At 46.4% G+C, this 144,179-nt stretch overlaps 3 protein-coding genes across 7 annotated transcripts in view; 2 read left to right on the forward strand and 1 right to left on the reverse strand.

Annotated features, from left to right (window-relative positions):
* The window catches only part of LOC126540087 (uncharacterized), a 15,516-nt gene extending 13,178 nt beyond the window's left edge, over positions 1-2,338 (reverse strand). For all 3 annotated transcript variants that reach the window (XM_055076075.2, XM_055076076.2, XM_050186883.3), the window contains exons 1-2: positions 2,172-2,338; positions 513-1,520 (exon numbers count right to left, since the gene is read on the reverse strand). In XM_055076075.2, coding sequence (XP_054932050.1) covers positions 513-1,509 — 997 coding nt within the window. In that variant the 5' untranslated portion in view covers positions 1,510-1,520; positions 2,172-2,338. The remainder of the gene's footprint in view (positions 1-512; positions 1,521-2,171) is intronic.
* A 24,111-nt stretch (positions 2,339-26,449) lies between these two features.
* On the forward strand, positions 26,450-67,866 carry LOC126540518 (potassium/sodium hyperpolarization-activated cyclic nucleotide-gated channel 1-like). The gene is made up of 9 exons (XM_050187333.2): positions 26,450-27,289; positions 31,000-31,187; positions 33,477-33,646; positions 37,365-37,639; positions 38,171-38,320; positions 42,572-42,790; positions 47,821-47,967; positions 53,330-53,573; positions 66,188-67,866. The coding sequence occupies exons 1-9, from the start codon at positions 26,816-26,818 to the stop codon at positions 66,397-66,399; spliced, it is 2,079 nt and encodes a 692-aa protein (XP_050043290.2). The 5' UTR covers positions 26,450-26,815; the 3' UTR covers positions 66,400-67,866.
* A 5,643-nt stretch (positions 67,867-73,509) lies between these two features.
* Positions 73,510-113,825, forward strand: LOC126540517 (uncharacterized). 3 transcript variants are annotated; one of them, XM_055076074.2, is made up of 5 exons: positions 73,510-73,814; positions 74,228-74,353; positions 96,331-96,559; positions 98,986-99,174; positions 101,523-101,607. In XM_055076074.2, exons 1-4 carry the CDS (start codon positions 73,663-73,665, stop codon positions 99,169-99,171), a joined length of 693 nt encoding a protein of 230 aa, XP_054932049.1. In that variant the 5' UTR covers positions 73,510-73,662; the 3' UTR covers positions 99,172-99,174; positions 101,523-101,607. The 3 variants fall into 3 exon arrangements, with proteins under 3 accessions (XP_054932049.1, XP_050043289.1, XP_050043288.1); XM_050187331.3 differs by lacking the exon at positions 98,986-99,174 and adding an exon at positions 110,300-113,825 and having other exon boundaries at positions 73,519-73,814; positions 101,523-101,606; XM_050187332.3 differs by lacking the exon at positions 101,523-101,607 and having other exon boundaries at positions 98,986-99,634.
* Positions 113,826-144,179: the final 30,354 nt, after the last annotated feature.

Below are 144,179 nucleotides of genomic sequence, written 5' to 3' on the forward strand. Positions count from 1 at the left end.
AGACGCGTAGTAGTTGCCAGGGGGCTGTTTCTGGTTCGCAGCAGTACAATTGCCACACACTCTATAGGAGGTGCTGACTTTGCTCGCGTGCTGCGTTGCGCTGACATGTCCCGGTGTATTGTTATAGAAAAACCGACGCAGGAGCTCAAGCGCGACGCTAAATGCTGCTATCACCGTGAATGCTTCGCCCTTCGAGCGAAACTGCTTATATTTCCCTTATTGAAAACAAAAGACTTACTGGTTAGTGTTGAACGACTGGTTTAATCTCGAGAGTCAACGTGTCTAACATTAACGGTGTCAGCGCATATTATTCTTGCGTTACAAAGCCTGAAAACTTGATGAAGCAGTGGATGAAAATGACATTTAACATGGCGTTAACATTTGGCTAAGAACGAGGAATTTCTAGCCTATATTACAGCCGCGGGAGCACCAGTAGTCACTGTCAATGTGCAGTACCGCACGCTACTGCTTCCTGTGGTCTGGCCTGGTTATTTGGCTTTTTGTATACGCACCGGCAGAAGCAGCTGCGCTGGGCCAGCCAGCCGAGTAGCTCGCCGCTCCGTTCAGCGGGGAAACCGAAGCACCAATCTGTGCTCCTGTGTAGCTTTTGGAACCCAGGTAGGCCAGCGACTGCTGGTAAGCCGCCTGGTTGGCCTGCGGCACGGCGTAGGCCTGCGCCGGGTAGTTCTGCCAGGCCTGGGCCTGGCGCGCATACTGCTGTGGCTGCAGCTGCACCTGTTGCTCCTGCTTCTGTTGCTGTTGTTTCTGCTGTTGCTGCGGCTGAAGCGCCGCGGCCGCCTGGTAGGCGGCAGCCATCGTGCTCGGGTAGTATCCCTGGTTCGTCATTACGTACAGCTGTTGCGGTTGGATATCAACCGCTTGCGGGGCATTCTGGACGGCCGCGTAGCTCTGCTGCGGTATCTGCCGCTGCGTGCCCAGTACTTGCTGCGGATCTTTCTGTTGGATGTCAGCCGCCTGCAGGAGGTTCTGGACGGCAATGTAGCCCTGCTGTGATACCTGCCGCTGCGTGCCCGGTACTTGCTGGTGCTGTTGCTGTTGGATGGCAGGCACCTGCGGTGCATTCTGAAAGGCCGCGTAGCCCTTCTGCGGTGCGTGGCGCCGCGTGCCCGGTACTCGCTGCTGCTGTTGCTGTTGGATGGCAGCCGCCTGCGGGGCGTTATGGACGGCCGCGTGGCCCTGCTGCGGTACCTGCCGCTGCGTGCCCGGTACTTGCTCCTGTTGTTGCTCTTGGATGTCAACCGGCTGCGGGGCGTTCTGGACAGCCGCATATGCCTGCTGCGGTATCTGCCGCTGCGTGCCCGGTACTCGCTGCTGCTGTTGATGTCGGATGGCGGCCGCCTGCGGGGCGTTATGGACGGCCGCGTAGCCCTGCTGCGGTACCTGCCACTGCATACCCGATGCTTGGTAGCCCTGGTTGCGAAAAGGATAGCTTTGCCCTTCGGCAGCTGTCTCGTATGTCTGGTTGCCTGGCGCCGTCGGGTAAGTCATCGTCTTGCACACTAAAAGGTACAGGAAAAACGCTGTTTGGTAGAAAGCGAGCCGAAATGCGTTATGTATTCGCCATCATAGCGCTTGCCAGCTACCTCCAAGAGCTAAGACAAGAATTTCTCTTCGTGCTCGTCATAGTTTTGGACTCGAGACGGAATTCCGTTATGTTATTTTGAAGTGAGCGTAAATAACGACATGCAAGCAGCCAAACTTGTTCCGGAGCTCCGCTAAAATGTCTCATACCAAGTGCGGCTTTGGGAAGCTGGAAAGCTTAAATGAATTCGTGACATTATGGCCCTTCAGTCACAGCTCCACTCTGACGGGATGAAGATGTTGGCAAGACCGCAGCTCAAAGCAAATCTGATCACGTCAAAAAAAAAAAAAAAAGGAAGGAGAATCGACATGTAAGCAAAAGTAAAATATAGAAAAATGAAGGGACTCGTTACAAAATACGACCCTAATTTCGCGGGGTGGAGCTGTACACTTAAGCAAATAACCTAAGGGAAATAAAACGAAGCTGCCCGGAAGCGAAGCCTCCAGCGAGCTTCACAGGGAGAGGTTCGAGCCATCACTAACGGGTAAGATATTCTGAATAGCTGGGTCAGGCAGTTAGCATCGCGTCTAGCGAAATAGCGAGGACACGTGGCTTTCGATATACTCACAGGGCTACCGATGTCCTTCGAGGCGTCCAGCCGATTCGAATTCACCGAGGCTACTGACTCACGAGGGTCAGAGCACGCACATTCGCGTGGAATGATGATGATGATCCTTGCTTCCAGATGATGACACATACCCACAACACCTACAATGGGGCATTGGTCAAGAAGCGGGTGGTACATTTAAAATAAAAGCTGTGTTCTAACGCAGAAGGCTAAGTAGACGGATAAGTGGATAACGGCCATCTTAAGTCTCGTTCCAGTTCTGACAAAGACGTCAAAAGCGAGGGCTTCGCGAAGAGAGTTTGGAAGACAAAAACGCTGCAGGCTCCTTTCCTGTCCAAACAAGATGATAGCTGAGCAGGACGCTTGGAAACTCGACGGAAAGGTGGTCTGCGCGCAAGAAAACGTAGTCACGTTTTCCTATGGGCTTAATGTAAGCCACATCGTGCGTGGCATAGTTTCGCAGAAGCAAAGAGTTAAAATAAAGAGATAATGTGCGCTTTTCCAATTTTTTGTTGTCGCCGTCAGGTGGTGTCACGCCGCAGAGAGTGTCTTCCATGCGTGTTCCACTTGGAACGTAATTCCATTACGTTCCAAGTGGAGAAAACGCATGCGTCTTTGGTATAACACAGCACTCATAATGCACAGTTAACGAATGAAAATGAGCAGGTAACCTAAAGAAACCAAGGTGAACATTTACTAATTCACAAGCAGGTAGCTTCACGCTCAGGTAGCTCATGAAACAGTATGCTGTGCCGAGAGTCTTAGTCGAAGAAGGGTGGTGACCATCATGTGCGGTGCCTAGAGGAAACGTGTGCAGTAGTAGGGCTATACAGGCTTTCCTATTTTTGCTTGCTCATGCCACCTCAGCCGATTTATCGTAATTAAATATTTAATCGAAAAATTGGAGAGCAAGAATTGCCCCACACAAGGAACCACTTGTAAAACAATTCACCGCCCAAGCACTCCGTACAGATGGTCAACCAGCGAAGCTTGAACGTGCGGCCCCGGTGTTTATCACTGGGTTAATTCTGACGGTGTATTAAAGTCTTTTTCAATTATTTGTTACGTCTTTGTAATCCCTAATGAGGTTACACACACGTTCGATGTCTCGAGCTTGCTCGGCGGCGTGGCTAGCAGCATGCGCCCGCCATTGATGCTCGCGATTTTTCAAAATTAGATTGCTTCAAAATTACGTCTGCCCGTCACGACAATGAGCAAAACGAGAACAAGGTGAAAGCAGGAGAGAGAACTGCACAACTGCACGTGAGCAAGAATGAAAGCCTAAATGACGCGCTACGATAATGTCTCGCGTCATTTGGCTTTCATTCTTGCTCACGTGCAATTGTGCAGCTCTCTCCAGCTTTCACCTTGTTCTCGTTTTGCTCATCGTCTTGAATTTACACCTACCGCCTTCCCCCTGTTTTCCCTGGATCTGTCCGCCATGTAAGCCAATGAATGGCTCGCACCCCCTTAAGCAATGGCTCGGACCTCCGTAAACGCGGCCTACCCATTACGACGACAGAAGGGAAATTCCACGCTGGAATGGTGAGCGGCAACGGAGCCAGCTGCGGAAGAAGACTGCGAACGCGGGAGCAGGCGCCGAGGGACGCCAACAAGCTTGCTGTGGAAGAAGACGACGTCGCTCGATCCATCGCTGATGATGATAGTCTTCGGTACACAGGCGCGGACAGGCGCATTTTCATTTCGCCCATAGCCACATAAAGCTTCGCTTTATATGGCTTTGACACTTGTGTGTGTGTCACCTCTAGCACTTGTCGAATGGGTGCCTCATTGCTACAGTTGACCTACCGAGGGTGGGCTGAGCCCCTAAAAAAATGCAAGGGGACCGGGCCCCTCCGGGACATTAGAGCACTGCTCCTTAGCAGTCTGCATAGAGCTGTCTCCGATGCTAGCCAGAATTGGAAAACAGCCCAAGTAAGAGTGAATGCATGGAATAAGCAGCCCCGCTATCGCGTCATTGTCTCCCCAGAAGTTTGAGACATGGATTTTGCTTCGCCTTTTCTGCCACTACGTGCCGTAGGAACATTTTTCTCAACTTTTTGGTAGCCATTTCATCCCTTCGATGTTGCTGTGTGGAGACGGCTACGTTATTTTCGTTATTTCTCTGGAAACTAATTTCAGATCCTCAGTTTGCGGTAGCGTTTAACATCTACTCACCACTCTTGAATTGCACTAACGCTGAAGAAATACATTCGCCGTCAACATCACCGCCAATAATCGTCAATCAACGCTAACAGCACAGAAAGATCAGCCTACACCGATTCTCACAGTGCGGGGGGTCCTCGTACTTGTTTTGCCCTTAACGTATCTCACAAACAATAGATTACACAATTACGCAGAATACATAATGCAAAAGAAAATGGGCTCGTAAATAACATGCTTCAGTGTATTTTTTTTAATGCGCACACTAAGCCAACTAAATTAAGTTTAAAAATTATTTTATTTATTTATTTATTTATTTATTTATTTATTTATTTATTTATTTATCTATACATCTACCTACATCGCCCTTCAGGGTCATTGTTGTAAGGTGGTTTACTATAAAAAATAATAATACAAGAAATCATAAAATACATTATGCATTTAACTGCATACGATAGATGGTACAAAGTACATTGGCAGGACAATTTCCCTTTGCACCGAGAATCTTGGTGAAAGAAAGCGACACTAGGTCAAGACATGCTCTTTTAAAAATGAAGGAAACACTGTGTGCGGGACGGTAACAATCCGTGCAGGAAGGCTGTTCCACTCGTGTATTGTTTTATGAAAAAATGCATTTCCAAACGCGTTTGTTCGGCACATATACTCGGGTACTTTCAGAGGAGGGTCCCTTCGTGATGAGCTGTAGCTTGGTGACTGTATGTACTTGCGTTTATTGATCCCTGTTTTGTCGTTTAATATGTTATAGAAGAGACATAATCTGAGATACTTATGCCTTGATGGAGGTAATGGCCATTCCAATGCACTGACAACTTCGCTTGAGGTTCTGTTGAAGTTGTAATTGCCTGTCACAAACCGGGCGGTACGTTTCTGGACGCGCTCCAGTTCATCGATATTCACTTTAGTTGGTGGGTCCCAGGCGTTGCAGGCGTATCTCAAAATTGGGCGTACATCTGACAAGTAGAGTTTTTTAGAACAGAAGGTGCTTTTCTGAAATTACGTCGTAGAAAGTTTAACACGCGACTGGCGTTTGCTGATACGTTATGAACACGATCATTCCAGGAAATTGTGCTATTAGTGACAAACCCTAGGTATCCCCGCAGGGCCGTCTGCGTCAGCAGGCGCTTGGTGCTTTGCGACACCACGTACCCGAGCACATGAGGATTGGACCCTCCCGCGTGTAGCCGTGCGCGGCTTATCCGTCTCCGGGGAAAGGGCGATCCTGCGGGTTGAGCCGATACCGGGTGTTCGGACCTCCAAGCACGCCCCCCCCCCCCTCCCCCCGTGGAGGCAACACGCCTCTTTGGCCTCTGCTTCACGCAGACGGCACCCCCGGACTGATCCACCCGGGGGAAATCGGCAGTCGTCTTTTCCTCTCTCCTGAAATCTTCGTCTTTCTCTCTCACTTTTTGACCTTTCCTGTCTTCTTCTCTCTTCCATTTACCTGCTGTCTCCTTGGCGGCAAGGGTTAACCCGGTGTGGCTGTCCTACCTTGGGTACACCATATTTGGTTATACTGACGGCGTACGGCTGGCGTCGTGCAGGCTTGTACACAAGCTCCGCCGCGTCCCCTGGTTTGGCTCCGTAGTGGGTGGTCGGTGCTGTTGCCGAACAACACATTTTCTTATGGCAGCGCCAACTCCTGTCGTCTACGGTCGTTGTCTGAAAAGATGCCGCACCGAAGCACCGTTCAAGTTCTCCTTTCGGAGGAACACTCCATCTTTCCCCACGTACTATGTAGTTCATAGCAAAAGCAGCGTACCAGTAAGAAAGCTCTCTCCATTCCTGGTAGCCAAGTGCCTGAAAGACAAAATCGCACCGACATACAAAGCCTCAAAAATGTCTAGCGGGGACCTCCTCATAGAACTAAATGATAAAGATCAAGCAGAGAAGCTCTCGGAACTTAGCAGTACTGGCGACGCCACAGTGACAATTTCATCCCACAGAACATTTAATACAAGCAGGGGAGTGATATCTGAGGAATATTTTCTTGGCTTGAGCGATGAGGAACTGCTGGAAGGTTTCCAGGAACAAAATGTTACCAAAGTACAAAGAATTGTCATCCGCAGAAACGACCAAGAAATCCTGACGAAACATGTTATGCTCACCTTTGGAACAAGCGTGATGCCTACTTCGCTGGATGCAGGCTATGTAAAAGTAAATGTCAGACCATATATCCCAAACCCCAGACGATGTTTCAAATACCAAAGGTTTGGACATGCCTCACATGCATGCCGAGGACAAACAACTTGTGCTAAATGCAGTTCCAACAATAACCAGTCTGAGAATTGCACCTCTTCATCACATTGCGTTAACTACAGAGGAGATCATCCAGCTTCCTCGCGGTCTTGCCCTTGCTGGAAAAAAGAAAAAGAACTAATTGCACTAACTGTTAAGGAACAAATCTCGTTCTTTGAAGCAAGAAAACGATTGTTATACCTTTGGCGAAGAAGTTATGCCGATGTGACGCAGGTGGGGGCAGTATCACAGAGATCTCAGGAGTCCTCCGAGCCCACGCATAGTGGTCCCGCAGTGACCCCTCCCGCCCCCGCGGTGGAAGCAGCCAGCGCTGCTCCATCCTCTTCAAAGGCCCTGCATACACCAGTCCCGCAAAGCCCCAAAATCAAGCGAACTCCTAGGCCCGAGACACGTGTCTCGGCGCCCAACTCTCAGTCCTCCAGCACCTGAGAGAGAGCGGTGGAGGTCGACAAAAAAAAAAAAAAAACCGATGTCATCGACACCGAAGGACAAGCGCTCGTTCGAGCGCGGAAAGAGGTACAAAGTTCTAATAACCATGTTAAATAAGAAAGCGATAACCTAAAGGTTGTTAATTCTTTGTATTAGCCTTCTTTAAATCTATGTCACCTAACATTTTATCTCTTATTTTTTCGTAGTGCCATTTCTTACCTTTTAATTTCAAAATGGCTTTTATTATCCATTGGAATCGCAGAGGTCTCACACACAATCTAAGTGACATCAAAGACATCATCAACATCTTTTCACCAGTTACAGTGTGTCTTCAGGAAACAAATCTCGGCTCAAGTCAAATTCTCAAAGGTTTCACCGTTGTCCGAAGGGACCGCGAATGTTCCAGCCGTTTGACAGGTAGAGTGGCTATAGTCGTGCAAGGTGGCACTCCTACCCGAAATGTCCAATTGAATACATCTTTCGAGGCCGTAGATGTCACCATTCTGTCTTACAAAACCATCACCATTTGTTCACTATATATTCCACCCACACCCATTTTACTTATAAACACTTAGAAAAATTACCAGATCAATTACCGGAACCATTTGTTTTAGTAGGAGATTTTATTGCTCATTGTTCTCTTTGGGGCAGTGTCAAAACTCACCAAAGAGGATAGCTGGTTGAAGATTTTATTCTATCCAATGATATCTGCCTTTTAAATTCAGGTGGCCAGACCTACTTTTCACCAACTTCCCGCACTTTAAGTTGTTTAGATTTAGCTTTTTGCTCACCATCTCTTTTTAATGATCTTAAATGGGAAGCCCTCGACACGTCAAATGGTAGTGATCACTTACCCGCAGTCATTAAACTCTTATCATCGCCACAGAACTTAAGCACTAAGCCACGCCGATGGAAATTACAGCTCGCTAACTGGCCGCTTTTTACGGAGAGCGCGAAACTAGAAGATGTCTTTTCGCCAAACCTAAGCGTTCACGAACTTAACAAAAAAATTACTGAGGTCATAATCTCAGCGGCAGAAAAGTGGATAACCCAGTCATGGGGTATTGTGCGCAGAAAACTAAATCCCCGGTGGAGGAAGGAGTGTACCGACACTAAAAAAGAACAAAATAAGACCTGGGGAATCCTACTGAGGTACCTTTTAAACTTCAAACAAGCCAAAGCCAAATCACGATTTATTCGAAGACAGGCGGGGAAATCACCATGGCAAAATACATATCTTCAAATTAATTGTACGGTCACATTAAAATGAATGTGGGACCAGGTGAGGAAATTAAGAGGAGAGTACTCATCATACACAATACCACTACTTACATGTCCACGCACACGAACAACGCTAGAGGACCAGGCCAACTTATTAGGTGAACACTTTTACAACATCTCCAGCTCAGGAAAGTACTCAAATACATTTTTAAAATATGAAGAGCCGGCAGAGAAACAGAGAGAGACCACCACTGGGGCTTCAGCTGAAATGTATAATAACCCCTCACAATACATGAATTAAACAGGGTTCTTTCTGCAGGTAAAAAAAAAAAAACGGCAACAGGTCTTGACCGTGTCCACTACACAATGCTGGCACACCTATCTCAAGTATCGGTAGAGGCACTTCTTAAATTTTTCAACAAAATATAGGAGTCGGGGGTAATGCCTACAGATTGGAAAATGCGGTAGTAGTGCGTTTTCTAAAATCTGCTAAACCCGCAACATCCCCCCTAGCAGCTATAGACCCACTGCACTAACAAGTTGTCTAGCCAAATCCTATGAGAGCATCATAAACATAAGGCTCGCATTCATCCTTGAAACAAGAAGCCTAATAGACATGCACCAGTGCGGATACAAAAGGGGCTGCTCCACCACTGACCATCTCCGTGCGACTAGAACATGAAATACGTGACGCGTTTCTACACAAACAACACTGTCTCGCGGTTTTCTTCGATTTAGAAAAGGCGTATGATACCACGTGGCGATACGGAATTTTGAGAGACCTAGCTGACCTGGGAACTCGAGGCGGAATGCTAATTTGTCTATGTGATTTCATGTCAAATAGAACATTTCAAGTACGTCTCAGCACAATACTTTCACGCACATTTACATAAGAAAATGGCGTTCCACAAGGTTTCGTTCTGAGCACGGCACTCTTCATAGTCAAAATGAACTCTGTTAATAAGATCATTCCATCATCTGTTATGCACTCAATATATGTCGATGATTTACAAGTGGCTTGCCACGCTTCAAACCTACCAACCTGTGAAAGACAACTACAAATAACGATAAATAATCTCACACAATGGGCTGGCAAAAATGGTTTCGGTTTTTCAACCCACAAAACTGTTACAGTTCTCTTTTTCCAGAAACGAGGGTTACACTGCACTCCAGTTCTCAGATAGGATGGTACAACACTTCCGGTCAAAGAAGACTACAAATTTTAGGCGTAACTTTTGACACGAAACTGAATTTTCTGGCCCACATTAACACAACTAAAATTAAAGCAAATAAAGCACCAAATATCCTCAAGGTTTTATCGCACAAGCACTGGGGATCTGACCGAACATGTCTATTATGCATACATCGGTCCCTTGTACGTAGCATCCTCGACTACGGTAGTGTAGTTTATGGTGCAGCTAGGCAGTCCTACATTAAGCGACTTGATCCAGTTCAATATCTCCGCCTACGACTGGCGAGCGGTGCCTAAAGAACATCACCTGTCCAAGCTTACACGTTGACTGCAATGAGCCTTCCTTAAAGCACCGCAGCGTACTACTTACATTTTCCTACGTGCTGAGAATTCGGTCATCACCACAACATATATGCTACTACATCGTAACATAGTGCAAATCATGAGTACACTACACAAATAAACCGAACATTCTTCGGCCACTTATCTTAGGACTCGGAGAATACTGTCAGTCTTATGATGTTCCTCCTGAGGTCCTGCAGGTTGCTGAAAGGCCACCAAGATTGCCCCCGTGGTGCAATCTTACACAGCTATGTGACTGGACACTAACACATCTAAAGAAAAAAGACATTCCGCAAGAACACATAATACAAGAGTTCCGAGCTAGTCAAGAAAAATAAATATTACACGGAAGTTTACACCGACAGCTCTAAAACACAAGAATACGTAGATGTCGGAATCATAACGAAAAATGGGGAAAATAGCATTCGGATAAATAATTTTTTTTCAGTCTTTACCGCCGAAATTTATGCGATATGGACGGCAGTACAAAAAATTACCACCGACAAGCATATGAATGCTATCATACATACCGATTCGTTAAGCGCACTCAGAGCTCTAAACCTTAACTCTGCGTCCAAACCCCTGCTTGGCGATATCCTAAACATGTTGGCCTAGAATAAATGCGGAAGAACCATACGATTCTGTTGGGTGCCAAGCCTTGTTGGGATACCAGGGAATGAAGCAGCAGATAGATGCGCGTTCATGGTAGCGCACAAAGGCATAACGCAAACAACACTTCCATACAAAGGCAGTATCCGACCGATTCATAAGGCCCTGTCATCAAAGTGGCAACTAGAATGGGATTATTGCATAAATAACAGCTTACACACAATAAAACCCCTGCTTGGCGAATGGAAGTCGTGCAGTCACCACCAACGCTTCTATGAGGTGATCATATATGTCGACTTCGAGTCGGGCATACACACTTGGCACGCAATTTTCTACTTCAAGACGAAAACCCGCCAACTTGCGAGAAGTGCCATGAACCACTTACAGTAATGCACATTATTAGGACATGTCCACATACTGAAACACAGAGACGGAAGCTTTTACAGAATATCTGTAACTTACACATACCTTTACATCCCGCATCAATACAGGGAGATGATCCGCTGATTTGTTGAGCTTTTTAGAAGAGACTGGTTTTTCGCACAGACTATAAAGTAACGCAGCTCTCGCTGCTTTAACATTTGATTTCTTAATATCTTGTGGCTGACGCAGCATGGCCTTAGTCGCTTTTGCGCCATTAAACCCTAATTAACTAACTAAACCCTAGGTACGAATATTCCGTAATAACACGTAGCGGTATCTGTTCCATGCAGTAATCTGCAAGCAGAGGCTGCATATTTTTGTGCAAACCTAACGACACTGCACATTAACACGTTGAGCTTCATTTTCCATTTGCTACACCACTCTATTATTGAGTCGAGGTCTTTTTGCAGTTGTTCGAAAACCTTCGTGCACTTAATTTCGCGATATATGCAGCAGTCATCTGCGTACAACCTGATATGACTGGCTGTACATTCAGCAAGATTATTGACATAATTAAAAAAAAAAGGCGGCTCCAGAACCGAGCCTTGTGGCACGCCCGACAAGACGAATACACGTGATGATGACGCGCCATCAAAGACAGTGCATTGTTTTCGGCATGAAAGATAGGCTTGTAACCATGCTATAGTGTGTTAGGGGATATGTTAAGACACGATAATTTGAGCAAAAGGAGCGAGTGTGCAACAGTGTCAAAAGCCTTGCTGATATAGAAGAATATGCAACCCATTTGCCTACCAGAATTTAACGTCATGTATAAGTTCTATTAGTTGAGTGTGTCAGGAAAATTCTTTTCTAAAACCATGCTATGTCGGACAGAAAAAAGTTGTATGCCTGAAGGTGGTTTATTGAATTTGTATAATTGATATGCTCAAGAGTTTTACAGGACACACATGTTAAATAAATATGTCGATGATTAGAAGTACTCGCTTTGTCATCATTCTTATAGGGGGGAGTGACGTTTGCTCGTTTCCAGTAGTCAGGTAATGCCCCTTGCCATAATAATATTCTGAACACAGCTGTAGGAAACAGGCTAATAGAAATGGGGTTTTTACGCGCCAAAACCACGATCTAATTACGAGGCACGTCATAGGGGGACTCCGGAAATTCGGACAACATGGGGCTCTTTAACGTGCACATAAGTCTAAGTACGCGGGTGCTTTCGCATTTCCCTCATCGAAATGCGACCACCATGGCCGGGATTCGATCCCGCGACCTCGTGTTAAGCAGCCCAACACAACAGCCACTAAGCAACCACGGCGGGTGTAAATTAAGCGCTGATGAGTAATTTGTCGCCGAAGATATTGACACGTGTACTTATATTTATCGGGCGACCACGTTTCGCCGCCTAACAAATGTCGCACAGCGCGGGACGCGCCTGCATCTATCCGAAGTTTCTGGAAAGTTATCGATGCTTTTACTCGCTGTCTGTTGTCGCCGAACCTTATGTTATCTGATTTCATCGCCTGACGCGAATGGTGTACAACTTTGTGGAAGGCACGTGGGTCCGAACGATTAGTCTGGAACATTCGACGACTGCTCTATAAAAGCCGACGCTCTTGACCCGCTGATCAGATTTTCGACGATCACCGACCGTGTTCGCCGCTATCGTTGTGCCTAAGTGTAGCCTGTTTTGTGGGCACAGGTTCGCCCAATAAAAGTTAGTTTTGTCGTTCACAGTATTGCTACTGTGTTCTTTGAAGCCACGACCACGTGACATCTGGTGGAGGTGCTTTTCGTCCATGTACCGGACGCCCCCGACAAGCCGTGATCCAAGCCCGGACCGCAAAGAGAGCACCAACGTAGTCCTGGACCATCGAGCAAGCCGTCGTCTACAACAGCTGCCCCCGGAGCATGGACTTCTACCTGAGAAGCCCAAGAAGATTGTGGCCAAGACAACCACAATGGCTGCCCCAGTGTCACCCATCGTACTTCAATAACCCAGGGAGCCCCCTACCTTCCGTGGAGCTACGTCAGAGGATCCTGAAACCTGGCTCGAAACCTTCGAAAGGATCTCGACCTTCAATAACTGGACCTCTGAGGATAAGCTACGACACGTGTACTTCTCCTTGGAAGATGCCGCGAGGACTTGGTTCGAGAACCGGGAGTCCACCCTAGCAACATGGGACCTGTTCCGCAGTAACTTCCTGAGGACGTTCACGAGCGTTGTCCGAAAAGAAAGGGCCGAAGTTCTACTGGAAACCCGAGGTCAACTACCCAATGAGACCATCGCCATCTTCACAGAAGAGATGACCCGTCTTTTCCGGCACGCCGACCCGGAAATGTCCGAAGAGAAAAAAGTGCGTTTCTTGATGCGCGGCGTAAAGCAGGAACTTTTCGCCGGAATGGTAAGAAGCCCACCGAAGACCGTCGACGAGTTTCTTCGTGAGGCGACGAGCATCGAGAAGACACTGGAATTGCGGAACCGGCAATTCGACCGCCGCACCAAGCCAACAAGCTACGCCGGAATTCAATCACTGGCCACGGACGATCTGTGCGAGACCATCAGGGCCATTGTGCGCGAAGAACTGCGCAAGGTCTTGCCAACGTCGCAGCCTCAAGTGGCCTCGATCGCCGACATCGTGAAAGAAGAGGTGCACCGATCGCTTGGAGTTCCTGAGGTGCAACCACAAGTACCGCAGCCTCAGCCAGAAGCGATGACTTACGCCGCCGTCGCACGCCGTCAAGGTCCCCCTCCGCGACCGCGCCAGGGCCCTGCAACGCCCCAATTCCGTCGTCCGCCGCCGCCGCCAGTACGACCACCCGTCGCCCAGCGCACCTACGCGAGGAAGACGGACATTTGGCGCGCCCCCGACCACCGCCCGCTCTGCTACCACTGCGGCGAAGCCGGCCATGTCTACCGCCGATGCCCATACCGCGAGCTGGGATTGCGAGGCTTCGCCGTCAACGCACAGCGCCCGAGGGAAGGTGAACGCCCTCGTGACATCGCCGACTACCTCGCCGCTACTCAGTGGAGCCCTCGACGACCGTCCCGTTCGCCGTCACCAGGCCGCTACCTGTCGCCACAGCGCCGACCATACACTGGCCCAGCCCGGGGCCGGTCCGTCAGCCCATATCCGGAAAACTAAAAGCAGCAACCGATGGAGGTGCGGTTGCTGTTCGTCGAACTGACGAAGATCCTCCGCCGCCGACGAAGACGCCGAAAAACCTATCTCGACGACATAACAACGACGACACACCGCCGTCCCGAAGAAGTCTGGCAGGAAAGAACACGCTGACGAAAGACCACCTGACGACGCCACGTACCAACCACAGGTCAACACGACGCAGCCGTGATCCGACGCCGAGGCCTAGCTGCAACGCACGACAAAGAACCACCGACCTCGACGTGCTTCTCGACGGCCACGCAGTCACCGCCTTAGTAGACACAGGAGCCGATTACTCTGTCATGAGTGGACCCATCGCAGCCCAATTGAAGAAAGTTAAGACTGCATGGGAAGGCCCGTTAATTCGGACCGCTGGAGGACACCTCATCACGCCGAGTGGTATCTGCACGGCAAGAATTACCATTCACGACCGGACTTACCCTGCCACCTTCGTTATCCTGCAACAGTGTTCACGAGACGTCATTCTCGGCATGGACTTCCTGAACCAACACGGCGCAATCATCGACCTGAAGTCGAAGTCAATAACGCTGTCGGAAGATCAAGCGATACCGCCGGAGAGCCCTCGTAGTCACCACTCCTTGAGTGTGCTCGAAGATCAAGTGAGCATCCCGCCTCGCTCCAGCATTGTTATTTTGGTCGGCACCGAAACACCCACTGACGTAGAAGGCGTCATCGAAGGCGACCAACGTCTACTGCTCGACCGTGAAATTTGCGTCGCAAGAGGGATCGCTCGACTGCACGGAGCAAACACGAAAGTGTTGCTGACAAACTTCAGCCAGGAGTTCAAGCACATCAACAAGGGCACGACGACCGCATACATCGAGGAAATTCAGGAAACCAGCGATGCCTTTGTCCTCTCGGATTCTATCGCATCTACCCCGACGACCGTAGTTCCCGAGCCAGACTTCGACATAAATCCAAGTCTCCCCGTGATTAAGCAGCAACAGCTCAGAAGTCTGCTTCGACGATACAAAGACTGCTTTTCGACGTCATCGGGGATTCGACAAACACCAGTCGCAAAGCATCGCATAATAACCGAAGAGTGCGCTCGACCACTACGCCAGAGCCCTTACCGAGTTTCCACGCGAGAACGCGAAGCTATAAGACAACAAGTCGACGAAATGCTGCGCGAGGACATCATCCAGCCGTCGAAAAGCCCGTGGGCGTCTCCAGTTGTTTTAGTGAAGAAAAAGGACGGAACCCTACGTTTCTGCGTCGATTATCGTCGACTGAACAAAATCACGAAGAAAGACGTATACCCCCTCCCACGGATAGACGACGCATTGGATCGGCTTTGCAATGCTAAATACTTCTCATCGATGGACCTCAAGTCTGGCTACTGGCAAATAGAAGTCGACGAAAGGGATCGCGAAAAGACCGCCTTCATCACGCCAGACGGCCTCTATGAGTTCAAGGTTATGCCATTTGAACTGTGCTCGGCGCCTGCAACGTTCCAGCGCGTGATGGACACGGTTTTAGCAGGATTGAAGTGGCAGACCTGTCTTGTTTACTTGGATGACGTCGTCGTCTTCGCCGGAAATTTCGACGATCACCTTAAGCGGCTTGCGACAGTATTAGAGGCCATCAAGTCATCAGGGCTCACTCTGAAGCCGGAAAAGTGTCGCTTCGCTTAAGATGAGCTTCAATTCCTAGGCCACGTCATCAGCAAATCTGGAGTACACCCCGACCCGCAGAAGACAGCTGCCATCGCAAAGTGTTCCCGCAGCCAATCGACAAGAAGGCAGTGCGCAGATTCCTTGGCATGTGTGCCTACTATAGGCGCTTTGTCAAGGACTTTTCACGCATCGCGGAGCCGCTAACACATCTAACGAAATGTGACGTCGAATTCAAGTGGGAAACGCCGCAGGCCGACGCATTTCAAGAACTCAAACGACGCTGCAGTCGCCGCCGGTACTTGCACACTTCGACGAGGACGCCGATACTGAAATCCACACTGACGCCAGTAGCCTAGGCCTCGGTGACGTCCTAGTCCAGAGGAAAGACGGACTTGAACGAGTGATATCTTATGCTAGCCGGTCGCTGTCAAAAGCGGAAGGCAATTATTCTACAACCGAAAAGGAATGCCTCGCCATCGTTTGAGCTACAGCAAAATTCCGCCCATACCTCTATGGCAGGCCATTCAAAGTCGTCAGCGACCATCACGCGTTGTGTTGGCTAGCTAACTTAAAGGACCCTTCAGGACGGCTGGCGCGGTGGAGCCTCAGATTGCAAGAATATGACGTCACCGTAATATACAAGTCCGGAAGAAAACACTCTGACGCCGACTGCTTATCACGCGCCCCCATCGATCCCCCGCCGCAAGACGACGAGGACGACGACGCCTTCCTTGGAGTAATAAGCGCGGAAGCCTTCACTAAACAGCAGCGAGCAGACCCGGAGCTAAAAGGCCTAGTCGAGTACTTGGAAGGGAACACTGACGTTGTCCCTAGGGCATTTAAGCGCGGGTTGTCTTCGTTCACGCTACAAAACAACCTGCTCGTGAAGAACTTCTCACCAGTCCGCGCCAGCTACCTTCTTGTTGTACCGTCAGCGCTGCGTCCAGAAGTACTGCACGCCCTACACGACGATCCAACCGCTGGGCACCTCGGATTCTCCCGGACGCTGTCGAGGATACAGGAAAGGTATTACTGGCCGCGTCTGACCGCCGACGTCGCCCGTTACGTCAAGACATGCCGAGACTGTCAGCGGCGCAAGACACCACCGACAAGGCCAGCCGGATTACTACAGCCGATCGAACCTCCTCGTCGACCATTCCAGCAGATTGGGATGGATTTGTTGGGGCCGTTTCCGACGTCAACATCCGGGAATAAGTGGATCGTCGTGGCGACGGACTACCTCACCCGCTTCGCTGAAACTAAAGCTCTACCAAAAGGCAGCGCAGCCGAAGTGGCGAAATTTTTCGTCGAGCACATCCTGCTGCGACATGGTGCCCCAGAAGTCCTCATCACCGACAGAGGAACGGCTTTTACCGCAGAGCTCGTCCAAGCCATTCTGCACTACAGCCAGACAAGCCACAGGAGGACAACTGCCTACCACCCGCAGACGAATGGTGTCACGGAACGCCTGAACAAGACCCTCGCCGACATGCTAGCAATGTACGTCGACGTCGAACACAAGACCTGGGATGCCGTCCTGCCGTACGTAACATTCGCTTACAACACGGCGGTGCAAGAAACAACACAGATCACGCCGTTTAAGCTGGTTTACGGCAGGAACCCGACGACGACGCTCGACGCCATGCTGCCGCACGTCACTGACGAGGAAAATTTTGACGTCGCTACCTATCTCCAGCGCGCCGAAGAAGCCCGACAGCTCGCCCGCCTACGGATCAAGACCCAGCAGCGTACCGACAGTCGACACTACAACCTCCGACGACGCTTCGTCGAGTACCAGCCCGGCGACCGTGTTTGGGTATGGACCCCGATACGCCGACGAGGACTCAGTGAGAAACTACTGCGACGCTATTTCGGACCCTACAAGGTCATGCGACGTGTTGGCGCACTGGACTAAGAGGTGGTGCCAGACGGCATTTCGCATTCACAGCGGCGCCGCGCACGATCTGAAGTGGTCCACGTGGTGCACCTTAAACCCTTTTACGGACGCTGACGAACTTCCTTATTTTGTTGTTTTCTTTGCTACGAGTGCTTTTCTTTATTTCGTTTGTTTGCAGCATCGGGTCGATGCTTTTTAAGAGGGGGGTATTCACACGTGTACTTATATTTATCAGGCGACCACGTTTCGCCGCCTAACAAATGTTATCGCACAGCGCGGGACGCGCCTGCATGTATACGAAGTTTCTGGAAAGTTATCAATGCTTCTATTCGCTGTCTGTTGTCGCCGAACCTTATGTTATCTGATTTCATCGCCTGACGCGAATGGTGGAGAACTTTGTGGAAGGCACGCGGGTCCGAACGATTAGTGTGGAACATTCGACGACTGCTCTATAGAGCAGTCGTCGAATGTATAGAGCGTCGGCTTTTATAAAAGCCGACGCTGTTGACCCGCTGATCAGATTTTCGACGATCACCGACCGTGTTCGCCGCTATCGTTGTGCTTAAGTGTAGCCTGTTTTGTGGGCACAGGTTCGCCCAATAAAAGTTAGTTTTGTGTTTCAGAGTATTGCTACTGTGTTCTTTGAAGTCACGACCACGTGACAATATGCTGCCTTCCCGTTCAACTCCGTTTTGAAGATCATACTGCGTCATGCAACACAGGCTATTATTATTATTAGCTCCTACCCAGCTTTTCTGGACGCGTACCAACTAGCGCCTCAAGCAGCCGCGGGATGAAGTTAGTGCGTTTTCAATGGAACCAGCGGGTTTTTCGAGAATAATTAAAGCTGCAAGTCGATTATTGAAGGAGGCAGGGGACATATGCATCTTCTAGAAGACAATCCACACGAGACGTGATCACGCTGTGGAAAGCTAGAATTTTGTTCCCAGTGCGGTTAAAGATTCACCAATGGAAGCCTATGAAAACGTTAGGAGACAACAACGAAAATTCTATCGTGACAATCCTGCTGTTACTGGAGACAGTGAGAGAGCAAACATTTTTATTGCGACAAAGCGACAAGTCGTCTATGCTTTCGGTGCTGATGCCTGCAGATTGGACGCTCCTTTTACGCTTGCGTTCGGGTGTGTATCCTGCTTTTATATATTTTCTTCTTTTTTTCCTTAGTTATTGTTGCTTGTGTAACGAGTAGCAGTAGTAGTAGCAGAAAACTTTATTTGTTATCTTGTAATGAAGTCCCAGGAGGTGTATCCCTCATTACAGAGCCCCATTTGCTGCTGCTCTCCAGCTCGCGCGGTCAATCAGGTATCGCTGGTTGTGCAAGGCTGTGCTGGAAAGGGTGGCTTCCCATTGGGATGGGGAGACGTTGGGTGTTTTAGGGAGGCCTTGGGATGTTGAGATAGCCGGCTCTGGCGTAGCCTGCCTTCAATTGTTTATACATATAAAAACAACACAAACGTGAAGCAGGAGGAGGAAGATGACGATCTCCAAAACCTAGCTAAATATGTAACCGATGCTGTTGTTTCTCCCACTATACAACTACATGTTAACTATCACAGCGTGCAAACAAGTTGACTTCGAAGATCAATTGGTCCCTCTTAAAATCCTTGTTGTCCACAACAAATAAAATTATTGGCGCGGATTCGTGCTTTGCAGACCAAAGGCAAGGAAGAGGAAGAAGAAAGGTCGAAGTGGTCAGTCGTCGCGTACTATTGTCCTGACCGACCCGCGTTTGAAGCGTTAAACCTTGTGCACATGTGGAACCTGTCACAAAATCAAGTGAGTATTTCCTTCTGCCTTATCTTTACTTTCTTCTAGACGCAGTCAGTAACCCAGAATGTACTTTAGTTCTTAGGCGGTGAATCAAACGGCTTAGCTTACCGACCACTGACAGCCTCAATCCGTCTCTGGGTGTTATCAACAGAATAGGGGGCGAGCACTTTGAGCTTCAAGAAGTTAGGGCCCTGTGGTTTCTCGAGCTTGGTCGATTTGTGGCATATTCAAGTGGTCGTCTTACAGCGCCCCACAGATAGAGTAACATCTTTCGGGGTGATTGAGAAAGTGCGCTGCAACTACATTCGGTTGCTTGTTTCAGATCGCTGAAATCCTACTTGCAGCGCCCAGAAGCGTCCCCGCCGACGAAGTCTGAGCAATTGCTAAATCTGGCCGGTTTCCGGTCGCGCGAGCGGTATGAAGCTCTGTCAGCGCGCTTTTGCCGGTGTCAGCTCGGCCGTCAAGGCGGTTTCGTAATTGTGTGGGAGTTTGTGTGCCTCACGTCGGCGATGGTGACGAGGCAACGTATGCCTTCGTTGTTTTGAGTCCAGAGGCAAGCCGTGGCAGCATCTTATCACAGTGCTGAAAACTTGCTGCGCTGGCGTAGGACTACTGTCTTGCAAGTGACGGTCACTGGAGCGGTCGCTTTCGTAGCCAACCATTTTTTTGTCTGGCTCGCGCTCTTCATTAGCCGTGATACTATAATGTAGTGTGATACGGCGGCCGTTCATCCGGGCATGATCGAAAGTACGTACCCCTCGGAGCTCGCTTCCTTCTCTCTCACTGCTCCGGAACGTGATCCGCCGTTCGGGTGGAGGGGGCTTTCTGTGACCCGGATCTAAAGCTTCTTGCAATCCGGCTTGGAGGAACGGATGTACACCCAAATTTACCGTCAAAATAACACTAAAGATAAACGTTAGGTTATTCTAGATTTACAGATTACACTTCCGGAAGTGCCAATAGCTCAAAAGCTGGCTCTGATGATGACTTATTGGCATACCCTTCGAAACGGGGTGGTGACAGTCACTTAGCCTGCTTGAATTACCCGTGTATGCTATAGGTGCTTTTCGTTCTAGCACTTATGTATACGTCTCTTTAATCTTTTTTCTCTTCCTCAGACTCTATCTACCTTCTGCGTCTACCTATGCCCGTAACGCATCCGGTCTTATCAATTCTTTCCCTGCTTTTTTTCCACCAATAGTCCAAAGGTCTCTTGCTTATCTCAACTTCTGACCGGTTGATGCTTCCGTCCACTCTAAATCCAAGCGCTTCTGGAAGGTGTACATTCCTTACGGGTCTCACTGGTTGTATCCCTTCGCATTCCATTAGGATGTGCTCAGTGTTCCCTGGATTTTTGCTGCAGCTTACACATGCCTCATCTAGTTGCGAATATTGGCTCCGGTATGATTTTATCCTTATAGGCAACCAGCTCGAGCCTCAAATAGTAGGGCACTCCCCTTCGTGTTATCGTACAGATTTTCCCTTCTAATTTGTTTCTTCGTGTTATTGTAAATCTCCAAGGTCTTTTTTGTTTCCGTTCTTTGCATCTAATTCCCCCTCTCTGTTTCTCTCACTTTCTTTCTGAGGACTCCTGGTTGTTGTCTATTTAGACTTTCAATTACCCTGTACTTGGTTGCCAGCTTTCTTGACCTCTTGCTTCATTCTGTGTCCACGCTTTTCACGTGCAGCTCTTGTGCACTTCGGACGCCCTTTTATTTTGATCCATGTTTCTGGGTCTTCAAACCTAATTTTGCTCTCCGTTTCTCTGGCTTCAAGCGAGGCCTAACCCATGTCGCTCTGCACTGCCTCATTTGTGGTTTTTCCGTGGGTTCCCAAAACCAACCGGCCTGCCGATCTTTGGTTTACTGCCAGGCCGGACAAGGTATCTGATTTTAAGCAGAGAATGGCATTCGCGAACTCTAGCGCTAGCACCATTATTCCATTACAGATTCCACGAACCACCTTAAATTTATTGTGGCCCCAAAGTGGTCTATGTTTAATAATTGGTGCATTCCACTTCCCCTTTATTTCCAGATTATCTTGGTGGGTGCTTGAGTAAATCTTTCCTTCGTTTATGTATGCGCCAAGGTACTTATATTGCTTCACTATGGGTATTACTTGCTGTTGAATTTACAACACGTGATTGCTCGTCTCTTCATTAAAGATCATAATTCCCAAGTTCTCCGTGCTAAACTTAAGGCCCATGTTTCTGTGAGTGGCTGTGCAACACCATTTCAATCGCAAAGTTTCCTACAATAATTCATAGAAGGAACAATGGCGCTGCAATTCTTCAGTCACCATGGGAATGATGGGTAGTACATGGATTTGTCTGATGCTCATGCATGTGGATTCAGACGTTCTGGTGGCTTTCCTTATTAGGCTTTATCTGCCTGAATTGTCCTAAATTTCAGACCATTCTATACTTTTCCAAGTGTTAAAGGCTCTGCTACTAATTGCGGCGGTTCAGTCTGTCGAGGTGGCCAAATCGATACGCGCCAAGCGTCTGGATCTGCTGGCTTGCCCGCAAGAAATTCATAAGGCCCTTTTATGGCACTTGTCGATGCATGCGTCCGCGGCGAGATGATTTCAATATCGGGCTTCTGTGCTTAGAGGTCCTGTGCTCGAATCCTACCGTCGGACAATTGCTTTAATGTTTATTTGTTACATAGTACTTCGTTGAAAATGACGACTTTACAAACCCACGAAGCCGTTTGAAGCCAGAAGGATGAAGGTAAGGCAAATCCATGTAGTACCCATTATTCTCATGCTGAATAAACGGCCCCGCTTGCAGCTCCCGTAAACACTAGCGCCAGAGTTCCCTCTAGTAATTATTGTATGAAACTCTATGATTTCAAGCCGCAGTCGTCACGCCGTACGCATGACGTCTTATCCACATATGTCACAAAGGTTTGCTTCTTTGGTTGCAATATGTTCGTTGGCTTCATTTGCTACCAACCAAAGTTGAGCCAATCGGTTCCCCTGTTTCTTCTCGCTCAATGCCTTGGGAAGGTCTCGATTCTGCAGTCGAGAACCTCGCTGGGCATTTTAGAGCGCAGCTCTTACCGAGCATGGCGCAAGATGAAATCGAACGCGGAGCGCAACGGGGGATGAAAGACGCAACGACGTAAGCGGAGAGGAGGGTGCAGCGGAACCATGAGGTGGAAAGCGGAGGAGGGCGTGGCGAAAGCGTGTACTTCGTACTGCCAGCGCAGACCGCATCGCGCCGGTGGCTGCATGTACTGCTCGCGTTGTGATTAACGGCCTCCTCTACAGCTTCCAATTTTTGGAGCCCACGATCTCATTTTGGGCTGGGACATTCTTTCCGCTAATAAGGCCGTCATCGACTGTAGTCGTACTGAAGTGGACTTTAAAACGCTTTGCAACGCTCCGTTTCTTGACGCTCGTGAAGATGGACTTGTTGCAGATGACCTTGCAATACCTCCGTACTCCTCTGTCCTTGGCACCGTGTCCTGCAACATCACCGCTAACGCAACAGCACTTTTTACCCCATCTGTCATCGTTCGTCGCAAATGTTCCCCGCTGCATTTTGCTCTTTTAGAAATTTGTGACGGCGTCAGCAGACTGCTAGTATCCAACCAATTGTCATATTCCCTCACTTTGTTTCGCGGGGAATGCGTTGGCCGCGTTCAGTGTGCCGACCCAGCCGCCATCATTGACATGCCATCTGGTTTCATCATCCCTCATGAGGCCGCCAGAGTGACCTGTAAGGCCGCGCAAGAGCCTACTTCGACCGATGTTCTAAATAGCTCCATCGCGGACGCGTTGACTTTCCCAACGCGCCCAGCTGCTACACGTTCTCGGCAAGCTCTGTCATTCTTTTGACTGCCACCGTGTTTGCATGGGCCGCACGCCATCTGTTTGTCAGAGCATCGACACGGGTACCAATGCGCCACTGTGACAAACACCATGCCGTGTGTCCGCCACAGAGCACCATGTTATCGTTGGACGAGTAGCCAATATGCCCAAGCGCGGCAGTCATCCAGCCTTCGAATAGCCCCTGGTCATCCTCAGTTCTTCAAGTTAAGAAGGATGGATCGATTTGTTTTTATCTTGAAGTTAGGGACGGATGTTTGTTCGTGGTTTGTGGTGGTGGTGGTGGTGGTGGTGGTGGTCCAAAATTGACCTCCCCCTTCGATGGCCCGAGTGCATGTTGGCACTGCGAAAAAACAGCCAGGGCCTGGTGGAGGACAGCGTTTATTTCCACAGCAAAGCGCCCGGCTGGGCGCTTGGGATTCCCCAGACAAGCTCTCTCTCATCGTGAGCGCTCGTTTTTAAAGGCTCGGTCTCGCTCGGTCAAACAACCAAAGCAAAAGCGCGTACATCTTCTGACTGTGTCTGCTTTCCCCGCTCCTACAGGAGCAACACTCATCTCGCCAAACCCCGCAAGCATTTTAGTCACTCCCTGTCGGTTAATTGCCCCACGTTATACCAGCTTGACCAAACAGCTACCGGTTGATGGCCCTCTGCAGCAACATGGGTTGAAAAAGTGACATCCAGCGGAATTACCTCCCTCGATTACCCACCGGCACGGCCCAATTTCACGAAACGCACCTTCTACACATGCTTTGTCATCTGTCGTGTCACCCATGTGGCCTCCGTGTGCACTGACGAATAACCTCGGTGTCACTACAGCTGCATCCAGTATGGAGAAGACAGCTAAGAAAAGCACGGCGAACCGTAGCAAATGCCCCAACTTCTACACTCTCAAACTGACTGTCGATTACCGTCGACTTAACAAATCACTCGCAAGAATGTTTACCCTTTGCCGAGAATTGACTGCCATCAAGGCGCGGAGTTGTTCTTTTCTATCGACTTGCGCAGCGCCTATTGGCAAGTCCCCATGTGCCAAGCGACTAACCTAAAACGGCCTTAGTCACGCCAGATGGCCTATATGAATTTCGTGTCATGCCTTTCGGGCTTTGCAACGCCCCCGGAACATTTGAACCTATGGGGTGGTCTCAAGTGGAAAACGAACCTGTGCGACTTAGATGACATCATTTTTTCACCCGATTTTCCCACTCATCTATGTAGGCTAGAGGAAGTGATGCAGTGCCTAGCTGACGTCGGCCTCTAGCTCAACCTGAACGAATGCCGTTGTTGCGCAAGTCAGCTCACTATCCTCGGCCATGTGGTATCTTAAGACGGTATTCTTCTTGACGCCGCCAAACGCCGTGAAGTTGCTGATTTTCACAAATCTTCCGCCATAAAAGAACTTCGCAGCTTCCTTGGCCTCTGTTCTTACACTTGCGCCGCTTAATTCGGAATTTTGCGTCCATCAACGCTCTCTTGACTCAGCTTCCATGGAGCGACTCTAACAATTACGCCTAGTCGCCCGCCTGTGACGATGCCTTTCAAGAGTTGCGTCGTCTACTAACCTCGCTGCCGATACTGCGTCACTTCGATCCTACGGCTCCGACCGAAGTACACTCCGACGCCAGCGGTGTTAAACTCAGCGCTGTGCTCGCACAGCGCAAATCTGGCTTTCACGAGTACGTCATTGCATAGTCAAGCCGCACCCTCACCAAACCAGAAAGGAATTATTCCGTTACGGAAAAGGAATCTTTGGCCATCATCTGGGCACTTCGTAAATTTCGGCCCTAGCTACCTCTATGTCTGCCCCTTCAACGTAATTACGCACCACCATGCTCTTTGTTGGCTGTACACGTTGAAGGACCCCTCAGATCGATAAGCTCGCTGGGCTTTGCGGTTGCAAGGTTTCGACACGCGTGTTGTCTACAGATCTGGCCGCTGCCACACAGATGCCAACGCGCTTTCACGTTCGCCCGCGTCTACCGATGCCGCAGCCTGCCTGTCTACCCCTGTCGGAGTACTTTCGTTCCCAGCAGGCTGCGACACGGCTTCGCAACAACGCAAAGGCGCCTGGATTAGCGCTCTTTTGCGCTTCCTTTCAAGCCCATCGACTCTTCCTCCACCTTCTCGAGCTTTGCACCGTCCAGCTTCTCCCATCGAGATGCAGGACGGCCTTCTCTATCGCCGGAAATACCTGTATGATGACTGCAAGTGGCTGCTGCGGTCATACCTCGGCATCTTTGTGGTGAAATATCTTCTGCCTTCCACGCTGACCCACATTGTGCGCATGCGGATGTCTTCAAAAGGTACGCCCGACTTCACTTCGGGCTTTATTGGCGTGGCATGTGCGCCTTTGCGTGCAGATACACTCGATCGTGCCCTCAGTGCCAATACCGCAAGGTTCCTGGTCATGTTGTCTCTGGCCCACTCCAGCTGATTTTGTGCCCTGCCAGGCCCTTCGATCGCATTGGCATCGACATGCACGGACCCCTTCCGCGCATGGCATCCGCAAACCGCTGGATAGTCGTCGTCATCGATCATTTGACGCGATACGCAGAAACAGCCGCTCTGCCAGTTGCCACAGATCGTGATATAGCATCCTTCCTCCTGCGAAACTTCATTCTCCAGTACTGCGCAGCTCTCGAACTTATGAGCAATAGGGAGGTGTGTTCCTATCCGAAGTCGTAAACGCGCTCCTTGCTGAATGTAGCATCGTTCATTGCACCACCACCGCCTCCCATCCTCAAACTGGTGTTTTGACGGAAATATTCAACCGTATTCTTGGCGACATGCTCTCCAAACACGTTGCCTCTGACCACAGAGATTGGGACCTTATCTTGCAGTTCGTGACATACGCCTACAACACTGCTCCACAGGCGACCACAGGTTCTTCCCCATTCTTCCTCTTGTATGGCCGTGAACCTTCAACCACACATTTTTCCGTACCCAGCGGAGTCATCCGAATGCACGCCCATCTCTGAAGCTGCACGCCCCGCCGAGGAATGCTGTCTGCTCGCCCGCTACGCCACAACCATCGACCAGTGACAACAAAAAATCTCGTCGTCACGATGACCACCCTCATTGTCACTTTCTTCCAGACTACTTTGTGTGGCTATGGGTTCCAGCTGTTCCTGCTGGCATCTCCTCCAAGCTTGTCTCCAAACATCAAAGACCCTAGTGTTGTAGCGCAGACATTGCCCGTGAACTATATCGTCGAGCCTGTTACGCCATCTACGGACCAACGCTGTCGTGTTCGCGAAACCGTCCACGTACAGAGCGTTAAGTAGTATTACGACCCACTCATACTATGTTCACCATGAGGCGCCAGGATAGCTCCTTTTGCGATGGAAGATGTAATGAAGAGGAATAAAATGCCTGGCGCTGCAACCAAATTGCCAGTCGTCCGGGAGATGCGAGCTCGAGTTTGCCTGGGCTGCTCTGGTTGAGACGCTGCCAACGGAGCCTGCTCCTCTCTTGTCATATCCTTTGTGCGCATTAGGAAATAAATAAATAAATAAATAAATAAATAAATAAATAAATAAATAAATAAATAAATAAATAAATAAATGCCAACTCGAGCGTGTCAACTTTTCACGAAAAAGTCCATTTTTAACTTATCCAGGTAATATCCAGAGTGGCCTGCTGTCGGATACGACTCGATCGCTAGCTGACATCAACGAAGCGCGACTCGTGCAAAGCGGCTGCCCGTCATGGGACGAAAGAGGAAGCGTTCCAAGCGCCGGAGCAAGTCCGGTTCTCGCCGCACGAGACGCTCGATGGCGTCCTCGGAGCCGTTGCCGGATCTGCCGTCCCTAGATACGCAGGCTCTGTCGTCCTCGAACCAGACGCGAGTGCCCTCGTCGCCGGACCAGCTACAGGAGGCGTCCGCCGCTGACGAAACGCAGGTGAAGTGGGCGCCCGAACCGGTGCATGTGCCGTCGTCCCCGAAGCACATGCAAGCCCTGTCATCCGAGGAGCAGCCGAACAGAGGAAGCAAGTCTTCCAAGTCTTCCAAAGCTTCCAAGGCATCCAGGGCATCTCACGGCGTCTCCTGGGGTGAAGTGCGTGAAACCAACGTGCAGGCGGAAGGCGCAGACGTCTCACCGGATCGCGGAACATCACGTCCGTTCTGGGACAGCGCTGCGCCCGAAGAGACCGATTCGGAGCATCCCGCCAAAGAGATCGTACGTAATCGGGCGCGCACCCACCCGCACGCACGCAAGCACGTGGACATACTTCGCCGCTAATAGTGTTAGTATAAAAAGACTAATTAACAAATAATGTTCATTAACTTTTTACTAGAGCTTGGAGGCAGTTGTTTGTGTGGCAAATTCGGTGGCAGTCATATTTTAGTGCAGCCCTATTTTTTAACATATTGAATATCGTGTCGAATTTGGAAGATTAATCTCGAATTGAATGTTCAGTTCCTTTGCTTGATCCAATGAATATCAATCCAATCTGGAAGGTGACGTCGCCGCTTTCAAGTTTCCGCACCAGCTTCCCCTGACGTCATAAATCTCGACAGGGTCTTTTCGTGTCTGGTTTGGTACATTTATCAATAAAGAAGGGTGATATTGCATTAGAAAGCATGTAAGAACTTAACTTTGCAATTGCCTGGCAACATTTGTTTCGCGAAACCAGTCAAAACCTACGAAAATATTGACTCCAGAAAATCACAATGACTTCGATAGTGCCGTGACTTATGTGCGACATTAAAGAGTAAAGTAGCCGTCATTTCTTAAGCCAGTAGTAGGCAACCTGTTTTCGCCAATGACACTCGTTTATAGTGTCTTGGAAGAACTAATTTGGTGTTTCACGTTACAGGGGAGGGGGCACACTAAATAGAACGACTGAATCAGTCCAGGCGGATGAACCAGTATTCTAAAACTTTGTTCTTTTGCTTAGAATGGTAAATGTAGGTCTAAACTCAAGTTTTCGAATTTGATGCCGAAGTCTCAGCACTGGTACGTCATATTGGCGTCATGCATTTCAAAGCATCTAGTCGTACTCTTTCCACTGCCCCGGCTCAGTATATAAAGTATAAATTCTTTAAAACTAGCGAGTTCAGTATTTACTTCTTTAGAGCACAATGTGATCAGTCTTTACCGATAACAAGTCAACTGGGTTGAAGCAGATGTCGTCAAAATCTATGACGTAACAGTGATCTGGTGCAGGAACTTCCAGGCGTCGTCGCCACCCGTGTTTCGTTTTCGTTTGTTTTGTGGCCTCACACTCCTCTCATGTCGCCTTGAAAAAGACAAGTCCACTTGTCAAAACGTTGGCTCCCGCTTTTACCTTGTTCTCATTTTTCTCATCGTCTCAAGGTAAGAGTAGCTTTATTGGCGCTGTAGAAGAGTAAGTTACTGAAACAGCTAGCGTAATTTACAGTGCCTTACAAATATTTCAAGTGTGCTACATACGAGATTGACCACGTGAATTCGACATGCGAGCGCACCAACTCGAGCGACAGGCGTTGAAAGCAGGTAAAATTCTCCTCTGGCCGTATGCAGCAAAAGGAAAACCGAAAGAAAATCCAACGCTTTAAATACTGCCGAATGGACTCGTACCGAAATATCACGCCCTTGTCAGTAAAGCCACCTGCTGATCTTGTCCCGTCAGCGGCACTATATGCACCATATGCCCATTCGTTGTTGGTACAGCTTGTTATCGATGGTAGTATATAGAATCACCATAGATAGAAATATTTCGCAAAGGGTAATGAAAAAAAGTATTAGAAAAAAAGGAAAGCTCATGTACTTAGATTTAGCTGCACGTTAGAAATACACTAGTTGTCCAAATTAATCCCGAACTCTCTACTACCAACTTTGCAGTTCTAGGATGTTAAGCCCTACAATAATAATAATAAAAAATTGAACGAAAGTTTCAAAGCGCACTCGCGCGACTAGAAGGGCATAACGTATTTACTCTAACGTACGCCTATACTTTTCCTAAAAAAATATCGTACGGACCTCGAGGGTCGGCTTATATTCCAGGATACGGTTTGAGCGGAATTCTCCGGACACTGCTGACCCCAGAAAGGTCTCTGCCACGAGATAGACGAAGATGTAGGTGAACTCAACGAAAAGCGGGAGTGTCTGTATCGACGTAAGTCATACAGATGAAAACAACGAAACTCACAATCGTTCGAGGAATCACACGCAAGAAGCTCAGGAAGCGTGTCTATGTACTTCGACAAGTCTACTTCGCTTAGCCAGTATATTATACTAAACTGGGTCTCGGTGGCATGGGATGAAATTCTGGCCGATCTAAGGATGTGAGCACATCGAAAGCTCTAGCATCTCAACGATGTTGCACGTTATTCTGGCAGCCGAAGGCCCCCCTTTTTTTCAGCTTGCCTTTTCTGACCTACCGAATTTCGGGAGTCGGCCTAGAATCGAGGTCACCCGAGATTTCAATAAATGCAGTGAGATCTAAGGAACACGCTTAATGGTGCTACTGCGACAGTGTATTTCACAAAATAGAGTTTGATAATTTTAAGTTTTATGGAATTTTGGAGAATAGCATGTTGCAGTTAATTCTAGTCCTTAAGCTGGATTATCCAGAGAGGCGGACATTACCCGCCGCGGTTGCTCAGTGGCTATGGTGTTAGGCTGCTGAGCACAAGGTCGCGGGATCGAATCCCGGCCACGGCGGCCACATTTCGATGGGGGCGAAATGCGAAAACACCCGTGTACTTAGATTTAGGTGCACGTTAAAGAACCCCAGGTGGTCGAAATTTCCGGAGTCCTTCACTACGGCGTGCCTCATAATCAGAAAGTGGTTTTGGCACGTAAAACCCCATAATTAAATTAGAGACGGACATTACTTGCACGAGAAATCGGAACACATATTTAACAAATTAACAAACAATAATTGATTATCCTTTCGATTCATTACTTAGCGGCACATATTGCAATTTACGAATTGTACCTGATGAGCTTGCAAAACATATCCACTTGGGATGGATTTCCAGAATGACGCCAGTATGGAGATATGTTACAGAAAACTCGGCAGTAAAAGTGTATCGTTCTTCCACTTACTTTTTTTACCACAGCACTATTTTATGCATTGAAGCACAAGAATAATTGGAACTCCCGTGTATTTAGTTCCGCACTTTGGATAATATCTCGAAACTGGTGTCATTCTTGGAAAATAATTTCGAGTGGATATGTCTTGCAAGCTCACCGGCTACAATTCTTAAATTGCAATATATATACCGTAAAGTAACTAATTAAGAAGTTGATCAGTGAACTTTGTTAGTTAGTTGAATATGTGTTTAGATTTATCGTTCCACCTCTTCGAATAATCGAGTTTAAGGGCAAGAATTATGCTACCTGCCCCAAACGATTCTCAAGAATCACCCTGATCACCAATGGAAACAGGACACCAGCATTGCTAATGGCTCAGAACTACGTGTCACCGCGCATTGAACTCAGACACAAAGTTGGCATCCCAGCTTCAAGAACTAATCTGTATCGTTTATTCCCGTCGTCTCCCATCGACTCCATCTAAGATGTCACAATGTCTGCGCATTGTCATCACCCGTACCTAACAATTTGGTGGTATTTTTTCCTCCACTTTCTTATTTTACGTTGTCATCCACGTCTTCCTGTAATGCATGAACGACCTTGAAAGCAAATAAATTAAAAACTCGAAAGCGCATAAAAGTGGATTCGCCGTTTCCGTCCGCCCGTCGTGTCGTCTCAATTGTCATCGACGTTATCGCTTCGTCATCGTCAGGTCACTTCCTCGTCAGCTTCGTGCTCGCGATAGGAAGATAAGAAACGAAACTTTGCCTCAAACCACCGCTGGGACTCGAACTTGCGTGGCGGCCTTGCGTAACAGTTCGCCATATGCTATGCCCGAGTAGTGACGCGTTCTTCTGTCGACGCAGGACAAAGACGTGGAGCGTCGACTCGTGGCGATGTTCAAGCGGCAGCTCAAGACATTCCTGTTCCCGCCGAGGAAGCGACAGGGCTTCGTATTCCCTCTAGACTACGACGACAAAAGCATTCTCGACGGTCGGTCCATTCGAGAGGAGCGCCACTTCCCGTGGATGATACACCCCAAGACCGCTTTCAGGTCGGCACGCTGTTCTCGGTTCCTTAATTCTGTACGCCACGCGATATTTTACTGTTGCAGGGCGGGACGTGCGTTTGGTCGGCCGCATGATCCACATCAAACGAATCTCGCAGAGCTACGCGTCATCAGTTCTCATTTCTGGTCAGAAACTGACCGATTGAGGACGTAGAAATGAGTAGACACGGTGGATACCATCGCCGGCTCTCAGCTCAGGGTTTAACCTGAAACTATAGTAACTCGAGGTAGCACAAAGTGATGTCACGATTAGGTGATGAAATTAGTCGGCGCTAATTGTGTACCCAGTGTCTGCCTTTCCAAGCCTCTTTTATGCACCATTACAACCATTACACCACTGCACCATTACACTAGAAATGAACCCATACCAACTACTCAAACTTTCAGCGCTGCTGAATGAATTCTGATGCTCAGTGTTACCAGTTAAAAATAAGGTGGATGTAGCCTGTGACGCTTCTTTACACACTCCGTATACGGTGAATAGTTCCCCACGCAAACTTCTGGCATTATGATAATATTGCACAGAACAGTGAATTTAGGCCTTTCACAAATTTCTGAATCCCTCTGAATCAGGTAACCCTCGCCCTACTGATATAGCACGGGCGATATTAGATTACAGATGAAATTACGGACCTTATCGATCTCAAGCAACGGACGGCTTACGCCATAGTGGAGGAGGGGGTGCTGCGAATTAATTTCGACCACCCGCAACGCGCGCGTTTTGCAACTTCCTTCCGAAGTCTGGAGTCGGACCTTAGTCTTCGAGCTCGACACCATAACGTCATAACCACTGAGCCAATGCGGTGACTCACCGTGTAACAGAGGACGCGCCCATTGACTTCAGTATCCGGAATTACTGTGCTGTCATGCAAACAGGGCATAACGTCGCAGATCGGGCTTGCGCCGTGGGAGTGGCCGAGTTTGAAGGCATGTGGTGTTGTCGCCCTTTAAAAAAATGATAGGTGCAAATTTAATGAAGACTGGATCGCTTGCGTCAGTTTGTTTAGCCTTCGACACATCATGTTTTATTTCGTGAGAGTTACCTGCGAATTTAGGAGAGGTTTGTGAAGCCCTCATTTTGTAACGGAATCGACGGCAGATTTTTATTATTTGCACACAGGAGAGTCCATTTCTTCCCCACGGCAATTACGACGCTGGTAAACACGGCTTGTGCGCTTCAATACAGGCGTGACAAGTGCACATCCGAAACGCTCTGGCTGCGCACTGTTGCATGGCTCTACCGTTTACGCCAGTCAGACATTTCATCGAATCAGAGATCTTCGTCCTTCGCACGAATTGCAGCTTCTTCGACAGTCCTGCTTAGTATATGGTCGCATAAGAAAACCGTCCTAATGTTAATCTAAACAGAGAGCTGGGCAAGTTGGTATGGCTCCATCTTAACAAAAAACTGCGTGATAAAAAAAAATGTTCATCTTCCTTTCTATTGGCGACAGCCATTACGCAGGTCAGTTGCGAGTTTCGCTTAATATATGTTAGCCCGGTCGGTCGGTGACCACAACACCATCGAGTTGCAACGCAGCGCAGTGCGAGTCTTTTGCATACGCTCACTTTATGCGACGCAATGAGCCTTCAGTCTGTGAGCTACACAGGGTGTTTCAGCGAACACTCTCAAATTTTTTTGAGAAATCGTCTGTGGCAGATAGCACAATTCTAGTCCATAAGCTGGTCTACTCGAAGAGACGGACATTACTGGCACGAAAAATTGAAATGAATCGTCAACTAATTAACAAAAACTTGCTCATTAAGTTTTTAACCAGTCACATCAGGCACATATTGCAATTTACAAATTCTTGCGGGTAGGACTGGAAGGCACTTGGGAAGAACTGTGCTGATGACACCATTTACGAGATATGCGCCGTCAAACTTGCGGTAAAAGTGCACTGTCGTTCAACTTATTTTTTTTAACAGAAACGTCGTTTTATGCATTGAAGAACAAAAGTAACTGTAGCATCGATTCATTTCTGCGCAAACTTTGGAAATTAGTATCTCGAAACTTGTGTCATCGTACGAATTCACGATGACACCATTGATGCATTCTTCAAAATTTTAAAAGGTACATTCCCATTGGCTGTCGCCATTACATCGCGTTCTTTGTCAAAATCGCAGACTCTCGTAGTGTTTCTTGATTGAAGCGTTATACTTTAACCCTGCTGCCGCAACAAGATTCGCTCTTGCAGCGTTCGTTAAACGTATCATTCGCTGATGCTCAAATCCCGCTGCTCAAGCTCATTAACGAACTTCCCTTGGGCGCAGGAACGCGTGGGACTTGTGCATGTTGGCGATGAGCTTCGCCAGCGTTATCCTCGTGCCTCTGAACATGGCCTACTTTGAGACCGTGCAGGAGGAGCGACTCGAATGGCGCATCTTCAACATCGCCTCCGACCTGCTCTTCTTTGCTGACGTTATCTTCAACTTCAGAACAGGTAACGCTGACGTCAAATGCTGCCCGGGCGCTTACTCGTGTCGTGGCTGTCGCACGAATTCACTCGGGAACTCGCCTCTAAGGCGCTATCTGGCGGAAGGCGCAGAGCGCGTTTTATATGCAAGCACACCACCATGCAGTTAAATATTTCAACTGGAGATCCTTGCGTGCCTTGGCTTCGTTGCAAGTTGACGTCGTTCTTCGCGTATGCCTCCTACTAAGTATTGGCACACACCGTCTAGCGGCGGCTTTTTCACTGCGACAGCAGCTAAGTGACAGCCAAAACTGGGTTAGCTGTACCCATTCACCGATCTTTCGCGTGCAATGTCGGCGTGAGGCGGCCTGCGCGTCATTTCCCTACATATGGGGATCGAGCGCACAAACCCTGCAGCAATGTGCAGTTAGAAGTCGGACGCGCTAACTGTGCAGCTAGCGCACTACTTTGGCGCTAGGCAATTTATGCAGGGATTTCTGCAACACGAGCGCTCTGAAAGCGGTGTGTGTTTACTTATTTCGGAGGCCACTGCAAACAAGTCTAGGCCCATTTTATTCGCTTGCACTTTCCGAACTACTAGTGCAGGAACTGCTGCAGTTCGCTATTCGTTTCACCAGTTCAACATGGCGGCATGTGGATGTCGCCATTCATTTCACACAGTGCACGGTTCATGCAGGACGAGTTCACAGCATTCTCTGCACCCATCGGAGAGCTATAGAGCCGGGCTCGTCCAGGTTGTGCCCCGCCGGTTGTGCACAAACAAGAATGGCACTGAGATGGCGGAAACTTAGTTCCTGAAGTGCATGGCGAATCGAAAAAAACTATATCGTAGCGGATAAAGACGACGTTTTGCACATTGAAAAAAGGAAATGTTCTTGAGGAAGTGACGGCAAAAGATATGAGAACCAGCTGCTGTTGCATTAAATGAGTTTACGGCTGGAGGAATTGCAGAAGTCTGCAAATTTTGCAATACAAAGTACAACAGCGTCGCGACTTCTTAAACAAAACCAAAGAACAGAGAAAGACGAGCGCCGATTTTCAAAGGAGAACCTTTATTGCGAACGAAATATATATACGTGTTGCGGAATGCAAAGAAACAATGAAGAAATAAGCTAGAAGAGCAGCACTTTATTCCACGTTTGCAATAGAGATTCTAGTTGAGAGTGAGCGCTTGTCTGTCTCATCGAAGATTGCAGCAGCAGAACTTATGGAACACGGACATAGAAGGAACTACTAGACGTGGACAGTGCAGTTGCGTTCACGTCTAGTCGTTCCTTCTGTGGCGTGTTGCATAAGTTCCGCTGCTGTGATCCTCGAAGAATGAACCAACTAGCTGAGTTAAACACCCTTATCTCTGTCTCTGTTCTTCGGTTCTGTCCTCGTTGAAGAAGTGACGAAGGTACACTTTTAATCGTGCAGAACCGACTAGCCCAATCTTAGGCCTTAAAGCGATATAGTAGCACGGGAAATGAGCCGTGAAGAAATGAGAGAACTAAGTTTATAATCTAAATCGTACCGACGTCGTCTTCGCACCTTGATCACATCGCCGTCATGCTGTGGTTCCCGCCGTCTACAGTCTTCGTCATCGTCATGCACACTCGCATTACAGGGTGCACCGTAATTAATGTCACACACTTTCATCAATAATTGTGCCTCTGATTTTTGTAACAGTTCGCCACATCCTTTCGTTAAATATTTCTTCACTCCTGCTTCTGTAATTCTACCGTGTTTCATGCTGGTTTGCTTGTTTTTTTTTTCGGAAAATTGCACATCCTGGATCACATCGACCCGCAATATCTTCATTGATCGAGGCCGAACACTTTCCATCCGAGGTCACCAAAATTCTAAAAATTCAGCGCTAGATTGTCCACCGGGCAATCTACCGCTGGCATACGTGGCACTCTTAAGGACGTAACCCGCAATGGATTCTGTGGCCACTTGTCACATTAATAACATTTTGAGGAAGAGAATCTAATGACTACTACGGACCAGCATCACAAATGCGGTCTTGGAGGTGAATGTGTTGGCAACAACAACGAGAAGAGGCGTGCGAAGGGACGTTAAGGTGTTTCCTTGCAAGTTCCAGAGGACTGACGGAGGTGCAGGGAAAAGGAAGATGGGGAAAATTCCGGCTGCTGTTGTCACGGACGGCGAATGGGGTACATTTGACAACTGTCTTCAGCGATGAGAAATTTTCATGCTGAAAGCCCGCCACAACACTGGCAACTCTCGTGTGCTTGTTCTGACGTCAGAGTTTGCTAACACAGCTAACTGGACAGTTTTTCGAAACATTCATGTGGTGTCTGGCCGCATTTATCTTGTTTTTTTGTCAAGAGGGGCCAAGATCGACTCTCACACATACCTCAAAGATATTCCTGCCCTTATCCCTGTCCCACTTCGGAAAGTAATGCTGGACTTTGCAGCATGCAGGACTGGCGCCCTAGAAAAAACACAATCGAAGAACAAATCAACGCCACAGCAGTGGTGTCGCGCTCTCACGCCCGACTTCATTCCAGCTGAAGAATGGCCGGCGAGCTACCCCGAAATAGACCCAATGGACTTTTGCGTGTGGGCTATTCTTAAAAAGGAGGACCATGCCCTTCAGCACACCCTCATGCTAGTTCTGAAAGCATCGCTGGAGCGAGCATGGAGAAACATTTTCCTGGGAATACAATGCGGGCCGTAATGGAAGCGTACCCTGAACGTTTAAATGCCGCAATCAAGGCCAAGAGTGCATAAATGGAATAAAATGTTTTGTGTTGAATTTCTAATATATCGGCTAAATGCCCTGCAAAAGATTTCCCGAGGTTTATTTATTCTTGAGCAAAATATTAGGCATAAGCCTTCTGACAGTATTTATTGCGCGCCCTGTACGCACGATTGTATATATCAGCGGACTTGCACTACGCAGGTGATTGTTCGACTTAGATAATCATTAACCGATGATTCCTGCCAAATTTTACCGCAGAAGCAGTTTATATCAAAGTTCTACGCAAGCTTTCGGCATCAGAATTTAACGGAAACCACGTCATGATATAACACGGCGACGCTCTGCTTGCCCGTTTAATTCAGGCCAAACGGATAGACATTCGTGACCTGTTTGGCCTCTTCGGGTTAAATGAAAAGTCTTCTAGGCTTTCGCTACTTTGCATCTCACCTCAGCAGCAATGTTTGGACGCTGCCTCGGTGGTCGTCTTGAGATTGGTTCTACATATCGAGGTAAGGACGCCTAGCCTATAGCAGCACACATCTGGCTCGACATGTCACTGGCTTTGTTTGCTGTGGCTTCAGTAAGCACGCGCCAGTAAACACTTTTTTTTATTCGTGGCTGTTCGCGCCTTGAAACTATTTGAACCCTCACTGACGTACGCAAAAGCACGAATGCGTCAAAATTTAAATAAATCCAATGAGATGAACTAATCGTGACATAGACACATTTCCCTCATTCTACGCGCTTTCTTTAAAATGCCGTTTGATTCTTGAGATGCTTGACAAACACACACGCACGCACACGCCACATACGCGCACACAAACACACACGCACACGCACACACACGTACACACACCGTGCGCGCATGCACACATACGCGTACACACACACGCGCATACGCAGACACTCACACCAACACGCGCACGCAGACACGCATCAATTGTAGAACCTTGCAAAGCTTGATGGGCATCTGCTGTGGTCAATGCTTTACTCCTTACTGCATTGAATGCGCAGGCGTTTCCATGAAGGAAGACCACGGCCGCATCAACATGGATCCGGAATACGTCGCAGTACAGTACCGGCGGGGCTGGTTCTATGTGGACTCGTTCTGCTGCCTGCCGCTGGACTACGCCGCCATGGTTGTGCTGCACACGGGCGACGCGGCCGACGACCCGTCCACTACGTCAGCATACCCCAGCATCCTGCGTATCAACAAGCTGCTGGCACTGCCCAAGATCGGCCGGCTGACCACCATAATCAGGAACATAGCCGACGTTGAGGAAAACTTCGTGAGCACCGTGACTCGTTCGCGCCCTCCCTCCTTCACTCACTCACTGCCTCATTCAGAAAATTATGCTAAGAACGAAATTTAGTTGTTAGGCACCGTTCTAACGGCACATCATCTGAAACTTGGCTTGATATCATCTTTTTGACAGGCGTCTTCTTTTCGTTTGTTTATGACATCAAGCTGGGCGTCAATGATGACGTCAGTGAAGGAGCTCGACAGGAGCCACTAGAGCGTCAAAGGTGCATAATATATTTACTCTGTAATTAATTTATAGGCTGCTACGAACGGCTGCAGGTTCAAAAAAGGAAGGATGCGCTATATATTCGGACATGAATAAACAATAAGGAGGAGACTCGCTGAGCTGATCAAAGGAACGCGGCATACAATTCCAGTCATTGCTGGCACGACGAAATAAAAAGAAAGAATGCACATCCAACTCTGGAGCCAAATATGGCGTTATTGTGTGCGGCTGCTGAGTGTGTGCTCCAGCGCCTTTGTGCGGTGCTCTGGACTTCGCGAATTGTTCGCGCAGTTCGTGTACTCCAAGGGAGTGTACGTGCGCCTGCTGTTCCACTTGGGCCTGCTCTTCCTGCTCATCCACTGGCACGGTTGCCTGCAGTACTACGTGGACCGCCTGGAGGGGTTCCCCACTAACTCCTGGGTTGCGCGACTCGAGCTCGTGGTGAGTGCGTAACTCGAAGCAGGTTTAAAGGGGCCCCGCGACACTTTTGTAATGCAGCATTCCTTACAAGAACTGTTACATAAGAGACATAATCGTAATGAGAGGTGATAGTACGAGTTGCGCAAGGCAGAAAGCGTGAAGAACGTTCGAAAGGTGGCTGTGGTGCTCCTTTTTTGTCTTTTGATAGACGATGTCTATTTATAGGCTGTGAAATATGCCCAAGTGTGTTCTCAAGATGTCAGGCGTAATCTTCTAAAGCCAAACAAGGAAGTTTTTTTAACAGAGTGATAGGCGGTTATATCCAACCAAGTCAAAAGAAGTTGTGTATTTCCTCGTTTTTTCACTTAAGGGATGGCCCAAAAGTCCCTGCATGGGTCTGTTCGGGAAAAGTAACGGCCGCTGACAGTTTCGTCAATGATGTTGCCGATCCTCTCCATATGAGAAGGTTTCAGCTCACTTGGATGATTCAGAGCTCGGGTTCCCAGGGCGCCCCTTTTGATTCGCCAAGGCTCCAGATTGCTGTCGATTACATGTTTAACTGGTGTCGGAGGTGACAGACGGGACTAAATACGGCCAAGCGTAAATCGATGCTGGTCTCCCGTCACGCCCCTACAAGTGACGGGAGAATTGATAACACGGTGCTTGACGGGAGTCTTTATATAAACACGTACCTGTGCATACCATCTCTGATTTAACATATAAATCACATGTTCATTCAGCCATTGCAAAAAGTTATCGTCGTTTTGGCTATATCCGCAGAATTTTTTTGCGATGCTACTGTAGCATCGAAGAAAACAGTTTACGCCAGCAATATCCGGCCACATTTGGAATATGCTTTGTCCGTACGGAAGGCCAGGGACAATTCTCTTTTCAACCAACTTTAAGTTGAACACGATAACTCATCCATCGTAAGGTGACTGTGAACGAACGCCGAGTGTGACGCACATGAAATGCTCCCTTGAAAGTCTCCTCACCCGGCCCTATCAGAAATCTTGGTTATAACAGGAAGTTGTGAGGATCTATCTAGGTAGCATTTTACTGTAAGAATTTTTTTTTCGTCTCTTATTAGAGGAGATGAAAGACATTGAAATGTCACGTCGCCGTGCTGGCAGGAGGCGAGCTTCGCTAGAGTCCCTAGCTTTGCACCCTGCATGGACACCCACTCCTTTTGCTTCGGCTAACGTCAGCAAGCGACGTTCCTTCCCTGCCTTAATTCTCCTATAGTTAAGCCGAGGGACCACGTCAGGTCTACGTCACGAGACGCGACTCATTGTTTTTTTTTTATGCGTTGCATATTGCAATCACTCAGTTCAGCCCTTGGGCGCGGCCGGGCAGCCACCATTGACCTTTAGCGCAACCACGTGACGTGACGTCACGACAGCCGGAGGAAAAGCTGGGCCCCAACTCGCGCGGTCGCGCGCGGCCGCAGCCACAACCTGACTCCCGCTCCTCCCAACTACCAAATATGCAACGCATTCTTGGCTTAACCAAGCTAAGCCTGGCCATTTTTCTTTTCCATTTTTCTTTCTTGCTATACGGCGCACTTCCAGCGGCGGCTTTGCCCGTTCTGTATTGGATGGTTGATCAAATTCACGTGCCATATAGTTGGCGATGTTACAGGCAGTGCGTCTGATGTAGAGATTTTTGTGCGAATAATCTTGATCCTTCGGCAGGGACCGAGGCGGCCTCTACAGGGAGCTGGCACAGGCTTTGGCTAGAAATTTCGGCTGTTTTCGCGCCATGTAGCGGTTTCATACTTTGCACACAGGATCATCATCGCATGGTCGGCGCGCCGTGCTCGCTCATTTACAATGCCCATTTTGACGGGGGTCCGAGGGTCCCCTGAGATGACGCCTTTTCTTCGGGGTAAACTCCAATTTTCGAGGACACCATTTCCCATTCGCTACGCAATCATTCAATTAGATTTCCACTGCTTAGAATTGTTCTCATTAGATAACCGCTGAACAGATTTAAATGAAATTTATTGCATTTAATAGAGACCCCACGCGAGCGACGACTTCAAGGTCTTCTCGGTGTGGCCGGTATGAGGGCAGCAAACACGCACCAAAACTGGCGTGACGCATGCTCTAGCTAATAAAGTAAGTTGATTTGTTTTGCCATACAGAGCAGCGTAAATAATTTCCGAATATCTTGCAGGGTTCCTTTGTTATCCTTGAACGTATGAAAATCCGGTCGTATGCTAGTTCTGTGCGACAACCAGTGGTACATGTCACTAATGTATACATCTTGTTCCGGCTTCACGCTATTGGTAGTCGCTCATAACACTTCCGGGCGACGAGCGTCAAATTCTATTTCCAGAACCGAGCAATCGAGCGAGGAGAACGACTGATCTGTTTGCACGTCGGCCCCCTTTCGTCGCTCGAAGTCTTCGCTCGTCTCTTTCGTGCACAGAATCACTCACATCGGGTTTGGGCTTAACAACCTTTCTTTCTGTGTGGGTATAGATACTATGAAAGTCGCATTGATGAATCCTTGCTTACATTTGACTGGTATGTATTAGAGTGCAGATCTTAGGTGCCCGTTCCTGCGTCGTCCTCGGCGTAACCGAGCGAACCAGCACAGCGAAGGATCAGAGAGCGAACCCGGAGTGCAGCGGGGAATGAAAGACTGCGATAGCGAAGAGAGCGCGAGGAGGAAAGCGGAGGAGGAGGGCGCAGCGAAGCCATGAGGCTGAAAGCGGAGGAGGAGGGTATGGAGAAAGCGTGAGAAAAAAAAGCGTAGTGCAGCGTAAGACGGGCTCTGCGGCGACGATGGCTACGAGATGGCGCCAGAGCAGCGCGCGTCGTCTGGTCACCGTTGACGGCACCGTTACCATATATGGAAACAAAGCGATGCATGAGCGGAGGTCCGTGTGCGGCGGCTCCTGTGAATCACCGCTCACGCGTCATCCATGCGCTGCCTCTCGCGCTCTCCCGATTAGCGAAGCAGTCGCGCCACATTTCGCTCTTTCTGCGACATGCCGCACGAAACAGATTATCTGCACCGGCAAATATATCGCGAAATGAAAACACACATAGAGCTGCGCTCAAATTTCACATTACGGAGTGTCGTACTCGTTGGTGCATTTTTTTTTAATTTGTAATTGTACATTCTATGATGTCACGAGGAACTGTTGTGGCATTACCGAAGCGCCATCGCCACCGGAATTTAGTTATGCCCCCTTTTTTTTCGGTGGTTAACTGATAAGCGTCTTTTCGCCTTAAGACTGTTCGGTTCGAAATTCCATGAAGCCAGTGCGAAATGCCAATCTAGATTATTATTACGATGTGATGTACCTTTTAAGCTAATCGATTAAGCGAGCGGTCCAAGAAAGTCATTGGAGGGGAACAATTCTTTTCATGGTTTTGATAAATTACATAGTAGTTTTCTCGTGCGTGAGTTTTCTCGGTGGTGTTTACTCGGACGAAAAAGCCACAGTGCGACACGTGGGTTGTTGCAACGAACATCCAGAAAAAGTTGGGGTGCTTGCTCCTGCATGTGCATGACGTATCTGCCTTACAAACTCTCATAGTAAAAATACTTACGCCCTACCTCCTTCCCACTTTCATTAGTATGACCCGTCAAGATATTGTCATATCCGAAATCAGAAATAAACACTTCACGCAAGCTAGCGCCGTGTAGCCGATAATGTGTTCGCAGAGACAGCAGTAAGGTGTTTCGCATAATCAGGTCTCCCGTATACAGAGCATAACCTGCAAGACTGCAGGTCCAGTAGTGACAATATATTTTTTTTCAGTCTTGCGCTAAAGCGTAACAAATCTGCCTTTTCCTTCAACATTAGGAAAGTGAGAAGGGACAGAGACGACAAAACAACACAGGATGAGCGCTTACTAACCACTCAAGTTATTTTTATGCGCACTTATATATACGTATATATATATATATAAACCACATTGCGTGCACATGCCAAAAGACTAGCTTCTCAACGGTAGGGATGAAGCTGAGATTACCTTTCCAATTTAACATTAACTGATTGGCTCGTCTGTCGTGCATCTTGTGCCATATGTCATAAGAACACCGCACACAACGGCTATCTGGCTAAGGGTAAGCACTTACTAGAGTGCGAAACTTCAGTAACCAGTCCCGATGCCAGTGCGCGCCATGGTGTAAGCAGCATTAAACCTCGCTCCTTGCTCTCGCTTCCGGAGGCGCGAGCGGTTCCAATAAACTGGTTCCATGGGCTTTCTGGCTCATGTTCGGATGCCGAATTGTTCGTCCGGATGCTCGCAGAATGCGTCGTGGCCGGTCCTCTACTCGTGGTCGGTGTACGGCTCGAGCTCCATGATGCTGGGCGTCGGCATGGGCGCCATCGAGGCCGACATCACCACGGACTCGTGGCTGCGCTGCGGCTGCATGGCGACGGGCCACGCCCTGCAGGCCCTGCTGGTCGGCGCGTGCATCGACATGATCACCTCCATGAACTTCACAGGCCTCAGGAACAGGCAAAAGGTGCTTCGCATTGCTATTTTATTCTAGTTTCGCGTGAAAAAACTAAATGCTCAAAAAAGACATGTTTAAATGCGTTGGCGCAACTTCGTGTCAAAAAGCTCGTGTACGGTGCAATGTGGCCTAGCCCCCGTATTTAGGCACTGTAGGATGTGGGAACGCTCGCCTCCCTTGGACCCCCTGAAGTTGTTTTCACTACATGGCTCCCGTCTCCCCACATAATACAGACGCTGTGGAGGAAGTCGGTCTAGTTACTCAGTAGTACGAGAGATGGCGCTTGTGTTCTAATGCTAGCGCCATCTGACGGCGTGGATATGCGTGCTAAACAGGAAGTAGCTTCCTTGTATTCGGCTGCTGGACGGCGTCGCGCACAGAATAACCGCGCGCTCATCGGCTCCCCTCGCGGGATCGAACCCCGGGAAGGCTTCCCGATCACTCGATTGCGCCGTTCGCGAAGCTGTGCCCGCGACCGACTTCGGTGTCGTATCCCTTCGTGGTGAATCGAACCCTATCGATTCCTCAGCTTGTAGAAGGAGCAGCAAATGCCTTTTTTGCGTGTCTCCACTACCGCGTGTTGTCGTTCCTTTACAAGCACTTGAGATCGCACAAGTTTTACCTTCCAATGCGTTCTCAATGCGATCCGCTCCCAATCACGCATGCACACGCCCACATAGCACACGCGTGCGTGCTGCAATACTAAAGCAAATCCAAGGGTTTGTTGGCTTTTTGCACTAAGACGCGTTGGCTTCTGACACACTTGATGAGCAGGCAGGAGGCTGGCAAGTAAAAAAAAATCTCGCACTTTCTTCTGAAATGCAAAGAATAGATAGCGAAAGCAAATTATCAGGTTATTAAAGCGAAGCTTTCTTTGCCTCTTCCTTCGACTTTCCCACTTCCACTGCTGCTGCTGTGGCTGTAGCTATCCGGCACACCTCGTCGGGAGGTGGTTCAGAGCGTGTGTATACATGACAGGAGCGAGTCAGATAGGAAAGTCGAAGCGAGAAACTAGTTCGGACTCCACCACGTCGAATGAGCACAATCTCCTCTGGAGCTCCCAGGGCGCCTCCACATTAGCCTCTTGACAGCTGTAATTATCCGTGAACCCCTTGAAAAGCATTGCAGAAACTGCAGCACTTCCCTTTCTACTAACGCGCGAGTCCAGAACTCGAACTCGAGAGGAGGTAGGAGAAGTGGCAGTTCCCATAAATCGGGGGGGGGGAAGTGAGAAGGCAAGGAAACCCTACTGCTGTACGACAGCGGTTGCAGGGAAACTGAATAAACTTAAGTTCAAGGTACGGTACAGTACGTTTCTGCTATTTCTGAAAAATAAACACCATGCTAATATGCCAAGCGGGCAACTTACGCAGGGCGTGCAGAAACAGAGCCGCACTAATTAAGGCGCATCACACGGTCGAGACGACACTACGGAAGCGGTCGACCGTCAAGTCAACACTTCTGTGCCAGCCGCGGTAGCTTTGCGGCTATGGAATTGTTAGAGGTCGCGGATTTGATCCCGACCGCGGCAGCCGCATTTAGACGGGGACAAAATAGAAAACGCACGTGCACTTAGATCTTGGGACACGTTAAAGAATATCACGGTGTCAAAATTAATGCGGAGTTCGCCACTACGGCGTGCCTCGTAATCTGATTGCGGTTTTGGAACGTACAGCCCCATAATCCAATTCAAGTTTAATACTTCTGCCACGATGCGATGTGCCATGTGAGACAGTGACGATGCTCAACCCTCTCAGACGTTATGAAATGTGGCGCACAAGAACGCCTCAAGCAAACACCTCTCCCTGTGTGTATTGTCTAGTACGCAGACAAACAGCAGTGATGCACGTAAGGTAACGTTTGACTCCAACTCACCACTTTAGTGTTGGACATTAAACGTGCCGTCAACATCACCGCTAATTATCGCCAATCAAAGAAACCTGCACAGAAAGCTTCGCTTACATCGATTCCCACAGCGTATGGGATCTGCATAATTTTACTGCAAGTTAGGTTTGTAGTTTCATGAGCAGTATAAATTGCAGTAAACATTAGCTTTAAACAAGCGTGGTGTCTCACGCCCAAAGACACTCATGGGTAGAGTTCACTCGATGAAGGTGAGCACTCGCCGCCACAACTTTGGCTTGATGAGGGGCGCAGCGGAGAGCGCGCATTCAGGTATGGGCCCCAAAGCGCCTGTTTCCTGCCGCCGCTGCCTTCAAAATTTGAGCTGCGCTGCATTTCCGAAACTCGGCAGATCTCGTGACCTCCAACACTGGGCGCGCGGGAAGACGGCGCGCACGAAGCCATCAGCCTTCTATTCACTCCCTTGCATACTCGCCTCTCGTTCTGGCACCCGCAGCAGACCACGTGACCTACAAGCACTGCGTGCCGGCCGTGTATGAGCTTGGCCGCGCGGGAATTGCGGAGTGAATCACATCACTTCACATCACCCATCAAGCCGCCAGCCATGGAGGATGGAAAAAACTGCGGAAAGCACCCCAGTCCGCGCACTAGGAGAAAAGTGTGGAGGAAGTCACATTGTATTTTTCACTGTAGCGGTCATGTTGCCGGTATACAATGGAGGCTATGTTATGGCGCTGTGTGCTCATGTGTGTTGCTCCGCAGGTCTCGTATCGTGGTCAAGGCATCGTATGTGCAGGTTTGCGTTAATGTCCGTGCTTTGTGCCGCCGTGTTAGCTAGACCGCATTCTCCCGGTTGACGTTGTGGTCAGGTGAAGCTCCAGGTAAAAAGGATGAAACGAGCACTCACAAAACGCTGTACAGCACGTACCTCACCATGGTCAAAGGATGCTATTGGAGGATTGTTGCCGTCTCTGGGTGTATTGCCGTCTGTCGCTCGCTGTGTCTTCACACCGCCGCGGTGCGCGGCCGCCTGAAACTTGTTCACTAAAGCAAAACGATGCCTCAAGCTACGACTGGCATACGTGTTTGTTCTGGTAAACTGCAGATGGGCTAGCCATAAGTCGATGTACGTGTCGTGATGTACGTAAACTGTGATGACAGCCATCGTCATGTGTATTCTTGCAGCACAGTGAGAATGCGCAAATTTGTTTTCTTAAAAGCCTGCAAAAGTAGCGGGGACCGGCCTCATTGTCTAATTTGCGGGGTTCATTGTGAACTTCTTTCAACACTATACAGCACAATACTCGGACGACATGACTTTGCAACGCTATTGCGGTGGTACATCGCGGTTGGATCAGTTGATCGGATTGCTGCGGCGCGCACGCGTGCACGCAGCCGGCCCATGGTTGCACGCCGGAGGCAAGAAATGTTAGAGACGAGAATCTGCCTCTACAAAATGGCACAGTAAAGTTAGCTTCCGGCGTCACGGAGGCCACAGAAACAACCCCTCCTCAGTTTTATTGCGATAGCAATTATACGGACACTCAAGGCGCATTTCTGCCGTCACTAGCCACCACTAGCGTCGCTTTCTCTTCGGAGGCTTCCGCACTGCCACAGCTGACACCACGCACGGCAGAGCACATCAGCACAGTGACGTGTTCCTCTTTGCTCGAAACGAACCATGTTTTGAGGCAACAACAAAATCCATGGCTGTTGCCTGAACGCGAAAGCAACGAAGTGCGCGCGAACTGCGTAATCCATTTAGTTCTGGCTGAGAACGATAATCTCCGGGATTGCGACTCGCAGGTCGCGCTCGCCCGGGCTTGCCGGTGTGAGCATTGGTCGCCTTCAGTTGCTTTTTGGTCGCGAGTCGCAAATGGTCGCGCGACCATACTTGTGTGCTCCAGTGCATGAAACGACGCTTTGTTAGCAAATTAACTGGAACACCAATGCATTTCTCCGCGATGTACGGGAATTTATATCTCGAAACTGGTGTCGTCCTGAGAATTCGTTCCAAGTGAATCCGCCTTGCGAAGTCCACTACTAGAAATTGTAAATTGCACTATGGGCCATAATGCAATTAGGTAAAAACTTAATTAGTGAATTTTCATTAATTAGTCGATTTTGCATCTCAACTTTTTGTGCAAGTATTGTCCGCCGCTACGAGTAGACCAGCTTATGAACTAGAATTGTGATATCTGCCACAGGGAACTTTTAAAGATTTTTGAAAGTGTTCGCTGAAACACCCTGCATAGTGGTGGTAGTGCTCACAGAATATAAGAGAGATGCCAGCGTATTCGATTACAGAACCAAAGTGCCCTCACTGGAATCGCCAGGCTTACAGTTTCGGATATTATTTCCAAAAGTGCGAGACTAAATATATGGGCGTTCCAGTTACGTTTGTGCTTCAAAGAGTCTTTTGTTAAAAAGTTAAGTAGAACAGTGCACCTTTACGGCGAGCTTGATGGTGCATGTCTCCAGCCCAGCGTTATTCTAGAAATTCATTCCAAGAGGATACGGCTTCCAATCTCACCGACTGTTGTCATGTGTGCCGTAAAGTAATTAAGAATTTAATTAGTGATTTTTTTGGTAATTGCCTGAATACGTATTTCGATTTTTCGCGCAAGTAATGTCCACCCGTCTGGATAATCCCGCCCAAGGACTAGAATTATGTTATCTGCAACAGGCGGATTTTAAAAATTCAGTAAAAACTAAAAATGATCACCCCGTAGAATGTACGTATTGTGACAAAACATTTACAAACACTTGGTATGCGCACTCTTCTATGGATATTTCTACTTTCATTCGTTATTACTAAGAAAGGTTAGGATATTTTTCCAGCGCTTGCAATATTTCCGGAAATTTTACTCACTGCAAAGATATCCCGAAGAAAGAAAGAAAAATTACAGAAAGGAAGCTGTGGAAGGGGGGTGGGGAGACAGGAGAATCGGAAGAGTATAAGGATTAAGATAGAAATGGCGTCACGAAAAGAAAGAGAGTATTCTGTCTCTTTATACGTGCGGGCTCATTAAACCTTTCTTTGCCTGTGTCTGAATGAAACGAGGGAAAACAATTATATATCTTCCTATATAGTATGGTCAACTGCTTGCACAATACATGACTTAAGGAAGGAAATGACTACTACATGATTCGTCTTTTTTTTTTTTTTTTTGCAGATACGCGATCTAGACGACTACATGCAGTACAAGATGCTGCCATTCACTCTGCGGCGCCGTATTCGAGACTACGCCGAGAACCGCTTCAAGGGACGCGTCTTCGACGAAAGCCAGATCATCCAGTCGCTGTCGGACCCCCTGCGCGAGGTACGGGAAAGCGGGGTGTGTACGGGACGTCCGTCGGGCCTCTCACTCCGGCCGTACACAGGCGATCTGAAGATGTCTCGTTGGCGACGGTTGCACGCCGAATCGCCGCTGGCGAATTCAGTGGGTCTCGGAGCCTTTCAATACATACGAGGTCGCGCGTTCGATCCCCGATCCACGTTAATCCGGTGCCTTCCAGTGCAGCGTCCCACCCCCCGCCCCCCACGCACACCCACTGTGCGGCTGCAGGACGTTAAACCCCACGATTTAAGTCTTTCAATGTATCATATATGGAGCTCATTTGCATGTAAAGAAGCTGTGTAGGCTATACTCCTTTCTTCAAACATAGAATTGTGGTGCGTCCTAAAACTAAGCCAACAAGGCGGCTTTGAAATGAAGTAGACCGCGGGAACGAAAATTTATTTGATACTTTATTTATTACATACTGCAGACCAATCTGGTCCAAGCAGGACGGGCAATACAATTTACAGAGTATATATGTTTTACACAAAAGGATAACAACAACAAGAAAAGAAGCATGGTAGTACCAGAGGAAAGAACACAAAAAGACATAAACATCTAGTCATATAGTGCGTCATAAGGTTCTGTTAGGCTATTCCAGTCGGACACAGAACGCGGAAAAAAGGAAAACTTATAAATGTCTGTTCTTGCGAAGTAAGGGGTTAGAAAGTGTGTTTCGTAATGTCGCGTAGGTCTTGTGGCCAAAAGGGAAAGAAACTGCGTCTGATCAATAGCCATTTTACCGTTAAGAAGTAAGTTTAAGAAATTCAAACGACATTTTTTTCTTCTCAATTCAAGTAGATCAATGTTGTTAGCTTTCATGAGCTCAGAAGGAGAATCAGTATACCTGAATTTGGAATAGACAAACCTGACAGCTTTTCGCTGAATCCTTTCTAACTTCTTAATGTTAAGCTTAGTATAAGGATCCCAAACAACAGAGCAATATTCAAGCTTAGGTCGAATGAATGTGAAATAACTAAGTTTGACATTAGGAGGAGAATTACGAAGTTTATGTCTTAAGTAACAAAGTTTGCGGAAAGCTGAAGAGCAAATGTTATTAATGTGCAGATTCCAAGATAGGTTATTAGTGATTGTCACTCCTAGGTACTTGTAACTGGTGTAAGAAATCTCAGTGCTGACGCCCGTTATTGCAAATGGGTCGCAAGCCCCAAGGGTAGCGTTGGCCTGGCGGCCTGGGGCACAACTGGAAGCATCCGAAGGTCCCGGCAAAGCATGAGTCGACTGCTAACAGAACAACTTGTTTATTCTAGCATCGCAAAAGAGCGGCCGGTCAGGTCGACCGAAGTGGAGAGACGGGAGAGCACGTTACTCAACAGAAGAAATCGGAGCCTCTCTCTTGGCGTCCGGGGGCAGCTGCTCTTATACTCTCGGAGTCGAGGGCAAGAGGAAGGCCTCGTAACGAGACCACGTGACGGCGGGGCACGGACAGGCTGAGAGACACGTTGAGACGAGTGTAGTGACGCATCCGCCAAGCCGGCGCCGGTCAGACCTCCTCGCTTCACACTTGGGGAGCTCCTCTCCCCGGCTGCCGCGCTCTGACAAGTGTGGGCACACACACACACACGCACACACGAAGACACGTGGCACTGAAACACGCCTGGACGCGCTTGGCGGGGAGGCTTTGCGGCAGCTCCGAACGGGCCAAAATGTCCGCCGCTTTGAACGAAGCCCCGGCGTCCGTTGCATCCGCGCCGGCTATACCGCGCGTCGTAGGCGAAACGTAACACTGGTAACCTGTTTCAAAGGATGAGATGTCAGGTTATAAATATATTTTAGAGGAGTTTTCTTAAGCGTTACACAAAGATAAACAGTTTTATCGGTGTTAAGTCATGCCAAAATCTGTGCATCACTTAGATACATAAATGAGATTAGAATTCAACTCAACCAGATCATGTACACCTCTGATTTCACGAAATAAGACAACATCATCTGCAAATAACCTAATTTGAGTTCCAGGAGTAATTACGGAGACAATGTCATTTATATATAAAAGAAACAGCAAGGGTCCCAGAACACTTCCTTGAGGCACACCTGATGTTACAGGAAGACTGCAGGAATCAAAACGGTCAATTGAAACAAACTGCGTTCGGTTATGTAAGTAATCGGAAAACCAAGAGACCAAAATGTCGGGAAGGTTAATATTTACGAGTTTATTGAGCAATTTATCATAAATAACTCTGTCAAATGCATTACTAAAATCTAAGAATATCGCGTCAATTTGTCCACAATTATCTATGCATGCTGCAAATGAATGTACTACCATGACCAATTGTGTTGCAGTAGAGAAATTTCTTCAAAATCACATGAAACGCCCCCATTTACATAAATCACATTTGAACTTCCAAGACTGGTCGCACAAATGCACTATAAGAGAAGCCACAAACGCAAACGCCGAGTCATTTTTAGGGGAAGACTGATAAAAAACGAACAGATTCTTTCTTTCCTTTTTTATTGCTGACGACTTACACTGCAGGTGTTTTAAAGTAATGTGTGACTCTGCTTCATTGTTTTATGCAGTTGGTGTTTATGAATTATTATTAGCATATAACACTTGTTATGACTGCATTGCGTTGCATCTGTATCCTTGATTATTTTTATAGCCACCATGTTACAAAACTTTCACTGTTATTAAGTTCATTTAAGCGTCAAATTAACGAAAGAAATTACTTTTTCTCCTTCCCGTGTAATCCTTAACTATCTTTTTTCAGTTCAGTTCACTTTATTTCAGCGCCAAAATGTTGAGGGTCGCGAACAAAACCCCTTTTTATGACTTGACGAGGTCCGGAGCCTTTTTAAAAGGCCGTGGCAGAGCATAAGATTACGTGTTACATATTCAGTAGGAGTCTTCTTAGTACCAACATGATGAGTGACAAACATAATGCACATATACAGAATGAACACAAGTGAAACAGAATGCATATATAGCACTTGTAAACTGCACGTATGTATAAGCAGAAAGAAAAAAGAAAAAAAACGCTATTACAAATGCACATTATACATAAGTGAAAGCAACAAATGTGTCACGCGAAACATACTGCAATGCACAATTCGGCCAATACACAGTAGCAAGAAGAGCAAATTTTCCCCTTTTTGCGGACACGAACAGAAGAAATTAAAGAGCACAAAACGAATGTTAGACAATCTAGATTTTGTTTAGACAAGACGATAACCTGAAGCGCAACATTTGGTAGGTGTTATTAGTCCTTGCCCGTGGCATCTCCCAGGGTTTGCTACAAAGCATATTTAGCTTGCTCTCTCTGCGACTTCAGTTCAAGATAGTATTTAAGGTATTATTATTTCGGTTAATACTTGTATTATACCGGTGAACAAGTGTTTTATCATAAATATCAGCCATAGAAGTAAATGTAGTTCTTATAGAGAGGGCTCGTATAGGTGTCGTGGGGAGCATCCAGAACACTACGGACTATGTTTTTTTTTTGTATTCTATATAGTGTGGCGATATTAGTAGCAGTCGTAGTACCCTTAACAAGATGGCTTGACGCTTTTAGATAGAAAAACATCTTAACCTGCTCGAAATTCCACTCACACAGGATAGTCTAGCAGCTACTAAATTCACATGCATGTTCTACGACATATGTTGTTCGAATGCAACCCCAATATATTTAACGGCAGGCACAATCGGAATAATAGAATTATTAAGTTATAATGTTAAGTCGGTAGCGACATTACGATTTTTCGGTGCGAGGAGAACGTCTGTCGTTTTCTTAGTATATATATATATACCAAGTGAACTTGCTGTAGACCAAGATGATGGTTTTATTAGTGCCTCATTTGCGATGCCGATTGCCTCAGTGAAACTCGGTGCAGTAACCAGAATAGCTGTGTCGTCCGCGTTCATAAAGAAAAGTTGACTCGCCATCCCGGCCCTGAGAAAGCCGATGTCCAGCGAAGCTGTTGAAAACCACTACCACAAGTTCTGAGGGGTGTGTGCAATGCTGTATCGCTCGATTCCTCCTCCTGCGCATTATTCAGCCACCGGAGAATGTGGACGTGTGGCTCCCCTGGGCTGGAATTCCACGGCAATACGACCAGCGGCAACACGTCGCCGCTGGTCGCATTGCCGTTTTTTTTTTACTTTGCCGCTCCTCGTATTCATGCTGCTCCTCGGGAGTCCAAACTATTGGTTGCTTACCCATAACGGTGCTGCTACAACAATGAAAACAGTTGCTAGACTGGTCTTTTATATATGAAAGGCAAGTGACGTCACTCCCCACGTCGCAAGCTGCCGTCGCCGCGGCCGCTTGCGCAACTGCAAAATTCACCGGGAAACGTATGCGAGGAACGCCACCGGCTTCACATTGTTATCAGGAGCACCTTATCATAAATTACGTGGTTTAGATGCCTGTTTTGTGCTTGTTCTTTGTTGAAACGAATGCTGCGCTACATGTTGTAGGCGTGATTCCAAAGAATGTACGCGCTTCTCGCTTCAGCCTCTCAAGGTATTTTTTTCTTTCGTGAGGACGATGCCGCGAAAGATCCTGACCAACTAGAGGCTGACAGCATCGCTGTAACAAATTTTCCGTTATTATCAAGAGTAACTATGTCGTTAATATAAACATAAAAAAGCCGGGGCTCCCAGGTTACATCCTTGTGGCAGTTCAGCGTGAACAGGCTTTAAATTTGTCATGTATCTGTCCATAATTACTCATTGCCTACGGTGATGAAGATATGACTGTATTAATTTCAACAAAGGCGCCACTAAAACTGTAATTTTCTTTGTTGAGCAGTGTAGCTAGATTTATACAATCGAAAACATTCGAATAATCAACAAAGTTAGCCAGAGCACATAATTGTTGTTCAAACGACTGAAATGTCATTTCTTTTTGAGTAAGTAAGGCAGCTTTTGTCCACCGCCCTTTCACAAAGCCATACCCCATACTAATGATCCGTTTGTGTTTGGTTAGTCAATCTGTTTATCTAGTTACTTATTAACTTCCAATATACCCACATGTACTCATTGCGTTGTCTTAAACGTCTCCTGCTAAGCGTACGTTGTTAATTGTATTCATGTTGTAAGAGGAAGTGATCCGGGCATTCAACACTTCGCAATATATTTCCAAATGCATTTCCGCTTGTATTTTGTATGTACATATTTATAGTAAGTATTACATGATAACCGTTGTCCGAACCGCATGCGTGACCGGGGACCTTTGTTAGGCCATGCGCGGCTTTAGTCTTCACTTTCCCTTGAACTTTCAAGAAAAATGATCAATCAATCAATCAATCAATCAATCAATCAATCAATCAATCAATCAATCGGTCGGTCGGTCAAAAGCGCCCTCGTCCTCCCGCATGTGTTCAGCGCGTGATGTGGCACAACTGCCGGCGGGTCCTGCGCAACGTGCCGTTCTTCGCGCGGGCCGAGCCGGACTTCCTGCGCGACCTGGTGGCGCGCATGAAGATCGAGTTCTTCATCCCCAACGAAGTGGTGGCCGCCGCGGGGACCATGGGCGACCGGCTCTACCTGCTGCAGTCCGGCAGCGCGCACGTCGTCGACGCGGCGGGCATCACCGTGGCCGCGGTCATGCCCGGGGACCGGTTCGGCGGTACGTACGAGTGGACTGTGTATCGTCTCGCGATAATGAGGCTAGGTGAGAGCAAAAGTGAAGAAAGTGTCCTCGTATGGAAACTTGCTTTCTGCGTATCAATTATGTGCGCGAAAAGATTCAGTGGTCTGCTAATACCTGGGGGAGAAAAAATTTGGTCAACAACCCAGCAATCGGGGGGGGGGGGGGGAGGGGGGGGAATGAGGAAACAGTACTTTAAGGCCAGTGGTGACGCCCCACAGTATTGGTGAAAAGGACACGTCGTGTACCTCCGCGGTCAGAATAATTTCGCGGTTATTCTTGTCTGTGGCATCAGAGGCCGTATAATACGAGATTTCTTTTTTTTTTACCTTTGAGCCTATTCGTTTGTCATGCCAAAGGACGAAAGAAATAAAAATTTAAAAAAATAGGACATATTTATTTAAATATGGCGCCAGGTTAATGTGACTCGTGCACTTCAATCGTCTAGTGAAGCATAGCGAACGCTTCGATCCTTGGCATTCATGAAAATGAATGATAGCAAAACACAAAGGGTTTCCCAGTGTAGCGGAAGCCAGAGTACACCGCATGCTTTCAGAGTCAGAATCAAGTTTATTATGTTACAGCAGGAAACAGCATACAAATCGATATACAGAAGGAGGTACGAGAGCACAAGGCTATAAGAAATCTGACTTCCTGTCAAAGGTTGCTTAAAGAGTGTTTGTTAAACAGCAACGAAGCGGCAGTAAACTTACATATATTACAACAAAGAATTAACGCAGAAATAGTCAAAAAGTACAAGAACCGAAAGCCATGAAAATATGCTAAAGAGAGAAACGGGGAAAACTTTTTTAAATCCTTAAGCAGGAAGACAACGTTTTTAGTGTATTAAGTGGTGAATTACATTTAAAGTATATAAGATGGCAGACAATTTCAAGTACATAAAGCAAGAAAAATAATGCGGTGTGTTGGTCCTAGTTATTACGTATTACAGGTCATATATGACACCTGACCTGCCTCAAGTATAGTATAGGTTTAATGTTGAAGGTGAACAGGAGGGCAAATTACGTTTGATCTTATTGAAAAAAAAATGCCCTACCCATTCAGACTGGCGTGAGCAACTGCTTAATGAGGAAATGACAAGTACCGTGCACAACAAAACCCTCGAACTTCTTATTTTACACCGCAGCAATCACTTCTGCATCTATTGCTTTTGTGTGCGCGCTCCGGTTGAATCATTCCTTAATATCGCGAAGAAATAAAGTTTAGACGGATACTTTTAACAGTTTGAACCGCGGGCCTATAGCGCAGCCGGAAGCACCGTTTTAATGTTTGGGCGTATACTTCGCCGAAGACGCATCGCGAGAACTAACGTGTTCAACGTGATCGCCAAGCTAGGCACTGTCCGTTGTGCAAACTTGTTCTCGCGCACCTGCACCGCCTGCAGGGAATACCGAATGGTATTTCCTTTTCAGCTACTATATGGACGAAACACCTGAGTGATTAATTAGCGATTTCAGTACCTCTTGAGTAATTAAGACAACGGGCTGGTTGAATTTGAGGTTGTGTGTTCAGCCGTTTGTTATCTTTCCATGCATATAGCGTAATCAGTACGTTTTCGAAAATGAGAGTCGCGACCTATGTGTCTACTGTCGTACTAGAAGAATGCCAGCAACGTTAAAAAAAAAGAAGTCGAGAGGCAGGCATAGACAAAGTGACAGGAAGGTGGCTTGAGCCGGTTGTTTGTCTATGTTTGCCTCTCGATTTTTTTTTCCCCCTTAAGTTTGCTGCCACCTTCCTGCCCCTTTGTCTGTGTCTGCCTCTCGATTTTTTTTCCTTTTTCAGGTTTGATGGCATTCTCCTCCAGCCAGCTTCCTGTCGCTTTGTCTATGTCTGCCTCTCAACTTTCCCTTTTTTTTTCCTTTTTCAAGTATGCTGGCATTCTCACAGTGTAACCATGTACCAACTAGCCGAACAAGCCGCTGTCATGAGCAGATGAATGGGTAAAATACCGTGCTTTAATTTCGCTGCTTGCAACAGCTCGCTACTAGCGAAAAAGTGCTCTACGCCTTAAAACTGAATACACCATAGCGTTAAACTTTAGTTCCATTCAAACATAGTTCACGGTGGAACTCTTCGGTTTCCTGGAGTTAAAAGAATATTTGATGTTTAATGGCGCAAGGGCCAGATGTGGCCAAAGAGCGCCATTCCTGGAGTTAACTCCATTGCAAGCGTGATCGTCTTCTCCTTGCGCAAGATCTACGAGAACCAGTGACGATATTTGTACAATATGCCAGGAAGGAGATGGAAGTTTCACTACTTTTTCCACTCCAGGCCATGCGCTGTCCACCGGTATGAGTGTTCTGGAAAGGACCGTTTGTTTGACATAACCATTCAGCAACTATCTCAGTTTACGAGCCAGTCCGTTGCGGTCCTGGAAACAACTTCAGACACATTTGTGTGTGAATTCGTTTGCTAATGCTGTAGGAGAGAGAATGCTGTGACACATATACGTTAACCGTTAACGTTACGTTAACGCTACGTTAACCGAGCTCCTAAAGAAAATTAAATGATTTAGAAAGCACGATGCAATATTAAATTTCGAATCCTTCGGTGCTCGGTCGTCAGGGGCCAGACCGCCGATTATCGTAGGTCTTAAAATCGTATCTTGCACCACGTTTTTTGTATCTTTTTTTCTTTGAACAGCTTGGCTATAGCGTTAGCTGGGACATGCGGTACACCGCTGTCCAACTAAAAGCGAATATGTATTCATGCGCCAGTCAGTAACATTCGTTAATTTCCCTGACGTCACGGCGGACGTTAACTCCTTTCCTTATATCGACGTATCTCGGGAACCATAGACGAAATAAGTAAACTAGGAGGGATACTTATGTCAGGCAGCCCCCCTCGTCTTTCCGTGACGCCCACCCCTTCCTCATTAAACTCCTATAAAGTGGACCCAACATGTTACCCTGCGCTCGGCGGACTCAGCCCTGTATGCCATGGTTCCCTGTAGATTTAAATCGTCGTGCACTTGCGCTTTGTCAACTGCTGGGTGCAGATTTTGTCCCGACATACTTGCGCAACCTTAGTCGCATGTTTGCGACGTATCCATTTATCATCGCTGTAACGAACGAGTGCTGTAGCAGCTCGTTGCTGTCGCGCCCGCTGTCTTTTTTTCGGAAGTGCGTGCACTGAGCGTGGCTGTGGGGGGGAGGCATTATAACGCTTACCGCGACACGATCACGTCTTATACTGACTTTTCTTGGCTTCAGTTTTGTTACGTAATGCTACCTCGCGTAGAATTGTTCCCCTCCTCCATGTCTGGTACGGTGGTCTGGAGGTCGGAGGTACATAAGGTAGACGGAGCATGTTTACGTGGGCAACACGTACTGCACTCTTACGCTGTCTCCGTGCATAGCTCGCTACAATTTAAAAAAGCGGGGCGTGAGGCAATGTTCAAAACCTAACTGAGAGCCCGCGTGTGTCGCTGCCACCTGTGTAAAGTTAATTGTTTGGGAGAGAGAGATCAAGTTCTTCACGAGCCTACTCTCTAGTTTTGTCTTGCATTCTTCTCTCTCTCTTAATTTCCTGATATCATTAGCGTATTCCTGCAAAATAACGCGCAATGAAGGTTCCTACGGTTGTGGGAACAGGCTTATTAGAGATGTCCTGTGGCAGATCCCTTATGAAAATGGTTATGTCCTTTATGTTTACTGTATGTTTCCTGCAGTTCACATGAGGAAATGTCCTTTATGTTTCCTCCATGTTGAAATTTGGCCACTGCTTTTATGTTTCCTTCATATTTCCTCCCTTTATGTATCCCTTATGTTACTGTACTTTATGTTTCCTCCATGTTGAAATTTGGCCACTGCTTTTATGTTTCCTTCGTGTGTCCTACCTTTATGCATCCTTTATGTGGCCGCAGTGATTAAATCCTGTATTTTACGTAGACATGCTTAGATGAAGAGTTCCGTGTACACATTTTATATTTATAAACTTTTCCTGAGTTAGAAAGTTTTGCATTGGTTTTCATTGTAAGGTTACTGTTCCCTACATGATGCAGCGCACGGATTGGCACTCTGCTATGGCAGAGAAATTCATGCCAATTTGTTCTAAAATTACAAACTAATTAGACTTCATAGATTATTTCAGTATAACACTTGGAGTACCACTGTACCTTCCTCACTGCAGTGCTGCTGTTGTAGTTATGTCTTTGTTACTAATATAAAATGTAATGTTTGGATAGAAAGATCAGGTTGGATCAGTGCTTGCACTTTTAAAAGAAAGTTTTGACTATATACTTTGCAAAGGTTTGTCTGAAAATACGAACAGTTTATTGGACTATCTGGATGTTACTGCAATTTGACACGTCTGCTCACAGCAGACCTCTGGAATGTGGTGCTTGGGTGAGAGCTCACAAGGCACCTGAAAAACAAAACAAAAGCCAACCTTTTTCACTTATTCAAAAATATTCATATAAGCAAGAACAGCCTGGCCTGTATGCACACAGCTAAAAAACGTGGAGCAGTCAAAAACAGCTCATAAAAACATCAGGGCAACACAGAAGCTTTTAACTAATTGTTGTTTGAAACAGACTGAGCTGCCAGTCCACTCAGGTATTAAACTGCTCACAAATTTTTTTAAACATTATTGCAGTAGCTGCTATAAGTAGTACATGACCTTTAGAAGTGGGCAACTGGCCAATAAACCTTTGTGTGCTTGCTTGTACAGATGTCTCGCAGTTATATCTCAAGAGGTCACACTGTTATATGGTAAAATTCAGGCGGGAATAAAACCAGCAGCAAACATCAGACTACCTGGGAAATTATCACCAAAACTTAACTATCTAGTAAATCAAACGAACAATCGATTATGAACGGTCTAAAACCTAGGCCGCGATTATGTAGCCGATTCCTTTTCCGATGCTACTCCTTTTGCTCATTTATCTGACCGACATTCCGCTATCGTTGTTAACTAGAACAGCCAGCCGTGGAAGGTGGGTTATAAGAGTGGCAAACATGGAGCGCAAAGCATCGCAAGAAAATCGCATCCCTTGTTAGGCAGTGCTACAAGCCACTGTCTTTAACAATCGCAGGAACTGACATCCTGTTCTTCGGATGAAAATATTCATGAAAACGAGCGTCTGATTGACATGCCTCGAATAAAAAGAAATTTCGCTGTAGTAATGTCGGTCTATATTTGCCCTACAATATAAAAGACAAATACGCGAGCACGTCGAAGAACACAAACAATGCAGACAAGTTCTCGCGAAGCTGGACTTCAAACTGAACACTATCAATAAAGTAATCTTCACACAATCTAATATCTGTTCAAGTGTCAAAATCGCAGTCGCATGCCAACTCGCGATGCCCGTGACACATCGACATGCATTACACACGTAACCTGCGGAAATTCATATCTACGGAAGAATTTCTTGCCGGGAAACTACCGAGAAAACAGTAACTTTCAGCGTGTACGTAAATATTCGCCCATTAAATCCCAACAATCAGCGGTGGTAGCACATCACTCCATAAAGCAAGTAAGCGGTAAGAAATAATACATTACACGGAAACTCCCCTCGTGAAACGCTTTGCTAAATGTGCACAGCAACATGGTCAACGTACGCTCAGAAAGTGTTCTGTTGTCGTTCCACAAAGCTTACTACATGAACCAAATGCTGCGAGAATGCGCGCAAGCGTCAGACCTGCTTACCTTCAATGTGGTCGGCAAACGGCTTCCTCTCGCAGGCACCACGCAACGACGCTCTTTCCGGCGCGAACACTGTCGAATTGCCGATGAACACCAGCGCACGAAAGCACAACTTTCAACAAATTCCACGCACCATAATTCGAAGCCACAGTTCCAGGTATTCCACGAGCGAACGCGGACAGGCGAGAACAAAGGCAGCTCGGACGGGCGCTGTAGTACACATAAGACACTGGCGTATCACAGGAAACATAAGGCGAACTAATGGCGTTACACGACTCCAGAGGTTTCCTGATGGTTAATGCACACGGTACGGATCACAGTTTGTTTAGGCACTTCGAAAATATGATTAAATTACCGTGTAACTGCAACGAGCACTCTCACCGCTCACACAAACGCAACGTGGCCCAGCTCAATATATCATCCAGTAATTTTACCGGGCACAACCAGTGTTGCCAGGTCGGGCAACGTGGCGTAGCCCAAAGCTAGAGAAACTGTAGCCCAAATGTAGCCAAACACAAAAAAGAGCAAAACAAATTTGTAGCCAAATATAGCCATTGTTATTTTCAGTTTTATCTGTATATACATTTTTACATTCCACCACGGTAATCTCTTTTAGTACAACCCGTCGTAAAAAAAAAAAAATATCCGTGATGCCATGACGGTAGACGTTTGACATCTACAACCAGGATCTATATAAACGGCGTCTACAACAGCTACTTGATGCTTGCACACAGAACACTTTTTTGTTGGCCCCGGAAACTCAAGTTCCAGCGAATCGCTGCTGAGGGAGAACCTATCGAAATGAATCTAAAAGGTAAGCCCGAACAAAAACTTAGAGGATGCTTGGAGGACAACTGGCCAGAAAGTGTTGTGAGATATTGATGAAAATAAACTGATCATGATTTATGGTGATAAAAACAGGCACATTGTTCGGGATTGAAGTAGGGATTATAATTTTAAATTGGCAAAGAAAATCTCGAAGGCCAGTAAGTGGCCAGGCCTGGCAATGAAATCTTGGTAGTTCGGATGTAGTCTATCAGATTACTGTAAGTAAGTCGGCTGTTATTGAGTACAAGATAATTATTGCTTAAAATTGCAGCTGCTATAATGTTAGACACTTGCGCTTTATTCTGTGCTTCGAAAATCAAAAGCACACGCATGGCTATGGCAACACGCTGAACTGCGTATCACGTGTAAAATCGTTTCATCTTCAATCCGATTGGTTTCGCTTTGACTGTTTAAATACCAAATCAGTTGAACAGGAAACAATGAAAACACGTAGCTATTACCGCAGCAGTACTTAACACTTCGGAAAACATGAATCGCAGGAACGTCGGATTGCTAGACAAAATACTTTGTCACAATTACGGCCGCACTTGTCGTCTGCCTCCCACTAATGCCGTCATCGAATGACTATCGCGCTCACCTATCACCGCTTTCAGCATGCTGACCAATGAAACACTACATCCTCACTGCAGATAAAAAAAATTCAGATAAAAATGTTCCACGGCGTTTTTCGCGTTACCACTTCTTGATAACACACCCTGACCGGTAAACTTTCCATTGCATTAAAATTGGTTCTCAGCTCTTTAATATTCACCTTTAAGAGTGGAACGTGATAGCATTCAAAGATCCTTGACGGCTTCTCACGCTTCCCGGAAACTGCAGCGTATGCAACCATAATATTTACCTGCAAACGCTGGATATGGGAACAATATGCACGAAGGCGAGCTTTCTGGTTCTTTTTTTTCATTCCATTTGCATGGCGCAGGCACCGCCGCTGCCACATAGGCGAGCGCCATCTGGGTGGTGTTGCATGGAACCGAGCGGGGCGCGCCGCTCCTACTTGGCAGTAACCGCTTGTCCTCGTTTTTTCCTGTGTCCCCTTTCCCGCTTCGCGCTGCACGAATCATCGCCCTCCTACTAAGACGTCGAACGGCAGCTGGGAAAGGGGTTTGTGTTCGACGTTCCACGTAACAAACATGTTTTATCGTATGTTAAAATTACAATTCGACGCTACCACGTCTGTAGGTTGAGTGTAGGTCGTACTTTACGAATTTGCTGACGCGTTTTTCTTTGAGAAAATCAATTATTTCAGTAATGCATATGCGCCAGCTGAAGGCCTACGTGGTTCGGGATCATTTTTCTCACACGGACCACGGTGCCGACACCGGATTTTTTGTGACACGGGGCCCTTAACGCTATCGCGTTAAAGTTCATTTCGCACGCAAAGGAAAATGGCAGTAAAAAGCTTACCTCGACAAACACGGACTAGGTCGAAAGCTGTGCCCAGCGCGATACTTCAACGAGACGCCTTCGCCATGGACACACTGGAGCGTGTCATCTACCCGTGCTTCCCTTCTTTCATGCTGGCGCCACGATCGCCAAACCTTATTGCTCTGAGTTTCCGAGCATAACCATGTTAGTACCACGGCCGCTCAATGGAAACGCACTGCGTTCCATTGAGCGGCCGTGTTAGTACAGTGTACTGTGAAACACTCTCCACTCCTAGGCTCATCCCGATGCCAGGTGATTGGGTGTCGGGATAAGAAAAAGATGAAACAGCATTGCTGGCGTAAATGTTAGCACGCTGAAGCGCGGTGTAAATTTAAGTGCGTCAAGGATAGAATCATCGGCTCAGAGAACAATACACTGAGGGGGAGGGGAAGGGGCATTTCGCGCACACACGCAGAGACGCGCTGCCGGCTTAGCTAGCTAAAACATAGCCTTCGAGATTTGTTTCTACTGTATGAGAGTCACCTCTCGAGTGTGGATTAAGGCACCACTCATAGCCCAAAGAAAGACAAGTCGCAGATTTTCAGTAGCCCAATTATAGCCACGTAGCCAACTCGCCCAAGTTGACGCCAAAATTTTTTTTCTGTAGCCCAATTTGGCTATATATAGCCAAACCTGGCAACACTGGGCACAACCGTCACTAGGGTGCCTACGCGCGCACCCGCTCTCCGTTTAGGGTGAGGACAACCACGTTGTCTGCTAGCGCGGCCGCCATTTTATTGTGCGCCCGCGGAGAGCGGGCGCACATCGAGGCAACCGAGGCAACCTAACCTTCACTGTTAACCTTCACACTGCCGCAGTGCTGCACTGCGGCTAACAAGTCAGTTTAGCCTCCGAGATCTACATTTGCTTTCAGGGCGTGCAGTTTGCAAAAGCACGGCCTTCAAGATTTTATTTTCTTACTCAGGGAAAGTCGTAGCTGGATGGAAGGCTGCTATTTAAACACAACTTATCGATGTTTGAAGTGCCGTGGTGTGCTGCCTTGTTTTTTAAAGCATATACAGAGATATCAGACGAACTATGTGCGAACTTTTGCCGGCGAACACGAGACAATCAGCGCGCAGCATGTGCAGCTCCGTCTTCTTGGGATGGCGGACGGTGTACGGGAAGCCGCGATAGCTGCGAGACCCACCGATCAGAAATTCCGAATCACCACACATATACACGCTTCTTATGGCGCCCAGTGGCGTGTTTTTGAGAATGTGAGGCCTTATCTTGAATGGCTGGAACCACATTTCCTCGTAGCGTAAGGAATAAAGGCGAAAAAACGTGGCGATGGCTGGCTTACAGCGGCAGCGGAACTTCGCCCAAAGTGAAACAGGCGTACTGCTTGCACGCTCGCGTAATCAAACAAATACGGCCATACTCCGCATACAACTTTCATACTCAGCCAACTGACAATTATAAATTATTCAGTTGTACGCCCAAGCAAGCATTTACGGGATCCGCGCTGCCCTACTTCTACCCCCTCCTAATTAAAACAAAGCAATGACTCGTACTTGTGGTCAGCGCGAAAGCGACAAGGACAAAAGGAAGAAACACAGCAACACGGCGTTGCTTCTTCGCAGTGATTGCTCCTTGTTTCCGCGTTGCTATTGCGCTGTTGCTAAAAGCACGATGAATCGTAACGAACTCGCCCACTTTGCTATCTTTCTACAGCAAGCGCACGCAGTTTTGAAAAGAAAGGCACTTATAGCATTGACCGCAGGTTCCGCATTGGTTAGTGAGCGAACTTTTGTGTATAATTTGCGTGAGTAGTAGAGAAAACATATCATGACAAGGCCGACGGCTGAAAAAAGAAATAGCGTAGAAAAAGCAACATGTTACAAAGTGCTTCGAAGACCGTGCATGGTTTTGAGGTGGAGCCGTGGCAGCGTCTCCCAATGATCAAGTTTTTTTTTTTTCAGTTTAGAGTATCAGAAATGTTACAGATATTCAGTTTCACTAGATTCTTTCGAACTAGGCGTTCTGAAAGTTAGCGGCAGCTCCAGTTCAGCTTTGGAGGTGGCAGCGCTTGCATTTCCCGCTGATGGCTGCAAAAAAATCTTACGAGCGTAATATAGAGACAACCGTAATGTACGTATTAGATATTTATGTGTAATGAGGCCATCATGAAACCAATATAACACCACGAACAGCTACTTAAATGGTTGTGTAATCATATACGCTCACAGCAAAGCGGCGGATTGGCCGCGGAGGCGTCCGCCTCTTTTGCGGTTCATGTAGCGCAAGCCATCGAACACTGCGCGTCGTGCCACCGCGTCTCCAGCCGCCGCGCAATTGTTATTTGTCGTGAGGGATTATTCGCTGCATGAGGCTTTGATGTACCTATGTACTGTTGATGGCGCATGGTGATCAATACGGCCAAGATATATAGGGAAGGGGAGGCAGGCGCCCCCTCCCATTTTTTTTTACTTTGATACGCCAGTAGTTAAAGTTAATACATCTTTCAGGTAGACGATCCATCTGTAGCATGAGTAAAAAGATAATCACTGGGCGCACTCTATGTTACCTGGATGTGCACTCGAGGGAGTACACAGCCAGGTAACATAGAGTGCCCACACAGGTAACATAGTGCTCATATATATATATATATATATATATATATATATATATATATATATATATATATAAATTAAGTAGATTAAGTAGATTATTTCCCAAACTGGAGGCGAAGCGGAGCATCTGAAAGACGCCTGCTATGAGAACCGTCTTAAACATTCAATCAACTATATTTGATAGCCTAGCTGGCACAAAACTTTCATGAAATTCTTGCATATTAGGTTAAATACTGCAGATTTCTGCATCTGACTTGCTACTGGAGAATAGCAGGTTGAAAATTAAGAAATACTTTATATATTAAGAGAATGCATGGCATAAATCATTATATATACACCATCCTATTTCATGGCATGCTAAATTTTCCGCACAATATAGCCACAATTAGTGCCGGTCGGCATGTCTAGTGCGAGGGGGGCAAGCAGTGCCTTTTCCCTGAATCTGCCAGTGACTAACATACAGTACAGATAGCTCTAACTGTACTATTTGCAAAAGATGCTCACTGCGCACATTCTGTTACCTACATGTGCACTCAAGTGCACATGTAGGTAACATATAACGAGTGCATGCACCATATATAGATTAATGCTCTATGTTACCTACGTGTGCACTAAAGTGCACACCTAGGTAACATCCCACCATAAACACAAAGGGCACATCCTACAATAATTATAATAAGGGTTGTTTTCTTGGGGCAAAGGAAAGGATAAGTCAAGATTTAGTACTTACAATGACTCTGCAGAGTGTATCAATGGCTGTCACACAGTACAGATATATCTGCCTGTATTATATGTACAGACAGTTGTTATGTGCACTCTATGTCACCTACATGTGCACTCAAGTGTACACGCAGGTAACACATAGTACACACCCAGTTAACACCCTGCCGTAAACATAAAGGACACATCCTAGAGGCATAATAAAGGTAACTTCCTCGAGGTATACGTTAGGATGAGTAAACATGTGGTACACACAAAGTTGGCGTCCCGGAGGTCACACAAAGGACAAGGAATCATAAAGGTCACATAGGGCCCAAGAAGGAAACATAAAGGAAACATAAAGGCAATGACCATTTTCATAGGGGATATCGCGATTCTGTTATAGCAGACATTAATTGCAAGACAAGGGGTTATCTGAGTTAATCTTCAAAAATAGACAAATCAACGCTCCGTCTTCCACTGTGCTTATTATTGTTAACTGGAACATTAACTAACAAGCACATTACTTCATTATAGTCATTATCGCTTGGCCTAAATTCCGCATTCGGGACATTATTTAAATAAATTAATTACGAAGTTCCCACACTGCGATTTTAGCTTCTTAGTGCGTTAAACTTGTTATTGTTTAGTCCGAGCGTTAAAACGAGCAAGAAGACCTAGATGAGCACTTTATGCCATGTTATATTGCTATATTTGATTGTGGTATAACACTAGCTGTATCGTCGTCGTCGTTTCACAGTGCGTGTGTGCGTGTGCGTGCGTGTGTGTGTGTTCTTACAGCAGTCAACGTATAAACTCTGTTCATTGGTGGCTAGAATTGGAGCCCACCATGTATGTAAACCTCTGCGTCTGCTCCCTCGACCTGTCACCTGCCTGTATAAGTTCCACCCAGCACGATTGGTAAAAGCCTGTGTCTTCTCAGTGAACTCTTTCCGGCTTCGGCGATGACGTCGACGTGTGGACGGTGCGTGTGCATGCACGCATACATCCATATTTAAAACAGCACCAAAGAACACGGACAAGGGAGGACACAGGACGAGCTCTCGTCCTGTGTCTTCCCTTGTCCGTGTTCTTTGGCGCTGTTTTAAATATGAATGATCCGTACCCAGCGGCGTAGCTAGGTCGTCTATCACCCGGGGCCCATAGGTCTTCTGTCATCCCCCCCCCCCCCCCTGGGTGTAGCCGGCGGAAAGAGGGGGGTCTTCAGACGTGTATGACACCCCCCCCCTCCCCTCTGGCCCCTTGCACCCGGGGCCCACGGCCCCCCGGCCCCCCTCGTTGCTACGCTACTGTGGACCGTACCAACTAGCTCGCACCCAAACCCTTCTGACGCATACGTCTCCCGTGCAGAGGTGTGCCTCCTGCACGACACGCTGCGGCTGCGGACGGTGATCGCCGATCGCTACTGCCACTTCTTCTCGTTGACGCGCGCCGACTTCAACGAGGTGCTGGCGCGCCACCCGGACGTGCGTGACATCGTGGACGAGATCCTGACCGAGCGCAGTGTGCGGCGCAGCCCGCAGGCGTCGCCCGAGTGCACAGAAGACATCGCGGGCGTGTAGGTGGCGCCACGCGCCGCTGCGTTGCGGGGACTCTTCGAGAGCCCGACGACCCGAAGTCGATCGACTTCCATGAATCTTTTTTATTATGCATTTATCTTTATTTATTTACCGTCAAGGCCAAAGACATTACAGAGGGGAGTGGGAAAAAAGATACGATCATAAAGAGAACTGCAAGAAACGGGCATGTACTTGAGCAATGGTGGTTAGTACCTCGCGGGAACGTTGGTTATCAATTATCGATGCGATGTCAGCAGGAAGGTGGTTCCACTCGATTGCTGTGCGTGGCAGGAAAAAAGGATAGATTCAGAAAATGTTTTCGTTTTGCAAAATGGAATACGTGTACCTTATGGCGATGATCAATGCGATGGGACGCATACTGCGGTGATAGAATAAATTTGTCGTGAGAAACGGTATGGTAGCTTTCGACGCGCTGCTAGAGACGGAGTGAGAGAAAGGCTGACTTTCATTGCTGTTATGCGAGCAGTGCGATTGTAGGTAGAGGCAATGAAGCGAGCCGAATTATCTTGAACAAGTTCCAAGGCAGTGATTAAAAATTATGAATAGAAGGGGTCCAAGGACGGACCCTTGTGGAACGCCGGAATGTACGTTAGTAAAGGATGAGTTATAACCATTAGCACTAACAAATTGTAGTCGGTGAAGAAGGAAGGATTCAGTGCACTTTAAAAGGTTGGGGTCAAGGTTAAGAAAACTTAGCTTGTGAAGCAGCATCTGGTGACAGGTGACACACTTTGTCGAATGCTTTCGAGAAGTCCAATAATATGCAGTCGGCGCAGGATGATTCATCAAGAATGTGGTGCAGTTTGAGTGAATGACAAGAGTTCAGTTTCACACGAGTATGTTTTACGAAATCCATGTTGTGCAGACGTCCAAAATGCATTATGTTCAAGAAAAATATTTAATGATTTATATGCTAGCATTGCTAATGAGATCTGATATAACATCAGCCAAAGTAGGAAAATGTAACCGTTCTCTGCAATGGGCGTACGAAAAAGCACCGTGTACTTGTCTAGTGTACATTATGTCACATTCCATTCGCACAGAGTGGTTAACTGGGCTGGTTGGTTTACTTGCATTTGTAGCTGTACAAGCGCACAAAGACGAGAACGAAGAGAACGAAGCGCCTCGTCTTGTCCACTGTCTTCGTTCTCGTCTTTGTGCAATTTTACAGTTTCAAGATACATTCTATTCGACTGTACTAACGCGGGATATATGTGATTCACAAAGAACAATGTGTTCCGTGCTTCATGTACTAGTTTTGTTAATTATTTATGCGTATACTATTGCTTCGAGATAAAAAAAAATTCCGGAAGAGCCTTAGCAGTGTTTCAAACCTAGAAAACGACAATTTCTTGCCTGCATTTCCATATACGGTTGACGTACCGTCTTCAACCATGCATTCCTGCGGCCAGCTGTTTATACCGTCAGAATGCACGAATAAAAACACTTTGCGAACGATCAAAATGGTTCTACCCGCCGTGGTTGCTCAGTGGCTATGGTGTTGGGCTGCTGAGCACGAGGTCGCGGGATCGAATCCCGGCCACGGCGGCCGCATTTCGATGGGGGCGAAATGCGAAAACACCCGTGTACTTAGATTTAGGTGCACGTTAAAGAACCCCAGGTGGTCGAAATTTCCGGAGTCCTCCACTACGGCGTGCCTCATAATCAGAAAGTGGTTTTGGCACGTAAAACCTCATAATCTAACTTCATCAAAATGGTTCTCTGCGTGTCGCGCGCCGTTCTTGCTCTCCGCGCGCCAAAGTAGTCGCAGTACTATACTCGTGCTACCGGTGTGCACCGCGGCAGTGGTGGCGTAACATCTCCAGGCGAGATCGGTCGGTTGGCGGAGTTTCTCCCGAGGTCACGACGACAAGGCACCTTCCAGAACTTCTATTCGAGAAATTTCACCAAGAAGGCACGTTAGAAAGGGTTCATTGAACGTCTGCAAGCAGACCAAACTTAATGACGCTGACTGACAAACTTGCTAACTTTAAGAATACTGGGACGTGAACAATGTTCTATATTATTTGTGATAATGTGGCTATTCACTATTGGAAAAATCACCGCCCATGCACTCCGTACAGATGGCTAACCAGCGAAGCTGAAACGTGCGGCCCCGGCGTTTATCACTGGGTTAATCCTGACGGTGCATTAGTCTTTCTCAATTATTGTTTACGTCTCTGTGTTTCTTAATGGGGTTACACACACGTTCGGCTGCGACGTATAGAGAGCGACGTCAGTGACGGTGTGCCCGCAGTCCGCCTTTGTCGCTTGCGTTCGATGCCTCGAGTTTGCTCGGTGGCGTGGTTAGCAGCATCCGCCCACGATTGCCGCTTGCGATTCTTCAAAATTATACTGCTTCAAAATGAAATCTCTCCGTCACCTAAGGCAATGAATGGCTCATATCCCCTTAAGCGATGGCTCATACCCCGTAAACGCGGGCTCCCGGTTACGACGACAGAAGCTACATTCTACGCTGGAATGACGAGCGGCAACGCATGCAGCCAGCTGGGGAAGAAGACGTCGACGACTTGCGCGGGAGCAATGGCACGAGCGCATTCGCGTGATAGCGCCGAGGGGCGCCAACGAGCTAGCTGTGGAAGAAGCCGACGACGCTCGAGCCCATGCTGATGATGATGATAGTTTTCTGTACACAGGCGCGGACAGACGCATTTTCGTTTCGCCTATAGCCATATAAAGCTTCACTTTGAAGAAATTCGATAAAAACATTAAACATTGGATTAGATTCGCATCTGGCGCTATTCGGTTCGCATTCGATTCGGTTTCAGAAAATCGCTCTTCGCACAGCTATAACATCTACGAAATGTGGACGTGGTGCCAGGTTACTGTAAGTTCTAGCACAGCGGATGACCATTCTACGTATTTCGTAAAGCATATATAACGCTTTCGAGCGCTTACACAACCAACTTGCAGCAAGTATCGTTATTGGCGCACGTACTTTACACTTGCAGATCACCCATAACGTGACTCGTATTGTCGTGAAACGCACAACTGATATCGCATACACTTCACCGTGGACACGCGAAGCATGCTACGCGCTCCGTATAACAGGTGAAACGAGGGAGAAATTCAGAAATAATCTGCAAAGTATGGAATTAACCAAGAAAATGTTGCCCTTGGCTGCAACATTTCCACCAAATTTTGACCCTGCCATGCTGATATATATATTCCAATAAACTGCCGCCTTGTGTAACTTTTCTTACTGCTGCCTCGAACATTCGATAGTGGTCATGGCCATTCTGTGTGCAGAACTTAAGCAGCAAAGTTTTTGTGAATAGGTCTGGCTTTCCAGCTTTCGCCCGTGCAGGGAATTGTGTGCATCAACTGTGTGGCGCTTCGTGTGCAACCCACGCACTGAATGCTCTTTTCTTTCCTTTATCGAAGGTTTTGGACAAGAATTGTTGTCTCGATGTTGACGGCTCGCTGTGGCCTGACGCAAAAGTGTTTTCTCGTGACTGCGCCAGTTTACGCTAATTCTTCTCGCGCGGAGCCGACGCTGAAATAATTTCTTACCCACAGACAGTTATATACGGCTCTTTATGGACATACGTTGTACGAACTGCGTTCACGAGCTTGACAGCCCTTCGAAAAATCTGCACGCCCTTCACGCGATGCTTGCGGCGTGTCGGGTTCTCAAATGCACGCGTAAATGACAGGCGACGGGCGGCCAGTGAGAATCTACGGAGAAAGCAGCTGCTTGAATTGTTGCGCGAGTCGCGTTTGTGGTAAAAGTGTGCTAGGGCCGTCGCGCTTGTATGTGGGGTTATAAAAGAAGGGGAGAAAAAGACAACAACAAAAGAACCACATCTGGCGCAAAATTACATAGAAAACTCGCGTGTCAAGCACGATGGTGAATAGCTGTTGTTTCAGGCGAACACCTTCACTGTCTGAAAATGGCCTGGCGCGAGCGACGGTAAGAATAGGGTACTGGCGACGCTCCTCCTTTCCGTAGTGCACAAAGAAAGGACGCCACAGCCATATATAGGTTAGTGAAAAGAGGCGTTGCCTACTAAAATTGTTTTGTAGAAAACTCTGTCGGTTCATCGAGGCTCCAACACGGCGCAAAGAAGGCTTCAAAGATAAATAGTCGACAAACCCGGATTTATTAGCAATCATCTCACTTGCTAATCTCACGTGATAGCCTTTGAAAAAATGCCGCTGTATTGCTGTATGGCGTATGCAGTTTACTTAGCTTGTGCTAGTCTCTCTTTCTCTTCCTGACCCGCCGTGGTTGCTCAGTGGCTATGGTGTTAGGCTGCTGAGCACGAGGTCGCGGGATCGAATCCCGGCCTCGGCGGCCGCATTTCGATGGGGGCGAAATGCGAAAACACCCGTGTACTTAGATTTAGGTGCACGTTAAAGAACCCCAGGTGGTCTAAATTTCCGGAGTCCTCCACTACGGCGTGCCTCATAATCAGAAAGTGGTTTTGGCACGTAAAACCCCATAATTTAATTTTAATTTTTTTTTCTCTTCCTGTATGCCCTGTTTTTTTTATACCTTTGTAGCCCTTTCCCCGTGCAGGGTATAGTCAACGGGAACTACCCATTGTTAACCTGCATGCCTAGATCCTCTTTCTCTTACTCGCACTTACTGCGCCACACTCGGCTGATAGTTTGAGGACAAGTCTGAGGGACATCCTTTAAATGTAGACCTCTGGCTGATGTCAAGTACCATTAAAACCGTCTGGCATTTAGGGTACCATTGGGACCTGCTGATAATTGTAGATTCCTACTGGTGCCTCTGGAAACTGCCGAATAACAACTTGAGCAACATGACCCCTCAAATATGTTCCACCAAGGCACAAATTGCGACTGTCTGCCATATCAGATAGGCAACTAGGCCCAATCGGAACTCTCTTAAAGAGACCCTCACCAGGCCCCACAGCTAATTTCGGTTACATGCTGGAAGTTGTTACGTGTCCTCTAGGGAGCGTTCCGCCGCAAAAATTTGTCAAATCGGTTCATTAATAGCCGAGATAGAAATATTTCAGTGCCGCGAACCCATGATTTCAGGAGACGAGCTCCCCTGCCAAGCTAGACACTCTCTCCACTGGCCTCGTCTAGCCTCCGCAAGCGAAATTCTTTCTCTGCGTTCTCCCATACCGGACCTAGAGGATCGCGCGACGCATACGTCACGGGCCCCACCTTTATTATTTTTTCTCCTCGCTTTCTTGCGGCGCGGCGCACTTCCGCTGACGGCATCGCGGGCGAGCTGCTGCGATTGCCTCGTTTCGCGCAGCACACGCCTTCGCGCGCTGGCACGAGGACATCTGACCAGCGGTATAAGTCAGTGCTACGTGAATACAGAGGCAGACACAAGCGGATCACAGAGCATGATCCCGCGCTGGAACACGGTAGAAGATGACATAGTTTCGATGTCAGCGCGCGCGACTGCACGACGTGGGAAAAAGCGGACGAAACGGAAGTACATCTCTCTTGCTGCGGTGCGAAGTAAAACAAAAACATGAAGACATTCGATTTGTATGTGTTATTATTTCTCTAAGCTTTAATTCGTCTATTCAAGCCACATATTAGACAAATAATAGATGTTGCCTTGAATAATTATCGAAAAAAAAAACGAGAACAAGCGAGGAGAAAGAAATGGAGGCGGGGCCCATGACGTATGCGTCACGCGAACCTCGAGGTCCGCTTTGGGCGAATGCAGGGAAGGAATTTTGCTTGCGGAAGCTAGACGGTGTGAGTGGAGAGAGTGTCTCGCTTTGCAGTGGAGCCCGCCTGCTGAAATAATGGGATCGCGGCACTGAAATATTTATAACTCGGCTTTTAATGGAGCCGATTTGAATATCTTTTTTGTGGGAGAACGCTCCCTAGAGGACACGTAACAACTTCCAGCGTATAACCAAAATTTGCTATGGCGCCTGGTGAGGGGCCTTTTAACATCAATTGAGCCCACAGAGATGTTAAATCGGAATAACAGTGCCCAATTCGAAATATTTTCCTCGATGTTCAATTGGACCCAGTGAGACACAAAAAGCATCTAATTACGTCTCATTAAAAAGCGCAGCTGGATCTATTTCTTGTTTTTTGTTTGTTCTTACTGGAAAATATGGTGATCGCGAACTTCCGCAGCCTGAGCTCTGCATAACCCTTATAGAAAGCCTGGAACACAAATTTGATGACAGATTTCGGCCTTCACCCATTCTTCCTGGAAACTGGGCCGCTTAACAACGAGTGAATGTCATCATACACGTAAAGCTGTGAAATAAAGAAGCCAGACATTTAATCTCCTGACGGACCATCTGCTGGTCGCGTGCGATTCAGAGGTTAACCCTGACACAGCGAAGCGAGCTTTAGAAGATTAACAGTAAGTATTACCGCGTTTATTAATTCTTTCACTGTGCACTAATGTTCTTTTTACCTCTTGGTCGAATCACCGTTCACTTCATACCAATTTTTTTTCAGGAACCAATGGCACTTCTAGCTAAAATCGCCCATCACTAGCAACACCGCGAACATCCGAAATTTAGAGGCTGCCCTGGAACCCTGGATGCCAAAGAACAGAGTGCATGCACAGATATTACGCTCTAAATCTATGAAATTACCCTCTATGAATTAGTGATCATTTAGACTCTTTATATAAGTATAATTTTGTAGTTTTCAAAGGATATTAATGCTTGAGCAATCAGCGAAGGCGACATGATGCAAGCAACCGCGCCTTATCCCTCTTTTAATCCTGACTTCTACTGCGACTGGAGCCTACCCACCCTGCATATGACTAGAGGATGGAATTATTTTAATACTGTGTACTTTGTATTGTACTGTACTTAGTTTACATGTTATCTTTGTGTCATTTGGAGTGCATTATAACACTATGCAACTGAATTGGTTGTTCAAATTTGGCGCCACATTTTTGCTAAGTGCTACGCCTCGCGGCTTGAGTGTAATGTGAATAAATTTAAAAGACTTTCTAAACCTGCATTATTTTAAAAATATATAACTAATATTGCCTTATACGAACGTTCAGTGATGACATATTGAACCTCAGACAATCTGCTGAGTCTGCTTTGTCACGCGGCTAGTTCATTGGCTAGCTCCCTAGGCCACCAACCATGGGCATTCTCCATTTTGTCAATTTGTTTAACGTTGCCCGTAGGCGGATGGTTGTCGGTAAAACGTCGGGAAACGTCGTAACTGTTCAGTCTCCTTAGTCCTGTCGCGCATATTTACTCGCGCATATCGCGCGGAGCAAGTTCGGTGCCTTACATGATGGGAAGATCACGCAGCAGAAGCAGGAGTCGTTCTCCAAAGCTCGCGAGGCATAAAAACAAGCGCCCGCGAAGGCGCTCGCACTCTAGAGGACGGAGCCGCGACAGCGTCAGCAAAGCAGTGCCTAAATTCAACGACCGCAAACCAAGGTAGAGCCTTTCTTTATGTCTGCTACTACTTTTTCGTGCCCTTCACCTATTGCCGCGGTTTCTTAGTTTGAGAGTGCGGATAATTAGTTTTTTTTTTTCTTTTTATCTCGGCGGGCGATTCACCCGCGAGACTGCCTAGTGAAAGGTCGCCGGACATGTTGGCTTTCTAATCATCTTTGCCTTTCGTTTGTTGTCATAATAATTGTTCGCGGTCGAAATGTGCGAGTTTTCTCCTATTTGACACGAGCAACTGCTAATGGCAACGTAAGCGCCCAGAGGTTGCGTATCCCATACGGACGTAAGAAGCCAGCACGGTTTTCTGTGAGTAGGAGCTCGACACTGTTCACTTCTTAACGCGTCTGCACGGTGCAACCGTTCTGACGGCATGTCTCCCCTCTGTTCATGCGGCGAAGGAAGCGGTCATCGTCGATCTCCAGCAGCAGCAGCGATGACATCGACGGCCTTTTGGACTCTGCAAGGCGCAAAGTGAAAAGGTCGTCGGAAGGCGACAGGGCGTCATCAGACTTCGAGCGCCAAAGGTAAGTGACCGCTGCTCTTGACCAACACATTTGAAACCTTAGCCTGCCGGTAACTGAAGTGAAACCACACTCGTTCTCTCACATCGCGTCGCCGTGCTCAGTCAATTTGCCATTTGTCTTGTGAAATGGCAGGTGACTGGTGCACAGAATGGGCACTGTTAAGAAAAACAAACTAGCATTTCGAGACTGATTACAGGTCAGTTTAACACGAATAGAAGAAAAGGGAAAGACTACAAAGGAAGTTTGTTGCTCGTTTATAGGAAGTGTCCCAGAGTCCTGGCAGCTTCAGAAGTAACAAGCTTGACTGTACTCAGTACATTGGGGAATGAAAGTAGAACTTGCTTTGAATGTCCACTTAGATGCATGAATGAGTGCAGTTAAGAGGAGGTTATATAACCGAAGGTGTCGTGCAGCAGCTCCAAGAATTCTTGGTCAGTGCCTTAGTGGGTGCACCTGTGTTAACTGAGCTTTGAAATTTGGTGCAGAATCTTCAATATATGCAGTGCCAACTCCTGCAGTCACAAATGATAATTTACTGCCAGCGAAGGCTTATATCAAGGTGTTCCAGACCGTGTGGAAAGTCAAGGTGGTCGAATGACCCTTTGTGCATTTCCTTATGAGTCCTCGTACTTAGAGTGATGAAATTTCAACCTATTTTACAGTTGCATTTTTTTCATAAAGAGATTGCAATCACTGGCCCAAACAGGATAATTTGACAATTAGCTGGCAGAGCTGTTGAAATTAGCAAAAAGGTGTATTAATATCAAAAGTGATATTTAGTCAAGGTAGGTTGGTTAGAGGGGCTTGGCATAAAAAGGCTTGTTATGTCATGAAATGAAAACTTCCTGCGCATTTATAGAGAGCTTGCGCAGTGAATTTGTAATGTTATTTATGTGTGCCCCTATATGCCTTGTCTTTCTGCAGATCTCTGTGGAAACTTCATTGCGTGTGTTCAGTTACAAAATTGAGATTTCCTAGAGCGGGTATGCTGTTGCAGTGTTTGCAGGCAATCATCAAAGACAATTTTCAACAGTACTGTGGAATAGTTTGACAGCATGCATTTTTGGATTCGGTTGGACTTTTGTTAAGATAACTCTCTCTTTGTATGCTTAAAAATATGTAGCATGCTCTGTATACAGGGTGTGTTCTGAAAGTAGTAGGTCTCATTTTTTAAAAACACTTTTTTATTCATGAGAAAAGTACTAACGATTATAAAATTTTATAAGTAGCACCCTTCCGCATCTACACGCAGCTGCCAACGAGTTTTCCTGTTTTTGTACGCCTCCAGGAATGCCTGGACCGGAATGCCTGGACCTTTTGCTCCTCTGACAACATTCGCGGCACAAACTTTGCGCACGCTTTCCTCATGGCTAAGTTTATTTCACGATCTCAAAAACTTGGGTTTGAGGAATGCTCAAGTCGTCAGCAATAATTCTGATACTCATCCTACGATCACTGTTCAGTAAATTTTTCACTCGCGACACATTTTCGTTGATCTTACTGGTCGAAGGGTGTCTGGAGCGGTCATTGTCTTCCACTCTTTCCCTACCTACTCGGAACAGCTTGTGCCACTCAATAACACATGGTCTACCCATGGCAGCATCACCGTAGGTCTCCTTAATCATGTCGTGAGTCTCCTTGCCCGTTTTACTATGCTTTGCACAAAATTTGATCGCGTATCGCTGATCCAGTATACGCTCCATGATTCTCTGTGATGAGGCATTTCGACAGGGGTTCACAGTACAAGCGACCTGCTCTGTTCAACGGCGGAGAGCTGGCTGCCGATTTTTCCCAGCGTTCCCAATATCCCTCTTCACCGATCCTGCGCGCGCAAACCGCCTCTCGTCCACCTGTTCGCCCAAGAAAAACCCAGGCCTACTACTTTCAGAACAGACCCTGCAAGTTTCTCCATGCCAGCTTAGCATTCAAAAGTGACTGTCAGAAAAGTTTGAATGTACAAGATAACTTTCTTTTCCTCCTCCCCCAAAAAAGCTGCATTGCAGCTGGTTTAGAGACTACTAAGAAAAATGATGTTAGTTCAAAATAATATCCAGTGTATTTTAAAATGTAAATAGGTGAGTCTAACGTGATGCAAGTTTAGTGGGACAAGGATTTTGCATGGCTCTGAAAGTGCAAGAAAAGTGACATGTTGTTTTGATTATAATTCAACATAACAAAATGGTGCAACCATATCTGTAGACTTAGAATAAGACTTAAAATTTTATGGTAACAGGATAATGTTTTCTGTAGCATTCGGTTTTATTTGTTTTGACTGCCACAGTGCAAACAAGAATTTGGTTGCCTCCATTTAAACTCGTACGACAAAGTTAAAACCACTGTGCTGAACAAAAATGGAATTGAATATTGGAGCTTAAACTGATTGAAAATAATGCAGCCTTATCCATGGGCTTAGTAGATAAGCAACCTTGAGTGTACCTCAATGTTTAATCCGTTGCCTCAGTGTGCACCTCTGCGGGACTACATGCATTTGTGTGTGTACAGAGGATCACCTGCTGCTGTCTGTTAAAACGTTCAAACAAGTGCCTGGCAATCTGTATCCATATTCAAGATGTGCTTGCATCACTGAAACTGTGTTTGTGTAGTTGGGCTGCACATCACTGCATACCTGTCAACTGTCCCGAGTGTTTTTTTTTTTAAGTTTATATGAAATCGGGCTCCATTTACAATTTTACAAACCTTGCGTGAAGTTTTATGAAAAATAAATACGGTTCGCAAATAAAGCCACCTCGTCGGCCTCCAGACCTTCCCGTCTCACGATGAAAGAACACAAGACAAGCATCTGCTTCGTGCGAGTTTATACATATTCCTGAAACAGGTGAAATCGGCAACAGTAGAGTCGCTAAAAAAGTCACTGTGATCTAAAAAGGACGTGTTACTTGTCGTTATTTGCCGAGCTAAGTTTGTGCCTACTCGTGTGCTGCATCTAAAGGTGAATCATCATTAATGAAGTGCATCTGTATCCCTGAAAACACATGTGCTCAAAGCAAGCTTTTAAAGATTTTTGCATGTCCCCTCTGGTGTGGTGTTGATGCAATATTACAAACTTGAAATTTCACCGGCTGGCAGGTATGTAATGTATCACTGTAAAAGATCGGGCTATAGTATGTGAAGTTCCTAGATAAAATTTCTCACTGTAGTTGCACCTCTGTGCCATTGAACCACTCCTTGCTATCTGGAGCAGCTTTCTCATAATTTACAGAATCGCATACTTTATTCCTTCCAGAGGCTGGCTTTGCCGTGAAGCTGAGTTGCCAAGTTGCTAAACTCGTTGCATTTTGAACACTGTCTGAAGTAGGAAGTCGAGAGAGAGAAAAGAAAGTTTGATTCAGTGCAATTCAAGTTTATTTCCAGAAAATTTCCTATATAGAAATATGGGCTAAAAGTGGATTCAACGGCTTGACTGCCCATAACCCTCGAAACATCGAGGAGCATTAGGGCTGCAGGAAACTTGCAGGACTCCAGAAAGCTGCCTCAGGACGGAGTGATGAGTCACGCAGCCCCTAAAAGAAGTGCTTGGGAACTCCACACCATTGAACATATGTATATAGATAAAACTATAATCAGCTCAGAGAAATAAAGAAGTTTAACCACAAATATTGGAATAATGGCACAGTACGAGACATATGTAGATGCAGTAGTCAATAGTGAAGAATAACCAAATTAGACAAATATAAATTTTACTAACTTACATTTTTGTTAAGCAAACATTTGCTTATTCTCTGAAAAGAAGCAAGCCTTACAGTGTTGCTTCATGTCAAAGTCCCCTTTGTGCTTGTATGTTAAGGAAAAGAAAAAGGAAGTGAGAAAGCAGTTGCCCATTTAATTCTACACGAAAATGCACTGGTGGATCATCAGACCAGACCTAGGCAAGATGTGACCTGCAGTCTATAGACAGCTCTCCATCTTCACCCATACAGCCCGCTGAGCCTGACCCATTGCCATGCACTTTATCCACCCCCTGCATTGTTATAAACAGCTTGCTACATATTTTGTTCTGATTACAACACGCTTACACCAGTAGCAGTAACAGAGAAAACTGTAGAAGAAAGCGTAACAAGGACAAAAGAAAGGAAGAAGTAATAGAAGAAAGGCTGAACTGTGACAAATGTGAAGACTTGTGCATATGCCACAGGTGGACAAACATGCAGTGATCAGTAGTTCTTACAAGTGAATCCCTGTGCTCTCAAAGTGAACTGGTATTTCCTTGGCAGAAAGCCTCTTGTTGGTATATTTTTTTGACATTCCTTGCCATTCCATTTGCTACTGGATTCTCAACTTGTACCTAGTGTAATGAATACATGATGACAGCTGCAAATGACAGCTGCGATAGGCCCTTCCACAGTGAGAGAAAAATTTGAATTCATATTATGGATGAAGGTACAGAGTAATCTGCTGCTGAAAGGAACATGCAAATATGTGGCTCGCACTCCAAAGAGCACCAGCTGGGACCAAAGAGCTCCAAAGAGCACCAGCACTAATAGCAGCAGTACTCACGTACAAAGAGCAGTAGTAGTACTGCTTCCAACACATGCTGTAGGGCCTGGCAGTGCCTGACTTCTCGCCAACGGAAATGGTTTCGCCACTTCAGTTGCTGTTAAGCTTATTATATTGAAGTGAAAAGTCTTTGTCAGTGGCGACTTCTCATTAACGGAAATAGCTTTGCCACTTCAGTTGCTCTTAAGCTTATTAATTTTAGGTGAATTTGTCAGTGGCATACAAGGTTTTGGTATTCAGAGTAGGGTAAGTGCCTACAAACGTACCTGAGTGGGTTATTATCCCTTCATGAGCATGCCCTGTCCTGCAGCAGATTGTGGCACTTAAGGTGGCACTTGTATGTTGCAATTTTTGTATCAGCAGAGCATGTGGATGGTGCTTTTGCCAGTAATAATGATAATTAATAGATGCAATATTTGTATAAAAATGTGGGTCTGCCAATGCCAAACGAGGGCTTGAGGCGCAGTACTCAGCAGATCCAGACCGGAGAACAGAATCGATTAAACATCAAAAAGCTTAATGTTTAAGAAATATTTGATTTGAACTTAATATAATATTTTTCTTTAGTGTGTTCCTTTAAGGACACGACAAGCAGCAGAGTGTCATACTTCTTTGGCAACTAATCCTTTCCAGAAAAAGTAAAGAAGAGTCGAACAAAGTTGTGTGACTTTGCAGCCCAATTTCCAGCAAAGCTGTTTCTTTCAAACAGTTGCATTAACAATTTCAGTTGCCTGTAATTAAACCACACACTTTAGAATGTTGCCAGTATATAATGATTTCGAGAACTTAAGAAATCTTTAGCAAAGGCTGTATTTTACCCACGCACATCTTTTAACTTCATGTGCACATTAGTCATGTTTCACCATTTTTACCAAATTGTATCTCCATAGCTCCACATAGTTCTTCCAGTACACCTAGTTAATTTCTAAGCTGTTTCTTAAAAAACACCTATAATGCTCTGCAGAACACGAACAGTTTACTGTGAAGGCCGTGATTAACCCATGTACTTTCAACTCTGCTTACATATCATTGATAACTTGCACTCTATTTCAACGAAATATAAACAAGATGACTTTAGTTCACCCAGGACACTGCTGGCTTCTATATGACACATGAAAGTAGGGATAAAACGAGGGTTTCATAATTATTTGTAAAGCTCATAATTAGGCCAGATACATTAAATTAAGCTATACATTGTACTTAAAGGGACACTAAAGCCAAATACTAGGTCATCTTTGACTGCTTAAATACCATTGCAGAAACCTCGCAACACTTGTTTTGTGCCAAGAAAAGACTTAGCTTACGTGAAAATTGCATCTGAAGGGCCCAAATACCTTTCATCATTATCTTTACCGCAATTCAAATCTCTCACCACCCATCTAGTTGCATATGTCATCACCGCCGTTCACTGCTGTTGGGGAGTAAAACGGCGCCCGACAGACAGTGATATATATATATATATATATATATATATATATATTTTTTCACTAAACGCAAACATGCAGCCATAGAGAAATAGAGCCGAGACAAAGTGGTGGATCTGCCGCTGCAGCTGCTTTTGGTCAAGTGTTGTGGACCGTTTGGGCATCACACGACATCACATGGAAGTGGAATTCTCCGCTGCTTGCAGTTTGTGCGAGTTTCACGAGCCAGCAAAACTAGTGCAGCACTACGTGATAACAAAATTGCTGAAGCCCGAAAGCATGGGCATTGCAGAGTCGAACGAAAACGAAACCGGTTGAGCGCCCACGTCATTGTCAAGGATAAGGACAGTGATTTTTTTCTAAAAATGAAATAGAACTGGACAAGTGGCACTGTCTTTCGGCTTATAATGCAATACGATGATGTTTTTATAACTAGTGGTTGAGTAATAGTGACAATTTAAATGAGTGCCTTCGTTGGACAAGTTCTTGAATCTGGCAAGTTTTTTTATGTTCCCGAGGAGTCTCTTATCATGTCCTGCATTTACCTCAATTTCTCTATTACTAAGGTTCTGTTTGTGATAATATTAACGCCTTAGAGATTCCCGAGCACTCGTATATCACATTAGCTTGACTTAATATTTGCCTTTAGTGTCCCTTTGACATGCCCCCGATTTTCACCAAATGTTAACGTGGGGGGGCATAAAGTTCTCTTGGGACATTGATAGTGCTTTCAAGCGTTTGTGGAAACAACTTTTTTTTTGTGTGTGTGACTGTAATATTTAAAAAAATCTCACGTAAGTATGATCGTGGGGGCAGTATCCTCCCAGAACAGTGGGCTGAATTCTGTGCTGTTTGTAACAATTGTGCATAATTTTCCAGAAATCTTGTTTTTGCATTACTGCAATGATTGTAATTTACCCGCTATTTGATCTTGCTGTTGAGTGCGGGAGTTGGCTGACGTAGAGGGGGCTTCGAGAAGTGAAGGTTTATTTGCATTTTGTACAAGAATAGAACAAAGCAAAATGACAGCAAGAAGTCCTCGACGGCTGGCAGCAAATCAGACACTGCGGCCCGTGGCAGGAAAAACATCTCTCTCTTCCCGCTGGTTCTCTGGCTTATAACCCCCCTTCAGTCCGACGGGGTCACCTCAGTTTCAGCCATTTGTTCAGCCTGTGCAGGTGTCATTTCCACCAGTCGTCGAGCCCGTACAGCTGTCATGTCCATCCAGTCGGAGGGAACATGCAAGTTGCGTCATGTTTGGCTCCATGGGCTCTTTTCTCTGATGGCTGCCTCTTTGTGGCTTTGCCTCCTCGTCTAAACGGCGCTCTGCTGGATGGGGACAGGTCATCTTGATTGACATTCCAGTGCTGCAAGCAGCATTTTCCGGCACTAGGGTCAACTACCTCGAACCGTGCCGGATTCCAGTTGCACTTTCGGGAAGCGTCATGCAGGGGGGAGACAAAAGCTCCACGTGCGGCACATGAGGCCGGGATAGTCAACCTGTCTGATGGGTCCGATAGCATGGTCGACGCACACTCGCGCACCACAACTAAAATGTGACTGCAAGTGGCTGCATTCAGAGACTTTGATCAACGCTAGTGAATGGTCTGTGTCTTACACCACATACTTTAAACTTTGTCAACATATCACCCAGGCCCTGCTCCTTTACTTTCACCAAATATAAACAATGCACTCATCTAGTTTCCTGAGGATGCCAGGGAGCCTATTACAAACCTTGTATAAAGCACGAAAATAGTCAGAATATGAGGGCTTGGCAATTATTTGGGGTGTACAAATATTTGAAAATTTGAAATAACAAATCGAATAATGTCCTATTCGAATTGGTATTCGAACTGAATAACCACTATTCATAGATATGGATATTTCTTTATATTTAAAAGCATCAAATATGCACAATGAAATATAAAACTTTAGCAAAACTATAATAAACTTAATCTGTGTGCACAATACAGGCATAAAACCTGAGAGCTTACGAAGTAGAGTAGACTACATCGCTTAGGGAGCCAGGTTTAACCGGTTATACAGCGGTCACCCGCAATTGTGGAGAGTTCTGCCTATGCGAACAAAGTGCTTATTCATTCCTAGTGCTCCATAGGGTTTTTAATAAGCAACGCTTCATAACATGCAATGTAATGACACATACTTCCTAACGTTAAGAATTCTGAGATGTCAACATTGTTTTCAATAATTGTGAAAATGGGTGTTGATTATTTGAAGAGTATTCAACATTCAATTCAATTTGCTTCTGGCACTATTCGTTTCATATTTGGTTTATTTTCAAAGCTTATTTAAGCCAGACATGTTAGTTTCACCACATATTGCACCTAACACGTTTTTTTTTTTCACAAAATGTAAAATCGGTGTCATGCGGAGTCCTCTCGGGCCACTGGAAAAATAGTGGACAGGGATCATGTAATAGATTTTAGCACTTTCTGAAGGAATTTTTTACAAAAGCTGTAATTTATCCACACGGATTTATCTTCGTATGCATATTATTAGCTTTATGTTTGGCCCATTTTTGCTCAATTTAATCTTGGTAGCAGCTACAGTTCTCGCCCATGCAGAGGGCTAAATTTTGTGTCATTCTGAAAGCACCCTCTTAACGCACCAGAGTGCTTGCATACGCATTGTAGTGCAAAAGTCGCCACACAATTCGCTTACACATCACCTGTAACCTGCCCCTTATTTTCACCAAATACAAACAAGGTACTTCATTTGAACTGAAAACCTGCTAAGAACCTTGTGTAATGCGCAAAAATATGCAAAAAACAAGTGTCCAGTAATTGTTTCCAAAGCTCATAATTATTCCAGGAACATTTAACTTCCCCACACATCGCTGCTCGTAGGACTGTGGGGAACATTGGACAGTAACCGTGTAATGCTTTTCGAACCCGTTCTTACCAGGTTTGACCATTTATGATATACAAGCGCAGTGTATGCGTCACCCGCTGACAGTTGTATCTGCAAAGTATAACAGTGCTGTGCGTTGCGAGAACAGCTGAAATTCAGACCAGACTGTGTGCACTCGCCCTCTCGAAGAAGCTCTGCTCCCAGCCAGCAAGTCAAGGTAATATGTACAAATAAAACGGCCATGTAAAACATGGGGCTAGCTAAATCACTCACTATGTCAAATAGCTTCAGTTAATCATCCAATGCCTCTGTAAATACGCTGCGCAGGAACAAAGAAAGGAGAAAACAAAGGAGAGAAAAAAAAGAGGAGATGAGGCTCGACACATGCACATGACCATACCCTCAGCTCCAATATGGGAGAAGGCAAGGAAGGAACACCACTTGCAGACGCTAGTCAAGGCAAATGGAGAGTGTCATTGGCAGTGACGCTTCAACTTGCCTCCTGGCAGCATGGTAACAGGACAGTTAATTTCTTCTCTCCTATAACGAAGCGATTTAAAGAATTATTTCAGTTAGACACACCTCATACGGCTTTTTACAAGTTCCAGCTTATAACCAAAATTTGCAATGGGGCCTGATGCCAGGGGACCTGTAAGGAACTGTTTTGCAATGTGTCGCCCATAATGTGGCCCCCATACCCTCTAAATATAAAATTGCTACTACCTTTCATGGGTGGCAACGACCATCATAGGGGAAGCTTTGTAAGCATTTCATGAAATGCCCTAAACAGGCAGAAAGTGAGGGTTTAGCAAGTCCATTTGGCTCCTTATTAACCCACACACTTCAAAATTTGCCTGCACATTACCCCTAAAGTCCCTCACTCCCATTTCCTCGTAATATTAGATTGGTGAATGTAGTTTTTTTCAGGGCACTGTCAAAACATGCCTATAATGTTTCTGAGTGTTTCTATAGTTACTCCAACTGCTTCTCTGCAAAAAAAAAAAAGACAGCTGGAAAGACAGCTTAAATATTCAGCAGCAACTGCATTTAAATCTTGCTGAAAGTCTCATGCTGCTTGAGGTTATTTGCAATGCACACATAGGGAAGAAAAGAAATTGCAGGGTGTGCATAGCATAGTACAAGCGCAGCGACAATTTTCTCCGTACTTCTGAACAAGACAAAAGGTTTTTAGGGAATGGGTTAACAAGGGAAGCCTCAGCTCAACCTGGGGCCCAACGTTTGGTCAAGGGGACTGTGCATCTGTTGACTATGCTGTACATAGATTCAAAAGAACACAGATTAAAAAAACAAACATTTTGACATATGTTTTCAGCTGAAATACTTAAATTTTATACAAGAAAGAATGGTAGGTACTAGGTAGTTAGAAGAATAATAGAGCATAATAGCACCACATTGTGTTTGGTAACCAATTTGACCATCAAAGCAAGAGCACTCTGAGAAATAACAAATATTAATCCAAGGAAATTGCCCCGTGCTTGGTTGTACACATGCATTAGCTCTATGTAGGCATGATTTCATTAACTTTAGTAGCGTGTCATTGTGCACCTTCCTGTGTGGTAATCCTGTATATTGATTTCTTGGCTTGAGCTGTAACTGAGATTGGTTACCAGCTTGTTGGATAGCAATAGCCTGCAGCCAGTGTACATTTAAATACACAGGCCATGGTTCCACCTTGGCGCATGGCTGGGCAAAGATATTCTGCAAGTGTATCATGATACAGATACAAGGTACTGAGCCAATAAGTATTTGAAATACTGATACGAGATACAAGTTTAATTGTACCTGATATGGTATTTGCCATTTGTACCTTGAGATACTTCGATACACTAGTTAATTCCTGATTATAGCTCCACGAAAAAGCCGTTGCAAGTTTTCAGGTGTTCGCTTGCAAATTTCTGATCTTCTGTCCGCAGACCTTGTTGATTTCAAATTTCCACTAGTAACATGCAAGAATTTTTTAAAGCATTCTAATCAAATACATGTATTGCTATTCTGCAAAAATTCATGGGGCCCGCCAAGCTTGCATCAAATCAACTGATATGCTGTGTAGTCGGAGATTTTTCTATTTTGCCTTTACACTCAGTATGACACACTGCTTTATGTTCCAGTCATAAAGTTGGTGTCATTTTGCTACGTGTGCATTTGTACATGTTCTTAATTCTCCTGCACGAAGCTTTAGTGCATAATCTAGGTTACGTGCATTCTACGTACATAACAATTTTTATAAACAATATGTCATGACATGTATGTTTCATTTCTATGTGTGAGTAAACAACAGCTAATGTAATGTAAGGTGTCTAGGCACTTGAGATGTAGAAACACCAGAAAATAAAAAGAATGGACGATTCCGTGTCAAATGGGGTGCCCATATCATCATTATTATGTCATCATGACACAACATGGTGAGTTTGTACCAATGATTAAGTGTGTGTAACTTTTAAGTGAATGTTAAGGCTCGACTTGAGCACGTACGCGCTGCTGAGGATGGCCCATCAAAATGCGCACCTTGATTTAATTTTGTAACCATTATGTGAAGGAGTAGATCATGCAACAGCAGATAATGTTCTATTTCAGAGAGCATGCAAACTGTCATTAGCTGCAATCAATTCTTTGGTAGAAACTTCCAGAAAATATAGTTGCGAACGATGTGGTACGTGTCGGAAGTCATTTGCATGGTACAACAAAGCTGTCTTTCGCATTTTTCATGAGAGGGCATTGTGATAATGTCGACAACCTTTGAGAAACATTGAAAATGCATCGCGGGACTAACCAGGAAATGTTAAGCTCATGGACGTGTGCACAGCGGCAAAGGAAAGGGTGTTAAACTGAGGTTGGGGAAAAGCATAATAGATAGGGGTGATGGAGGGGAAACCAGCTGCAGGACTATAATGAACAGCATAGAATGAAATCAAAGAGAGAAGTCGGGACACTTCAAAGCCCTGAGCAATACTGTCAGAACCCATTTAATGGCGTCTGAACGCAGCGTTATAAGGAAGAATTTGCCAATGACGATTCGTCTGCTGCTTGCGGAAATATCGCGCAGACTATTCAGAATGTTTTGTTCTATTAAAGTACCCATATAGAAGTTAAGGAGGTAGTTACCCTATTGAAGGCTGTGAGTATGAAAGTCAGGTGGAAAAGAGTAAATGAATCTGAGTTTGAAATAGTGCAAAACAGCTGAACTAGTACATTAGAGCAAAATGATAGGCTCCATGTTCCCTTGTAGACACCTTCTCATGGTGCTTGCTAATTGTGATAGCAGCGACATTTATTTATTTATTTACAATAACTCTAAAGGCCCTCGAAGAAGGGTATTACATAAAGGGGGGGGGGGGTTGGGGGGGCTACAAGAAACAAGTGTACATTCAAGTGCAGCATACATAAAAAGAAAAGCATTTACAAGAAAATTTTGCCGCTCAACAAGGCAGTGCAGTTATCATATGTGAAATTGAAGCAAATAACAACGTACATAAAAACGTGAGGAGCAAGCAACAACTCGCAAAGCATCAAAAATATCAAGGAACTTAATAAGTTAATAAGAAACCACAACATTTTTAACAGCACGTCACAGTAGTGCTAATTATTTCCTTAAATTTGGCTATGTCAGTTTCCATGGCTGTGTATGAGGGTAAATCATTCCAATCGATCATAGTGTGTGGTATGAAGGATTGAGCGAAAGTTGATGACCGACACAAAATGTGTTTCACTTTGTTAGGGTGATCGCGGCGAGGAAAGATAATCGGCGGTGACTGAAAAGTCATCACGAAGTGAGGAGTGGTGGAAAATTTTATGAAATAGTGATAAGCGAGAGTTTTTGTGACGAAGGCTCAAGGATTGCAAATCGACTTGTTTCTTTAATGGTGTAACGCTGGTGAATGGTGAATAATCTGAAAAAATAAATCGAGCAGCATGGTTCTACAGGGCTTCAAGGTTAGAAGCTAGGTATACCTGATGGGAATCCCAAATTGCCGCAGCATATTCAATTTTCGGGTGAATGATTGTGATATGTGCCTGTTTTCGTACAAGTGGTGGCGCTTGCTTGAGGGTTCGTCTAAGTATTCCAAGAGTGCGGTTAGCAGCTGCCAGGGTTAAATTAATATGTTGATGCCACATTAGGTCAGACTGGAAATGAAGGCCAAGGTATTTGTAGGAAGTGGAAGACTCAATCATGCTGTTATTAATGAAGTATGTTTTTTCAATTCGAGACTTTCATCCGTTAAATGTCATTAACTTGGTTTTAGAGATATTAAGCGACAGCCATTTGGAGCACCATAAGGTAATTGCATCAAGGTCAGATTGCAAGCATTGGCTATCGACATCAGAGGAAATTGTGAAACATTGTTTTGTCTTGTTATCCAAATCATTCCTCATGAACAACTGCTGACCAAGCTTTGTCCAGCTGTTGTAGAATAAGGTGGCACATAGTGTTTTTTAGGTCAACTGACTTCGAACAGCAAACCAGCACAAAGGCAGATATGGGACAGTGGCTAGCAGAATAAGTACAACAAAACATTGCTTTCTTGCTTGGTGCCCACTTTTGCAGCTTTGAATTCCATTATGGAACGTCTGTGCAGGTATACATAGTAGCGAGTGGGTCAAAACTTGTAAAGTGTAATCAAAGTGCTCTAAATCTGAAGTTATGTCCGTTGCAGTTCCAGATTAGGATGTTTCTGCACTCTGCAAAACGTGTGTAGAACTATTGGAACAGGCATTGCATTTCATGACACATGTTCAAAACATATTTCTTGAAAATGGTGTACAGCACGAACTTTCTGGCAAAATGGTGTGGGTATGAGCACTGGCTTGACTTCCCTTCTGCAGTTGCAACATTCTACCTAACAACTATAAGTGTTATAATGACTATAAGTGCTATCACTGTAACTGGTGCCTTGAAAAAGACAAGTCCACTTGTCGAAACGTTGACTCCCGCTTTTACCTTGTTTTTGTTTTGCTCATCGTCTTGTATTCCCCACCCCCACCCCTGCCTTCCCTGTGTTTTTCCTGGATAACTGCATCTTGTATCTTATGTATCTTAAGATACACGATAGTTTGTAAGACATATTGAAAATACAGATACTGGCACATTTCCTGCCGAATGTATCATGATACAGATACAAGACACCCAAAGAGTATCATAATATAGTATCTGGAAGTACATGCATCTTTGATACTGCCCAGCCCCGGCTTCAGGACAAATATGGTGCACCCAGCTCCTAATCAAGAGCTGGCTGCATTAGCAGGGTGCGGCAAGGGGCAGCAGTGGTAGCGTGCGTGTGAAACTGCCGACAGCTGTGTGGTCTGTTCGGGGCACTGCGAGGTAGCCAACACCTCAAACGAGTTTTGAAGTGCTCGCTCAGATGAGTTACGAGTAAAGTTACCGGAACATTAGATACAACCAGCAACACATGCATTAAAAAGTTGTAAAATTTGATTGTTTATGCTAGTGCCACTCAGCATTGACCTCCTCATTCGTGCTTGTTTATGAAAAAAATTGAGTTATCATCCAAGTGTTCTCGTCTCTTAGAATAAGCTTTAACTCCTGTCAATTGCTTTCTTTAGTGACTCTAGCTGTCTTTGTGGATTTTGCTGTGAGTGTCTTGTACCTTAAGTATCTTCAGATACACGACAGTTTGCAGCAAGATGTGTTGAAAATACAGATACTGGTACGTGTCTTGCCAAATGTTTTATGATACAGATACAAGATGCTCAAAGAGTATTTTTGAAGATAGTATCTGGAGATACACGTATTGATACTGCTCAGTACTGGCTGAAGGACAAATCTGGTGCTGCCTACATAATTGTGTGTGGCAATAGTACTACAGAATTTCGTCCTCCTTATTAGGCTCTATGTGGTAGTGAGAACATCAGTATCGCAAGCGTAATGTGAAGACGTGGAATCCTGCGGCCAATTATTTTCTTTTTATCCTTCTTGATTTCCATTGATATATAATTTCTCTAATTCAATTTGTAAGAACAAGTAATTTCCCATATGTTGTCCTTAGTGTCCTTGTTTGGTGGCTTCTTATGATATAACTATATATACTGGGTGTTTCAGTGAACACTTTCGAATTTTTTAAAGATTACCTGTAGCAGATAGCACAATTCTAGTCCATCAGCTGGCCTACTCGAAGAGGTGGACATTGCTTGCACAAAGAATTAAAATGCATAATTGACTAACGAAAATTTCCTAATTAAGTTTTTCTTTAATTGTATGCCTTGATATTGTAGCCCCCTTTACACAATGCCGCCATAGGGCCTGTAAGGTATTTTAAATAAATAAATAAACTACCTTATGGCACATATTGCAATTTACAAGTTGTAGCGTGGGGGTTTGCAAGGCAGATCCACTTGGTACGAATGGTCAGGATGACACCAGTTTTGAGATATTTACTCCAGAACTTTGCAGAGAAATGCCTTGGCATTCCCGTTACCTTTGTGCTCAAATGCATAAAACGACGTTTTGTTAAGGAAGTAAGTGGAACGACAGTGCATTTTTACCGCCAGTTTGACGGCACGTATCTCGTAAAATGGTGTCATCCACCCAATTGTGTTTAAGTGGATGTGCCTTGCAGTCTCACCCGCTAGAATTTGTAAATTTCAATATGTGCCATAAGGCAATCAGCTAAAAACTTAGGGAATTTTGATTATTTAGTCGATTATGCATTTCAATTTCTTGTGCATGTCCGCCTCTTCGAGTAGACCAGCCCATGGACTAGAATTGTGCTATCTGCCTCTGACAATTTCTAAAAATTTGTGAGAACGTTAGCTAAAATGCCCTGTATATATTGTGAGCATCAAGACTAAGTTGGACCAGTTGGTTAGGATTCATTGTAAGGTTTGTAACAGCACAACACAAGTTTAAGCCGATCGCAGCGCCGTGTTGTCATTTTTTTTCCTTCCGTTTGTCTGTGTCTTGTGTTCCGCTGTTACGAACCTTACGATATATTGTGGGTGCTGCATGTTCATTTCATCTTCCTCATCTGTACATACTCATCATCACCACTCGAGGCCATAATAGTGGGTGGCTCGCTTGCTGAAATAAAAGGGAGACTTGCAGCCCAACCATCGTTTCAAAAGTGGTGGAGGTGCGGGAGTTTGTACAGCAAGCACTGAATGTTCATCTGAACTTGATGCACACACACCCTGCATTTCGTCACAGCTGCCGATTGTCTGATTCTACCTGGCCATGAAGATATTCTAGCATTGACTTCTGTTATTATCATTAATGGTGATCTGTTCCTTGTACCACTCGGTCACCACATCTCCAGCGTGCTCATCATCGCTCCTAGCCTGGCGAGATTTCACGACAGAAGTGCGATAGCCACGGCATTTAATCCAACTTTTCGCCAATTGTGATGCCCCAAGGCACCGCTCATACTTGCTACATAAACACCAAACCTATTGGATTTCCCCTTCATATGGCAACACGATGATCTTTGCGTTCACCTCCTGATGATGGTACTGCTGCTTTAACAGCCATGATAAAATGATGGTTTTACTGTTGCAAAGAAAGAAGACCTTTTAGTGCTGCTTAAAAAAACTCTGATTTTTATTTGACGTCCAATCAAAGCTTCTCTGCCGCACTTCCGTCGTAGTGCATAGCATCGAAACCGATGGCAGCTTCATTGTAGACCACCGCCCATACTGCGTTTCGTCCACGGAACCGATAATAATGGAGGAAAACGTTGCCGACATGCTTCAATGTGACATTATCTGGCCGTCATCAAGCTATCAGTCGTCGCCTATTGTGCTAGTCCAGAAGAAGGACAGTTCTTTACGATTTTGTGTTGATTACGTATAGAGCACTTGGTAAGATCACACGCAAAGACAGGTACCCAATGCCAAGAATCGACGATGCCCTTGACTCCCTCGAGGGTGCTGAAAATTTAAGTCTCGATCGCCTGTCGTGTTATTGGCAAATACCTATGCACGAAGCATACCAGAAAACTGCCTTTGCTGTACCAGGTGGACTGTACGAATTCAACGTCATGACCTTTGGGTTGTGTAACGCTCCTGCAACCTTTGAAGGTATGATAGACACAGTTCTACATGGCCTGAAGTGAAAAACCTATTGCTGTTATGACAATATCGTTATTTTAAAGCGAAGATTTCTTTGCCTCTTCAACTTTCCCACTGCTACTGGTGCTGTTGGTGCTGTTGTCTGACACACTGTGTAGGGGGGGGGGAAGGGGGTTCAGAGCATGTGTCCACATGACGGGAGCGAGACAGAGAGGAAAGGCAGCGTGAGAAACCTGTTTGGACCCGACCGCGTCGAATGTGCACGTTGCCCCTCTGGAGCTCCCTGGGCGTCGCCCCATTAGCCTCTTGACAGCTGTCATTATCCGTGACCCCTATCAAAAGCATTGAAGAAATTGCAACGCTTACCTTTCTACTAACATGCAAGTCTAGAGGGTACATAGATAGAACTGTAGAGAGGAGGGAGAAGTGGCATTTCCCATATAGGGGAGGGGGGGGAGGAAGGTGATGTGAGAGGGCTGGGAAACCCTACTGCTATACAACAGCAGTTGCAGGGAAACTGGATAAGCTTAAGTTCAAGGTATGGTACAGTATGTGTCAGCTATTTGTGAAAAACAAGCACCATGCAAATATGTCAAGCGGACAACTTACACAAGGCATGCAGAAGCAGAGCCACAGTAATTTAAGCGCACTGCAGCATCTCGGCGACGCTGCGGAAGTGGTCGCACGTCACATCAACACTTCTGTACCTGCTGCGGTAGGTTTGTGACTATGGCATTGCTCGAGGTTGCGGGTTCAATCCTAATTGCCGCATCCACATTTTGAGGAGCAGTATACAAAACACGCTAGTATACTTAGGTGCACGTTAAAAAGCATCAGGGCATCAAAATGTGTTTGGAGTCTGCCACTACGGCATGCCTCATAATTTGATAGTGTTTGGCACATACAGCCCCCTGACCAAATTCAAGTTTAACACTCCTGCCACGAGGTGATGTGCCATGTGAGGCAATGATAATGCTCGAACCTCTCGGAGGTTATGAAATGTGGCGCACAACACCTCAAGCAAACACCTCTCCCTGTGTGTTCTGTGTACTGTGCAGGCAAACAGCAGTGGCGCATGCAAGGTAACATTTAACGTCAACTCACCACTCTCGTGTCAGACTAAACGTTGAAGAAATTAAGCTTTCGCGGTCAACGTCACCGCTAATTATCCTCAATCAAAGCAACCAGCACATAAAGCTTCGCTTACATTGATTCCCACTGTGCGTGGGATCCGCATAATTTTTCTTCCACTTCTCGCCAGCACCATCAGCGTTTGGACGAAGCTTTGACCTGCATTTCTAATGCTGGTCTTGAGCTGAGCACTAAAGAGTGCCGATTTGGCAGCAATAACGCAAAGTGCTGGGCCGCTTGGTCAGTAGGGATGGCATCCGACCAGACCCAGATGAGATTGCTGCTGTGCTTTGATTTCCTCGCTGAGAACGTCAGAACCACGGAGTTTTCTTGGCCTTGTGTCCTATTTCCGGCGCTTTATCCGGCACTTTGCAAGCATAGTGTCGCCACTGCACGAGCTGTTGGCCTCGGGCACTCCTTTCACTTAGACTGATGACGGAGTCTGCTTTCCAAGCCCTCAAGCATGCCTTAACGTCCAATCCTGTTCTCTGCCATTTTGATGACAGCACGCCTACCCTTTTGCTCATTGATGCTAGTGGTCACGGGATCGGTGCTGTCCTCCTTCAATGTGACAACACTTCACGAGGGAGAGTTGTTCCATATGCCAGTTACGCACTAACGGCTGTAGAACAGAACTACTGGATAACAGAGCAGGAATATCTTGCTGTAGTTTGGGCCGTACAAAAATTCTGGCTACGCATTTATGGATGCCACTTTACCATAGTTACTGACCATCATATGCTATGCTGGTTGTCATCACTGAAAAATTTGTCTGGTCACTTTGGGCACTGGCTTCTGCAGTTGCAAGAATATTATTTTGATGTGACCTACAAGCGCGGCAGGAAGCATCAAGATGCCGAGGCTCTCTCGCTGCCCCCTGCTGCTATCATCTGTGAGCATATTTGCGTTACACTTCACGGGGCCATATGACCACATCTTCACTGGCGTTGTCACCACTAGTGCCTATCAGCACGCTGCCCTCCAACCACTACATTGAGTTCGCCTCTTGTCAACGTGCTGACCCATACTGCTGCCAAGTTATATAACATCTATGCGGAACTTCACGTCCGCCTAATGCCAGGTTTTGGCGCCAACTGAAGTTGATGAGGGTAGCTATAGGGGCTTGTTGGTATGGCATATCTTATTTTGTTGTAGCGCAAGCTGAACAAGGACAACAGAAAGGCACATCTGTGTGTCCGTGTGTGTCCACCAACTGAAGCTGTTTAAGTTCGAGAACCATGTGCTGCACTGTGACATTTACCCTTCAGGTGGACACCTTTGGGTTCCGGCTTTTCCTTGTTCGGTGCGTACACAGGTCCTCAAAGCCTTTCACAATGACCCCTCTGCTGGCCACTTAGGTTTTCACAAAACTTAAACCGGATCAAGAGCTGTTTCATCTTGCCTTGCCTTTCTATATTTGTGGCTAAATATGTTGCTTCTTGTGCACTTTTTCAACTGTGGAACTGACCAACGTCTCCTACTGACCTGCTGCAACCCATTACATGTCCAGAGACACCATTTGACATCGTGGGAATAGGCCTTTTCGGACCTCTTCCTATCGCGCCGACAGTACAGTGATCGATTGTGACTTTTGATCACCTTACATGCTACGCAGAGACAATCCTCTATGCTCTGGCTCTGCGTCAGACGTCGTCACCTTCTTTCTGGAAGTCATCATGTTATGCCATGGAGCACCTCGTGTCCTGTTAAGTGAGCCAAGATGTTTTTGTCGACTATCCTCGAAGTACTCGAAACCTGTCGTACAGCTCATAAGAAGATGTCAGCGTGCCACCCACAAACAAATCGCTTGACAGAGCAATTTCATTGCACATTAGCTGATATGATGTCCATGTATGTCGGACCAGACGACAACTAGGACACGACACAATTCATACATTTGTAACATTTGCTCATAACACTGCTGTTCAGTGAACTACTGGGTACTCCCCTTTTTACCTCGTTTACGGCCGTTCGCCAACGTTTATACTCGGTGCCTCTTTCTTTATCCCTACTAGCTCCTCGGCCTCTGTGTGCTAACATTTTGTCTCCAGACTTGATAAATGTTGACCAACATGCTCGACTCAATACGGAAGCCAGCTAACAAGACCTCAAGCAGCATTATGAGAGTTCTCACTGTGACGTTTCCTTTTGTCACGGAGATAAGGTGTTGCTCTGGACACTGTTCGTACCCCGGGCTTGTGTGAGAAGTTCCTTTCGCGTTTTCTAGGATGCACATCATTTCAGAACAAACCTCCCCTGAGAACTGCCGTGTCACTCCCATTAAGTGCCTTCTGACTGTCGTTGCTGTGGTTCAGAGTTTGCTCACATTTCACGTCTCAAACCATTCGTTCAGCATTTCTTGCCAGTCTAAGTTGCGGCCAGGCTGTCTGCATCAATGCACTGGGTAAATTAGTGCAAGTGCTGCATGTGCATTTCATCTTCCTCATCTGTACATGCTCATCCTCACCACTTGGGGCCGTAATAGTGGGTGGCTCGCTCGCTGAAATAAAAGGAAGATCTGTGGCCTAACCGTTGTCTCACAATATATATATATGTGGAATTTGAGCGATGCTGCAAGGTAAACAGAACAAGTATTTAATTTCAACAGTTTCGACTGGTAGACTGTTCATCAGGGCTTAAAAAAAAGATGGCTGTGACTTAGCTAAGGTTAAGCCCAGGATGCGAAGCATACTAGCCTTTATTTTAGTCGTTGAACCACTGTTTAGCCTGGTGAACTGCTGTTGCTTGGCTATATTTGGTTCGGCTAGACGAAGAAACAACTCGTGCGTTAATCTGCTTCGCCTTCAAGAGTGGAACGCGACAGCGTTCCCGTCGACCCGCCAAGGGGTGTAAGACAATGGGCTACGGCGCAGCGACTACGCGCCCCGCATTGGACGCGGTGAGCGTCGAGCAACGCAGCGTTCGGCGCGGCAACGAAATGTGCGCCTGAGCAAGCGACGCACGCCTGAGCCTTAGAAACAGCTCGTTTCTAAGGCAACACCGCATTCACTAGAGGCGCTTTTGTACCGCTTTGAAGCATCGTACTCGTGGCTCAGTGGTAGCGTCTCCGTCTCACACTCCGGAGACCCTGGTTCGATTCCCACCCAGCCCATCTTGCAAGAGTTGAGCCAAAGCCACCTAGAAACAAGCGCAGCTGCTTATATACCGCCGCGACGCCGCGAGCGACTGCGCGAGTTGGAGCCCCGTTTCTCCTCTGTCGTGACGTCACGGTGTCACGTGGTCAGCCTTGAAGGCGACGCCGCGAGCGACGGCGCGAGTTGGAGCCCCGTTTCTCCTCTGTCGTGACGTCACGGTGTCACGTGGTATGGCATGGGGTCAAAGGTCATTGAAGGCGACACCGCCGCGCCTGAGGAGCTGGGTTGAGCTCTAGTAATATGCTTCGCATAAAAAAAAAAAAAAGACGCTTCGGCACTGATAGTGAAGACGGCAGACTGCGAGCATGGTTGTTCTCACATACACCAAACCGAAAGGGACAGGGGTGGCAGTGATTGATTCTTTCTAGGTGCTTTGAGAGATTTGCAGCAGCCTTATTGACAACAATGCAAGGCAAGAGGATGGTGGAGTCCCTTGTATATAGGGCAAGAAGGCCAGTGAGAAAAAAAGGGGGATCGAAGGAAGGGAGCCATAAGTCAGAGAAGTGCAGGGGGACTTGGAGCAGCATGGACGCGTAACTAGGCCAACCTCTCGAGTTGTCATAGCCTTTTTTTCTTGAATTTTATGACGTACTGGTCAGTCTGTGGTTTTGTTGGGAGACCTTCTTGGGGACTATGCAAGCTTTGCTGACAGTGGATAGGCTATGTTGAGCGAATAGTCAAGTGGTGGTGGTTCAATAACATATGGTCCGAGGTTAGAGATCTGGGATTGACACAGTACCAGCTTTCTGGGTGGTTTAGTTAGTATGTCCGAAAAATCGAAACATGCTATCTTTTTGTTCGCTACCATACATGATCAGTCATTATGGGATCTTTTGCGCAGGCGACAGCGCGATGCAGACCATTCCAAGAGATCTGAGGAAGAGATGCAACGCCGGATCGAAGAGGCAGTGACCGTCCGCGTGGCTGAAGAAATGGAGCGGCGCCGAGAGGCCATGGAGACGGAGGTGCGACGTCGTGTCGAAGAGGCCCGACACAACATGGAGAAACAGCTGCTCCAAGAGTTGGAGCAACGCCGAGCTCAGATGGTTGCCGACCAGCAGAAGCGGGAGGTAGGCCACCGCCGGCCCCCCATCCTTCTGTCTCTTGCACACCACCCTCTTCTCCTTGCTTTGTGACTCTGCTGCTGGCCCGGTTGTCCATGGGCAGTAGCCAGTAGATCGTGGCGCACACTTGCGGTAGCCATTCTGACAAACTGTTAACTTCTAGACTATGTGCTCTTGGCCGCTTGCTCAATCGAGAGCCAGAGCTCTTCAGTGCTTTTTGTGCCTTGGTGCTGCTTGCTTTAAAGCTTTTCCATATTGTGCTGGGCACTGCAATGTTCTTTTTTTTTTCCTCTGCATTGAAATACATATACCAGCCAGCTTCTCCTTATAGTCAATGTACGCGTTGCATGCTTCAGCGCTATTGAGCTCCCTCAGAGTAATGGTACCTAACCTCGAAGGTATTGCTTTTGCGAACCCGCTGCAGGTGTCAGGGACATGTCATGGCTCTCATGTTTTGAACGCAATCTGCTGGACTATATTATACTAGTCAGTTTTCCATATGAAAGTGGTGGTTGTGGGGCCAGTGTTTTGGGCTTGCTCTTCCGCAGTTAGTCTAGTGCATTTTGTTGCTCGCTGCAAGCTTAGCTTTGGAAAGCGTGGTGCTTCATTGCTTGGACTGGCAAGCTAGTGATTGGTACAGCTAGCATTTCCGTATTTTGGTAGGTGTGTTCTATCTGAGGTACTCATTTGCATATGGGACTGCCTTTTCTTTTCTTGGCTGATGATTAAGTACATTGTTCACAGTAACATTGGAAAATAGGCTTCCTTGCATGTACGGTATGTGCATCACAAGCTATGAACTTCCTGGTGATATAAATTTTCTTGTTTATGCCTTGCATTATGTTGCTTTCATAGGCTGCTGGGTTCTGGATGCTTTTCAGGAAGTTTCTTTGCTTGGGTTACTTGGAATGTAATTTAGAAGTCTGATTATGTAAGGAGGTAAAGATTAATCCTTTGTGCTAATTTGGTGTTTTTCTAGTGCAATTGGTTAATCACATATTTCATTCATGGTCATCAGAGCAAGGCATCAGTTTTTCAAGCTTTCAAGCTCTCTGTGGTAGTCTTTTTCCTTTTTTGAAGACTGTAAAATAGTGCGTTTCATTCAACAAGCATGCCTAGTGATGTCGTCTGTGAGAGCAGTTTCTCTGTGGATAGCTTATTTTAGTTTCTCTTACCGATTTGCATACTAGGCTCTGATAATTCAGCTGGCTTGTGTTTGCTTTCCATGTATAGTGTTTCATCACTGCTTCACTGTTTCTAGCGGACATTTGTGCATTGGAATTTTCTTATTGTTATGCAGATTTATATAATCATTGCGCACATGTCTTGTAGTAATCGGACACAAACAAGATTTAATTATGTGGTGACTTTTAATGTATGTAAAACGCTGTCACTGTTATTGTTTCATAGTTGTGCATTGTCATTCTTTCCAGTGGTAGCTCCAGGTTATGGATGAACATGCATTTTAGTGCACCATATTGAGGATGTCTAGCAGATAGATGAGTAAGATGGTTTGCTAGGCTAGTTAGAGTGTAGCCATGATGGGAAATAGCACAATAAATTAGGAAGAAAGAAGGGTGTAAAAAGGAGGGTCAAAAAACAGTCCTCTGTCCTTAAGCCCTTCTTTTTTCCCTAATTTTTTGTGCCAATTTACATCAGGTTTGCAGACATTTAAACGTGGAACCAAAGATGTGCTGTCATTGAAGAAGTATGTTAAGGGTACAGTTTATTCTGCACCGCTGTAAGCTTTCGTTCTTGGGTAGGTTACCATGTGCGGTACAGTAGAAGCCTGCTGATGTGTCTCGTGGGATTGCAAGAAAAAAGAATGCACAGACCAAGAAAACTCATGCGCAGGTCAACACCAACAAGAAGAAAGGCAGTGTAGTTGTAACTTAAATATGGCTTGTTTATTCGAGGTTGGCATTAAGCTGCAGGAAATTGGATCAATGTTGTCAAAATGTCATCTCGGAGATAATCTGTGTTGTCATGACTAATGTTTACATATTTCGGAATATTGCTTTCAATAAGTGCAATACCTTCTTGCAGATGGCAATAGCACTTGCACTCTCGTACAAAGCCGGTCAGCCACCAATACAGTAATGCTTCATTGGTAAACATATTTTCTTTGGGCACACTACAAAATTGAGGCACGCATTCCTTGTATGCTTGCTGGTGTGTATGAGCTCGCTCCTGCAGGCCTATGCGGCTGCTGTGTCCCATGAGCGTGCACATCAAACATTTCCATGCCATGTCGTATGCCACTGTACACTCCCTTGCACCAGATCCAGTGTCACCAGGCCACATTTCTCAAAATTTCCCAGCTACAGTATGAAATTTTGCTGTGCAATACTGCCTTCACTTATATTTACAATGTTTTGCATTTCCGGTAAGCTGTAATTACTATTGGCAAAAACTGTCTCTTGCCTGTCTAGACAGCAGAGTCCCAAAAGCAGCAGATGCAATCTGCATTTTGCTGCTATCCGATGGTCAAGCCTAGCCAAGCCGGTGGAGAGACAAAGCAGTTTGCCCTCTCTGAAGCTTCCACAGCTGCATGCTCCGATTGGTCTTTGGCAGCGACATTTCTCTGGGCACATGGTGGCAGGTGTGCCTTTATCTGACTGGTACGAATGTTCCCGCTGATAATATTACTGCACCCCTGATCTGATCATAGTAAGCTTGCATGTGACGGCACTTGTACAGGAGTGCAGACTTTATATCGCTGTTTTGTCCAAAGTGAAGCATACAATTGGGAATGGCACGAAACATTGTAACTGCTAGTAGGAATACAATACACAGGAGTTAGTGCAATTTGTTATGCAACCCTGTAAATGAAACATTGTAGCTAGGAATATATTACAAGGAGTGCATCAGTGGTGTTGTATACTACAACTCCGTACTGATGTGTAAAGACAGGATGGGATTATTTAAATAAAGCAGTGAGCTTAGATTTGTTTTCACTAAGGTGGCCATTTTGGCTTGTTTGGTAATCCATTTTAAGCATTAATTTATATAGGATTCATTTTGTCACTAAAAGGTTTGTCATTTGTAAACAACTAGGTGCATGGAGATTTGGTAGTTTCTTTGGGTTTACCACAACCACGGTGAAAATAACTTATAGGTTGAGCTTTTATTTATGAAATTTCTATTGTGTCACCAAACTTCAGTTTTCATGCAGCTGTTCCGAAAGTTTTATATTTTGAAGCCAGACACATGATAAGTATCTGTAAATTCTTAAGTTATGACAGTAATGGTTTTACAGCCTCTGTTATTGCTGTCATTGCTACTCAAAGGCTGATCAAAATTGTGAAAGGAAGATTTGAGGTCGTAGCAGAGAGTATACTAATGTGGGTAGATGTTGAATGGTGAGTCTTAATAAATAAGATATTGGTGTTTTACAGCACTGGTGCTTTGGTTGGTAGTTTGTATGAGAAACTTGAGACAGTAACATAAAAATTTTTGGTATAAGCACTGAATTTTTATAGCAGTGTAAAGGAAGTCACCTTGTGTTCATTAAGATGCAGGTTTGTGTAAGTGGTCTCATATTGAAAGGAAGAGGTTATGCAGACATTGCTAGCAAAATGCAGAGGCTGTAAAATCATTAAGTCGAAGGCATATATAAATATGTGGAAGGATTAAGGAAACCATTGGATAAGTTTTTGTCTTGTCTTCAAAGCCTTTCGTGCGCAGAAAATCACATGCTGTGCCACTTGAAACTGCAGCATGGACAGTGGTGGCACCGAACTGTTGCTTGCTCAGGAGTGCACTCCGTGAAAGAAGGTGTGCTTTTGGAAAGATAGGGACAGAGAAAAAAATATGGTCTGGAGTGCGTTTGGAGATTGTACGTGGTCCAGCATTTGGGGATGCCACTGCACAAGCAGCAAGGTGGAGTGTTATGTTTAATTCGAGACTTGTTTCCCCCTCGCACGCCAAGTGCCTCTTCCAAGTTCTCTCTAGGCACAGCCGTCTCACCGGAAACCAAGCGTGAGTGTCTGGAATCAGTTTGTCATGCAGGGAAGCTGACTCAACCACAGGCAAGAGAATGAATGCGTCTCTTTCACTTGGCACTTCTCGCAGTGGGGGGGTGTGGGAGGGCTTCGGCAAAACTTTTTGGGAGATGAAATAGAGGGCCTAGGAAAGCTTTTTCCTTTTTTTTTTATTCGCTGACGTTAAGCCTGACAAAACAACAAATGCTAAGGAAGCTGTGGTCAACTGTGCGTTTCTCTTGTCTGCCCCACGAGGCTTCATAAAGCCTTGTGGTGCAAGAGTACGTTCGGCGGTGTGCTTGCGGGGACCGAGAGCAGAGGCGAATTACCTGGGCTGCTTTCCCCTCAGGTGGTAGTCCTTGGGTGAGTTGTAGGGTTATACTTTTCTAGACTCAAAATTCTTGGGAGTGCTAACGCTGTCGCATAATTTGGCTTAGCATAAGGGTTGGGCCAGCCTTTTTATTTTAGTCTAATCTTATATGTTAAACTTTCTTTTACTACTCTTAGCATGAAGCGGTACCATTCAGCATTGGGGCTGCGTCAGCCCGCGTAGCAATCATGCTTCTGTCACTCCTATACTGTTCTCAGTTTAGGAGACATGGCAAAGAAAAATGAGTGGTAGCACTTTCAGAGCAGGTTTGCAGAGTTCAGTGATGGAGCCCTTGATTGATTTGTTTACTAGCAATTGATAGTAATGTTTATGTGACCATTACTGGTCGCATTTGAACTTCCCTTAATCGCTATCATTGCGGGAAGGATTTTGTAAAGAACTAAACTGTTTGTGTGCAAGTCGTGTGATTGCTACGCAGTGCTGGCATTGATGGAATTGGCCCAAGTGTAATTCTAACTTCTGTAAATATCCTTTTGTTGTACGTAAGCTTTAGAATATTAGGTTACATAGAACTTTTATGAGTGGCTACAGTTCTATGAGCATATTAGTTGGTTTAAGTACTGTCGTTAACCGTATTTTCTTGTGATTTCTGTAGGAGGAGGAGAGAAGACGACTTCAAGAACTTGAGCAAACTCTGGCAGAAAAAAGCAAGCAGTTGGAGGAAGCGCAGCGAAGCTTGGTATGTGTACTTTTACGAAACTCACCAGTAGTATCATTGGCCATGAATTATTCTCACTGCAGTAGTACTGCTAAAAAAGTAGGGCTGTGGGAATACTCAAATATCACTGAATCGAATAGTGACCGTTCGAATGTCTACTATTAGATTTTTTTCAAATATTCGGTATGGAGCCCCTTGTGTTTGATACCATGCAGGCAACATTTTGTTGTTTTTGGTGCAAAAGGTGCATCAAGCGTGTAGAGGATGGGCCACCCTTGGATTTTGTGGTTGTGGACTTAGTCTCTATGAGTGCTTCTGCCCTATTCCATGCGCTCCCCAACGTCGGCCCGATGCGGATATTGGACGCAGTGCCCAAACGTCGCAATTAGCGGAATGGCACCATATCGGCCAGGGCTGCCTCTGTCAATACAAGGTTCATCCAGGTCAACAGGTCTGATTGAAGCAATAACGCAACGCGGACAGAGGAACTGGCAAGAAAAGCAATGGGTATTTCGAGAAGTTCAAACACAAGTGCGTAGACTGGGCAGATTAGCTGCTGGAAGGGACGCAGATTGTGCTAGATATGCGGCGACGAACCTAACGCTGCTTCATTGAATGGCCGTGAACCTAGCCCCTATGTGTGACCTTGCGTGATCACTGTTTGGCAGCTGTACGAGAGCACCGGGCGAACATGCCGCAACCTTCTTGATTTCAGACTCTGACAGGTGACAAATTGCTTCGAACCTGAAAATGAAAAGGTGCCTGCTCTTTACCTCGCAGCACCAGCTGTGGCTAAGTGCGGAGTGGTGATCGAGCCACATGATGTGGAGTTTGTGATTTCGTCTGTTGCACAGATTGACCTTACAATAGCCCACCTGCCATAAATATGGGAAAGCTGTGCTGTAGTTTGGAGATAAACTGGAAAGCAAAACTTTCTATGCAATGAACGATTGCAAGTAAACTTGGGTGCACTAATTGACTGAGAAGCTCATTGGTATTCATTACTACTACCATACTATTATTTCTTCAGCTTTAGAGGGAAAGAACCACTTCATTCTATTCAACAGACATCCTATTGATAAAAAAAAATATTTTCCACACCTTTATACACTGGAACTGAACTGTAATGAGTACTGGCATACTAATTTGGTGTTTGCTTTAATAAGAGTAGACCATACTGTATATCTTCATTTCTACGTACCTAAGTTACTGTAGCCGCCTACATTCTTTTTGCATTGTTTTCCTTCCAAAATTTGTAAACATTAACTGTTGTGACCAATTTTCTGATGCGATATTAGATTCGATTTTCACCTTTTTTTTTCAAGAGTAGGATATTCGATTTGAAGTCCACTATTTGGTATCTGCACATGCCTAGTAAAAAGCCATTTGATAATAATCGGCAAACGCTCAAGCAGGTTACAACTACAGTAGCTGATGGTGTTTGCTAGTGGGACTAGTTTTTGTTACAACAAATGTTCGGTGCATCTGGACAAATATCAGGAAGCCTTAAGGCAGTTTTTCACAACACGTCTTATGGGATCGACATACTCTTGGTTACAATAGGCATGACAATAGAGCGGTGTGAACATACAAACATGGGATTATTGCTTCTTTTATACAGTGCCAGCTACCGTATTTACACGATTGTAAGTCGACCCCTTTTTTTAAATTTGAAAGTCTGAAGTTGGGGGGTCGACTTACAATCGAAACAGAAACATGGCCCCGCCAAAAAAAAAGCGATACCAACGGGAGCTACAACGTAGTTACAATTTTATGTTTGCTCTATGGCCCTACCCGTATCTTTTTGCTATCCCGCGTGTTTGTTCGCTTTTCGGAAGGGTTTTTCAACATTTTTGAGAGTCTTGCAGTGCATGCAACACTCATGGGGGGGTGTCGATAGTTGATGGAAGCGCCGCTGTTCCGATTTGCGGCGGCACCCTCAGAACTGCGGCGCTTGCGGGGAGTATCGGTAGTTCATGGAAGAGCAGACACCGCTCGCGGGTTTCTCTTTCTCTGTTTAAAGCACGACCGGCTTTATTACTAGTCGGTCGTGGTTTATAGGCATTGGTATTGGTTTGACGCGTTCCACTTGACTGCCGGCTACGTGCTACTTCTATGCTTCCCCAGTCGTCATGAGTGCTCCAGGCCCACTAATTGTTCGGCACTCGTTCACAGCAGCGTTCAAGAGGGCTGCCATCCTTTACGCCGAAGAAACAAATCACTGCGCAGCGGGCCGCAATTTCGATGTTTCTAAACGGGTGGTGCGAGAGTGGCGACTGCAGCGAAGCGAAATGTGTGACGGCAAGTGAGAAATTTCCCACGTGCTGAAGTCTGGACGCTTTCCGGAGCTGTAGGCTAAGCTTGCGGCGTACGTCGCTGAAATGCGTGATCGGTCCCTGCCAGTGAAGTGCGACGTGGTCATGAAACAAGCCCGGACCTTCGCCTTAATTTTAAGGTTCTGCTCCACCGTGAGTACAACGAGTGGCTGGCGGCAGAAGACTGCGAATTTACGCCAACCGGACCTGTCAAAAGAGCCTCCCTGACGGCTGCGTGTGGCTGGGTGCATTTGGCGTGGGCTGCTGTTCTGCAAGATGTCCTGGTGCGGTCGTTTGCCAAATTTGAAATTTCGCTGGACCACGACGCGCTGTGGGACCGCAGCAACGATGACGATGGCAGCACTAGTGAAGACGAGTAGTCCAGTGACCATGTCAGCTACTAATAAATTTTCGTTATCGAATGCGCCCTCGGGTATGCTCTCAGATTTTTTTTTTTTTTCCGGTCAAGCGATATGGGGGGGTCGACTTACATTCGAGTCGACTTACAATCGTGTAAATACGGTAACTGATGTACAGTTTAGGCCAGTTATTGTGTAACAACTGATAGTGCATGACCGGATATAATGCTGTCGTATTCTGACTCCCGTTTACCCTGCCATAGAACTCAGTGTATATGTGTACCGCTTATAGTATAGCCTGGCGAGATGAAATATCTGTTATAAGGCAGCTGGGGCCGGGAAATCCCTCGGACAAAAGAGGCTGCTAGCAAGCTGCTCAGTGAGGTGCGCTGATCGAAGAGAGACTGATGAGGGCAACGAAGAGGAGGAGGAAACGCCAATGTACAATGAATAACAAGCATGCTGTATATCATGAGAAGCCAACAGATACTGACACCAAAGGCAACATAGGGGATATATACCCGGTTCGGTTCCCACCTGCGACAAGTTGTTTTTTTCATCCACTTTAATTTCCATTAATTTATCGTTTCCTTATTTCATTTATTAAGCACAAGTAATATCCCCTATGTTGTCTTTGGTGTCAGTGTCTGTTGGCTTCTCATGATATGACTAATAAAAATCGGGACCCTCGGTTAACCCCCTCTCTTCTCGTTTATTACATAACGAGGGTCTCGAATCCGGCAACATTGATGCCTTCAGGTAGCATGTGTGGGTTTATTGACCAGTTGCCTTCACCCAAAAAAGATCACGTTCTCGTGACGCCTGCGGCAAGAAGGACGTTCCACGTCCGCCGTCTTGGTATGTGAGTGATGGCGCTGGCTAACGCTCCCGGGGTTCTACTAGGACACATAAATACCCAAGAAAGTGGATGGGGAAACAGCGCCGCGGTAGCTCAATTGGTAGAGCATCGCACGCGAAATGCGAAGGTTGTGGGTTCGGTTCCCACCTGCGGCAAGTTGTTTTTTCATCCACTTTAATTTCCATTAATTTATCGTTTCCTTATTTCATTTATTAAGCACAAGTAATATCCTCTATGTTGTCTTTGGTGTCAGTGTCTGTTGGCTTCTCATGATATGACTAATAAAAATCGGGACCCTCGGTTAACGCCCTCTCTTCTCGTTTAAGCATGCTGTATGTCATGCGACATGAGCTCCTCAGACACACAGGGGGCAACAACCTAGGTAACAGAGAAGCCTTTGCCTCTGCTCTGGCTGCTTGTCAGCGGTGGGCCGTCCCCATCAAACATGTGTGCGTTGTTGTTCTTTGGCTCTTCAGTTTGCATGTGGAAAGTAAATACAGTTAAACCTTGATATAATGAAGTCGGTAAAATCGGCCATTTGCTTTGTTTATGCAAATAAGTACAGTCGCTGATAAATTTTTCTTACACAGAAAGGGGCTGCAACATTTTCCAAATTGTCAAGCAATCAAATAAAGTAAATTTCAATTGGAAAACAATTCATTTTGATAAATTTGGGATTCGGCGACAAATGATATGGTTTCATGCCAAGTCATCGACATCTCGGCGGTATGAATTATGCGAAGCCAGCCGTGCTTTCGCATTCACTCTGCCCCCGTTGCTGATAGTGTTGCCCGCACTGGGACGACGCTATCAGGAAAGCGCCGGCAGCGCGGAGTGAATGCTTCATCTGCCTCTCACTCCAGTGGTTTACTGAAACTCAAGATTACACAACCTCCAGTACTAAAGACAGTTCACATTGTGCCACGCTGTCTCGGCACACCCACTCTTTGCACATGCGGCAGATTGCCTCTAAAGCAGGGTGCGCAGCTGCGTACGTGCTCAGCCACGCTTACAGCCCTCCTCAGCCACTGCCAAGATGCGTGCCAAAAATCGAGATGCGCACCAACTTGACCCCACTCTGCCCGCTCTTTCCCTTTGCTCGTGCGGAAGTCGTGAAGCCACCATATTTTTCGTCTCACCCATTGTACACGTTCACTCGCACCTAAAGCACACCGTGCGGGGGGCACGATAGTACCTTATTGCAGTTGGACTTTATATGGAACATGACGCAGCTTTACTTCGGCCATCGTTCTTCTTACGCGGCATGCGATTTGAGAGGTGCGTTTGCAAGCAGCCGCTTTTAACTAAATCATCTGACTATCTGCATCGGAAGAAGTTTCTATTTACTGTTTTGGCATTCCTTTGCTGTGGCAGTTAAATTTCGTTATATTGAAATCTCATACAAACACGCTTCTTTATGTTGAGGTTCTAAATACATAATGTCCTATGGACAAGAGGTTACGAAAAGGTTAATACTTCGCTATATTGAGCATTTTGTGATATTGAAGTTTGTTATGTCGCGGTTTAACTGTAGTCGGTTAGTGCGTGTATTTATTTGTGCAGTTTGCTAAACAGACTGCATACTGTGAAGTAAGTGTAAATCTGGGTTTCGGATTTCAGCAAGAATTGCATACTTTGGGAAGACACTGACTCATCTACTCAGCCACGCCCGCCCGTGTAAGCATTAAACTTTAACCACAGTGCTTACTGGTAGAGTAGCCGTTGTGTCTCACTAATTTCTATTAGTTTCGAACACTCAACTGCCTGAAACCTCATCAAACTGAAGGTCAAACTATCCGTACGTACACTTGCCAGCATGTGCTCGCTCCTGGCTAGACGCCTTGGCAAACATCACTTCGTAGTGAGCTATTCATAGCACTTCAAAATGCGCAGTTTGGTTGTGGCTACCATCCACCCGTCAAGCTGGTGCAGGATGAAGCTGGTTTTCATGATTTAGCACAGCCAGACTGGAGCAGATAAGTGCGAAGGCACACTACAGCCCTGTCATAGGCACTGCGGTTGGCATGTAGCTGCACCTGCTACGTAGCACAGATGCTGTGGCCGCTGCGGAGTGTGTGCTTGCTGTGGCTTGCTGAGAACAACCGTGAGTTCTGATTAGTCTCTGTGGGCGACATGACTTCAGGCGCGTGGTGAGCTGGTCCGAGCACCGTCATCTGACGGAACCGGTCGCCTGCTTCTCGTAACACCTTTGAGGTGTGTTGTCAACATGGCCGAAGCTTGTGTAACCTTCGGAATCCTTTCAGCGCGAGTTGGGAGGGTGGCATCCGTTGCTGAAGTTGTGGATATAGTTGTGGTTTCCAGTGTACAAGGTAGCAGCTGGCTGATTCATCTCACCGGTGACACTAGGATTGCCTAAAGTTTGCCCCTGTATACAGTCGAACCTGGCTATATCGAACTCGCAAGAAAACGCCCATCAGTTCGATATAGAGCATAATTCGATATAAGCCTGCTAAATAATTGGATGTCATAAAAACGCATACCATTTATAAAATCACTTTATTGATGAAACTAGCTTAGTTTCGCATGAAATAGTCTAGCATTTTCTTCTGCTTGGGCAATTTCACTGCCTGCGATGCACACACTTCCTCACATTATCTAAGGAGTCGAAGAGTCGAGCTGCTGAGGCCGCAACCTTCCGCATTTGCACAGAAGCACCGGACCAGTGCAAGCGCAACAATCACTTCGGAGGATGTGGACAAACGACCATCGTTGCTTTCCTCATTGTGCCCACTTTCACTTGTGCTTGGTATGATGTTGGCAATGTAGTCTTCGTTTCCGGGCTTTCCTGCGGTCTCGACACCATCATTTGCACTCACAAACTCGTCCATCGTTAGTTTGTCAACAGCTTCTGGAAATTCAGACAGCTCGCTCCAAACTTCGGCAACACCGGCAACGGCTGCGTCGCATTCATCAGAATTTACGGTCATCACCGAGCACACGGAAGCCGGCACGGCTGAAGCAATTTCGGATGAACCACTCGTACACTGTCGTGCGCGTACGTACGTGTCGGGCGCCACGGGCACCGGATCGCGAGTTTGGCCGCTTTAGCCCTAATCTCCCCCTTATTCTTCAAGATCATGCTGAGAGTGCTCCTCGGAATCTTGCATGCTGCGAGAACATCCGACTTCTCACCGTGTTCGACCCGATTTATGATTTCGAGCTTCATGACGAAAGGCGAATTCTGCCGCTTCATCACGGCAACACTGCAGGAGAAGGCCCACAAGGCGCGCACAGAATGAACCACAAGTGCCATCTTGCACGATGAGTGCACAAGAGCCTCTGATTGCCTGTCTGAGCAAGCGCTGCGGGCGTGCCAGGATAATTTTTTGCAGGGGGGTGTCGAAGGCTTGTCCGAGGCAGCACGGTCACGGTAGGGAGAGTGGTTGGATGGAGCCGCGCCGCAGGGTTTCCCCACACCGTGAGGGAAAGCTAACTCTGGGGGCACTTTTCCGCCGCTTGACGTTCCATATATCGGAAGTTGCTGTTATTTTTGTTCGATGTAAGCGTAATTTTTGCTATATATACTCATTGTAACTGTACCGTGTCCAGAAATTGTTCGATATATAGAATAATTCGATGTAAACAGGTTCGATATAGTCGGGTTCGACTGTAGTTCGGTGCATTGTATGTGGCAGAGCAGTGACCAGTTACAACGTAAGCGCACATGTGCACAACGGGCGAGCACTTTTATGTTTGGTAAAGGTGCAAACTCGGCATGCTCATTTCACTGCACCCGAACTGTAAGCCAACATGCTGCCTACCAGCCGAGCTAGTTCACAATATGCTCTGGTCTAGCTGCTCTGGTGTGAGATTGGACACACAGTATTTCCGTGCTGAAGTGCGCCGAGCGCTGTGGGTCACATCTACACTGGGCACTAGACTGTATAGAGGGTTGAATTTTCATAGGTGCAGCACGCCTCGCACGTCCGCTTCACGCTGGACTATGTTGATGAAGCCGATTTGCACATTTCTGACAAATTTGCACAAGTGAACATGGTGACAATGTTTCGTTTGACCCTCGGAAATTCTGTAATCTGTAATCTGATCCTAGATATGTCTTTTTGGTCTTGCTAAGATGTACAATTTGGCGTGTTCATGTCCAATGGCAGGCTCGTTTAAATTGCAATAGCCATCATGGAGCTGGATGAAGCCAGGTGAACCGACCAAGCTGTAGCACTGTTTTTGTTTTGTTAGTTCACACGGCAGCCATCATGGCTACATTTTCAAACCCTAGGTTTCTAGAAAGGCGTGGCAGAAAATAAGTTTCAGCCATATGGCTTTAACGCGTTGAGCATCATTGGCTGAAGCTGGACACTACTAACCATCATGCTGGAAGGCGATGACACGATTACAATGAAAAATGAAGCCTTGAAAAGCTTCATAAAGAGCAGAAATTGCAGCTGAGAAGTAGATTTTACTATTTTTCATAGTAAGTATACGAGTAAGGTTTGTTTCCCCCTCCTTGAAATCCTTGAATTGGCCTTGGATTTTGTATCAAATGCTCTGTACGAACCTTGAGTAAAGCTATGGGATGGGACACGTGGGGAGACACCGTGAACACAACCAAACGTTGAGTTTGGACTGTTGTAAGGGCTAAAAGCCCCAGCAGTGGTGCCTACATGAACATACGAAATCAGATTTGAACTGCATGCCATGGTGACATTGAGTAAGTGGAGCGTTGTGGGCATGCCCTGCTCCGCCGTAGCCTTTGCAGTGCAAGGCATTGAAGAAGGAGCCGGATTACTGCGAAGAGGCTCACAGGCGACCTTTGACTGCGAATAACTCTGATTCTGCCGAACGTGTTTGCAATACTTCTTGCTGCAAAGTATTTCTGAAATAGTCTATTTTAAATTCAGATGCATTTCTCAACTTCGATAGTGTTTCAGGGCCCCTTTAATAACATTTTACTGTAGCTGATGTAGCGATTGAGATTAGGAGGAGTAAGCGGAGTTCGGCAGTTTGCTTATTAGGCAGAGTAGGTAACTAGTGGTCACTAGAATAAGAAGAATAACTATAGTCTAGAGTTGACCTATGCAAGATGTGGTTGCCCGGGAAAGGCCTTCGTCCTATGGCAGACATAAACTGGCGATGAAATTGATCACTGTAGTGATCGTGAACAATTTATGGTGTTAGGTGACTGACGTGTGCGTGCATGTGCAGGCGGAAGAGCGGCTGGCAATGGTCGACGAGCGCCGGCAGATTGATGAGGCCCGCAGGCAGTTGGAGCTGGAGCAGGAAAAGAAAATGCGCCTGGACCAGCAGGTCATCCTGAACAAGGGACGCGTGCGACCCAAGCTCTCCTTCTCACTGAAGCCTACGGTCTAAGGCAGAACCGATGCCTTCCCAGTGTGCGCATGTGCGGTCTGCCTGCCCCTTGCTGCAGCATGGTGGAACATGTCGTCAGGCATGGCCGTTCTCACAGCCACCTCGAACTTTTCGTTTGGACACTGGCCTTGAACTGCACACAAGTCAATCACGCTTTCTGCTCCTTGCCTTGTGTAGTGGACATTTTACCTGCAGTCACTGGGCAGTGTTTACAAAAGCTGACTGCCTCTATGTGCAACAGTAGCAGTTTCCTACCCAAATTATGTCGTGTGAAAATGGTGAGGATGGTTAAGTAGCTTAGAGAACTAAAGTTATCGCTGAGTGCAGTGATTCAGCATGATAGACAAGCTGCAGCATTGTACCATCGCACTGGTGCAAATATTATGTAGTGCTTTGGTTTGGTGGTGCGGAACGGGCAAAATTCTCGAAAGTACCTTGCGAAGTTGTTAAAGCGGCCACTTCTGCTGTGCTCATTCAGTTATTGAACCAGTGCAAGAAGCTTCCAGTTTTCTTGCATGTCACAGGTGGGTATAGCAGCCCTTCTTTCTTGCCACCAATTCTTTCTAAATATCGCCATGTACTCTTGCCACTTTCAGTGCCAATTGGTATTGCGACCCGTCATGAGGTCGTCTTGCACACATTTTAGAGTGTCGCACCAAATAAGCAGTAGTATACTCGGAGTTTTGTTTTGCCTTTTGGTAATCTCGGCCGTCATTATGCAGCAGGTATGTCCTCAAAAAAAAAAAAAAAAAAATTCTTTTCAAAAGTGAATGCACCTCTGAAAGTTGTAGTGAAGAGTTGAGTGAAAGCAGTGCACATAGAGCGTATTTGTACATAGCACCAATTGTAAATACAAATTTCCATTCTTTTTCGTTCGAAGTTTTCATACATAAATGTTTTGCTGAACCTGTACAAAAGTTGACAAAGCTTTTGACAGTGTGAAGTCATGCGACGGATTTGCATTGCAAAACAAACCATGTTTTCCAAAAGCTGCACACTTGTCATTGACGTTTTTTTTTACATCTCCATGCACATGTGCTGTGCATTCATCAACCAAAGTGTTATCTTGTGCTCGTGTTGCTTGTTAGATTGCTGCTTAAAGTTCACTTGCTACACCCACGACCAAAAAGTCTACGGACCATGGTACAATAGAAGAATTGCATTTTGGTAATGCAGCTGGTACTTGATTGTATGAACAATGTAGTACACTTTGCTAGCTGTGCACTTGTACAAGGATCGCAGGTTTTCTTTCGTCTTTTTTTTTTTCTTGTTTTTTGTTGGCTGCATCCGGTGCAACTCTGTCATAGTATAGCTTAATAGCACACCACAGCCTATCTTAAAGAAGCAATGTTCCTGCTAAAGTTTCTTTCCGATTTTCGATCAAGTACTTCATCGGGAGTTGCGAGGATCACAGAATGCCTAAACGCAGTCAAGTACTTCTTGGTTGGCGTAGGGCTTTTGAACTATGAAGTGTTAGATTTTGCACACCCATGGTTTTGGGATGCAGACTGCCATGTTTACAAGAGAAACGGAAAGGTGTGCAAAGGAAAGTAAGAAGGGTGCAAAATAAAGCAAGCAGGGCATGGCACTTTGGGTGTGCAAAGCCCCCTTTGGGTACCCCAAGCCATTTGGGTGTGTAATATCTGAAACGCCTTGCTACCTTCGTTAATTCAAGCTCTTCTAGAGTTGCCAGACCCAAACACCAAAAACAATGCCTTAATTGGTTAAGGAATCCGGTAATACTTTTTGCCATCCCTATCAAACACCAGAAAGGATGCTGCCCGTATGGGCCAGGCACAAACACTTGCGTTATTAACGATGCCATCCAATGCCACACTGAGAACAGGCCAGGTAACATATTATGCCCAGGATGTGGCAAATACCCCAGTGCACTCTATACTTACTGGGTGATACCGTTGGAGCGCTTCTTGTCCACACTTTTAACTCGCCCAAACATTGCACCTCCCTTCTCCACACCTAGAAGTGCTGGACGCTCCACTGAGTGTACTACGGTGTACACTGTAACCACTGTGGCTGGTCCACAAAAAGCACAGCAAGGGATCCAGATGAATGGACTCAGCACCAAGACTGGGGACCCAGCTGGACTCTTACCATGGTGACTCCGATTAGGATTCATTCAGAAATAGTTTCTCTTCTACCAGCTAGGAAATTGGTTTTACCATGTCAGCTGTTCCTCCGGGGCATTTCTGTTACACTGGTCCAAGGAGGTACGATGGCTGTAAATGATTGCTACGAAAGAAAAGGGATATCGAGGTGTAAATTGCACAGGATCAAGAAGATACTGGGGGAGTTGTAAAAAGGGTGGCATGCTGCAAAGCAAACAGTTTGTAAATCGCATTCGCTAGTAGTGCATAAACAAGCTTCAATGACTTGTAAATGATCAACACAAGAGCAAGATAAAAAGCTACAGACCTGAAACACTGCAAAGCACTGGTAAGCCCTCTATATAGGGTAGTTGTGAAAAGTGTATGGGTCAGTTAAATGGGATTTAGTTTTTTAAATGACAAGTATGGAGGAGTGTTGTGAGGAAACGGGCAGCTTTCTGCGGAGTACATGTTGAGAGTTTAATTGCCTGGCTTGATGTCGTGTCCACTTCCTAACTCGGTGGGCATGTGAAGTAGGTGGGACGGTAGTATTGCTGCAAGGTGGGCTGTGCATAGCAATGACTACAGTACAGAAAGTCATGCTAGAGTAACTCCATGCCAAGGAAGTTACTGCAAACCGGGCTGCCACCCTACATGACTGACGCATGTCCTTAGTATGGCCTCAGTCAAGGGTCACATGAACCTGCTAGTGCTTTCTTTTTTTTTTTCTTTTTGTTCGAGACCATGATCTGTAGGTGCTTGACCATGGGTGTATGCTTGTTCAGTGGAGAATTGGCTGTACTGGAAAGGTGAGGAATTAATATGGGGATACACAACGTGTCTTTGTTTTGTGTGCAGTGTGTGCCTTTTCTGTGGCCTCTGTGAGCACAGATTGGCTTTGAGTGGTCACTGTGGCTTGCCACAGTTGCTCTAGCTCTGCTGATGCTCTCGGTAAGTATTGTTGCTCTGTGCAAGAGCACCATGAATGCATCATTTTTGTGGAGGTTCATGAGGTACTTTGTAACATACAGTAAGCAGAAAAATGCCTTTTATTAAGACAGCATTAATGGCATGTCTTTGCAACTGGTTGACATCTTTGGCATTTTCTGTGCACTTCTGGAAGGAGTTAGAATCACTGTTGCTTCTTAAGTCTTTGTGGCTTTGTACAAGGCTGATGGAACCGAGTGAACAGGATGTCATGTTTAGTTTTTTTTTTTACATGTAGAATATACAGAAATAAAACTTTTTTTTGCACACTTTCGTAGTGGTCTGATTATGGGGAACCAACGCTGGAGTTTTCACGACACCTGCAGCGCCACCCTGGCGGTCGGAACGTGCACAATGCAGCCGCTCCCGCGGACGAAAATTGCTGCTGGTAGCGGCGTTGCGTGCGCTGAAAGTCTAAGGAAAACAAAAGGACGCCGACGGTACTGTTGCGTATACTAGTGCCACAACTACGTCGGAATGAGGGAGGATGTATCCTTCTGTGTCTTTCCATCTAAACCGTACGAACAAGAACGGAGGCGGCGTTGGATCCAAGCAGTCAGGCGAGCGGAGTAAGTTCCCGTCTTGTCGCCCTGTCAAGCGGTGTCGGGCTGGTTTCTAAATCGAATTTCGCGAGTGTGCTTGGTTCACCCTAAGAACAGTTTACACCCTTTGGCGCGCCCCTTCTGCCACACAACGATAATCTTCATCTGCCTTGATGCGTTTCCTTTCATCGTTGTGTGGCAGAAGGGGCACGCCAAAGGGTGTAAACTGTTCTTCGAGTGAAGACGGTCAGCCGTGCCAGCCAGTACCAAACAGCAGAATCTGCAGTGGACATTTCGTCGGAAACAAAATGAGCAATAGCATGCACCATCCAGCATGTGTACCAACCATTTTTCCTTCGCAATACCACCGCCAAGCTCCTTCCAATGCCATCACACCAAGCGAACGATACGAAAGGTAAATAGTTTCCATTCATTGCCAAGAATTATGTGGCAGGGAAGCTGCCTTGTAATACGAGTTGTGTGCGCATACTGCCGGCGCACGCGCGACTAAGCCGCCTATGTTTTTAAGGATGCGCATGCGGATGAGGACTCGGCGCTGAGATGCATCCGGTAAATTTATCTAATAAGTGCTAAATGTAGCCAGGGTTGTTACGGATCAAGCAGCGGAGCACTCAAACCTTTGCTTGCCCGAGTCAGCTGATGCGATGGAGCTTTCTTCTCCATTGACTGCTGTGGCAAAGTAACATCAGAATTTCTTATGTCTAGCCAGAGGAGTATGGAATGTCTTCAGGCGAACTAATACTTCCGAAACCATAGCGCAGCAAGACCGGCGCCGTAGCTTCTAGATATGCGAGGCAGGCTGCCACACAAGCATGGGAACAGCACACGGCGCAACCGTTAAATAAACGCACGTGCTCGCCGCGACACACTTTGAAAAACATATAAAGTTTAAAAAGCTTCTTTCGTCATTTCTTTACTTGATGGCGCTAGCTTCTTTACGAAAACTGTCCACTTGAAGCGGCGCGATAACGGAAACATGCGAACCATATGTGCGAACTATGAAACGGCCGCGGACGTGTCGTCTCATGGAGGAAGGAAACTGAGGAGAGGCCCTACACCCTCCGCGCGCTAGGAGAAAAGTGTGGAGGAAGTGACGTAGTAGGTTCTGCTCTTTCTTGCTGATTTTTCATTTCTTTGCTGTAGCGGCCACGCCTTTCGGGCCACAATGGCGGCTTTGTTATGGTTCTGTGCGCTCACACGTGTTGCTCCGTAGGTTTCGTACCGTGGCAAAGGCGCCGTGCGGGCAGGTTTGCGTTGGTCTCCGTGTTTTGTTGCGCTGCGTTATCTGGACCGTGCTCTACCGGATGTTGCTGTGGCCAGGTAGGACAGGAGGAACTAAAGTTTGTGAAAGGAACGCGCATGCAACGCTGTATGCAATGTGCCGCGCCACGGCAATGGCTACGGACGAAGGAATATCCGCGGGAAATTTTGCCTTCTTTCGCGGAATCATCCTAACGTGCTAACGATTGGTTAGTGTTGCTGCGGAGCGCGCGAGTCCGAGCAGCACGGTTGCGCGCAGCGCGGCGTGGTTTTGCGAGAAATGTAAACAAGAGAGGAGGGCTGGCCCGATAGGTGGAGCAACGCCAACTTCCGGCTTCACTTTAGCTTCGCAAAGAGTGACGTCAGGGCCTCTCCATAGTTTCCTTCTTCCGTGTGTCGTCTGGTCGAGCGGCTGGAATATGCCGCGTTTCGTCACCAGGGGGGCGTGCAACGCGCTCTTTTCGACGCGCCGCCTATCCAGCGCTGGTTCCCCATAGTGTTCGTAAGTTGAGCTCACGAGAACAGTCGCCAAAGTGTTCTCCTGCACTCTGCTATAACCTTGCTGCCGAAACCATTACTCCCCTTAAGTTGAACAGGGCCATTCATTACTGCAAGAGCCCTGCTAGACCATCGCAATTGCCAGCACCAGTGCTGTTGGTTTTATGCTGATGTCACTAGTGGTAAGCACAGTTGGCCAGTACATATTCTTTCTTGGCTATTGGTATCAAAGAAAAACAAAATATGCAGATACAACACATTTTGGGAGCCATATGAAGCGACACTTTCGTCAAGTACTTGGCTTATAAAAGTGTTCATCTGTAATGTATTTTGCTGCATCGTAGCGATTATGTGTGTGCATGGCAAATATGCAAGACGCGGAAACCCCATTGTGCAACACTCGTGATCCTCGCTACCGCAGATTACGCTCGGTGTAATCTGAGTGACAGCCCCACATACGAAGGTGAGAGCATTGCCCTTGGACAGTGTTGGGGCACTTGGATGACGGGCCTTCCATTGAACAGAAGATCTTGGGGCCGTGGCCTCATGCGTCTGCTATGTGCAAAGCCACAGAAGCGCTCCTGCGTTCTTTGAAATGCACCAGCCTATATGACCGCTTGTGACTGACTCAGCGATGAATGCTCGATTCTGTGTGTACCTTTGCAGGGTATCCTACCGGGCTCTGCCTGGTTAACCTCCCTGCCTTTCCCTTATCACTTCTCTCCCTCCCTTGTATCTAGATTTAGCGAAAATTTTCTGTTTAGTGACTGGTGTCCTTTTTTAGCGACTTGACAGATCAGCTGGTGACATTTTAGTGACTTAAAAGCTAAGGAAGTTGCTTTAAAATTGACATTCTACAACACCTCTTATTATTCAAAAGCTAAAAAAAGCTGGCAATGTGCGATGACTATCGACAGTAATGCATTTAGCATAGAATTAATATACCGACACAACGTACTGCCATCATCGAAACGAGTTATGTGCCCTGGTGTGTGCTGCAGGCGGGACTCCTCCTTCATGCTTCCCTAAATTTTCTAAGAATGCTCGGCGCCATCCAGCATAGCCACCGCGAAGCCTGTGCGTGGCCTCTGAAATGCACGGTGTGCCGGTGCGTGCGAATGTTGAGAAACTCGTCATGCAGCAGCCAGGCTCCTTTCTCATGCAGTCTCACTGCATTGTTTTAGTTGTGCAGTACGTTCTAAGAATCTTAAAGTTACATGGAAACAGTGAACGAATTCACAAAACTCTTCGGTCGCAAGTGCTGTTTGCTATTGGACGGCAGACTTTGATAAAATACGTTATACGTTTGTTAATACGGGCCCAGTTTAGTACTATGGTACGAGGTAAGATACGTGCGAGATGATCGGCTTTGCCAGCACTTTGCCTTGACTGTCAATGTGTGGGATAGCGTTGTTGCCTGCTGTAGGGCGATTCTGCAAGAAGGCTGAGGCTTTAGGGTCACCTTTCTTTTACTAAGCTTTGTTTTGCTAAATTGTATGTTTTTGTAATAACAGCATTTATCTTCAGCCGCATTCACAGGCATTCGCCTTCCAAATGCTAGCGCAACATTTAAAATACTAACCAATTAAAATTGCCCAGAAGAAACTGTTTTGGAAATGCCAGGGTGCCTACCAACCGGGAAAACCAGGAATTCTCAGGGATTTTGAGTAGTCTGGAAAAATTTGTGCTTCTACCAGGGAAAATTAGCTGTAATTTTATTGAAAGGGTCGAAAGTCGTGGTAATGCTGGCTTGAGTAACAGAGTAACAGCCTGTCGGCTGGAGGAGTTGCCAGTGTACAGTCGATGTCCAACTTTCCGGAGCCCCAATAATTTGGACGGCTTCGCGGTACCATCACGTACCCCATAGAGTCAACGTATCAGAACGTCTGAAATTTCGGACGCAAGAACTCTTTGCCGTCCAATTTTCCAGTTGTTTTGCGGTGACCCCATGTCCGAAACGGCATTAGTCAAAGCCACCACTTCTGCCATTTTGATTACCTCGCCGCCTTGAACCGGTGCTCTCGCACGCAGATCCGCAGGCAGCCGTAGCCACCAATGCGGCAACGCTAGGCCTAGCTGCTTCGACATTTGCTATGAAGCTTTTTGCCGTTGGGTGTCGTGTTTTTTATTGAAAGAATTCGCTGCTGTCAGCAATGACATGTACTCTACCTTTGTGGTCCTCGCGATTGGCTTAGAAGCTTGGTAAGCGCGGTGCGTTCCATAACGCTGGTTCCCGAAATTCGGCTTCGCCTCTCTACAGAAATCTTACTTGGTGAAGCATACGCAAAAGTATTGCAGTGAAGCATAAGCGTGGAGGGGCTATTGCCACAGGAAACTGTATGTATTCCTGAATTATACACGCGTGCACCAGGTATTTCCTGTCACAGTACCAGCACCCATATGCCTAATACGTGTACTGACAGGCCTTCAGAGCGTTTTCGAATGTGCCTGTGGCGATTTGAGCCCTTAACGGCAGTAAATGACATGCATTTATTTTTTCCAACTGGCCGATGTTTCGGACGTTTTCGTGGCCCCTAGGGAGTTTGAAAAATTGGACATGGACTGTGCACCTGACCAAGAAGATGCTTCAAATGGTCCGTGGGGCGAACGAGCGGCAGAAGGAGGACAAGAACAGAAAGGACCTACGCACTGAGGAATGAACGGGAAAGGAAGCGTGCTGCCATTGTTTTGAAGGAGCGTGAGCTCAACAAAGCAAACTGTTGGCTGATGCTAAGATGCAGGTGGTGGTGGTAACAACTTTATTGAGATTCTGCTCAGTTATCTGGCAGGCCCGAGTCCTAGGATGGCTCCTCACAAGGAGCGACCCTTTCCGCCCAGGCAACGAGGGCTTTTTGTCGTTTTTCATCCGGCGTTCTGAGCGGCTCCTCCCACGTCTGTTGTGAGGGAGCTGGCAGGAGCGACCTGGGAGGGGGTAAGCCCTCGCACCCCCAAAGAATGTGATTTTGGGTAGCCAATGTTTGTTTTGTGCAATTTTGACATATTGGGTTCCATTGCCCGTATCCCTCATCCAAACCAAAATAAACTCTTTAAAGCAGTGAAACAAAACACTGAGGCTGTGCGTGGGCTGACATATTGACATATTGGGTTCCATTGCCCGTATCCCTCATCCAAACCAAAATAAACTCTTTAAAGCAGTGAAACAAAACACTGAGGCTGTGCGTGGGCTGAGAGTATGTCAGGACAGTTGAGGTTGACTTATGAGCTATTGAGAGGGAATCTCAATTGTGATAAAGTTCGGCCCTCATACCAGTGAGCTTGCTATCAGTTGATAGAAATAGCTCATATTCGAAAATATTTGCTTCCGTATGCATCTCCTTTTTATTCATATTTGAGAATGTCCGACTCGATTTGCATTTTTTTCGAAAACTTTATTTGCTGTGCATTTTGCTAACTCCCCCCCCCCCCCCCCCTTCTATTCTCTTTTTGAATAACATAAACACCACTGCGTAGTATTAAAATTGGACTAAGTCGTCTTTTTCTTTCTTGAATTTTTCCTTCGCTTACTACAGAGTGACAGCATCGCACGATATGGTTTCAGCCCGTCTTGACATAAAATATAGTTCCGCGTCACTCAGGGAATTTTGCAAAGGCACTCGGGGAAAACCTGGAAAACTCGGGGAATTTGGAAATATCAACTTGGTAGACACCGTGAAATACTCTCTGCACACGACCATTCCTTTACATTCAGCCAAATCCGCAGCATTATTACGCACAAGTTAACCTCCAGAAAATAGTGCAGGCTTATCTTCACTGATATTCCATGACTTTTGCATTGTGGCACAATGAACATGTAGTTTTTAATCTGTCGATCGTTTGTAGCCATTCCGAAAAGCCCTCAAACGACGCTGCGAAAACCACATAAACTGGATCAATATGAAAAGCTTTTCATATTGATAGGGAAGGGGAAAGGTGTGTCAGTAGGCCGGCTGTCACTCTTAGTAAAAAAGAAATGAGATATTTGGAAGAAAGTGTTTCACAGTAGATTGTTCTTAAGTTTGATAGGGATGGGTTTATGGTTTTTTATGTTTTGGTGCACTGGTTTTGTCCACATAATGACGCGCTGTTGTTTTCCACGTGTGTTTCAACACGTCACCAGGATGGCTCCTAATACACATGCGCAGTCAACAACATGCTTAGTTGACATGTTGGCCTGTGTCGGCTTCTGTATATAAATGTGACTTTCCTCAACATAAACTTCAGTTGTGAGTCAGCGCCAGTGTCGTGTTCTTTTCCTTCGTCCTTGTCTGTTCTGCACTGTTAATTTCCGAAACATGAATCGCCACCAACTTGCCCAAGTTTTTCTTTAGTACCTACAAGTCGCCAGCGCAGCTTCTAGCTCGTCCATAGAAAAGATGAGATGCATGCTAGAGCCCTGGGATGCCAGAACATCATGCGATGTTGATACAGGTAGTGACGGCAATCAATGCATGGAAATGACAGTTTCCCGTGTGAGATTTTCACGAACTTGGAAGGTGATGCCACGGATAATTTACTCCACGTAATGAATGGCGACACGAGTGCTTATTTGTGCTTTTCTTGGAGACTGCATTTCACTAGCTAATAACTTAAGGCTGCCACTCAGTGCAAGACACACCTGCATGATTTCGAACTTACACGAATGTTATCGTGATTCTATCTGTTGTGTATGCTCTCGCCGAACCTTCGATAATCACATATGCGCGACACGAACTGTGTAGTAGTTTCTGGAAAGCATGTGGGCACTAGCGATTACCCTCGAACTTTCAACGAGTCATGTATAAAAGCCGACGCACTTGACCGCAGATCAGATTTTCAACAATCACCGACTTTTCTTGCCGCTGTCGTGCTCGAGTGTTACTAGCTTTGCTGGACACAATTTAAGTTCACCCAGTAAGGAGTTAAATTTGTAACTCACAGTTTTGACACTGCGTCATTCCTCACCGTCACTACTATGTGACAATAGAACATGGGTCGAGGGACGTATCTCCCAACTGAGAGGAAACACTCCGTAGCGGTGTCCTTGCATAAAGTAGGAAAGCTGCCTACAAGTTTGGAAGCTCTCTGGACAATTTCTTTGACATCGGCGGTCTGCAAATTGTTTGAGAGGATGCTAGCTACTCTACTTTCGTGGTCACTCGAACACAACAAGAAACACCACCCCGCTGAGATAGGATTCAGGCCGTATTTGGCTACGGACAATTGCCTAGCTATAATGGCAGATGGAGCCATGCGTGTCTCGCGTTACAATCATTTGGTACGCACTGAAGTGGCTACTGCCATAGCGAAAGCATGTGATAAGGTAAATGATCAGACCATTCTGCGAAACACGGAAACACTCGACTTCCCACTTCACGTGACAAAAGTAGTGCACTCGTTCTTGCGTTCTGGAACGTTTTCTACACGTGTAGGCGGCCAGTAATTTGGTTCTGTTAGATTAAACTGTGGGATACCACAATGCTTCGTTCTGGCACCATTATTATTTGATATTGCCTCCATGCCTCACATGGGAAAGCTGCGAGATGGTGATGGTATAAGATTTCTTATTTATGTGAACGACGTCGCACTGTGGTGTACTCACAGGGACCTTGAGATACAATGTCTGCAAGTGCAGAAAGGTCTTGATGTGCTACACGATTACGTGCAGACCGCAGGACTACAGCCATCGACGCAGACTCTCGCTACTTACACGTTGACAACAAACTGGCCAGGAAGATTGTTTGCGATAGTGACTTTCAACTCAAGATTGGCTCTTCGTTAGTTCCTGAGACTGAAGAGCTGCAGGCTCTCGGCCCGGAAATTTACCAGTCGGGCTCTAGCTTGAAGTGGATTAAGAAGATCAACAAAACACCAGCTGGAAGTGTTCACCTTATTCACAGAATTGCACCACGGAGTAGTGGCGCTCACGCTGAAAGGTCATTGCCTCATGCGCTCCGTCCTGTAGCCTCGCATTATATATAATGTGGAGTTACCACCACTCACTGCTCAACAGTGGGACAAACTCGAGGTCATCAACAGAACTGCCATGAGAAAAGTTACAGCCCTCCCTCGTCTCACATTTATGGGAAATATATAAACGCTGCAAGAGCACACGCAACTTCATACCATTTCTGAGCTTATTGATCAGTGACAGCAAGCGAGAAAGCTTAAAAGATACGATATAACGACAGTCGCGGCACTCCATTCCCAATTGTGTGGAGATCTTGCAATGACCACGACTTTGTACACTGTTCCAGCGTGGCATAGCACATCAATAAGCACTAACAAAACGACAAAGCTCCGATGACGGGTTCTACTTATTCGAACAACTGAAATGACCAGACCTAGTGGACACTGCGCGATCTACACGGACGCAACGTGTAACCCCAAGTGTGGGACAAATAGCTTTCAGGTCCCTTTTTATTTGAGCTGCAGGCGATACACGACGCGATTAAAACCATACTCAAGTTGCCTAACGTTGACGAAGCCCACATATTTACTGAAGAGCCTCAATGCAGTTAAGCGGCTCAAACAGGTAACAAAGATGGTGTGTATATATGTGAGCCGATTCACAAAATTCACACGAATTCACATGTGAAGATTACTGGCCGCTGGGTGTATGCACATGGTCATGACCACAGCAATGACCTAGCGCACCGCAATGCCCACTCTTGACACCTGTAAGTCCTTCCCATTTCCTATGATCCCCGTCAGTTTTTATTGCCGGAAAAATCTATCCTCTGCTGGCACATGCGTGCCCTCATCCCCTCGTGTGTCAACCCCTTTTGGCGTAATCTTTCTAGGATGGAGGACGTATCTCTCCCGAGACTTCGCGCTGGGGCCCTCCTTAGACCAGCCATCACTTGTGTTTGGGGTCAACCATACGGACACAAAGTCTGGTGTCCGAATCGCACCTTTGCTATGCCGGCAGTGGATGCCCGCAGTATCCAAGCATCTCGAAGAGACCGGTAGACCTCATGCCTCTTGCTTCGCCGATCGTTCCCAGACTCGCCTGCTGACACCTTCTGGAAATAAACCACGCCCAGCCCAAGGCGCAACCAACAGCGAGCGCCCAACCACGAGAACTGCCAAGTTCACACGTTCATCACATAAAACCGTATCTAAATCATACCTGCAGCCCTCGCTCGAGATTTCTGAAAACTAACAACAGAGAAAACCAGATTTCAGTACGTATTTTAACCAGCCTAATGCTTAACGTTTTGTGTTTCCTTTTTTCTGAGAAAGCCACGTCCGGCCTAGAAACTTCGCTGCTTCGGCGGCAGAGGTAATTGGCGCTATCCATCAGGAGGGCGGGAAAGCAATTCCGCTTCCCTTGCACGGCCTCCTAGATCGGCGCGCTCGCGGGGAACGCGCCGATCCAGGAGGCCGTGCACTTTCGCCTTTCCTCTCAGCTCCCTCACTTTCGACGGTCTCCGAGCGCACCCGCCAGCCTGGCGCCAGCTTAGCCCGCTGCATGAAGTTTCATGTTTCGTTATCAGCTGCTATCGGGAAGCGTGCGCTGCTGTGTGTTGACCGGCGTGGGCAGTTTCGTGGCCCTCGATAGCTGTGTGCTTGTGCTCCGCGACGTTTCACCCGGTTCACGGCTAGTGCACCGTGCAGTGGTGCACGAATACCCCAAAAACAAGTCATGCAAGGTTCTTCCGGGTGCCTAAATACAACAGGTGAGCGCGCAGACCCAAGGGCATCAGAAGGCGCATGTACACGAACACAGCCCTGTCCATGTGCGTGCTCCATGAGGCTCCGGACGTCGTTGCGCCTTGATTGTGCTACACTTCCCTCTTACCGGTAGAGAAAGCTGACAAATAGATGCCCCTCCTAATTGTCACCTGGTCTATGACTTGTTTTTGTGTGCCAAGTCTCATTCTGCAACTTCAGTAACTCGCCCAGCTTTCCATTCCGCCCTCAGTGCTTTTTCTGTGTGTCACCGTTCTACAAATGTACTAACAGCTGAAGAATTACTCTTCGTGTATTATCTCATTAATTGCCGATGGGAAAACCGCGCGAATCACCTGCGTGTGTAGGCATGATACATTTTTTTTTCTGAAAAGCATGACCATTGGAAGTGTCCTATATGCTGATTTTTGCAGTTCGTGTTTATTACACAAAGGAGTGCCCGGTAGGTATGACTTAGTGCCTTAAGTGACGTAATTTTACCGCTAAACATTGCATTCGTGGTGAAAGAAAAGTTGTGTTGTTGGCCTATTTCGCCTGGTCTCTGATTGAAGAATAGGCCTTTCTGCGAATGTTTTCTATGTGCTGCTGCAAAAGCTGACTACCTTCTACTGTCCCTTGCCACCGTTACTCAAATTGTGGCCAAGTGCAAAATAATGTGATAATGGGTATTTCCGTTTTTAGTACAATGTTGTTTTTGTTCTGCCATGTCTTTTGCATTTTGTTCAGTAGTAATGAACATGTCACTCATTTCATATACTTTTGGGGAGGTTTATAAGCAAGCTCTTGTTTTTTTTTTAGTATGTATGTCAATAAAACAATCTTAGCATTTTATTCTATTTTTTAGGTACTTTGCGTGTGATTGTTTTTTTCCATTACCAGTGAATTTTCCTTTTCTTCAGTTGTCATGACTATGTCGTAGACATCGTCCAGTTTTGTGCAATATCTCAGTAAGTATATCGGAAGCTCTTGGTGTGCATATCAGGAGCTCTTTTACACTTTGGTCTTTAGGGCATTATATAAAAATCCTTTATATGTGTGTACATGAAACGGCCTTCGCGTTTTATTGAGTTTGATTTTCTTATTTCAGTGTGTGAACTTTTGTGTTGTTTAGTAGTCATGTGCATGTCATGCATTTTTCACTTTTGTTTATTTTCTGAGCGTGTATCATACCAAGTTATAGCGAAAATATTTGTTTTCAGAAATGGAAGTCAATCAAACGACGCCAAAGATCTGTTGTGTTCGAAGGGGAATTTATATATGTTCTGGCATATGCTGGCATACCCAAAATATGGGCAAGACTGCGTGCGTGCTAAAGCATAAAGAACCCACGGCGCACCACGCGCCAGTTATCAAACAATACCCGAAGTAGCGAGTGCTTGCTATAGAAGAATAAAATAAAATAAATGCGCCGCGGACAGGCAAAAATAAAGCAAAAGTGTAGGTGTGCGGGGCATGGGGAAGGGTGGAGAGGGGCGGAGCGCATTGGTCACACACACACAAAAAAAAAAGAAACAAAGATTTCTAGGATGAGGAGGCGCCGCACGGCTGCTGTTCCTGTTGCCATGACGACGTAAACAATCTCGTGCGCCGCACTTTCGCTGCTGTATTGCCCTCCTGCTAAGAACTGAAGGGGACCTTGGTGTTAGCGTCGAAAGAGCGTCTGCTTAAAAACAGCCTATGACAGCCATGCGGAGATTCACCCCTGGGGCCACGTTTGTTAAGAGACTGAGAACGCATTGAAACCCGGCAATAGCGTTAATCCTAAATTCAAGATGGACAAACAAAATGCCTTCGAAGAAAAGCAGAGAACGAAAAGGGACCCTTTACAAGCAAGAAACTTATCGATGCGCCTAATTTGACAATTCTTACCTCTTAATGTGCACTCGATTGTATCGCTGTCTGAAGGCCTTCGGGTCTCGCCGAAGGCAACAAAGGGCGCCTAAATTGTAGAGGGACCTTAAGGGCGCCAGGCATACGCTGCCCTCTGTCGTCGTCTGCCACGTTGTGTACCCACGGCTTGCTTTTTCGTCCATGAAAAGCAGGCCGTAAATGTGGCAAGACTTGCCAGCCTCCCTTGTCCCTCACTCTCGCGGCGCATTGTACTGCAGTAACAGCGCTTGTGGTGTCGTCTTCTCGTCTCGTGTCCTGTCTACGTTTTGCGCTGTTAACACCAGGAAGGAAAACCAACAAGCCCAAGCTGCTATTCTAGAGTAACAGTCTGACGGGTCCTGTTCGTACACGCATATCTCAGCCCGGTTGAACCTTTCAGCCGCACCCCTAGTCGCAGAGATGCGTTCTGATTTGTTGTTAGGTGGCGCCTTCGTTTTCTCAGTAACACTTCATTTGGACCTAGTTGGTACATAATTCTGAACTAAACGTAACAGCGCAAACACCTAAGATGAGCCATAAAAAGAAAGACGCGACACACACTGGCGCTTTCTTTTCACAGTCCTTTTTGTGGCTCGTCTTAGGTGTTTGCGCTGTTACGTTTAGTTCAGACTTCGTTTTCTCACCTGCCACAACAAGCCCTCTGAAGTTCGGCGTGATGGCCTGTTCACTTGTCTTACGGGCTGCGGTGTGGCCACATTCTCTTCCTTGCTGAGCCGAATACTTGGCTTGCTTGATCTTGCGCTGTTTAACCAATTTTCGCCATGCCAGGCGATCGCCTAATGCGCCTCTGAAGTTCCCGAGCGTTGGGTTCCTGCCCTGCTGGACCGCCCTGGCATTCTCTTCTCCTTTTGACGATTCTGGAAAGTCGCCGAAGTGCAGAGGTACGAGGGAGTTTTTCAGCCCCTCCTTGAACCTTTTGGGACTGTTTAAATCGGTGTCTTCGCAAAGAACGTCCTCCGGGATAGTCCTTGTTTCTACTTTCGCGATGCAATCGCTCTCTTCTTCCATCGTGATTCCTTGAACCTTCAGTAAGTATAAAGAGCTTTCCGAATGCGTTTGTGCCAAATTAGTCTCTGATTCCTCTGCTATAGCCTTTGCTGCGGTATTATCACTGACCCAGATGCCTCCTCGCTAGCACCTTTTTCGCTGATTTCACTAGCTATGTGCTGTGTTTCCTGAATGTTACTGTCACGAGGCATATTTTTGGCTTCGTTGCCATGTTTCATCTTATCAGCGATCTCCCGAGCTTTTGAACGCGTGAGAGCTTGGACCGCATGGTCGCCAAAACTCGGGCCCTTTTTCTTCAACAGCACCTTCGAGTGATTTGAAAATAAGTAGGGGTAATGTTTCGACAAATTTGGCGATACTGCTCTTCAGTCAGTAGTAGTTCAAACGGCCCTTCATTCTTTACGCTGGCTATGGGCAAGCAAACACTATTCTTCTCGACTACCTCCCGGATCCACGCATATTCCCGGTAGAATCCTGGGGTTTCACAAACGCAGGGTGGACAATGTCTGTTGTCGCAGCTGAGTCCCTAAGTACTTTACATGCCATTCCATTCACTACTAGGTCGCGAAGGTATGGTTCTAAGAGGGCCAAGTTTACATCGCCGCCTTTCATGAAAGAAAGAAAATTCTAGGCTTCCGACAGCTGATCGGAAGGTGTTCAGGCTCCTGGCAATGGAAACAGACGACCGGTTTTCTAGACTCAAACGCTTTTTCTGTTTTTCTTTCATCGTTTACTGCGCTGTTATTCTCTCCTGAATTATCGGTCGGCATTTCTTTGGTCCCACCTCGAGCCTTTTCGTGGTGAACGGGGTCTCTGCTTAATTTAGTGAATGGCCTGACATGCGCTTTTTCGGATTGGCGACGTGCAACGGATTCATCTGCTAGCACTGCAGCATGTTCCATGTCCTTTTCGCCCGACCTATCTATAAACCACAGGCGCATCTCTTCGCTCAAGGACCCACAGAACTGCTCCATGCAGGTTAACTCAATAACCTTGTCGTGGCAACCGAACGCGTCTTCCCCTTTTAGCCACTAAATTAATTTAGCTTTCAACTTATAACTGAAATCTTGAAAAGATACGCCCGGTGTTCTAGCTGTCTCCCGAAAACGACGACAGAAAGCATCCGCTGAGAGCCGATGTGTCCTTAGCAATGCAGCTTTTACTTATCTGCGTCGTCTCTCGTTAGCCTTGCCATTATTTCGGTTGCTTTGCCAGGAAGAATGATCAGAATCTGTTGTGACCAACTTTCTAATGCCAGACCAGGTTTTCTCGGAGGCTCGTTCAAAAGCAATAAGAAACACCCCCATGTCATCGTTTACCTTGTACGACAGCATGGGATCCCTTATTTTTACTCCTGCTTCACTTGAACGTCTTTCATTTATGAAGATGTTATTTGCCGATTGCATGGCCAGATCCTGCTGCACGTCTAGTTCCTTTAGCGTTAGTTCCTGAGCTCTTTGTTCCTCTTGTTCCTTTCTTTCTGCAGCTTCCCTTTGATCCGTTCTTTGCCTTTCCTCTGCAGCTCTTTGTTTAGCTTTCTCAGCTCCTTGCCTTTCTTCTACTTTCTCAGCTAGTTTCTCTATCTTTTCCCATGCTTCTCAAATTTAGACCTCAAGAGCCCCACACTTCTCAATCGCCTCAACAGGCTACGGCTTTCTCTGACTTTTGCCGACCTCAATTCCCAGCTCTTCACAAATTAATAACAACTCTGGCTTTCTCCATTTGCTTAAATCCATGGTCAATCACGAACGAGGACCTTCTTACTGTGCTGTGACGTGAGGAAGCTTTCAACAAGAGCCTGCACGTACAAGAACTAGTTTGCAGTTTTAGAAAACACACGAGCTAAAACTTGGCAAATTCTTAAAGAAAGTCAAGCGCTCACCATTCTGCTGAAGTCGGCACGAAGGGTGGAGTGTCCCATTGCTGCCTACCAGTTGATACAATCTCGACCTGGTGAGGTGGGTCTTCACCGCAAGATTCAGGAAACGATGACGAAGTTGGGCATCGTGATGCCGAAAAAAAAAGTAGGAAAGATTGTATTCACTTCATTGGTACATGGATGTGACTCTTATCTGAATCTCGAGCGGTTCTTACTAACACGGGGGCCAGCATGGCCTTGAATAACTCCTGGTGGTCCTGTGGTTGTCACCCGTCGTTTTCTTCCGGAGCCTGTGGAAGTATTAGTGCTTCCGTCCATCCTTTGTGTCAGCTTCTACCCTTCCTTTCCGTCCATCCTTTCTTCTTCTACCCTTCTGTGTCAGCTCGGGGAAAAAGGGTGATGCCGTTTCGGAGAAGAGCACAATTATGTTGACATGGGTAAATCTGTTTGAATGCTTCTCACAGATGACAGGTCGATCATAACAGTATATCCTTCTCTTCACAAGACCTAGCAGCCTTGTCAAATGCTGTTGCTAAAGGCATCACACCTGAAAATGTGACCTAGCAAATAAGAGCTTGAGTTGCAGCATTTACAAGGCCTTTTGGGGGTGCCTTACCATCTACCTGACACTGGTTAGCTACTACTTTTCTTCAGTGGTGACACACAACTCCATTACACCTCAGGTGGAGATTTGATAGAAGAATGCACGGTATTTTGCGAGAAGTGTAAACTGTTGGCTCTATTGGCTCTAGCTTGGCAGTAATGCTGTAGACCCCACTGTGGCAGGGGCGTAGCCAGGGGGGGGGGGCTTATGGGGCTTCAGCCTCCCCCCCCCCCCCCCCGAAATTCTTTCGTGCTGTGACGCACCGCCAACCAAAACAACCCATGGCGCCGGAAATCATTCTGGATTTTCTCTAGAATGTATTTTTCGCGCCCAAAAACACATTTCGGCGCGGAGATTGTGAACTCGGACTGGATTTCGTGGCGACGCCCATGCACCTGGAGTCACATAACGCAAAGATCCCCATCCGAGCACAAAGTTTCAAGGGCGCTTTGATGACGAGCGGGCCAGCCGCGGCATCTCGCAGAGGCTGCAGAATCTACGGAGTGCATGGATTTCAATTAAGAAACTTTAGAGGTATAAATATCACCTTATGTTTTGATGCGAAAGGTGCACTGACATTTTCAAAGTCGTGCTTTACATTTTCATTTCCGGATCATTGTGGGTTTATTGTTCTTATTAAAATTTGATGCCAAAGCTGCATTTACTTTTCTTAAGTTGTACATCGGACCATACAACGAAACAAGCCAAATCAATACACTATCAGACAAGTTGGCAAAGCACGCAGTGAGGTCCGATGAAATGAAGCGTTGTGATGGTTCATATTTACCATCATGTCACAGAAAAGAATATCAATATTTTCACCTGCGCCAAAGCTTCCATGCATGTCAAGACAGTAAAGCCAGCAAAGGTAACTGTTCTTATTTACTTTTTCTACTTTGAATTTTATTCGCAAGGACACATTGAGCCTCTCCAATTTTTTGTTCTTGCTACCCGCGGGCTACCAGAGCCAGCCAGAGGTCAAGCGTTTTTCATGTGTTGCCCTGACAACCGCGCGGCGCACTGCGGTGCGCGTTCGTTTTTCTCTGGCCGACAGGATTTTGGCCTCGGAGAGTTTTGGACGCTTTCTGGCTAGTAGACGAGAAAAAGAAGCAATGGTCGCTCGCCGTCACCATTGTGGGGACACGACAGATTGCGATGCGTTCGCTTGAGGGCATCACCATCTTTTCGATGTTATCGCAACGTCTAGGGAAAGTCTTATCTCGCCAGTGAAGGATAACGAGCAGCATGCATATGGTTCTCTGTGGACCAAGCGTCTCACGTTTTTCTTGAATATTCCTTAGCTAGCCACATTAGGTGCCCCAAGTAGGCATTCGACTGTGGCGAAGATGCTTTCCTTTGCGTTTCTTCATTTCGGTGCCCCCCCCCCCCCCCACACACACACACAAAAACACACAAAGACATTGTTGCCGCGCAGCGAATTGTCGCATGCTGAAAGTTCGATTTTGTTACTACTTTTGCGAAAAGTAATGGGCCATGGGACTCTTCACTTGCCGGATACTCTTACTATATTATTGTGATAGCAATTAGGTGGACACTCAAGGCGCATTCCTCTCGTCGCCGTCATGTTCCGTATGAAGTCCAAGGGCGATAACATCGTCAGTGCGCGCCGCATGCTGTATGTGCGAGTGAAAGCGTAGCGGGGGGAGCCGACGATGGTGGGTCAGTCTTGTGTGTGCAACGGAGAAAAGCGGGAAGGAAGTGCGCCGCCCTCCCTCGCACGCAATGCATCGGGGGAGTGGAGGGAGGGGGGGTGCGGGCCTTAGTATTCTGTGATTTGTGAAACTGTGATTGCGCAACATGTTTATTTGCCTTGTTTGACGCATTATACAGGGTGTTTTAGCTAACTTTAGCCAGAGTTTAAAAATATGCCGATGCACTCTAAGACGACGCGACCAAATGCATGTTGCTCACTTTTGTATGCATTGTGTAGCTATTTCTGTATTTTGTTTAATTAGATAACTAATAAAGATTAATTAACTAACTTCTGAAGCAACGAAGTTAGGGAAAAAATTCCAATTAGAAAGTTTCAGAGCGCTTTGCAAAGCGTCCGAATAAACAGTTCCTGTCTTTTTATCTATTAAGTATTAGTGTTTTTCAGCTCACTGCGGATGCCCGCGAGATACGAAAAAACACAACGTGACATGCCCGCTTGCGTGTCGTGATTGCACTGCTCCCTAGCTTTCTGCGCACAAACAGCCATAGGTGCACTAGCTGGCACCTAAAAAGCAACAGAGCAGCGACGCAAGCGTTGGCTGTTCGATTTAAGCTAGCAACCGTTATCTCCTGTGCTGTGTAAAGCGACTGATGAACGTGGTTGTAGCGGTAGGTGGAAATTCCAGACAGCGATAAACAGACTATCGTGCATCGGCCGCTAAAGTGCGAGCAATTTCGTGATGCCTTTTTCTAACGAGGAAAAAGCAAACATGATCCTTGCCCTAGTAGCTGCAAGCAGACAGAGACGGCAGGCTGCAAGAATATTTCGAAGCTGGCACCCGGGTACGCGACTGAGCCCGATGACAGCATTCAACACCTACGAGTCACTGAAGCAAACCAGCAGCTTCACAAGAAATAGGCAGAGAGCTTGAGTCATAAATAATGAAGTTCGCTCCAACGTTTTGTATTTCATGGCAGCTAATCCACACGCTAGCACGCGCAGCGTGAGCGCACAGCTCGGTGTGTCCAACTCAACTGCTTGGATGATTTTGAATACAGATGGACTGCACCCTTATCACCTGCAGTTGCATCAATGCCTGGAGTCAAGGGATCTTCAAAAGAGACTCAACTTTGTGAATTGGATTTTGATTCAGGAGAAGCAGGATTCTGTCTTTCTCACCAAGGTATCTGGACTGACGAGAGGAACTTTTCCTGAAATTAATTGCCAAGTAAATATCCACAAAGCACACTATAGAAGTGAGCAAAATCCCCACTGGCTAGGAATATCCTGCCACCAATATCAGTAGTCTTTTAACGTTTGGTGCGGAATATATGACAGCACAGTCATTGGCCCAATGATTTTAACAACAGTCTGACCGGCAAGAGGTATGTCAGTTCCTCAAAGGGCAGGTTGAAGACTTCTGCTGCAACATGCCACTAGCCCAGCTTGACGCAATGTGGTGTCAGCACGACGGGACCAGTCAAGCGCGCCAGTCGAGCATGAGCAAGCCTTGATGTTACTTTCCCAGGGCAATGTATAGGAAGAAACGGGCCTGTGCTGTGGCTGGCAATGTCATCCGACCTCAACCCTCTTGACTTTTTCTTCTGGGGCTATATTAAGGACCACGTATACACGACGGAAACGACGACTACAGAAGCTTTACAGGGGAACATAATTGAAGTCTGCCACTGCATTTCACCGACGGTGCTCAAGGCAGCGACAGCAAGCGTTCTCAGAAGGTCCCAGTGTTGTATCGCTGCAGAAGGTGACTTCTTAGAGCGTTTCCTGTGAAAGCGCATGAAAAATAAACGTAAATTCAGTGAAAGACTGCGTCTGGTCATTAATGATACTCTTATTCCACCATTTTCAGCCTTCTGAAAACTGAGTTTTTTTTTATTTAGGGATGTTGAATTTGCTTACAGCTATCGCGAAATGACGGACCTGTTGCTTCCGGCAGCACAAGCGATAACCGCTGCGTCTGCTTATTGCTATAACGAAGTTTTACGAGGGGAGCACATCGCTGGCCTAAACGGCACAGCCGACGCCTACGTGGTTGCCTTGTCGCCTTTTAAGTGGTAGCGCGCCTATGGCTGGTCTGTGCGATGAACGTTGGGGAGCAGTGCAATCACGACGCGCAAGCGGGCATGTCACTAGTTTTGTAGTTCGCGGGCATCATCAGTAAGCTGAAATACACTAATACCTAATATATATATAGAAAGACAGAAACTGTTTATTCGGACACATTGCAAACCGCTCTGCAATTTTCTAAATGGAATTATTTTTCCTAAGTTCGTTACTTCAGAAGATGGTTTATTAATCTTGACTAATAATATAATTAAGCAAAATACAAAATATAGCGTGACACACTACGTACAAAAGTGAGAAACATAGTAAGCGATGCCTTGCGAAGTTCACTCGAAACACTCTGGACTGTAGTTACGTGGCACCCTATTTCAGCGCCTCCGCTCTTTCCTGGTTGTACATAGAAAACTAGCCTATGGTGGTTTATCTACAACAGTAAGCTCTGCTGCTGGCGGCGTCTCTTTTTGTTTAAATTAGTGAATGTAACGCGATACGCACTGCTGTGCTACAAAGTGTGATAATAAAACAATATACCTTGTGAAAAATAAAGGCATAGTGGTATGAAAAAGCGCTTACGGAACCGTTCTTGTGAATAGTTCACGACGCGTGACACAGTTACCGCACCATAGCGCAAGTTGAATGCATATCATGTGTATTGTTGCAGCCATCAAAGACGCTTGTGCGAAATTTTTGCTTGCTTTAAACAAGAAGCAGGTTTTTTGCCACTCAAAAACATAAAAAAAGTTCTGAGGTTCTCACAGGGGAACACTCAAGAATGCCAGAGAGAGTGATTTCCTCAAAATTAGGGAAATACAAGAATGCTCAATTCACTTCTGTCGATAATGAGCGCTTGTTTTCATCCTATACAAGCTGATTGTGAGCGAAAAGCGGCACAGTCTTGAATTTCAGCACCTAGAGATGATAATCGTGTGTGACTGTGATAGGCTGTGAAAATATGCATCTAAACATGCAGTTTCAAACCCTTCTTCTACTTCAATATTTATTGACTTCAGTTCACTTGGCACGAATTTTAGCTCCTCTATTTAACCGTTGTGTGGCTTTTCTAGCATACTTTATGTTTTTTCATGCTTGCTGTAATCGATGCGATTCTTAGCAGGTAAGTTTGGCTATCAGAAATACACTACCTGCTCATTGCGTCAGTACAGATGTATTAAACACATTGGTTGCAGTCTGCGAGTTGACAAAAAAGCGGCCCCTTGTCATCCTGACAAACCATGCGAAACGCTGAGTTGCACTGTAAAATCGATCACAAGTGAACGCAACTTCAGGTTTCTTATCACAGAAATCGGAAAAGGACCTTCAATACAGGAACCAAGCCCCGATTTGTGATCAACTTACAGTGCCCATTTCGGTCCCTATGGTGCCTGCAATGAGACTTTAGGTGCCTGTTTTAAGCACGTAAAACACCAATTTTAGTGTTTATAAATCCGGCCTCTAATGATGACTATGCAAACGACGACGATCAAATATGGCGAAGACCTGACGAGAACGGAATAACGATGCTAAAATCGCAACAACAAAAGGACCACGATGTAACACCTCAGCGGCATGATCACTGCTTGATGACCATGGTGTGACGACGCTGGAATGACGACAATGTTGTGAGGACGATGGTGTGGCGATGACTGTGTGGAGGCCATGAGTAGACGACGTTCGAGTGAAGACGACAGTATGACAACGATAGTGTGACGACGACGATGCACCTACCAAGGGATAACGACGCTGGTGTGGCGACAGTGGCATGATGATCATGGTGTGACGACAACTACATGATAACCACAGGACGACGACGACAATAATGAAAAATGCATGACAAGAACGGGATGAAGACAGTGGAATCACTGAGACAAAATGACGAGGATACACTGACCACGCCGGTATGCCGGCAACCCTGTGATGACGACGCAATGACTATACACTGGCCTGGCTATGGTGTCTTAGCATGGCGACAACAGAATAATGATGGCGAAGGCTCGAAAGATGGCGGCGTAATGACGATATGGCAATGCAGTGACAGTGACAAAGTGGTGAAGGCGGACAGAAACGATGACATGACAGCGAAGGAATATTCACAATGGCATGACAGCGATGAAATGACGACGACGGTGTGTTGGAGCTCACATGCACGCCCACGTGCATCACTTGCTACCGAGGGCCGCCTTAATCCATGTTATATGCGGTTATCGTTTGCACTATGTATATCCTGTAGCAGCAAATAGAGGCACCCTAATTCGCACTATGTCCGGTGTTTGCACATCTGGTACCCTGTGGCTGCCTTAAATCATACTGTATCCTTTGTTTGTTTACAGCATGTCGGGCACTGGCCAATCGGGTTGCCTTAATTTGCACTATATTCAATGTTTGTTTGCACTATACCCGGTACGGGCCAATCGCGCAAGGATGTAGCCAGCAGCTAGCAGGGATGACAATGGCACGACGACGACATTACTTTCAGCAGAGCTAATTGGCAAGGCAGCAGCGAATACGTTATGTCATGTTTCTTTTTTCTTATTGCTATATGGAACTACCCCGTTCTTGGCCAATCCCCCAGGTTGAGTATGTGCCACTAACATCTAGAGGGGATTCTACATTATACATGTACATCCAGCCAGAAGCAGTAGTTGGCAAGCCGAAGGAAGACGCAAGGAAGCTTCGCTTTAAAAGCTGAATTACGTGCCCGACGCTGGGACCGAACCTTGGCCACACAGCAGAGCAGCCCGATGCTCTAACCATTGTGCCACTATCATGTGAACGGCAACTAGCTATTTGAGATGATTGCTGCTTGTTGATGATGATAATGATAATGATTTGAATATACCATGACACATACTCACAACGGAACTTATTGCCACAACTTATTGCCAGGAAGTGGGCGGTAAGTTTAAGATAAAGAAGAAGAAATGACGGAATACGAGACAAGTAAAATTTGTCACATTGCGCAGCACAGGTGTGCGAGAGAACATGCACGCGCTAGTTTTCGTTACGCCAGAGAACCAGAAATAGATGGGCAAATTTATAGCATTAACCACTTCATGAAAGCTTCGCTTCACATAGATTTCAGTGTATGCATTGGATTTGCATATTTTGATTATGGACACTCCGGGCGAATTTTTACCGCCGTCGCCACCGTCGGCATCGCCGTGATGTTCCGTATAAAGTCTGCGAGTACATCGCGATTGCGCGCCATATGCTGTAGGTGCGAGGGAAAGCTTGCGAGGGTGAGCCGAGAAGGACGGTGGCTTTATGTGGAGGTATCTTCTCGTGTGCGCAAGGGTGGTCGCGGTGAGGTGTCCGCACGCTAGGAGGGTCGAGGGGAGGCAAGTGGGCAGGTAAGTGCGCATCTCCTCTTCTACTCCGGCTGCCCTATCTTGGATATAATCTGCGGTGGGATGGACGGCTAGGTGGCCCAAGATAGGTGATGGCTTTGAATGTGCTGTGTTCTCACACACCTAGTTCGCATTGAAGGGAGAGGCAGCGCGAAGGGGAATTCGCTAGGGCACCCTAGAATTCGCTCGCTACTGCTGCCGCTCTTGATCATGCCAGCGTTCTGATAGCGAGCGTCCGCGGTCGTCGAGTGAGATGTGTTCGTATTTGCATGTGCGCGCGTGACAACGTGGTTATTAATTTAGCTATAAATGTTTCGAGCACTTGGAGCAGCTGATCAAACTATTAACATTACTTGTTATAGCTGTCAAATAATTTTATATCGCAATCAATTGGCCTTTCGGCCGAAACTGCAACATTTTGGTGCATCTGTCAAACTGGCCGTTAAACAATTGCGTACTTTGCCGCATTTCAGCGTATATTTCGTACAAACTTTCCGTTCCGCAGTGAACAAATCTAGTTGCATAGTGGCGGGGGATGTGCGTGGTGATATACGCGGACTTTTTAGAAGTGTAAGCATTTCGATGTCTGCCCAACGAGAAAACCTGTCCATCCGCCTGTCCGCTGGTCTCGTAAGACGAATCGCTTTGAACAAATTAATGTATGAAACAAGCTAAATTCGAAAGGAAAATAAAGTCGCAGTTTCGCACGAAAGGCGAGGCATCGATTGCAATAGCAAATTTGTAGGCAGCTACACGAAGTAAAGATAGTAGTTTTATCGGCCGTATACACTTGTAAACTTTCGCTTACTAACCGAATTAACATGCATGATCGCTTCAATATACGGACGCCCAAAGTACACGGTTGCTGGCGGAGTAGAAGCCGCCCCCGCCTCCCTTCTGCACTGCCTGCCCATTTTCCTTCCTTTCTCTCGCAAAATTGAGCCGCGATGGTCAGTTCCTCTTGCGCCCATCCGTGAAATACGCATTTGCTGCCGCAGAACGACGTCATTGAGCGGGTATGTAGGCAACCTGAAGACAAAGCTGCAGAACAAGCTTAGCATGGGGATTATTCCTGGCCTTCTACACGCGAAATGCCTGATGACACCTTCAGCATGTCACAGCTTCAACGTTGAAAGGCCACTGATGAGGAGAATGGACCATTGGCACGCGTAAACATGAGTGCATTTAATGTAGTGTTGCTGGCGCAGCGGCTTGTGGAATTTAACGACACATCTAGTCATTTGACGTTATGCCTAGTCATTTTAAAGATACCTGTTCACGCGCAGTAAAGTTTACTTCCGTTAGCTACGAGGGACTCATGTTTTCTTATTTCTGGGACATAGGGCATGCCAAAAACACTAAAGCGTTCAGGTACGAACTACCATCTGACGCCTTCGAATAGGTCATTGGGGGTCTTAAATGTCATTAACTTGGCTGTTGATGTCAACTATTGGTCAGTAGTTGACATCATTTAAGAAAGGTGTTTGCATTGTTGGTCTTCTTCCTACTGTTCCTGTCTATATTGTACCGTCAAGCACCGTCAAGCACTGTGTACCATCGAGCAGCAAATCCTCTCAGTTTCTCATCTTACACGTCGACTCAGAAATACCGACAGCGTTCCGCCGAGATCCCGCCACTTCCCGTCTCCGCAAGGTCGTCGGTCCCGTTACTCTCCTCTCGTTCGCCGCTCTTCGACCCCATCTACAACCGGTCGCTAAACGTCGCGAAACTAGGCAGAGAAGTTCTCGGATGTGACGCTTTATCTACGACCCGGCCTACAAGTACTCTTCTGTCCCTGCCGACACGTAGATGATGTTCCCCTCACATCTCTTGTCGACACAGGAGCGCAGCTGTCCGTTATGATCGAGTGCCGCTCTTCGCCCAAGATTCTGGAAAGTTCTCACACCCACCGTGCCTTGTACAGCATGAGTCACCGACGGCAGCACTTCACCTGTCATCGGAATGTGCACGGCACGTGACAATTAGAGACCTCTACACTATTGTTTTAACTAATGTCCTCGAGCAGTGCCCGCACAGCCTCATTGACGGTCTTGACTTTCTTTCGAAACACTGGCAAAATTGAGTGTTCCACCGGTATTGTACATTTGGATCTGCCGTTTCCTACCGACGCCACTTCTAGTACAGCACACCGCTTATGTTCTTCCGAACTCACCCGTCTGTCTCCACAGGCCGCTGCAAATATCCTCGCGACCACTTGTCTTCCCGTTCCTGATGGCGATGTCGTCGTGTCCCCGATCACTGACTTGGTTCTGTCGTGCAGTATAGCGCTCCCGAGCACCATACTCCGAATCCTCGAGAATTCTACTTGCGTACCCGCCCTCAATTTTGGATTTTTAACGCATGTTCTAATCCACGGCATTTCCTTCGCGCATATCACGCCTTTAGAAGAATTCCAGATTTCTTCCTTGACCAATGAAGCAGCCCTCCCCAGCACCAGCGGGTCCATGCCATCCGCTCTTTCGTCGTCATCGCCGACCGAAGACGTTTGTAAAATGATTGCTCCTGATCTTCCTTCTGAGTAAGCAAAAGCCCCTCGTCGCCTTCTCTCTTCTTATAGAGATATTTTTGACCTGAGGGACCGTCCTCTCGGATAGAGATATGTAGTCGCCCATCACATCAATACCAGTGATCCAGCCCTATTCATAGGCGACCTTATCGTGTCTCCGCAGCGGAGCGGGCCCATCGTACGGAAAGAGGTCGACAAGATGATGGACAAGGACATTATTGAGCCTTCGAGCAATCCGCGGCCATCCCCGGTTGTCCTGGTAAAGGAAAAGGACAACTCTTGCCGCTTCTGCGTTGCCTACCGCCACCTTAACAATATAACAAAAGAGATGTGTACCCATTGCCGGATTCCATCCTTAATAAATGTCGTAAATTATTAGAAGAGTTTTTTTTTCACGAGTTCTTAGCGTTGCCTAGTATAAAGAGGAGCGATACTGAGTCATATCATTCACGTGCATTTCACATGCCGTTGATAAAAGACTTTGCCGAAGAGGTCACTGAAGTCAGTCGGCTTTTTTTTCAAGCTCAAGAAGGCACGCGATGCAATTCGAGTCGAGGTGAACATACAGCAACATAGTCATTCTCTAGGCATAAGCTATCCATAACCTTTAGGGATAGTTGTTAATTGGCTACCTCCTTCTCTTTAAAAATATAATAAACTTAGTCCTGTGCATATATTTAAATATATTGCGTATGAGCATGGTGTTTACCGTGGAACTTGCAAACAATGTGGAAATGAGAAAATACGGATGAGGCAGCCGCCACTGGTACATTTAATGCCTTTGTTCTCCTATTATCAGGATTTGCAGAAATAAAGCAAAGTATGAATTAAAATCCGTGCACGTTCGCGCCAACAATGATGCAGTAAGCTATTAGCCACAACGAAATTCTAAGTGAGGAGGTCGAGGCAAGTCAAAAGAAACCTCAAATGTTGTGGGTAACAGAACTCTGGTAATGACACTTTGGGAGAGGGGGGAGTCGGCATCGGCATCGCCGGTACTAAGGCGGGGGGGGGGGGGGGGGGGGCTCTGCCCACTCCGGAAAACTTCGGAGGGCGCTGGGGCACCCTCCGAAGGCTTGTATTTTAGCGCGTGCACCACAACTTCAGAATGTTGGTTTCACTTAACAGGCAAGTCGTATCAACGGGGAACTAACGGCTGAAAACACGCACGACGCCCGCCGCTGGCGCGTTCTGCTGCTGCGCACGATGTCACGGTTTTGACACTCCTGGCCGTCGCGGCCGCAATTCGATGAGCGCCAAAGAGAACGCTCGTGTGCTTTATATATATATATATATATATATATATATATATATATATATATATATATATATATATATATATATATAATGAAAGGCAGAGACGTTAACAAGACGTTGTCCAGTTTGCCACCCTACACTTGATGACGGGGACAGAGAAGTGAAATAAAGAGAGAGAGAGAGAAGTGACGAATCTTGATAGCACTTTCACATGCACTAAGTCGGGCAGTCAAGTCTACTTAGATATAGGTGAACATTGACCAGAGGCCCTCGACTACAGCGTCCCTCGTAACACGCTGTGCAGTTCCGGGACGTTAAACCAGATAATTTAATTTCCGTTATCTTTTCCATTTGCATAGCGTAGACTAGGCTTAATAAAAAGAAAACCTAGAAAGCTACCAATGCCGCCCAAGGTGAGGACCTTCTGTGCATGAGGTGCTCTTCGAATTCGCTCGCGGCGGCGATCGATCGCACCTCCTTGCCAGTAACGGTATCTACAGGGAGAGGAAAGATAAGAAGGAAGGTAAGATGAGCATTAGAAACCAGTGTTGCCTTTGCCGCAGGTCTACTATGATGGTATATTAGAATGCCCAGTTGAGGTACAAAGTGCGAAAGCGAGAGTTAACGGCATTGCCGCGTTCTCTGGGGGGCATCTGCGAAAACTCCTGGTGCGCATGACTATAACAGCTTTATATTCTGCGCAACTAGCCGGAGAACTGTGGTTTTACGGGCGTGATGAACGTTCATGTGCGGAAAGCGCGCGGTGCGATGTCGGAGAAGCTTGCCGTGATAACGACGCGGTGGCGGCGACACGAGCTGGGCCCACCCCACGCAGCGAGAGACCCTGACCCCCCGAGAGAGGAATATCGGCGGCGTCACTGACGTATATTCAGTGTGTCGTCACCCAGCGTCGGTGTTTTCAGTTTGTGTTGTGCGACAGTTTTGCCTAATCGTGGTAATTTTCCCATATTGTGAGATAAATTAGGGGTTTCAAGGAAAAATCGAAACTTATTTTTGACAATGTAAAACGTTGAAAAGTTTTTGTGACGCTGAAAATCGTTTTATTTCTTTTTTTTAATGGTACAGAGCATCGATAGTGGCAATACTAATTACTTTTATTAGCATCGAATTGAATTCAAGTCAATTCGACATGTCTTAACGCAGGCTCTGTTTTGCATAGCTTTAGAATCCAAGAATTTTTCCTGTGACCACTTTGGTCACGCTTGTTACAGCTGACTAGAAGTTTCAAAGAAATACTCAAGTAGACGACGTTGTAATGAGTTTTCAGGCGATTGCTGCGCAGGTAAAACTAAATGTTGGGAAAAGTTCCAACATAGCTCGCTGGAGGATCCAGCTCATAAAGGGCTGGCTTGCTCCAGTGAAAGGTGATGACTGCCAGCTTGATATCTTTTGATGCCATTAGCGCGTGTTTGGGAAAAGCATCCCTATCTATCAAAATCTGAACATTGAGGATTATCTATGATTTTATTTTCTCAGTCAAGTATGATGCTTGAAACATGCTCATATGGATAGGAAAGTATAACTGCCATTTACGGATTGCTTGCTTGATTAAGGTACTAAAATGTTTGAATATCTGAACGGCTGACCATAAAATTTCATACAAGTACGAGGTTAAAGAGGAAGCTTTAGCTCGGGTACGCTTATCTAAATACATGTAAAAAGAGAATTCGTTTTTCTCGGCAACCATTGCGCCAAACTTGACAAGGTTTGTTGCATTTAAAAGGAAACTTAAAATCTAGTGCCCGTTGGTTTTGAATTATTAATGTAGGTCGTCAATTTGTTATTAAAATTTGGCAAAAATTGGAAATTTTCTGAAAACGAAACTATCAAGTTTACAACTCTGTAACGCAGCAATGACAAACGACATCACAATTATGTGAACTGCATATATTAGCACATCTAAAGGGGACAACATTGATATGTTACACATGAATCTAAAAAAATTTAGTAATGCGGAAATACAGCTTTTGTACACAACGTAATACACAATGTAATAAATTGTACACACCGTAATAAATTCACGTAACATATGAATTGACATATCAAATTTGTCCGCTTTCAATGATATAATGGATGCTGTTTACAGTACCGTGATATCTATTCTTGATGCAGAGCTATTAATTTCTAAACTTCGTGCTTCTATTTTCTCAAACTTTCGAACTAAAGACATTTCTTTAAAACAAAATCAGTCCCTAAATCGAAACTCCGCTTCCAACAGTCACTAGAATTTACCTTTTTCTCCCAAATGCAACAAATTTCATCAAGATCGGTCCAGGGGTTATTTCAGGAAAGCGTTTTTGCATTTTACATGTATTTGAATAGGCTGTGTTGGAGTTGGGCCCAAGCTAAAGCTTCCTCTTAAAAGAAGAAAAAAGAAAGAAAACCTTTTATCGAAGCACTGTACCAGGTTAGCAAATTTTCCTTCAAACTGCCGCCCGCACAGGAGCATATGTGGGACTTGTAGGGTTCTCCTCCGTACTCTTGGGACAAAGGAACGACAACACAGTAGTGCAAACAATCACAAGGGCATTTATTGCACCTTTCATAGATCAATGCCAGCTAGCCGAGTTGCTATCCACAAAACATGCCGATGGGCGCGCGACAAATCTAGATGTCCGACTCACCGCGACCGGATAGCGAGCGAATATGTTCGCCCCATGCTGGATCCCAACGCCTGGTCGTTCGCGTGTACGGTCACGCCAACGGTGGCGCGTTCGAAGGCGGCCACGCGAGACGGTCTCGCAGTAGCATGGATCGGCGCACGCGCGGCACGGCACGTCCGTACTGCTTGCTGTCCCGAACCCAAAAGAGAAAGCGCCTTGTCTTTCGGCGCCCAAATAACCCCGCCTGTCGGCGGCGTTAGTAGCGCAACACTCGCGCCATCTCTCGTACTGCGCCTCAACCACTCCGACTACCGCGGGCGCCAGGCCATGCGAGCCGTGCGGGAAAACAACATATCAGGGGACGCGTGAGAGTCGCGCATCCCCACAGACTCAATCATACTTGTTGGGCGTTTGCTGTCGAATTTGTTTTTATTTCTTTTAGGTTGATTATAACTGTAGGTGTTCTGGAAGTGACTTTTCTTTAGAAACAAGTATGAAATCGAACAAACAACCTTTTTATGACTTTCAGAATTTTTACGAATATTTATTTTTCATGTGAGAAAAAAAAAACTAGCTATTGCGTCTCGAAATGTGGGAGGAATACATGTTACAATTTGGTTACACTGTTGGACGATGACCACACTGGAAGGGCAGAAAGGACTGGAAGGCCACGTACCGTGGGCATTATCACACCAACGATACTAATTGTAGCCACAATAGCCATGTGATTCTCACGCACGGCAACGTGGACGTGCGGAAACCAAGCGCAGTCGTGCAAAAATCATGTTGAAAATAGTTGGCGTGTGGTGCCCGCTTAAGTCGACGCCGGAATATTGATGCTACCAGTTCCTACCCTTTAAAGGCGTGCACACATTTGGGGGACTTATCTTGTCTTCGGGACCTCGCTGAAGGTCGATGTGGAGGGCAGTGACGTGCAGACAACAACAACAACAACAACAACAACAACAACAACAACAACAACAACAACAACAACAACAACAACAACAACAACAACAACAACAACAACAACAACAACAACAACAACAACAACAACAACAACAACAACAACAACAACGTTCACCTTAGCCATGTATAAGCTTACAACGAGTTGGGATAGCCCATTCAGCCCGAAACGAGGGGAGTGAAATAACAGCATAACCGATTCCTTCGTTGTCTGCAACAAAATTAAGATCTAATCATGAAACATAGTGACACGTGTACTTATATTTATCGGGCGACCACGTTTCGCCGCCTAACAAATCTTATCGCACATCGCGGGACGCGCTTGCATGTATCCGAAGTTTCTGGAAAGTTACCGATGCTTCTATCCACAGTCTGTTGTCGACGAACCTTCTGTTATCTGATTTATTCGCCTGACTCGAATGGTGTAGAACTTTGTGGAAGGCACGCGGGTCCGAACGATTAGTCTGGAACATTCGACGACTGCTCTATAAAAGCCGACCCCCTTGACCCGCAGATCAGATTTCCGACGATCGCCGACTGTGTTCGCCGCTTTCGTTGTGCTATAAGTGTAGCCTGTTTTGTGGGCACAAGTTCGCCCAATAAAAGTTAGTTTTCTCGTTCACAGTATTGCTACTGTGTTCTTCTACGTCACCACCACGTGACATCTGGTGGAGGTGCTTTGCGTTCATGTACCGGACGCCCCCACAAAGCCGTGACCCAAGCCCTCACTCGGAAGACACCAACGTCGCCAAGAACCAGCGAGGTAGCCGCAGGC

This window comes from Dermacentor andersoni, chromosome 2 (assembly GCF_023375885.2).
Source record: "Dermacentor andersoni chromosome 2, qqDerAnde1_hic_scaffold, whole genome shotgun sequence".
Classification (NCBI taxonomy): domain Eukaryota; kingdom Metazoa; phylum Arthropoda; class Arachnida; order Ixodida; family Ixodidae; genus Dermacentor; species Dermacentor andersoni.

Coding starts and splice junctions, on each gene's coding strand:
- LOC126540518 (XM_050187333.2), top strand. CDS start 26,816: ATGGGACGAAAGAGGAAGCGTTCCAAGCGCCGGAGCAAGTCCGGTTCT. Junction 37,640..38,170: donor CCGACGTTGAGGAAAACTTC/GTGAGCACCGTG, acceptor TTGTTCGCGCAG/TTCGTGTACTCCAAGGGAGT. Junction 42,791..47,820: donor GCCTCAGGAACAGGCAAAAG/GTGCTTCGCATT, acceptor TTTTTTTTGCAG/ATACGCGATCTAGACGACTA.
- LOC126540517 (XM_050187331.3), top strand. CDS start 73,663: ATGATGGGAAGATCACGCAGCAGAAGCAGGAGTCGTTCTCCAAAGCTC. Junction 73,815..74,227: donor TTCAACGACCGCAAACCAAG/GTAGAGCCTTTC, acceptor CATGCGGCGAAG/GAAGCGGTCATCGTCGATCT. Junction 96,560..101,522: donor CCGACCAGCAGAAGCGGGAG/GTAGGCCACCGC, acceptor TGATTTCTGTAG/GAGGAGGAGAGAAGACGACT.